Below are 144,179 nucleotides of genomic sequence, written 5' to 3' on the forward strand. Positions count from 1 at the left end.
CCTGGACCATTCTTAACCTCAATTTTCTCTCTCCTCTGTCTATAATAGTCCCCTTGGTGCAACCTGATATTTTACCCAAACTTTAAAGCACTTCTTCCCATGCAGCTTGGATATGAGTGTGTGCTGTGCATAACAGCTCTCCTGATTTGGGTAGTAACATACATCAGTTCATTTCAAAGAGCTGTATTTATGTAGGTACGTTTAAATTGTTATTTCCATTTCATGTGTGTACATGTGGGTGGGGAGGATTAGACTGCAGATAAGTTAAAGCACACAGGTGTCCCAGGTGCCTCTGATGTGGGGTATTGAACTGGAGAGAGGCAGTTTTGCAGAGATGTTGAGCACTTGCTGCTCCCACTGCTTGGAAAGTTCAGACCACTTTGGTGAAGCTGAGGATGAATTTGAGCTTATGCTGCCTGTTGCTTACTAGGACACTGGTCAGCGTATGGACTGCTGTCAGTTTTCAATCTAAATAAACAAGTATTTTCATGCAGAAGGGTGCTATGTTCAAGGTAAGTACAACTGGTTTCACTCCCAGTACTCACTGTACATAACTCTGAATTAAACTGTTGTTATTACATTGATCTTAGCTTCTATTTCTTAACATTAACTTTTTTATTGATTTTATGTGAAATAAAATGTTGGCAATCTCCACTGTATACTCCTCTGCAACTAGAAAAGAGAAATACGTGGGAGGTTTTTCATCAGCTTTTTGCTAAAGCTGAATGAATTCTCTTTTTTGCCACTTTTGTCAAAAAGATCAAAACGCTCTTCGTTATCTGTCTTGGAACACTTTTGCAAGAGCAAGTTTCTATGTGGCTGTTCAAGAAATCCATTGGACAGTAGTCTGTATTTCAGGATATCTGGCACCCACAAGAAATCCATAAACTGGATTGCCATGGAATGGATTCAGAGAACAATATGATCAGACAAAAAGCCATTTATTGCAAAGCATTAACTCCTTATATACTATTGCTTGCACACACCTACAGCAATTTGGCATATCATGATTGGATACTTGTGTTGAAGACCCTTAGTGTCTAACATAATTGGTTAAGCACAGGTGTGAGAACTTGACCTCTAACGTTTGCCAACAGTCCACAGTTCTCATAAGTCAGTGAATTCCAGCTTCTTCTTATCTTGTTTGCTTAAGCTTCCTCGGGCCTCCTACGGCCTTGCTGTATCCCTCGGAGTTATTCAGAGCTCATGTACCAAATATCCATTCTCCTGTGAGAACACTGTCTCCACACTGGATAGTTTCTTTTTTTGTATTTTAGCACTGGCCCATGATTCAGAAAGAAGGGGATATGGCCCAGTAGTCAGGATATTAGCCTAGGGCACATGTATTCGGGGTTGCTTCTGTATTCCACCACAAACTACAGTCTGTATGACTGTACATAAGAGATGTGCACATCTGCACTGCAAAGCAGCTGGAAGGAAACAATCTCCCCGTAGCAGCACAGAGCTCGGTGGGTGCTAGTTCATCCTTCACATGTAAGATTGTGTCTGCAGGAGCCCCTGCAGCCTACAGCACAGATGCATCTCTAGCTGACACTGGGCTTCCTGCCTCAGGCCTGCTGGCATGGTGGTTGTACTCATGCCTAGAAAGGCTCAGATATCTGCTGTGGGAGAGCTAGAAAGTCTGTATGAAACTGATGCTGGGCAACTGCTACATGCCTGTATCTTAAACCTGGAACACAAATCAATAGTGATAAATCCATACAGAAGTACACTGCCAGCAGACAATATCCAGGCTAGACTTGAGCCAGAAGTGCTATCCTCTAATGCAGTGTTGGAGGTGAGAGTAGGGGAGGGGAGAGGAGAAAAAGGAGGAGAGGGAGAGAGGAAAGTAAAGGGAAAGTAGATCTTTTTTTATTTTTTTTACTTTTGTGAATTTAAATATTAAATATTATTTTTTATTAAGGAAAATAAAAAGCAAAGGAAACAAGTGCTATGAAGAGACGATGGAAATTAGCTGAATATTCACGTATGATTCAACAGGGCCATTCCTGAGATGAAATACACTGTTTACTACCTGCCACAACAGTTTAAGACAGATGTCCAATTGAAGCAGCAGGGGAATTTATACTCTATTAGGTGAATATGATAATATGCATTTCAATTAAATAAGAGCTTCTTTGCCATTTCAGTGAAACAAATATGCAAGTAAATGATTGATGTCTTTCAGAAGTAATAAAGAGAAAGAAAGAAAATTAGTACATAACAATAATAAGGCAATATGTGAGAGCAATTTTCCACTTTCCTTGCAAAGATAGCTCATGTATTTCATGCAATAGTGTTGCAGTAGCCTGCATCCTTAAGAATGTTGTCAAGACAAGGCTTGTAGACAAGCTGACTTTGTTGGGAAAAACAATAGACAAGATTCTGGATGCTCATGTCTTTAAACACCTCTTCTAGATCCCATCTAATAAAGCACAATAAAAGGACTTCTACCTGTAAATCTTTATATATTATGATAAGCCATTAAAATCATTACAATCTACAACATGCTTTGTAGAAATTCAGACAGAACCTGTAAGCTTCAGCAGCATTTGCAACATGAAATATCAGCAGTGCTTTAGCAAACACATACCTGCACAGCACACAGTACAGGGCTTTGGGAAGAATAGGAATTTGAAACTAAAAAAAGCTCCATGTGTTATCTCCCTTTCATTGCCTGTTTCACAGATGGAGTGGAGAGAGGGTAATATGTCTTGCTTAGCAGGAACATTCTCACTTTATATTAGTTTCCTGTGTAAATATGTCTTCCTAGTGGACAATCTATCAGTCTACCTACTAATTTGTCTGTTTACTCAAAATTAACATCAGACAGGAAACATGCCATATTTTATGAAAATGGATTCTCCTAGGCTTTTGTCTCAGTTTTCTTCATATCTCGCCACTTAATCAGATTCATTTTCTGAAATGAACTGCATCTGTTTTAAATAATTCATCAGCTTAGAGTGCATTTCTGCAATTGCTCAGAGAATGACAAGCAGATACAAGAGCCTGTAATTTGTTATTATGTTTTGTTGGAAATACAGGGCTGGATCATAGTATTCCTCCACGGCAGCTCAGAGTAGCATATGAAAAGGCAGAAGGACTGCAACTTTATTTGCCAAAACTAAACTGAGGTGTCCCTAAGGCCTTGAGAGCCTCTTTGTTCAGCTGTCTCTGCTAGCAGACTTGTTCATCAGTGAAAGTACCTCCACGCTGTTGATGTATTCACATTTCTCAATCTGGTCATGTTCCCAAACATGCTTTATGCCAGTTACCTCCTCTGTCAGGGTGAGACTACTTTTGGGAGGGGACTTGTCTCGATACATTGTTTGGGCTGAGGGACAAGTAGAGTAGTCTGGTACTCTAGTAGACTAGTAGAGGAATATCCAATTCGTGAATCACACCAAGGACTGGTTTCTCAGCAGATCAATGCCTCTGGGAGCACCTTTTGTCAGTTCAGCTGTGTCTGAACCAAGCTAGGTGGATGTGCCTAGCCCATTAACAGAAAATATATATACTTACACAGACATATATACAACATGAATATATGCCATGGCCTGAAACACTTGGTCTATACATTATCTGGCCCCTGAGTCCTCTCATCTCTAGTTGGCTCTTGCACAAATACACATACAGAGATCTCTCAGGTGACTTCCAGATCTCCACAGTAGCTGGCCAGGGCCCCTTAGTCCCTCCAGTAGCCAATGCACAGACCTCTGGTGCCTCTAGCCAGGTTGCTTTGATACCTGGCTTCCAAGACCTCTTATCTTAGTTACCACGTAGTTCAGCTTCCCATTCACCTAGATTCACCTAGACCCCAAAACACACATGTGCACAGAGAGCTGAGTCCCTTGTCCAGGAAAAGCATCTGAAAGACAGTTCAGTGAGAAAGCCACAGCTCATGTCCCCACCAGGTCACCGGGGTTCCTTCCCCCACCCTGCCTCTGACCTGCATGTCCATGTGGTGAAGCTACAGTCACCCTCCTCAGCCACCATGGGAAGACAGTTTTGGGTCTGCCCCCAGGCTCTTCCTGTTGCTGCTGTTTGCTACCACTTGCCTCTGGAAGGAAGTGAAATGTGGCTGTGTTTAAAGCTTTTGGCAGGGTATGTCTAAATAAATATTTATCAGCAGCCAAATGTGGAAGAGAGAGCTAATAAAAATGCATCTTTCAGAAGGCTCCCTTTCCACCAGTTTTCAGCAGTAAGGCAAATTTAAATTAATGTTGCACTAAAGCACTGCTTTGCTATTAAAAACAATGAATGGGTTCGGGTATATTTCCAGTGACCTGCTGTGAACATGGTATATGCTGCATTAGTAATAAATTGCCAGCAGATGATGGTGCTGTGTAATACAATGGAGGCAGCTCAGGCCTTTGCTTTTCTTCATCCCAGTGTGACTGGAAAGGGCATTTTTCAATGGCTTTCTCCCCGACAACTGGAGCTCAAAGCCCACAGGATTCAGCCCCTGCCACGGTTGTCGAAGCATTGCCATGGTCCCCTTCACTGAGCCAGTGCTTCAGCCTCAAGCAGAGGCCACAGAGGGAAAGCTGGGGTCTCAGGAATGAGCAACATCCAGCGTCTCAAAACCAAGCTTGTTATTTTCCTCTGCTAGTACTCAGACATACAGATTCCCATTGCAGGACAAACTTGGCTTTATAATTAGATGGATACAGAAAAGTCTCATGGTAAAAACCTGTCAGTCTTTTTTTGACACACTTCTATGATGACAGTCACATGGATCAAGAGAGGAGACTGTAACCTCAGCACCATCTCTTTGTTACATGTCTGTACAGTGCCTGACATGAGGGGCTGAACCACCCCAGAGGAGAAAAGCTCTGGTGGTGGCACGGTCTCCTGAGGTCCCTTGCTGCTGTCTGGCCATGACCCAGAGAAGACAAAACTGTGATATCTGGTGAACTCTGCTAACCCAAGATCTTCCCAGATAGTCTGTCAAGAGAAGAGGTTAATACAGCACCAGCTCCCCAGTCACATCTCTGTGCAATCATACACCCAGTATCAGAGATCCCTGGGGTGAAGAAGAGCCCAGGGTCAGTCCTTATTCAGTGACCCATTGGAAAGCCATCCACTGAGTGCAGGACCTGGTCTTGGCACTCAGTCTGCTGCCCTAACTCAGCTACAAATCAGTGTTAGACATAAATGTTACTTATCTCTATTTAATTATTAAGGCAGCATGTAACATCACTCAAGAAGATCATATTGATATATGTCTGGATGCAACACAGCCCTCCTTAAATCACACTGAAAGCTGATTTCCCTTTCCTCTGTATAGCAGATTACTTCAGGGTTGGTACTGGTACATATGGAGAAAATTTGTTACCCTTCTGGAAAAGTCAATAGGATCTTGGCAAACCAGGTTTGGTGCTTTAATCATCTCGATGGCACCATCTGCCTGTCTACCAAAGCACAGCAGGAGAACCATCCCACCATACTGCACATGGACCTGCTCTGTGGCTGCGGAGCCCTGGCACAGCTGGGTCTGCACCTCTCACCCTACCTGAAATGCTTCCAAGCCTAGCTCAGGTTGCAGGAGAACGTGGGGAGTGGGAGTTCAGAGCTCCTGGAGGGCTCTGACATGTCTCCAGCAGGACTTCTGCTCTGTGGATGAGGGCAGTGCTGATGCCTCATGCCCAGGAATCAGCCAAATGCTCAAAGAAAAAGCAGAGGAGTCAAAAATGCTGAAAAAGTCCAGCTGCCTGAGGCACTGCTGCTGGTGTGTGCAGCTCCTCAGCACCTCAGCAGTGCACGGCGGATGAAAGAAACACCGCTGCAGAGCTCCCTGGCTTTGGACCATTGCTTATTGCTGTGTGAGGCTCTGATATGAGGCATCCCCAGCTGCTCTATGAGGCAGGGTCTGCTCCCTCTTAACGGAGCTCAGTGCTTCTCCAGCAGACAAAAGCACAAAGCTATGGGAGGACCTTACCTGCAGGGCCAGGATGGGCTGCAGAGGCTGGAGTAGAGCCCTAGGGAGGGATTTTGCCCCTCTACTCTGTTCTGGTGAGATCCCAGTTGGAGTACTGTGTGCAGTTCTGGTGTCCACAACATAAAAAGGACATGGAACTGTTGGAACAAGTCTAGAGGAGGGCCACGAGGATGATCAGGGGACTGGAGCACCTCCTGTATGAAGACAGGCTGAGAAAGTTGGGGCTGTTCAGCCTGGAGAAGAGAAGGCTGCGTGGAGACCTCATAGCAGCCTTCCAGTATCTGAAGAGATGCTGGGGAGGGACTATTCTTTAGGGACTGTAGTGATAGGACAAGGGGTAATGGGTTAAAACTTAAGCAGGGAAAGTTTGGATATAAGGAAGTTGTTTACTGTGAGGGTAGTGAGGCACTGGAACAGGTAACAGAAGTGGTAAATGCTCCATCCCTGGCAGTGTTCAAGACCAGGTCGAATGGAGCTTTGAGCAACCTGGTGTAGTGGAAAGCCCATGGCAGGGGATGGGAACTTGATGGTCCTTTCCAACCCAAACCATTCTGTGATTCTATGAACCTGGTGACACACTGTAGCATGAGCAAAGGAGCATTGGCCAGACTTACAGGAGCATGGCTGATACACAAGTCCTGGCTGCTGCCCTGGAGATATGTTGGTGAGCATCTGTTGCCAGCTGCTGGAATAGGGAAAGGACCCTAACACCAATGCCCATGTGCTGGGTCTCTGCCTTGCCCCAGCACAGGATGGTGCTACATGGGACCTGCAGAAAGCCAGGCTGACACCAGCACCTGGGCAACGCATGGGAGCAGACAGCAGTGCCTGGCTTCCTCCTGCTCAGCATTAATCAGAGCTTTCCTGAGTCATAGACATGGCTTTGTCTGCGGGATATCAACTATGAGATGCAGGCATTAATTCAGCTTGGGAGGACTGAATGACTCAGACTGCTGTGAAAACACCACAGGGCAGGAATGAGATGTAGGGCAAATTCACCCCAGGGGTATCTCTCAATGGACTTTAACTAAGGATAAATTTAATTTGCAGAACTGAAGTATATTTTATTTACTCTTTATCAGTAGCAAAATTGCAATATTCAAATAGATAATCAAGAGGCTCTTAATAGAATGCATTTATTGAAAGAGAGTATGATTTAAATTCCTCAGCCTTGGGGTCCAGGCATATTTTTGCCCCCACAAGTGAATTCTCTGCTGAATTTCTCTGTTACACTGAGGTATGAAAATCTGAATTCACCAAATAAACAGACAAGACGATGCAGCGCTGGTATTAGGTTTCCTGCAACCCAGACAGGGATCCTGATGGAAGATGTCAGGAAGTCTCAATGAAAAAGCAGGATGTAGTAGTCCTATGTGCTTTTAGGAGTTTGTAAAGACAGAGCTGTCTCATGTGTCACCAGGCTCCCAAAGATGGGTGTAAGTTATAACAGCCCTTGAGGTTCATAGAATCTTAGAATAGTTAGGATTGGAAAGGACCTCAAGATCATCTAGTTCCAACCCCCCTGCCATGGGCAGGGACACCTCACACTAAACCATGTCACCCAAGGCTTCATCCAACCTGGTCTTGAACACTGCCAGGGATGGAGCACTCACTACCTCCCTGGGCAACCCAATCCAATACCTCACCACCCTAACAGTAAAGAATTTCTTCCTTATATCCAGTCTAAACCTCTGCTGTTTAAGTTTCAACCCGTTACCCCTTGTCCTGTCACTACAGTCCCTAATGAATAGTATCCTCACCAGCATTCCTGTAGGCTCCCTTCAGATACTGGAAGGCTGCTATGAGGTCTCCATGCAGCCTTCTCTTCTCCAGGCTGAACAGCTCCAACTTTCTCAGCCTGTCTTCATACAGGAGGTGCTCCAGTCCCCTGATCATCCTCGTGGCCCTCCTCTGGACTTGTTCTAACAGTACCATGTCCTTTCTATGTTGAGGACACCAGAACTGCACACAGTACTCCAAGTGAGGTCTCATGAGAGCAGAGTAGAGGGGCAGGATCACCTCCTTCGACCTGCTGGTCACGCTCCTCTTGATGCAGCCCAGGATACGGTTGGCTTTCTGGGCTGTGAGTGCACACTGAAGCTGGCTCATGTTCATTTTCCCATTGACCAACACCCCCAAGTTCTTCTCCTCAGGACTACAATGAATTTCCTTTTTGCCCAACCTGTAGCTGTGCCTGGGATTGCTCTGACCCAGGTGTAGGGCCTTGCACTTGGCATGGTTAAACTTCATGAGGTTGGCATCAGCCCACCTCACAAGCATGTCAAGGTCTCTCTGGATGGCATTCCTTTTCTCCAGCGTATCAACAGAACCACACAGCTTGGTGTCATCAGCAAACTTGCTGAGGGCGCACTCAATTCCGTTGTCCATGTCAGCGACAAAAATATTAAACAAGACCGGTTCCAACACCGATCCCTGAGGGACACCACTTGTTACTGGTCTCCAGCTGGACATTGAACCGTTGACCACAACTCTTTGAGTGCAGCCATCCAGCCAGTTCTTTATCCACCAAGTGGTCCACCTATCAAATTGATGACACTCCAATTTAGAGACAAGGATGTCATGTGGGACAGTGTCAAACGCTTTGCACAAGTCCAGGTAGATGACGTCAACTGCTCCACCCCTGTCCATCACTTTTGTAGCCCCGTCATAGAAGGCCACCAAATTGGTCAGGCAGGATTTTCCCCTAGTAAAGCCATGCTGGCTGTCACCAAGCACCTTGTTGTTTTCATGTGCCCTAGCATGCCTTCCAGGAGAATCTGCTCCCAGATTTTGCCAGGCACAGAGGTGAGACTGACTGGTCTGTAATTCCCCGCATCATCCATTTTCCCCTTCTTGAAAATGGAGCTTATATTTCCCTCTTTCCAGTCTTCAGGAACTTCACCTGTCTGCCATGATTTTTCAAATACGATGGCCAGTGGCTTTGCAACTTCATTCACCAGCTCCTTCAGGACCCGCGGATGGATTTCATCAGGTCCCATGGACTTGTGTACATTCAGGTTCTTAAGATGGTCTTGAAACAGATCCTCTCATATCTCTACTGCCAAATGTCTGCCTGGGAGAAAGGGAAAATACATGTTGATAGTTGGAAAAATATTGAGGAAAAGGACTGGAAATGCTGAGCCACATAGACTGCTGCCTGAGCTTTCTCAGTGCAGCAGTACTTCATTGCAATTAATAAATGTTTCACCATCATATCTGGTACAGGGCAGGGAGGCTGTAAGGAGCCCAGGCTCAGTTCTTGGTTCCGCTCTCCACTCTCTGTGTGCTTTGAAACATCATCTCATGTCAGTACAACAGAAATTCAATGCTCTGTTGTCTTCTGAGCAGGTAGGCTGTGTGCTGGGGACTCCCAGGGAAGAATCACAGGATCATAGAATCACAGGATCATAGAATCACAGGACGCTTTGGGCCTTTAGGGTCACCCAGTTCCAGCTCCCTTGCCATGGGCAGGGACACCTTCCACTAGACCAGGTTGCTCAAAACCCCTTCCAACCTGTCTTTGAACACTGCCAGGGATGGGGCAGCCACAGCTTCTCTGGGCACCCTGTGCCAGTTTCTCACCACCCTCACAGGGAAGAACTTCTGCCTAAGATCTCATCTCAATCTCCCTTCTCTCAGGTTAAAGCCATTCCCACTTGTCCTGTAACTACAGGCCCTTATAAAAAGTCCCTCTCCCGCTTTCTTGTTGGCCCTGGAAGCTGCTCTGAGGTCTCCCCAGAGCCTTCTCTTCTCCAGCCTGAACAAGCCCAGCTCTCTCAGCCTGTATTCTTAGCAGAGGTGCTCCTGCCATCTCTGTGGTCCTCCCATGGACCTGCTTTAACAGATCCATGTCTTTGCTGTACTGAGGACCCCAGAGCTGAATGCAGTACTTCTGGTGGAATCTCACCACAGTGGAGTAAAGGGAATCACCTTCCTCGACCTGCTGATCACACTGCTTTTGATGCAGCCCAGGATATAGTTGGCTTCCTGAAATTGGGTGCCAAGCTGGTGGGGGGTGTGGGGCAGCTCAGGTGGCCCCACAGGGTAGAGAGGATGGCTGCAGTGACAGAGGGGAACAGCCAGTATTTTGGCCATACCTTCTCCCCATGAAAGCTGATGTCTGGAAGCTGGAGAGAATCCAGGTGTCCATACATTATGAGAGAAGCCCCAGTAGCAAAATCTGGGGAAGGATCTGTGAAAATTCCTTCTGAAAGAAAAGCCTCATGCTGTAAGGTACATCTGGATCCCATTTTGTTTCCATCAGCTCTGGCAATGCACCAGACTGTTGGAAAGCTCCCCCTAACTCTCTCAGACAGTGAGAGGCAAGGAGCTAGATCTGGCTACATTTTCATGGACTAAAGTCTGGGATGGGACCAGGGGCTGAAACTCAGTTGGGGGAAGAAGTTGAGAGACCTGCTTGTCCCTCAGAGGGAGCTGCACTGGCCTTCAGAGAAGCTCACTTACATGAGGGGTCATTTGGCCATGTCTGCCCCCAAAATGGCACTGCTACAACAGAGAGGAGGCTTTGTGATTAAAATTATACAGTGTTTATATCAGATTTTATTTTCTTGTGTTACTGGTGGTTGCGACTTTTCCTGCCCTACACCCCCAACAGGGATAACGCAGTGTGTGACTGTGCAGGGGAAACCAGACAGGACAGCAGGGACAACATGAGAAATCACACTAACTACTGCTACTGCACTACTGGGTGGGAAAATCATAGGACAGTAGAATGGTTTGGGTTGGAAGGGACTTTAAGTTATCTACCCTTTTCTTTGGTTCATAATATAAAGATGAAAAAGGCTACATCCCATTTGTACACAGAGCAAATCTTTACCCCTTTCTTCTACTCCTTCACCTTGGTTTCTACCAAACACGTTTTCTCCTATTTGGTAGATCCAAAACTGAGCCCTTCACAGCCTGGCATTGCAAGCTGTGGAGCTGCCCCTGCTCCAACAAACTTCTGGCTCTTCCATCTGTTGGTCTGTCTCTTTGAGTGACTCCAAAACGTCATCCAGGTTCATCCCTTGCCCTGTTTTAATTTCTCTTTCTTCTCCTTACTGTTTCTTTGTCACATGCATTCACCGTGAGGCAAAATCCCCTGTTTTTTTCAATAAACCTCAAGACAGAACCCAGGCCAAAGCCAAAGCTATTACACGAAATGCTGGGATAGTGTCCTGGGTGGCGCAGATCCTCACACAGAAAGGATGCTCAGCATCCTGGGGGCAACACAGCTCACAGGGCAGTGGCTTGAGAAAAAACAGATAGTGTGCACCATAACCCTTGAGAATTTGCTGCCCAGGGTAGTAACAAGGAAGCAGCATCATTACCAGCTTGAAGTAACCTGTTAATATACAAAGTGCTTTTAGCAAATGAGCTTGCTATAGCTAATGCCTCTTGTGGCTGGCTCACCACCTCTGCCCGGGACATCTCCAGAGCAGATAGCACAAGTTTTTGCCCTTTCTGCACTTTCTTTTCTATGTCCTCTTATAAAAGAAAGCAGGTATATTGTCTGTACATGTATTCTTTGCTTTGTAAGCATTATTATACAAGTTACATACCTCCATTTCTGCTTGAAGCTGTACCAGCACAGGACACCTCTGTGGCTGCTGAAATGTCATGAACATGGATACAGATATTCCCAACAGGAGAGGTAGGGGAAGGACACACACCTCTGTGGACAAGCCAAGATGGTGAACTGAGAACTCTGATTTTCATTTGTGCCAGGAGAAATGTGCTCACCTGCTGTCCTACCTTAGGGAATGCTGGAAAAGGAAACCTGAGTTTGTTTGCCAGTCCCTTATTATCTCTTACAAGAAAATGCTTCTGGAGGAAACACTGTCCCACAAAGCATTCCCATGGGTCACACATGCAAAGTGTGACCCAAAGCACATTAAATTGCATTGTAACTGGGGCTCCAGGATGTAATCTGTATCCACAGAAAACACAACATGCTGCATCTGCACAGCTCCAGCATTGTTTGGTACAGTCATGATGAGATGGTCTCTGGCAAAAGGATTCATTTTTGAGGGGACTTCTGCATCTGCCCCTGTGCTTTTTGCACCTAGCAAAACACAGGTTCTCATTCACAGCTACAGCTTCTCTGTGTTATGAACCAACCCATCATAAATAAATGCAAACTTTCTGCTTTATGCTTTTCTATTATCCCATGTGTTTATCTGTTTGCACTCACCTTGGAGAGTGGAATGAAAAAGCCAGATTCAGTTTGTGCTCAGTTGCACAAATAGAGTCTGAAGTTTTACCCTGTGGGGTTCCAGCAAGCCCTGAGCTTGGCTGGGCAAGGTCCTGCATGCCGCAGGAGGCGGCTCCTGCTTCCCAAATGGCTTTGATCTCAAGGCAAAAAGCCAGGTTTTAAAGTGCTCTACAAAAGTACCTCTGGGGGTATCCGGCCCCAGTATGAAAGCACTTCATCTGGATTTCCGGCATGGCAGGGGAATAGTTATGTTTCAAACACAGCCATGAATAATGCAGTTTTCATTAATTTGCCTGACATCATAAGGACATGTGCTCATTGAAGCCAAATGAGCTGCCTTCCATTCTAAACACCACTGCTTCAAGTAAACAAGCAACAACTCACGGGAGAAACCCCTGTCCTGGGGCAGGGAGAGGCTGCTGCAGGGCAATAGCTGCAGCCCCAAAGAGGTCTCCCCTCTGCTGTTCACTGGGTTGCTCTGGTAGTGATCAATCATATGTGCCTGGGGTATGGCAATTGGAGCAGGGGGCACAGGGACCAGAAGCCCACTGCTGGGGGGCAGAGAGCTTGTTCCCTCTCCACATCTCACTTCCAGCCACAGAATTCTGCCTCTCCCTCACACCAGTCCCACCACAAGCAAAGCTGATCTCATTCACCTGCCCCCAAAATGAGTTCTGCTGCTTTAGTGAATCGGACTGTCCCACAGGGCTCTGGGTAAGCAGAGGGCTGCACACTGCCTGCCTAAGGCTGTACCATGGAACAAATCCCTTGGGATGAGAGCTAATCCCTTCCTCATCCTCTTCTGCACCCCCAACTGCAGCTTTGCTGTTCTTGCTGCTCCGCCTCCTGCCGCAGACTCACAGGCTCCTGCTACCCAGCTCTTCATCACGCGGCTGCCACCGCCACCTGCCGGCACCGTTCCTATGCAAAATCATCTCCACGTCCTGGAGCCACCAGGATAAAGGTCCTCAGTTCCAACATCTGCCCGTGGGCAGTGGGAACTTCACCCATGCCTGGGGGCAGCAGCAAGGGGCATGCACAGACGGTGTCTAAGCTAAAGGAGGCGAGGTCTGAGCTGAGGTTTCAGCCCAAGGCTCTGCAATGCCCACCCTGGCCACCTCTCTCCTTGTCAGACTCTCCTGCACCAAGAGTATTCCCAACCACCAAGTGTATTCCCAACCACAGACCCTTCTCCTCAGCCCACCTCCAGGTCTCCTAAGAAAAGTATTTTGGCGTTGTCTGGGGTGGTCTTTGCATTGCAAATCTAAGGAATGGTATTTTTTTGCACAAAGTAAATTGAATGAGAGTGGGAAACAGGCAGGGGGCTGTTGGGCAGGCTGGCAGCACAGCCCTTTGGTGGCTTGGTGGGATACTGGGGTGAGACAACCTATTGAGAAGCTGGTGAAGGCTGTGGGGGGTTTGTAAGAACCATTTCTGACCCCACAGTGGCTTGAAGTCCAGGCAGCACTAAGGGAAGGAAAAGTCATCTCACGCTTCTTCGCCCACAGTTGTGCTTTTGCCTGATTAGTTAGCTCAATACAAGCCCCCAGCAGGATCCAGTTCAAGTATTTAATTTCACGCCAAGGGATACAGTTTTCTGCCTCTGCAGGCATCAAGATCCCAGGGACCTCAATTCTTGGGATATTTTGCATCATCACTCAGGCATGTTCAAATGCTTGCTTCACATCCAACCTCCTCTGCGCTTCCTTGCTGTGTATGAGACATGGCCCTGATGGATGCACATCCATCCAAGGACACCAAAGTGGTAGCTCAGCTGGTGACTTACAGGAGTGGTGCTTCAGTCAGATGATTTCTTTTTATTTACAAACATGAATGAACTAAGCTTCACAACAGCTCAGCAAGCTTGAAGTCTCATTAGCCTCCTTTTAAACAGGATGGGATGTGATTGGAAAGCCAAGCATGCAGAGTGCTGGAGTAAGGCTACAGCAAAGGAAAGAGGACAGCAGGACCTAACACTCCAAGAGATTCCCCAGGACAGCTCTGAATCCCAAACTCAGGAAATGGGAGCAATGACGCTGTGGTGATGCCGTGTGTGCCAGGGCTCATACCTTCTGCTGAGAATCTATGTTCCTTCTGGAGTTGTCTCTTTAGAGGAATTGTGACCAGTCAATGAAGTACAGCAGCCACAGACTGAGCAACGGGAAAAGGCAAAATATGGAACTGTTGCTCTGCTTTGTCCATTAATGACACAGATGTGCCATGGAAAAAATAGATCATGCACTAAAAGATATGTACAAACAGAAAGGAAGGAATCACTGCTGAACAAACAACTTTTATTTCTGAACTTCTGACCAAAGCATGTTTTTTTCTGCTTGGGTGTTGTCCATGTCTGTATTTTACAGAGCTAACTTGGACACACAAGCCAAGACTTGCATATACAGAAATTCTCTGTCAATCTACTTCTCATTTTCCCTTTACTCAGCTCCCCCGCTGCCTGTCATCTCACTGCAGGAAAACCAGGGCATAGTCCATGAAATTAAACAGTAAGAATTAATGACCAACCTTTAGGAGAAAAAGATGATCATTTGTCTGGCAGACACTCAAGCCGTAGCGTCCACCACCTCCGAGGACAAATCTGACATTGTAGTTCCATCCTAAAAACAGATGGGCTTTTTCACTATCCCTTAGTCTCACTGTCACTTCACAAACCTAAGACCACTCATACATTGTATGACCCTGGGTCTGCATCCTTTTTTAGCAAAAATCATTCCTCATGAGGAATGAGTCACACACAAAGACCCATATGATATTCAACTAACTAGTCAATAAATTATACAGTGCAAGATACAGATGCCTCTAATCTGCTAGGCTGAGTCATCCTGATGGGTAGATTTATCACAGCCTATCTGAAGTTTCTATTACTAGCACAAACTGTACAAAATAAGGGTTTGCCATTGCCTTCCACCGAGTCAGCTGAAGCTCTTAGGCATGAGGGCCTTTACACAGCAAGCTGCATCAGTGACATGGCATCTGGTTAGCAGCTGGTAACAAGTGCCACAACAGTTGAACCTGGGCCCAGTGTTCTTCAGTATTTTCATGGGCAACCTGGTTGATGCAACTAAAGTGCTCTCAGCAGATTTGCAGGTGGTACTGAATGGGAGGGAATGGCTGACATGCCAAATGGTGGAGCTTCGATCCAAAGGCAGCTGGAGACACACATGGACTAAGCCTAGCAGATCCATCCTGCAGATCAGCAATGAGAAGCATGAGTCCTGCCTCTGAGATAGAACAACCCTAGGCATCAGCACAGGCTGGGAACTGGCTAGCTGAAAGGGGCTGGGGTTACACACTCCTAATGTAGGAGTGGCCTACATTAGAAGTACAGTAAGCAGGTCAAAGGATATCAGTGTCCTTGAAGGTTTGATGCCTGATCACTTCAAAATTCCAAAGGGAAGCAGAAGAACTGGGGAGCATCCATCAGAGAGCTCCCATGATGCTTAGAGGCCTAGAACATGCCACCTGCATAGAGAAGCTGAGGGAGTCTGGCTTGCTGAGTCTGGCAAAAAGAAGGATAAGAGGCAATCTAATAGAAACCTACAATTCCATGAAGGACAGTTACAAAAATGGTGAAGCAGCCTTTCTGGCAGTAACAGGTGATACAGTGAAGGGCAACAGCCAAAAGCTCTGGCTTGGGAAAATTTTCTATATCAGTGCAGTGCAAAGAGATGGTGGGCTCTCCATCCTCATATCATTTCAAGATATGGTAAAACAGAGTCACACATGACCTAATCTAGTGTCAGGAATAGTCCTGCTCCAAGCAGGGAGTTGGCCTAAAGCCCTGCAGAGGTTGGTTCCAAACCATACTTTAATGGTCTGTGATTCACAGAGTTGACTGTATTTATTTAATCATTGAAAACAGCAGCTCTACAGTCTTCTCAGCGTGTTGACCTGGAGAGAAAGTTAGCATTGCTGAGAGACTCCCTGTGTCTCAGGAGAGAGTAGGAGACACTGAACAGTAAACCTTCTGCACTGGCAATGAACTGATAAGACAAACCCAGCCAAACCAAGCAGGTGGACTGTGTTTCTGCAACAGAGAGAAATTAAAATCATTATGGATCCTGTTCTGTCTCACCAAAGGAGAAATGTCTCCTCAACCACAAATGATGACAACCACTTGAACTTGGGCCAGGCTTATCCGAAAATCACCAAAGGAGGGTTTTCCACACCCTCTCACACACTGGACCATTCTTGGCCATCCCCAGGTGTAGCCCATCTTTGATGCTTCTGAGGAAGTCAGGAAAAGACCTGGAACACATTCAGCTTTGTGCACCAAGGTGCAACTCTTGACTGGTGTTTGTGGGTTGCCAGCTGAAGTAAGGGATTCAGCTGTACTCAGGGTCTTGAGGTAAAGTATAGATCTTGTGGGTACTTTGAGGGCAAGTACAGGCCACAGGAATCTAGAGCTTCAGAGACAGAAAGGACCAACATAATCTTACAGTGAGCCCTGCGCACACAACAGCAGCAGTACAGCTCTACTTGCCATCACGTTTGTGACTGTGCTGTAGCAATGAATGGTAAGGACACAATGCCTCTTCCTGACACTTCTGCTGTAAATGTTTGATGAAGAGAGATTCTGATTTGCATATGCCGGGGCTGAAATAGATAAACAATCATTTTGAAAAATGAGTGCACACACATGAAAGCACCCATGCATGCAGTTAAACCTCCCATCCAAGGAGAGGTGAGTCTGGTGCTGATTGTGTTCATGCAGTAAAATTTCCATGGAATTGTTTTTCTTGGATGAAAAACACAAACAACTATTTCAACACACTTCATTTTAATGTCCATTTTATTGTAATTATCTTGGCATTCTCATCTTGTTTTGGCACTATAAACACCTGTGCTTGCAAACCCTAGGCAACATAAATAAAAAGAACATGTTGTTACAACAACGTCTACAGAAAATGAGGCTGGTGCAAAACATACTTGCAGCTTTTCAGCTCCCATGTATCCACACACAGATCAATAACAAAGGTTACTTATCCAAAGTGCTGTCTTTCTGTGTTCATCATTATTATTCATATGTCACAGGTGCACAGAAAGGATGTGCTACATGGTAAAAGTCTTGACTGGAGCAACAGTCACACTTACTATGCATTTCCTGTATAACTTTGAGTAAACCACTTAATCCTTTCACCTTCTTACCATCTATAGTATACTACACACATAATATGAAAAAGTAGAAATAACTCCTGTTCCACAAGAATAATATAGACAAAACAACAACCTTGTACTTAGGTACACAAGGATAGGTGGCTAAAGCCACAAATATTGTCCATTCCTAACCTTTAAATTCCTACTTTTTGGATATGGACTGTAGAACTTCAAAAGAGCACGATCCATGTGGTAGGTTCCATAAATATGCTTGGGAAAAAGAGATTGTTTAAAAACAAAATCAAAGAAGTAATATTATCCTCATTTTTAGGTAAGTAGCTGAGATGAAGGTCTTTTAAGAATCCTGCCTTCATCAGATGAAGACTCTAGAGTAGTGGTGGGAAGTTAACCCAGAGCCCCTGAGTTATCAGTCCTTTAAGTACACAGTCTCCAGCAGGATATACAGGGAGGGAAGACTAGGTGGCATCCCAAGAATTTTGGATTGTAATAGGATTCAGGAGGGAAGACTGTTCTTTCACTCGCCTTTATTGGCACATCCAGTAAAAAGCAGTGGAAGGAAATCCTCCTAAACTCCATTTAAGCTAAGGATTTAGAAGATGAGCAGCAAATGGCTGATCCCATTACTGAACTTAACACTTGGAAAAAAAATATTGGGAAAAAAGTTGTTGCATCTCTGTAGCTCCTGCTGTCAACACTCAGAGGAAAAGAAGGGGTGGCACTGCAGCATAAGATTTTAATCAGATACACAGCTTTGACATGGACTGAGAGAAACCTGGAGGTTTAAGTGACCCTGTTCCAGGAGCAAAGTATTAGGTTAGGTATGCAGAAGAAATGCTGACAGAAAAGTTTACCTCAGTAATACTTGGTACTTCGACACACAGCTAGACATCTTAGGGACTAACACCTAGACCTTTTTAGCCTGTGAGAGGAAAAGTTCCATCCAGGAACAATCTGGACAAATGGAAAGAAAGCAGCATATAAAGTCTCTCCTCTAGAAAAAAAAAAAAAGGGTTGAGCCTCAGGGTAATGAGGCAGCTGCAGTGTGTTAGGTGTGGGTGAGAGCACAGCCCATGACTCTTTTGTGCTGTCCCTTTAGAATCATGGGAGTTGGTGGAACTGGCTGTGATGGAAAATGTAAGAGAACTGAGCTCTCATCACCTCCCTGCACACTGCTCTAAGGTGGCACTGCCATCATGGTGAAGGGATTTCCTGGAGTCCTGAATATCTCAAGCCACAGTTTGTGGCCATTGCCCCTGGATGTCACTGCCAAGTAGAGCTGGGCTCTGTTGTCTTCACAGCTCCTCCTTGAACAGCAGGGCCAACACTGGGTGCAGTATTTCAGGAGTGTCCTCACCAGCGTTGAGTCTAAATGGACAGTGTATTTCCTTGACCTGCTGGACACATTTCTCCTAATGTAGCCCATTATACATAAATGTATGTGATTTCTTTAATTTGCAATGAGAGTATCCTCCTATTTACACACAAATCTACATACACCGTAGATTTTTTTTTCTCAATTTACCACAGAAGAAATGATTTGTCTTTGTGGGAATTATAGGAAGGGTATTGAGTGACCATCAGTGGTACTGAGTGATGTTGTCTGTGTCCTCATCATAAATGACTGGATGCCAGATGACAAGTAGTGCATTCTCAACAAAGTAAACTGGCAGAGCTTTCAAGCACTTCTGGTCTCATGTCAGAGGTTTTTCTATGGGAGATGCATGATGATTTCTGAGACAGAGAAAGGACTGTTGTGACTGTGCACCTGGGACTGGAAGGAGCAAGGGAAAACCACCCTCCCAAAATGAATACCCAAAGTGACATTTTTGTTGTGAGCATGGTGTGTCCATGCATTATTTATTTGAGCAGCTCTGTGGCCATAGTGGGCAGAACTGGGTGGAAATAATTAAACACATTTCCAGGAATGGCTTAGGGTCACAGCCTGCTATAGGAATAATATTTCATTGTCAGTCTTCTGTTGCCTGTTGCATTGAAATACAAGAGCTAAGTTTTTGACAAACAGCTTTTCCTGGGATGGAAAATCCAAAAGCATGTACTGCTTTGGAATCTGTATGTAATCTGCCATGGCAGAGCTGAAAATAAGAAAAACATGTCCCCAGAATGTTAATGAAACATGAGAAGTCATGGCTCTAGTGTCTCTCAGCTGGACATTTTAGTGACACTTTCATTCTGCTCATTCACCTTTACAGAAAATAACTTCTAAGCCTTGAAAACCAAGGTGCTAGGATACTACAAAGGCCCACAGCCACACACTGGGAGGATGTTATCTCAGTTGGCATTTCTGGTGGTTGGTGCCACTTCCAGGAACAACTGGAGATATAAAGTGACTTTTTGTAAGAAACGAGGGTGGTGCTTGAAGTGAACCAGTGGGAAGTAAAGAATGACACCACTGAAAATAAACAGGATGATGTAGAGGATCTCAGACTGGGGATGATCAATGATGGGAGCTAACACCAGGTACACAGCTGCCATCAGCACGATTATGGGGATGATAATTGGGACCTGTGAAAGCAAAAGATCAGCATAAAGAGTCAATGTAACACTGGGCCACTGTGGGTATGGACAACCCTAAAACTTCTGCACAAGGCTTTTTAGATGAAACCCTGGTGCAACCTGAGGCATTAACTACAAATCCCAATTAGTTCAGACATCCTGTTTCCCAGCCCATCCCCACTCCAAGGTTGAACATCCCTGCCAGAGCAACACCACCACCACACACCCTAAACCCTGGTTTTCCCTGCCCTCCTAGACTTGAAGATGCAAACTACTGGTGTTAGTGCCAGGCCTGTTCTTGCTCTCCCTACTACGTTGCATCCAAAAGCTGAACTGTAGACAAAACACAGCAACATGTACATAACTGAACTTTAGCGTCCTTGGGCAAAAAGGTTTATTTCTTTTTGGATAGGTGGACAGGCAATCTCAGAAGCTATTTCTGTAACTCTGTTCAGAAAGCGTTTAAATTTAAACTTGAAGCAATCCTCCTGAGGCTACTGAATGCACAAGACAATGATTTCACAGCAAGGTGAAAAACTGACTGTTCAAGCTGGAATTTTTCATTTTTTCCTTTTGTGCCTTTTTGTCCAGTAAGTGGAAGACTTAACAGCACACTGCTCTTCTCTGTCATCCTAAGCCCCACAGGACACTCAATATAGCTTCACACAGCTTGGTAGCATCAGCCTGTCATCTACATCCTGAAGGAACCCTTGAAAACCCAGATGTTCATTCAGCATGTCTCAGGGAAAAGTCACTGTCCTGCATTCACTTCCTTGGTCACAGAGGAAACACTGCAGCTTGACTTGCTCAGGGCACCAGGGGGAAGAACAGGTAATCTCTGATTTCCTTCCACTTAGCTGTTGTGTGGGGAGCAAACATGTCCTCTGGACATCTCAAAGGACTTGGGGCATTCTTTTGTCCTCTGCAAGGTTCCTACACGTGGGCTGCCTTCTGAGGAGTGCAACCAAGTTCTCAGAGCATAAGCAGTAGATCACATTGTTGGTCAGAATTGTCCTTAATTTTCTTCTTACATCTCTTATAAAAGGATACAGTTGATATATTTTCCACAGTGAGGGGGCAGTGTATTATTAAAAGTTTATCAAGACAGAAACCAGCCTTGGTTTATGCTGGTATATTCACAGTATCTTGCCCCTTGTTGACAAAACATGAAATTAAAAAAGGAAGGACAACCGCACTAAATCTGTAAGCAACCAGCCTCAGTGCTCTTTCTCTCCTCATAATGCTCTGTAAGTTATTTGGGAATACAGGAAAAGGGTTTGAGGGGTTTATGTTTTTACTTCACCTTGTAAGATCTTGGTAGTTCTGGTTTCTTGATTTTTAAATACAGGAGACCAGAAATAGTCATGCCATAGAAAAACCATGCTATAAAACTGGAAGAAAAAGGAAAGAAAAAAAAGACAAAAAAGCATTACATTTGTGGTGAGATCATCCAGGAACATCAGGCCTGCCTTGCAGATCCCAGATGTTTACATCGCCAATTAAAAAGGAGAATATTGATATAAATATCAATAGTAGTAGTTCTTCAATTCCTTTCCTTTCCAGCCCAATGAGCACTTCTGAATGATCTAAGTATTATAGATTCATTTCAATATGAGGATGAATCACATCCAGTTAAGCACATAGTGACAGAAGCATTCATGCATTGCAAAATGCTGGTTCCTAAGCTCTTCCTTTTCTTTCTTTTCCCTCTCACCAGTGTTGGTTAGAAAACAATAGCCTCTGCTCAGAAAAACATTGAAAGAAATACTTCTAAACAATTCAAACCCCAGGATGCAAGCAGAATTGCTACATGTACATACCTGAAAAAGTTCACAATGGTGGTGAAGTTTCCTGATAATATCATTATTAAAGACATGGCAGATGTAAACAGCAGAGCAGGGGAGGGTGTGAGGCATCGCACGTGAGCCATAGACAGAATGTCCGGCTGAAAGCCAAAAAAAACCCAATATGCCATCATATCATGTACTTGGAGATCCTTACTCATCCATCTCCGCTGCTTGTGGGAGCTCTGCCTGCTGCCAGAGCCACTTGTGATCATCAAATAAGCACAATATAAAAGTTGCTCAAGTCTGAGGAGTAAACCTGGAAGCTCCCTCAAGGATGTTTTCATTGTGTCTCACTGATTTCATATCAAATATGCTCAGTTTAGGCAGGCAAGATGAGGTTTTCAAACTAGTAATGCAATAGACTAAGGCTGAGTCAAATTAGAGCTTTCCTGATGATCATCAGGACCTTGTCCCACTGTTCTGCCCTCCGTCACATCCCTCTGAGACTTGAGTTTTCTAGGGCTGACTAGAAAATAAGACAAGGACTATTCCAGAAACATGCAAGTAACCACAAAGCAAATCAGGATTTGTTCCAGAACATGGAAATAATTATTAGCTTCTTTATTACTTGGTTTATTGGAAAAGCTTAATAAGAAAGGCTTCTTTTTTTTTTTTTTTTTTTTTTTTTTTGATTTCCAACCAAAATATCATGCAAGGACTTCTGCTAGAGGTGAGTGTCCGAGAAACAGTACTAGCACTCAGCTCTTAGTCTGGTATGGTCAAATTCAGAATATCTGTGAACTGCTTAGTACAGAGCTTGTCATGATACGGCAGCCGCTGTCATCAGTAAGAGAAGCTGTGGAACCAGTACCCACCAAAACCAGTAATCACCCAAACCAGTAACCACCCACTCAGTCATATCCACCAACTTGGTCATCCATATACATAAAAAGATTCCCTCCCATGCACAGAGTGAAGCTGGTACAAAGTGGTATCCTTTGCACCTGGAGCTGAAAACCCAGATTGTGTGGGGAGGGACCAAAGAAGCAGAAAGGTCCAGGAGGAATAGAACATGCCTACTCAAAACAGAGGAGGAAAATCCAGCTCAGCCCAAGTACTGAGAGAGGGAAGTGTGGGAAAGGTGTGCCTGTGGGTGAGAGGTCCCTACCAGCAGCTGGAGTGGGGCAGTAGCTTATATGCCCAGGTACCAGCAACTGGGAAGACTGAGATACAGGGACTGCTATTGGGCAGACTGAATGCCTGAGCCCAGCTGCTGGTGGGGTCCACATTGTACATACGTGTATATGTATATATATTTTCTGCTTACACTTGCCTGTTCAGCTAGAGAAAGCCCTTGGTGCTGTTTGTCCTAGTGGTTGTGTGAGCACTAAGCATGTCTGCATGTGTAGATCTGTGTGCCCTGCTGTCTGTAATATGCATGTATACATATATATAAGTATGTATGTATCTGTGTATATATATGTCGGCTCTTCCTATCATTGTGAAGCAGAATTCACCAAGCGTTGGATTGTTCACCCACTAATAGGGAACGTGTGCTGGGATCAGACTGTCATGAGACAGGTTAGTTTCACCCTACTGATGAGGTGCTGTTGCAATAGTAACTCTGCTCAGTATGAAGGAAACCTCAGGTTCAGATCCCTGGTGCTTGCGCCTGGCTGAGGAGCCACTGGCGCGAGGCTATCATCTGTGGGCTTATGACTGAACACCTCTAAGTCAGAATCCTGCACAGACTCTTGCTGTGTCATTGGTCGCTCGAGATTGACCAGGAGATGACAGTCTTGTTCAGAATGTGTGGATTACAGCTCTTCCCGAATCTTTGTTAGTGAAGACAGGCCTTCCTCACAGGAGAAGGAAAACTTCTATCTTCAAACCCGGGCAGATGGAGCTCGTCCAGCCTTGTAAGTTCTTCCATCTAAGAGAAGGATACCCTTATAAAACCTACGACCTGTGGACTTTGCTGTCACCATCCTAGCAGGCCAGGCCATGGCAGTTAAACCTCAGGTGTAAAGGATGGGGCCAGTTCTGTGCAAGCTGCACCTCACCTAAAAACTCCGCTGCGCAGGCTGGAAGTGCTTGGCTCTCACTTGTCTGTATGGACAGGTGAGGGTCGAATTGGTAGGTGACAAGGTGCATGGGAAGCTGCATATCCAACCATGCATGAGGGTGGACCAGCACAAAATTGCTCAGGAGATGACAGTCCTGGTCAGACACTTCCTGATTGCCTAAAGCATCCTTTTTTCCAACCAGATTTGCATATTCCACATGCCATTGGTCATTGTGCTTGTAGTAAGCATGGTTAAAACCCTTCCCAAATCTTCACTTGCAAAGCCAAGCCATCAATCAATACTTCTGTTTGTGTTCTTATTGGGAATACACACTGAACCTACCAGTTGGACCACAGAGCATGGAGCTGTAGCAGCCTGGCCTCTGCTGGGCTCCCAGATTTGGCTCCACCTAACAAAACCAATTGAAAACTCCAGCTAGGTGAGATGGAAGGCTGTGTCACCTTGTAATTGCTATGAAGCTTGAAAAGCCTGGAACACCCTTGAGACCAGCTTTTTTTTTGCTTTGTATGCAAAGGCAGCTTGCCAGTGCTGAACTACCTTCCCAGTGTGAGCAAGGGTGCTTTACAACATGCAGTCATAGCTGGGTTTCCTCTCCCTGGCAGGTATATTGGCTAGGACCCCCCAGGCCTGTGCCATGTGCTTCAGTACATCAGTATTTCATTTCAAAGCTGTTCTTAAAATTCAGCCTAGATGTAATTATGTATCCTTCTGAAATGACGTGGCTGAAGAAGAAAGTCAGGAAACAACATACACCTGACATTTGAAGAAGATGGGGAAGACAGTGTTTGAGCAAGAAGCAAACCACTGAAGAACTATCACTCTACCAGCTGAACATACACGGTGTTTTCCTCTGCTTTAATGTCACAAGAAGGTAAAATCACCCAAAGCAAGCCAGATCTCTTTATTTTTGTCCTTACCATATGGCCTTCCCTTGCAGCAATGTAGCATACCCGGCCTCCGCTGAAGAATGTGCCATTGGATGAACCAAACGTAGACAGTGCCACAAACAGGGATATAAGCCATGCCCAACGGCCCAGGACTTTGTCTCTGAGGGGGGAAAAAGTTCACAGCATAACATCACAGCTCATAATTGTATAAATACTCATTGTAGAACCAGGCAGGTTTCTTCCTTGCATTATTCTCACTGATATATTTTTTTCCAAAGCCTTTCTAAGGATTTAAAGCCTTCTTTCATTTCCCATAATATTTAGTCACTTGTAAGTTTGACGTGCCCAGAAAAGGCAGCTTTCCTTCCTGCCTGGTATACATATATCTACATCCGTTTACACTGTAATGGTGTACTAAGCTGTCACAGCAGGTAACTCCCCCCAGTTTTGCGTACAGATGTTATGGTGCAAATCCTGGATATGCTGCTATTACAGCCAACAGTATTAGCTTGCAGAAAAACTGTCCCCACAGGACCTGAAAAAATACCCTGCATTATAAACTCTTCTCCAATATCCACAAGAATATAAACCTTTAATCCCATATGCACGTATATCTGCTACTCTGTGAATCATGCTAAAGCCAAAGAAATTGTTTGAATTTCATAAGTTTGATTCTACAACATGTTCAGGCATTTATGGTTTGCGTTCTCTGTAACAGAAGGAGTAGCAGGGTTACAAATAGAGTTCGAGGTAATTATCTGGAAGTTAGGATAATCTTCTCACCTAAGAGTGAAACTTGTCTTCTGCAATGGAGCAGCATGACAAATATGAATTGAGCATTAAATGCAGGTGTTTGGGGTAATTATCACCTACACACACACAAAACCAAACACACTGTTCCCCTCATTGGCAAAAATCCAAAATTCAGACATTTTTTAGAACCCTTTCCAATTCTGAATCTCTTCAAGCCATATCTACTCTTTTTTAGTATCACCTATCCCAAGTATCCAAAATCACAAGTTCAGCTCTCCGAACTCATGGCAGGAGCTTAACTACCACAACAATTTCAAAAATGTAGCTTGTAAGCTTAATATCTGGGTTATGGTCCTTCAAGTTAAGCTACTTGCAATAACCACAACTAAAATGTCTCCCTTCTGAAAATGATGTCATCTGGTTATCTCCTATTGCCATGTGACTCCAGAACACAAGATCTCAAGGGAAACCTACATGTATCACAAAATCAATTATAAAATCTTCAGCAATTGTGTATTTTGCATCTGTGAGATTGGTGCTCTGCTGTTTGGACGCTGAAAATGAACTACAGGGGGTACTCTGAATAACTTCTTACAAGCAAACTGAGATCTGCAATTACTGTTAAATCATTGGCATCAAAGAAATGCTGGGGAGTTTCATGAGTTCCTGTTGTGGGTGAACCTCTCACCACTGAAAAATATATCTCTCTGGCAGTTTTCTTCTTACATGGAGAATAAATGCATTCAATGTGACATGTCTTCCTCTGGCTTCTTTATACTCCTCCCATCTGTTCTTAATGACCTGAATAGATGCATCTTTTGCTTGTAAATCACAGCCATTACCATTACACTCTCCTTAGCCTGTAGCTTTCTACCTGTCCTTTCAGCTTCTGAGTGCCCAGCTTTTTGGTCACTAGTTCAATGTGTCTTTTTAAATTGCACTCTTGGGGTGAAAAGGTTAATCAGGCAGGAAAAAGAGATGTGTTAAAAAGGAGGAAGCTCACAAACAACTTGTTAATCAGGAATGATGGGAAAGGAAGTGTAGGGAAAGTTCATGACATTGGGGCTTAGTGAGGCTTTGTAACCTGTTCAAACAAAGCACTAGACCTTTAAAAGCTCCTGCTTACAATGACATGAAAGGCTATTAAAGAATACATCTAGCAATAGCTCAGTTGGATCTTCAAACTGGACATCTTGTGTAATGAACACAGAAGCAAAGATGCTGCTGACTTATTAGGAAGAAGATGAGAAGCAACATAATCCGTTTGTCATCATTTCAACCAGACAACTCATTTAAGGCTGTCATGGATTCTGTGTCTTTGGAAACATTTAGAATAAGGCTGGATGTTCTGGTGGTAGATCATCTGGTTAGAAGTCGATAGTGCCTACATTTCACATGATGGTCCTTTTCTTCTCTTGCTAAAATCCTTGTCTTACTCAAAGCCTGTCTGATAACACCAAACACTTCAGGTTGGTGTAAGGTACAAATAGTTTCTGTACAATTCTGGAAAAGAACATGTCAACTTAAAGATACAATTGCCAAAGGCTGCACGACCCATGTATAACACTTCTGCTTCTCAGAGGTGTTGTAGACACCAGTGTTGTTTTCCATTTCCCCACAGATGGAGAAACTGATCCAAAAGGCTCTGGTCTGGTCTAATTTCCAGGTGCTGAGCAGACAGGATTCACCCAGTTGGCTCCTGTCTCACTCCCAACCCATTGACTCTGCACTAGTGGGCCAGCACATTGTCCTCTTAATTTTTCTGGAAGTATCTGAAATGTGGGGTATCTCCCAGTTCCCAAGTCCAGATATGCACCCTCACTGCATCCTCACTGTGGGGAGATGCTCCCAGTATACACTTCATTCCCTATTTATGGCCACTTTCCATGGGGTAAAACATGAGCTGGAGGGGAGCCACACATTCCCAGTGGGAATGACTGGGAATGGGAAGTAAAGTATGTGCTGCAGAGCACCCTATCTTGGCAGCCTATGTGCACCTCAGAGACCATGTGCCAGACAGGGCTGGTCAGCCCTGACCTTTGGTGGGGAAAGGCTGACCTGAAGGTGACAGAGCAGGGACTGGCAGCATGCTTCCCTGTAGCATGGCCTGACAGTTCTTCCTGGTCTGATCAATGCAGTGCTACCATTCCCACTGGAAATGACTGCTAAATTTCCTGAAACTCAGGAGAGAACCAGTATTTCATTGGACTGCATTGGCTGTGTTGCCACATGCAGAGCTCACCCCCAGGTGGTGGCCACAGCTCCTGAAGACAGCAGTTCAGATGGAGTCATGGCTGCTAAGTAACTTATGTTTACCAGCAAATACAGGCATGTAACCAAAGGAATGGCAATCATCACAGCTCTGGGAAGGGTCACCTAGAAAAGGGATGACAGGAGTGTTAGGCCCAGCACATTTACACCTGCACTGGACTTTTTTGTTTGTTTTGTCTTTGCCACCACCCATGTCCCTCATTCAAGCTCCTTTTGCTCACTAAGCGTTTCACAGAACAAGACTTAGATCCAGATTCATGCAACAGTTTTTACACCAGTCTCCCAGAAATGGCAGGCAAACAGTAATGCTGTACATTAAAGTTAGTCTTTAAAAAACTAATCAAACCAACCAACCAACAAAAAAACCCTAAATTTTATTAAAAAGTATTTTGGTTCATAGCTGCCCAAGATGTCATTGCCTGGTTACGTCTTGATTACTTTAATATTCATTTTATTTGTTACTAGTGTGTTACATCTCCTGATGTGCTGTGTCTTCCCATGAACATCCTACTGACACATGTGACATACCAGTGTGTGTTGCATCACATTTAACTCCTCTACAGGTTAAATCCAAGCAGGGCAGTACACAGGAGATTTGCTCTTGGAAGGATCTTAATTTTTTTCTAGTGACAGGGTGCAATCTTGGAACACCAAAGATCATCTTAAGGCTCAACAAAATCAACAAACACTACCTTATGCAGCTGAAAACACTGGGAAAAAAAGTAGTAGTAAAACATGAAATATCAAATTTGCATTCCCTCCATAGGACAAATACAGCAAATCCTTATGTGATTGCCTTCACTCCCCAAGGCTGTCAATATCAGTGCTTGAGGTCCTGTGGGAGAAAGTGCCACATGACCCTAGGATCTTTGCTGCCATTTAGGTTAATATTTAACTGTGTATTTTCATTTTATCTGTAAAATCTTGTGTGCTGCACTCATAGAAAGCACACTCTATACACACTGCACTCATAGCTCTTTCTAAAAAAAAGGTTGTTCACTGCCTATAGTGTCTGATCTGTGCAAAGAGGTGATACAGCACGGAAAGGGCTGATGTGAGATGCAAGTGAGCAACTTCAGTGCCTAAAGCACAGACAGAACAATACCAAAAAAGTAGGCAGTTAAAGACAAGGTCATTCTGGGAGCTAGATTCCTGCTCCAGCAATGCTTCGCTTGCTTTGAAGCTCCGCCTCCATACAGTGAGGAGATAAGTGGGGTTTTGATGCATACATTATGGGTCAATTCTTTTATATGGTGTTAAGAAACCTGTATAGATTATAGCAGTGAGTGCTTTTCTGCATAAACTAGGTGTCTACAGTGAGATCCTCTAAACACTAAAGCAAAACTTCACCCCCAAAACATTCAAGTGCTGCCTAATAGTTTTTTTAAGTCAATGGAGTATTTTAGTGCTTTCTTATAGGTAGGCAGCTTTTTTGCCTAGAGACTCATTTTTATCCTTTCTGGACACATCCACAGGTGTCTTGTCTTAGAAGACAGAACAAATATGAAGGAAAGCTCTGTAGTCTTTCCTCCCTTCATTACTGCTCTTAACACAATCATTGATAGAAACACACTAGCAGCAGGATTAGTAAGTAAAGCTCAGCTCACTCACTCACCTCAGGCTTCTTCAGTTCCTCGGTTACATAGTTCAGGTTGTTCCATCCATCGTAGGACCAGAGCCCCTGGTAAAACGCCACTCCAACTGCCCCAATACTCGTAGTTGTGTTCTGAAAAGCGTTGTGAAAGCTCTGAGTTTGTCCACTGGTGAGCAGCACCAGTCCGCCTACCACAATCACCAGCAACGCCAAGAGCTTGGCAGCTGTAAAAACGTTCATAACAGACGTTGCCAGCCTCACGTTGAGACAGTTGACAATAGTTAAAAGCAGGATGCAGGCAGCAGCTGCACATTTGATGACAACTGGTGGAGATGAGCATCCTGGGTAGAACGGTGCAACAGCGTATTCAGCAAAGCTCAGACAGACAGCTGCCAAACCAGCTGGTCTCACCAGGATAACAGAAGTGTAGGCAAAAAGGAAAGCAGGAAAAGAACCAAAAATCCTCAAGATGTAAATATATTCTCCTCCAGACTCTTTAATTATGGTTCCAAGCTCAGCATATGACAAGGCTCCAAACATGGCCAGGAGACCACAGGCTCCCCAGATAAGCAGGCTGCTGGCAGGGCTCCTCATATGATGTAGTACCCATTCAGGGGACATAAAGATCCCCGAGCCTATCATGGTGCCTGCAATTAATGACACTCCACTAATCAGACCAACCTCTTGCTTCAGTCTTAATTTCTCTTTCCTTTCACTCACATCTGTGGATGAATGAGGTGAATCTGTTGTCTTCCTTTTCCTCATGGTGGAAATGTTAGGAGATGTTGTTTGGAGATAATATGTAATAAGACTGAGGCATTTCAATAAGGACTGTCTCAGGCTTTTAGGGTTAAGTTAATGATTACAAAAGTCACACTGAACACTGTCATGAAATACAAACTTACCTTTCACATTTTGCATTCTTTCATTACCCATCTTATCTTGGTTCAGATCCTGCAAAGACTGATTATCTCTGAATGTCATTGCAAGTAATGGCAATGGTAGCATTTAACACCACCACCTTACTGGACTATGCCTCTGATCATCTCTGCTCTAAATTATACTTCAAATGGCATCTGAAATAAGGATCAGTTAAGCAAAATCCCCATGCAAACCTGTACTTTATGCTTTGATTACAAGTTAATGCTCAAGCACCTTCTTTAGTGCTCATATACTCATTCCCCACTATGAAGTGATAAAACAAACAAGCCTGTCATGCAACATGCCATGGCTTTGCTCAGTAAGGAATATTTACAGTGTCTTAGTCAAAGACACAGGAATATTCTGTTAAAAAAAGTCTAGAGACTGTTCTTCTGCACAATACTAGGGCACGATTCTGGCTTTTGCAGATTTTAGAAAGTGCAGTAGAGTGAAAAGGCCATAATTACATTTTATGGGCCCTTTTTGCCAACACACATGAGGTATGTGCATTCGTACCAGAGCACGATCTTCAGAGGACTTTGTCACTGCTCATCATATATACATTTCAGTGCACACCCAAGAGAAATGTAGCACAAGCTTTTGAAAATGCCACTGACTCCTACTTAGATATTTAAGAGGTAAAATTTCAGACTTTGGGGCAGGTTCTGCTATAAATCTGAATATTGTTACGGTGCATGAGGGTGTATTTTGTGGGATGTGATATGTATAAATCCTTGAGCAGACAGGAATTTCTATATGGCTTCCTTTCAATTTAAACTAGACTTCCCTGTTTGCAACTGTAAAGAAGGAGAATTACTGGCTTGGTGATCTCTTGCAGACTCCTGTTGTGATACATACCAGAAAATGAAAGTAAGACCTTCCTCAGCCCTTCATGGAAACAGCAGACCTTGACTCTTTAAAATTGTTTGTCCTTCTCAACCATCTGAGCTAAAAGTGCATGAATATAAACAGAGAAGTATTTTTATCATTTTTCTAAAAATTCCTTCTCTTCTAAATCGTTTAGTTTTCTCTTTCTTTGTTTTAAAATAATAATTGAAAAAATCATCTCACTAACTTTGCAGTTTTCTGCAAGAATTGTCCAAAATAACACTTGGACTCTTAGCAAAACTCCCATGCCCATAGGGAAAACAACATACACAAGTCACATAATTTCTCATCCTATAGCAAATAAAGTTGCACAAATTTTAGCATCAGGTTAGAGGCTTTTAATTTCTTCAAAGAAGCAAAAAACAACTAAAATCTCACTGAAGAGTAGGTTTTTTTTTTTTTTTACAGTATAAATCCTATTAATAGATGAAGGAAATGAGAAAATTTGGGGGGGAAGTTGTGAGGGATATTAGAAGCTATTCCTAATGCCAACTCATCTGTATTCACTAGAAATGGATTGCAGCTGGATTTCTCTTAATTTCAAAGTCACCAATAAAAATTCACAGCTGACCAAGCTGTAGCTTTAACAGAAGTGAAAAGTTACTTCATCTGTACTGAGTATGTTTTCAAGTCTCCCTAGCCAGGATGTGAGTCCTGATAATAAACATAGGCACCTTGTACTGCAAGGGTGTGAGTTAATGCATTTCAAGTTAATGGTTTGCAAAGTGCTTGAGGACCTGAAGGGAGGCATCTCAGTAATGCAGAGTATTTTGGTTTACTTCTACTAAGTGACAGTGCTCTTCTTGTTAGCTGGTTTAGCTATTTGTAGGGTACTTGTTAAAAAATGCTAATCACAGTGTCAGGCCATGCTGGAATCCTTCAGAGGTCTAAAGGTCTGGCTTTTTTTGCACTACAGACACTCTACTATGGACATCCACACATGTATTATGTTTGCCAATTCTAACTGAAAACATAACAAGATATAGTTAAACCAACACTAAAGGAAAACTCAATATGATTACAAGTAGTTAAGTATAATTCTCATAAGCTTGCAGATATATTTCCATCACTGGTTTCCTGTTTTAATGAAGTTTCTTTGCTGAAATGGAAATGCAAAGTTCTTGGAGGGCCTGAGAGGATCTTTTCAAACCTTTACAGTTCTTGCTCCTAGAAATGAAGAACTTTTAATCTAATGTTGTAGAAAGAATCAGAATGTCTTCGAACTTAGTCGTGTCAAAAGAATTTCTGTAAGACCACTCGCATAACGAGGATTAATTAGCTGGTACATCAATGGCCTCAGTAAATTCCTAAAGGAAAGTCTATTTCAAATCCCAGGATCATTGTTACTCGGTTCTAACTGCTTCTATCTAAAGTAATAATGAGTCTAATTAATCATTGTAAGAACTTGAGGCTATTCCTGTGGAAGCTAAGACAGCCTGATTGTTTTGGATCTTTTTTTTTCCCATTGACTTGTTCTTTTTTTTTGACTGATATTAGCAGTAAGGAGGAGCAATAAGATATTTTAGTCAAACGCATTGTCACAACTGCAATTTGTCAAAACTGGCTATGTAGAAGGGCATCTCATTGCTCCCCTTCAGGAGGGTATAAGGAGGAGTAAAAATAAAAGCACCGCTTTCTCTGTATGTGGAGTAGCTGAGCTTTGTTGCTCAAGCTGTCACATGACAAATCCACTACCTAAACGACTCTCACTTTTCATTTCCCTTTGACATTACAATGGGTGGTTGCCATCTACTGGTCTCTAAACAATAAGGCAGTTTTGTCCAGTGAAACATGGCTCAGTCTACATTTAGTTTTGGTATTTTGCACTGCTGATTAGAAAGAAACACTGCAGTAAGTATTAGTTCTTCAATATCAGGGTAACACAGAGTATACTTGAGTCGTGAATGGAAATTCTTCTCAATGTCCTTGGTGCTATTTTTACCCCAGCAATAGCTACAAGAACTAGAGAAAGCTAATTTAAGGTAAAGGCCAATGTCAGTGGTAAGCACTAGACAAAACATGTGGGCAAGTATTTTGCAATATTTAATTTTATGTCCCAGGAGTCATATTTGGAACACAGTTATGGGCTTGGCTTCCCTGTCCCACACTTGGAAAAGAGTTACAAATCTCAGAATGGGGACTAAAAATAACCCACAATCTGAGGATCGAGTGGCCAACACCATTGCCCATAGCTTTCTTTGGTGATAGACACCAATATTACACTTACAAATGTGTGCAGGGATCGAGATTTTATTTTTTTACATTAAAAAAAAAAAAGCCAAAAACCAGACACCAAGTTGTATGAGAGGTACTAACGGTTAGAGAACTCATTCAGGACTAAGACGTGCGTTTGATGGTCTTCTCTATTTGAGAACATGGAAACCCACAAATCCAGGCTGAATATCCCCCCCTTCAAAATGCAGGCTTTCAACTCCAATTGCAGGCAGATCTTGGTGCCCACACTTATGATACAAGTAGAGATGCCTGCTTGAAAAGGGGGGAAATAAAACCTAGTGAGCCCTAAAATAGGTCTTGAGCCCAGAAGAAAAATTGCAGCAGAGATAACAGAAATTCTTTACTGTTAGGGTGGTGAGGCACTGGAATGGGTTGCCCAGGGAGGTTGTGAATGCTCCATCCCTGGCAGTGTTCAAGACCAGGTTGGATGAAGCCTTGGGTGATATGGTTTAGTGTGAGGTGTCACTGCCCATGGCAGGGGGGTTTGACTGGATGATCTTAACGTCCTTTCCAACCCTAACTATTCTATGATTCTATGATTCCCCAGGTGTCCTGTGTGAAAACAGAAGGGAAAAAGACTCATTTAGAGCTACCTGCCTGTGGAAGAGATGCTCTATAGTGTTTAAGCCTCTACCTCTCCAGTGCATCCCGGCTCTTCTCACATAGGAGCCCTGTAACAGAACAGCTTTGGGCCTTCACCCTGCTGGAGGTAACCTGGAGCCAGCAACTTAGATTTGTGATGCCCATCAGCCCTTGTGCTCCAAGGGGCCAGCAGCACTTGTTTGCCCCGAGGGACCAGGGTCTCTGGCATGCTTCACAGCAGAGAAGCTCTGGCTGGGAATGTAAAACTGCCAGTGTGAGATGCAGGTAGCAAAAACCTCAACCTGGGCTACTGGGAATAGGACTGGGGTAAAAAAAAAGGCATTTCTGAGGATACACAACAGCCCTAGGCTTCACAGTAAGAATAACCACTAAAACAGCTTGTTTAAGTTTGGACAACAATTGCCTTTCCCTGTCCTGTTACAATAGCAGATCTGAGCCCAGCAGATTAAGAGGGAATCTAAAAAATAAGAATTTACCATAAACTGAATTAGAGCTTCCTGTCTGGGTCTGCAGATAGCCTGCAGGGGGGCCACAGAAAGGTGAGCTCAATGCTCCCTGGTCTTGCTCAGTAAGGGCTCAGCAGAGTCTGTTTCTGCAACTATTAAACTTTAAATTTAAACATTTGCTTTTGTTTCATAGATATTCTGCATAAAAATTTACTTGGTATCCCATGTGTTGCAAATCAGATATTAAACATTTTGTGTAGTTATCTTACTGTATTCAGGAGGAAGCTACTGCATGCTCTCTGGGCTCCTCTGCTGAGCTGAGCACAGTGCAGTAACAGCCCCACTCTTACATGCCGCATGGCTGTACACTTAAATAACTGTTCTAGAAGATAGTGATGGAATAACACAAGAACCACAGCTGAAAATAAAAGAATTACAACCTTCATGAGTGCTGACCTCACTGCTGCTTGCAAGGTCAAGAGCTGTGACCTGTTCAGTTTACAAACATTTTTTTATTAGAAATACAAAATAATTATTAGAAATTTTTATGATAAAATTAGAAAAGACAATACTGTTTCTGATATGATTAGAATAGCATTCTGAAGTTAAACAAGTTTTGTTAAAGCCAAGAAGGGTTGAATTTTCCATACTAGGCTCTGCAAACATTGTAAACCCATGCAACCATAGAAGATTCTAAGCCACCCATTGAGAGCAACCCAGGAGAGTATCTGTGTAAGTGGTCATCTCCAGGCTGCTGGAGCAGTAACTTCAAAGAAAAAACAAAGGAAAAGAGCAAAACAACAGGGTTAGACTAATGCTGTCTTCAGGATTCCACATTTTGGCATTGCAAGCAGTTTCTGTATCAAGTGCTATTGTTACATTTTTTTTCACTTACTGATGGAATATTACACAGATTTCTCCTGTTGTTCCTTTTTACATCCGTATTTCCTTATTTTACAGCTATATATATACGCAGTGTATATATATGTACATATAAACAGCATACCAAACCTGTCTTGTTTTCTTTTTCTTTTCCTAGCAGTACTTTAAATTAGCCTCAGCAATTCATCTGCATTTGTTTGCACTCTTAATTTGGAATTAATTTTTCATTTATTTACTAAATTTAATTCAAGATTAGATTACCTTGTCCTAGATGAAGTCTGGTTTGCAGACTCATTATCAAATAAATGCTATCATTTTAAATACCAGAATGCAAAAACATTTTCATTAAAACTTTCTACCAAGCAAGATTAAAAATAGAATTAAAATATGACAATATTTTCTACTCCAAAATTCTGTTTAATCAGTGAAATGCATTCCTACATTTCTGAGATGTATTGTAATACTTCTTCTAACACTAAATGTTTCTATTATTTTTAAAACAAACTTTTGTAACACATGCTTAAAACTTAATCTGTAACTTTACATTTAATGTGTTAAATAGCGTTCTATAATAAAATAGTGTCCTCGCTATGATTGTCAAAAATCTCATAATACTTGCCCAAATCATTCCAGTTTTTCTTATGTGAAAAGGGGGCATAGTAACTGAAGGTACTAAAGCCAGTGCCTTAAAGATTTCATCAAAACTGATACCTATTTTTAACGAAACCCTGGACCAGAAGCGACATTTAAGGACATTTCAGCCTACAGAAGGTACCTCCCCTCCCCAGCCTGCCCCACTGCCACAACTGCATTTTTCTCCCTAAAGCCCAAAAGCCCAAAGGGCTGTTTTCCACTTTTCTTCTTAATCACAAAAAGGAGAGAGCATCCATCTTTGGTAGGACCTGCTCTTTGGTAGGACCTGCTCTACTATTAAGGGACTAGGAAAAGCACTCAAGACAACAACAGCCAGGAAGAAAAATGGGGTGACAGTGCTCGAAGCAGCTCATGACAGTTTTGTGGGCTGCCACTGCCTGTTTGCTTTCCCTGGGTCCCAGTACCAAGCACAGGGTGGGGCTGGGTTAGGCTTATCCCTGTGGCACCGACTGCTGACAGCACATGTGGGGAGATCACTCTGCGACTGCTCTTCCCCCACACTGGGGTGGGATGTGCTGCAGAGCACAGTCAGAGCCAGCGTCAGGTCAGGCTTTGCCACCACGTGCCCAAAACACTTTGTCTGTGGAGGAGGTATACACTGTATGATGGGCTCTGCGCCATACTTACAGAACTGTGAAGTTATCTCCTGGGATAAGCTTAGTCAGGGACAAGGGGTCTCAGCCCGTCTCTGTGCCAGTTACTGCCTAGCAAAAGCTGGGACAAGGGATTAATTTTAGCATTCTGTTTAATTATAACCTCACTTTGCCAAATATCAAATAAAAAAACCCCTGTTTGCCTGGAAAAGTCACATGCTCTTTTATATTTCTGGCTGGTGCTTTATGATGTAACAAACCGATATTTTGCAGTTAACATTTCATCTTGTACAATTTTATCAATAGAAAATGTAATGATCTCAGGGAAGCTAGAGATGTGTTGAGATAGTAATTACTCCCACCTGTAATGCTTTAGTTAAAGTTACAAATAGATATGAATAAAAAGAAGGATGAAAGGGATTACACATCTTTTCTTGGCCTAGGGACTAGGTTTTATGTCCATTTGGTAAAATTTCATTTGAGACTGTATGAAGAAAAGAAATGTGCTTAAAGGTTTGAAGGACTCTTTTGGTCCCAGATAAAAGCTCTCTAGTTGCCCCTTGTCAGTGATACTGTCCAGTGATGAATTCATGACATAATGAGGATGTCCAAGAATCACTCTGAAGTAGTATTGTTCTCTTGAATGCAAACTGGATGAATCTGCAGATGTTCTCTTCTAATTCTCAACCTATAGCCAAAATTAGTGGAAAGGAATTCTTATTTACACATATAAACTTCCTGTTTTGCAGTTCACTAACAGGATGTATTATGAGGCAAGAAGAAGTTTTCTAGCTGAACTGGATTTCCGTCTAGAGCCAGCTCAAGGCAGTAGGCAATGCAAGTCGCAGGCTGTGGGGTATGGTCTGGTGCCTACTTTTCCTGTGCCAGGGGAATGGCAATTGATTATTCCTATCTGAGCAGCTAATCTCTGTTTCCCTCTTGCAAAGCTGTTTGCTCCCAGTGTTACAGGAATGGCAAAGGTGTAGCTGGGTGGGTGTGTGGTGGGTTCCTCCCCCAGAAGCTCCTGCAGAAAAACAAAGTGCTGCTCTTCCTTCTCGCCCTGCCTTTTTCATTTTCTACTCCACACACAGGCTCACTCCTGGGCCCCCACCCCAGCACGGGGGGGTGTGGATGCACAACGGCTGTTGGGCCCTGATAGCAGATTAGCTGAAGGCAGGGGTCCTGCACTGCAAGAGAAGAAGAGCTGACTCAGACAAAGAACCTGAATTTTGCAGTATGAAACCCCACATTATTTCAGCTCAATGAAATTATTGTTTTGTTGCATTTGACTAGCTGCCTAGGAAGAGGGATGGATTAGAAACTGAAGAGGTACTTTAGAACTCTCTAAAACCCACAGATACATTTAAAGGTAAGCCTATATATATATGAATACACTGTCACTGTTTATGTAATACTTTATGCAATAGATGAATAACATTGACACCTACTTTTTAGTGCTACAGTACTCAACCATTTTGTTTACGCTCAGGAACCAAGCTCAGATTTCCCTTCCTGAATACATCTCTGGCATTGTATATTCACTGCATTGCAATACTCGTTGCTCTGAAGGCATATTTGGCATAAAACGGCTGTATTCTCTACATGGAAAGGGGGCCAGTGGGTATGTCTGCATGCTGTAAGGGTGAGTCAGAATGGGGCTCCTAACTAGCCCTGAGCTAATATGGCTGTGCTGTGTTTTGGTATTCAGATGATGTGTCCAGTCATATAGACATACCTCGTTGCTTGTGGTCAGTCCCCCTGACACTGGGTGAGAACAGGAAATTCTAGGGAGCTTCAGGTATGGTTAAGATAGAAGAAAAATATATAGTCTAGTGATTACACTGCAAGAGCAGAGATGACCACAGATACTGTGTGTTACCCTCAGAAAAGTCCACTTGGTATTGGGCTGTTTGTTCAGAGCTCTGTCAGGAGAACCCATTGAAGTTGGCAGGATCAGCATTTGATATAGCAATAGGTAGAAGAGTGTTGGTGAATATAAGATAAATCATACAAGCCAAACTACTGTTGCAGATCTTTGTTCTAGTTTACCCTCTGTACTACTGGTTCACATTTTTTAAGATACAGAGAAGTTCAAGTTCATGCAAGTTAAGTTAGTGAAACTTTATGCAACAAAATTAACACTTATGGATATGCTTTTGGGATTCTTGGAATGTTTTTCCTTAGGAGAGGAAAAAAAAAAACCAAAACCCAACAACCCACATTCTTCCCATCCTTCCTTCTTCTGATAAGGCTGAATTATCTTATTCTAAGTGTGCAACAAAATACTGCCTCTTATTCAGAGCTCTTGTGATTACTTCCACCATTGCCTGGTATTTGGTTTTTTTTTAACTTTTTTCCCCCATTTTAGAAATTAGAGTGTTTACTCATTACTGCTTAATATATGAAAATAGTGACAATCAATTTGATGTTCACCTTTGAGGTTTCATTCTTTGTACAGAGTATAATACAAGATATTTAGTTCTAAGAGCCACGGTCTGTGTTCAGCCTGAAAAGTTCCTGGAACTTAATTCTCCACTGGAAAGAAAAATATATTGAGACAAGCAGGCTTTTTTCTTAAGATAATCATTGACAGCCACTCTGTTGTGAATGAAGTGAATGTGAAGCTAAAAAACAGCTGGCATTATCTCTGGCTTTGCCTCTCTCAAGCTATTCATGCACATGAAGCAACACCATTAGTTACTCTTCTTGTATCACAATGACTGTCTGTGGCGGTTGTGACTCTGAGGTATGTTTATGAAGCTTGTTTATATCTCTCACAATTATGAGCGGGTGAATGACCCAGAGACAAAAGCCGTCTTGCTGGTGAAACAAGTCTTGAGTTGACACCTTCTCAGCCATTCTAGCTTAGACTTACTTAGTAAAGCACTTTAGGAGAAATACTTCTTTGCTGGGACAAGTTCATGAATTCCATGTGAATCCCTTAACAGAACACTTTCTTTCGAAAAGCTGATCATGTCTACAGGAGCAATGACTGCATAACTGAATGACAAGTTAGAATCCCCACATTTCAGAACATTAGTATAGTAACAAGTAAGTCCAAACCCACTCTTTCTATAATAGCATGTAGTGGAAGACAAAGCATAATGGCTTTAAACTGGAAAAAAACAGGTTGATCAAAGCCCCATCCAACCTGGCCTTGAATACTTCCAGGGATGGGGCAGCCGCAACTTCTCTGGGCAACCTGTTCCAGTGTCTCACCACCCTCATAGTCACTCTGTAGGAAGAGTCTGGGGCTTTGTCAGCACATTTCTTTGAGGCTCTGGGGAGAGGCTAGCCAAAGGGGGCACTTGGCCCACTGGGCCAGAGTTCCTATCTCAGTAAACGCTCCTATGTATTAGGATCACTACTGGCCTAAACCCCTAAAGATTCCCATAGCAATGCATTTAGCAGCAAGTTTTGTGAATGTAATATTTCAGACTCATTAATTCTTCAGTTAATTAACTGTATGTCTGTTGACAACATGGAATCCAGAATTGCGCACTGGATGTCTAGATTTGCTATGCAGTATGCGGGAAAATTAGTAACTTCACAACAGGGTCTGCTCCTGTAAATGCACAAAACATACATTCAGACCGGCATATCTTAGAGATGTAGCTAACAAGGGCCACACTAACGATATAAACTACCATTCCAGGGCCCTACTCTGGAACATGGACAGATAGCTCTAATTGCTTCAGAGCAGCAGTGCTACCTCTTTGTAAAGGTGGTAAGTAGTTAACTGCAGCTATTATTTCAGAGAACTGAGAGTCTCCCATTTATGATTGCTCCTGGAGTGGTAAGATGGTAGCTTGACTGGGGATTACACTGGGGGTAATTAGACTTGGGGTTTGGACTAGAAGATCATTAAATGTCCTTTCCAGTCCAAACCATTCTCTGATTCTATGACTGCAAAGCCAGTAAGGCCATTAAGTAGACCACCTGAGACAGACCTTGAGCTCTTCCCTGCAAACTGCCCAGCTGCAGCAGGGGGCAGCCAAAGTAGCCTGCTGATTTTGGGGACTCTCCCTAAGAAAGTCAGACCTGTGAATCTTCAGAAAAGGAATGTAACCAGAGTGCTCCCCAGTCCTGGCAGCAATGGGGGCTACACGTCGTTTCAGAACGTACAGGGGCCTACATCTTTTCCAGAGATGCTTTGAGAAGGTCTACTACATCTAGTTGATTCATTTTTCAAGGAGGAATACCTTGGTTTTAATTAATACAGGTTAATTATCTGCTACCCTGCTAGATCTAACAGCACTGTGTGTGGGGGACATGGATACTGTGGCACAGGAGGACAAATTTTGTTCATGTACAGAGTTTTAGGTCCTGAAGTTCATGGCTTTAGAAAATGTAGACATCTTCAGGATCAGACACTAGCTGAGTGGGGACGGTTAGGACTGCAGCTTTCTACTTCTGAGTGCACTTCAGTTAAGTGCCTCACCCAAAGTCTCATAGGAAGACTATGGGGGAAAACAATAGCATTCAGGCTTTCCCTATCCTCACCCACCTTATCTAAACTGAGACTGTGTATTTAGTATTTTTTGTTGAGGATGCTTGTTCACAGAAAAAAACAAAGCATAACTGTGTTAATGGAGTTTATCTGAAATGGCTGGAGTGCAAGCAGAACCCAGTCAGCTGTTAAGCTCCTTAAAAATAGGAATAGATAGGGAAAGCATGTTGTAATGAAGTGATACCAAGTTAAACTTTCTAAAGTGTTAAGGACTTTTAAAGTTTCCACTCAGAACAAAGGCAAGAGAGAAAGATTTTCTGTAACTATTTTAGCATGAGCCAGAAACTTCAGTGCCACTGTTAAATTTGTGAGGTGTGTGGTGGCGGATTTTTGTTTGTTTGGTTTTTTTTAGACAAATACTTTAGAAAATACTCAAGTAATTATATTTCTCAGATCAAATCCAAATTGCACTTAAGACATTTTTCTGGTTTGTGATCAGGCTGGGTTTTTCAGTACTGATAAGCAGACTGATGTAGAAGTTTTTCAAGCTTATCCTTACCAAATGCATGTTGAGTTCTTCCTGAACATCAGACAAAACCGATCAGAATTATCCAGGACAAACAGGGTTCCCAAGAGGCTCTGAGGCAGAAAGCTGGTGTAACATAGACCAGCTGCTCTAAGTGTTTGGAATGCCAAAAACAAAACAGGGTTTTCTTCAGTCCCAGCCAGCCTGCGTGAAGGGAAGGGCTGACTTGGAGGTTGTGACTTTGAGGCCTGCTCTCCTCAAGCAAGCAAAAGAACTAGCTTTTCAGGCCTGCAGCCTCCCTGGAGACAGCCCAAAGGTGGCAGTGGGACAGGACACTGGGATCACAGGGATTAGCCACTCAAGCAGCAGCAGACTGCAGACATCTGCATAGCTGGCTAGTATGAAGCTGGAGAAATAATTTTCATTTATTGGAAAAATATTTCTATCTTTATCAGGAGCTGGGAACTTTCATGTTTTTAACCATGTCTATAAATACTGAAAACAGTGAGGTTTTTTCCTTCGAGGCATCTCTATTTTTAAGAACACACTTGGCAGTCACACATCTCATCCCCACAATTGCTGCTGCCAGCGGCATCACCAGTACTGGTGGTATTTATTATTCCCTCACCCTACCCCGCCCGCTCTCTCCCTCCCATACCCGGAATGAAGCCTTTGGGACTGGCAGAGTCTGCCTCTCTTCTGCTTACAGAAGACGGCCGGCAGCACCATCGTGCACAGCCGCAGGACTGATGACCCGGTTTCGTCTGAAGGTCTCATCTGTGGATGGCATCTGCGCGCTGTTTGTTGAAACGGAGTGCTTGCCAACCAACTCTTGTAAGAATTGGTAAAAAGCAAAATCGTGAGTTTTCTTGGAAAATCCGTATTTTAAAATGTCACTGACAAGCAAAGCTCTTTTTTTTCAGGGGCTGCTAGGTAATTAGAATTTATGCTAGTATTAAGTGGGGGTGTTAAGAACCACTTCCAGCAGCGCGTGCTACTGTCCAGCACCGTATTTACCAACAGCGACCACCAAACTGTATCAGAGATCCCACATTCAACTCTCTCGAAGGAAATTAACTCTTTCTCCAATACCACAGCGCAGCAACCGCCAGCACAGCGGCTAATGAATACCCGCGCCGATGCGTTGTCAACACGACATAACCCGCCCTGCGGGCGGCGCTGGCAGCCACCGGGTACCCCTGAGCGGGGGCCTCGCCTTCCCCTTTGTCTCCTAACTCCAGGCCTTCGGGCAGGAGCCACCTCTCACCGCCGCCGCCCCTCCCCGTAAGGCAGGCGACGAACACGCGGAGTATAAACAGGAATAATACGCGCTCCTCGGACAGGCCAGCGCGGCCGCACTAACGACTGAGGGGGCTGGGGAGGAGTGAGGGTACACAGCGAGTCTGCCGCGGGCTCATGCGCGTTGCGCAGCGGAAGGGGCCGGGGGCCGCCGTCGGGCCGTGGCGCGCATGCGCGACACCGGCGGCAGGGGCGAGCGGCGGCCGGTGGAGGTTTGCCGCGCTCTCGCTGTCCTTGTGCCTCCGCGCGCGCCGGGCTCGCCCTCCCGCCATGTTGTTGTGAGCCCCTCGCGGCCGAAGGGGGGGCGGGGAGGCAGGAAGGAGCAGTGGCGAGAGGAGGAGGAGGCGGGGGGAGGAGGCGGGTGGTGGCGGGCCGGCGGGCGGGCAAGCAAGCAGACAGGCAGGCAGGCAGGCAGGGCTGTCCCAGCGCCCGCTCCGGCTCCATCGCAGCAAACAGCGTCGCCGGCCAGCCCGTGAGTACCTTCGGGGGCTGGGGCTGCGCGGGGTAGGCCGTGAGCGGGCGGGTCCCTTTTTTCCAGCCCCCTTTTGTTTCTGGCCTCCACTGCGCGCCGAGGAAGGGGAGAGGTAGGGCGGAGGGGGCCATGTTGTGGCAGGTCACCGGGCGGCGCGGGGCCTGCTCGGCGGCCTCCCGCGCCTCGCCGCCTTTGTGTCCTCCCGGCTCACCGGGGAGCGGCGCCGAGGTGGGGAGGGAGCGCTGGGAGGGGAGGCGGCGGCGCCGCCGGTGTGAGGGGGACGGCGGTGCTGCGGGGGGCGGGAGGCATCGTGTTCTCGGCCAGCCGAGAGGAGCGCGGACTGCGGAAGTAGCTTCCACCCCAGTGGGTTTCGGGGGGCGAAGTTGTTGCCGCGGTCCAGGCCGGCGGCGTCGAGGTTCAGGTGGCGAGAGGTAGTGGGGCGCGGAATGTCGGGGGCGTGGGCAGGCTGGGGGGCACCCACACGTCGGGGGTTACAGTAGGCTTCGGCACCGAGTGCGGGTCTTTTATGCAGCCCCACGGATAGTTGCGTCTGTGTGCGGAATTCGTGTAAAACGGGCTTTGTTCGGATGCACCGAGAGCGTGAAAACTTGCGTTATTCTTTTTTTATTTAGTGCTCTTTAAGGATAATGACTGCTTTCTGAGGGTGGAGCGAGAAGGCCAAACGCTTTTGGTAGTTGATACCACACAATGAAGTGTTAGCTTTTAATTCTTCTTCAAGCTTGTCTGCGCAGACTACAATAACAAAGTTGAGCAAAATGCCAGCTGCCCTGAGTGGATGGTGCTTACAACTAACAGTTTGGGGCTTAATCTCCTTGGCAGTAGTTGTGCAAAGATTTTTTTTTCTTTTTTGGCATTGTTCATTCCTCATCTATTTCATTACTTCAGATTGTAATTCCTTGAGAGAAAATTAATATACTCGGGACGTTTTATATTTGTTTTGGCTTACTGGTTGAAGCAAGATGGCTTAACACCAAAATGCATAACGTGTTTTTTTTTTATATGTGATGTGATGATCCCAAAAATCAGCTGATTTTTGGGATGCTTTTTTTCTGAGCAGTGTAGGCATTTATGAGCTATATTATATAGGTCATTGCAAATGAGAATCGGTGACACTTCTTATTTTGCCTTTTTGCTTGTCACATGCTGCATGTTGACAAAATACTTTTGGATTTATATTAGTTTCTCCTTTACAGAAGTCTTTGTTGCATCTCAAGTGAGGGATCAGGCTTCTTTAGTTAATGTCAGTTGATGTTATAGCTCTTCAGGTATGTGGGATATGAATGCATTTGAAACCTAATTACTACCCCATGTTACCATTTTTACATATGAAACATAATGTTCTATTATATTTACTCATGTATAGGTTTAAAACCAAATGCTAACAACAGTTGCAGTTTTGTTGAGAGCCTCAAAGAGTTATTGTCTATGTTCTTCTGGAATGCAACTCAGTTTGTGTCAGTGCAAATATAAATGTGTTAGACAGGTGGGGGAAGGAAACTCGAATAAAAAGGGAAACGATAATTTTGTGGTGGTGTAGTTTGTGTTATATCTATAAAAATGACACTAAATCACCTGACAGTTTTCTGAAGTGTTCAGGGAGTTGAAAATTCAGAATTTGTCCCAGCAGAATAGTTCGTATACAAATGCATGTGGGAAACTGCTTGATAATGAAGATTCTGCAGTTTATTATGTGGATGTTACACACTGGAAAGTCCATGTTATTTGAATAGTATTTTTTTTCTGCATTAATAGGGAATGGTACTTTTTTTTTTTCTGTAACATTACCCTGTAGTACTTAATATTTTCTTCTGTGTTAGGGATATTGGCACAGAGCTGAGGCAGTTATGGTCATATCTGATACCATGGTTGAGCTAATGGTGCAAGTAGTTGGCTGAAAAAGTCAGACTTGTCTGTCTCTTGATGAGAAGATGCCTCTTGTTATGGCAGTATAGATAAAACCTTACGCAGTAGTAGTAGTAGTGCACATTGGAAACTTTAGGTACATGTTTTACTCCAGGTTTGCTCTCTCAGGTGTTTCTTTACAGTCTCCTCACTGGGCTGGATAATGCAGATGCTTGGGGCAAGTGTTGTTAACAGAACATCAGCATGTTGCATACTGTGAACTAGACTGATTTTTAGCAGCACTTCGTGGTTCACTTTTGGATATTCCTCCCTCCCCTCTGATTTAACAGTACATCAGTTCTTTTATGAGTGCAAGTTTTCATACACAGAAGCAAGTAGATGGTTTGAATTCTTTGTTGTATGTCTTGATGCTGCTTTTGAATGTGGAATGATACAAAAACTCACTGTTGCAGTAAAAAGAAACCAAAGGTCACTTCAGTGTTTAATGTTTTTGTATTGGGAATCTCCTGTGAAAAAAGCATTTAATACATTGTGTTTTCTTTTTTAAACATTTCTTATAAAAGCTCTACAGAGGAAACAACATCTAACTATAGAGCAAACATGCTTTACAAATATGTGTGTATTATGTGTAAGATATGTGAGTTACCAATCTTCTTTCTCCTACCTTCACTAAATTTACTTGAAAATACTTTCCTTGTTTAATGTGAATTTAACCTACACAAAGCATAGCTGTTGTCTTGATTATTCTGCATAACGCAACAATTCCAGTGTAGCTGCAAAGCCAGTGCCTAGATTCTTGTCTCAAAATGAGACAAATCTTGTTTAAAAGCACAACAAACACCAGTTATGTCATGCTTCTGATAATGAAGTCGGAGGCACTTCACAGTCATATAGTGGAAAAGCATTTTAAATGATGTCATAACAAAGAAGAATATTTAGTTCTAGCTACCTGGGTGTTATCTCAAACAAGTTGTGTAAGATTTATTTTATAGTAATTGCTTACATATTGAAACTTTGTAGCAGGATTTAATTTGAATCCCACTCAGAATACCTGCTGTGGCTTTTAGAATGGTAGTCAAGAGCTTTTCAAGCTGGTATGTAAAATGTGTAGCTTGCAAATAAAGACCAGATGTCATCTCTATCAATATCTTTTAAGATTGTATTTCATAGAATCATTGAATAGTTAGGGTTGGAAAGGACCTTAAGATCATTTAATGATCTTAATTCCACCCCCCCCCCCCATCATGGATAGGCACACCTCCCACTAAACCATGTCACCCAGGCTTTGTCCAGCCTGGCCTAGAACACTGCCAGGGATGGAGCATTCACAACTTCCTTGGGCAACCCATTCCAGTGCGTCACCATCCTTACAGTAAAGAACACCTTCCTTACATCCAATCTAAACTTTCCCGTTTAAGTTTGAACCCATTGTCCCCTTGTCCTATAACTACAGTTGCTAATGAAGAATCCCCTCCCCAGCATCCTTATAGGTCCCCTTCAGATACTGGAAGGCTGCTATGAGGTCTCCATGCAGCCTTCTCTTCTCCAGCCTGAACATCCCTAACTCTCTCAGCCTGTCTTCATATGGGAGGTGCTTCAGTCCCCTGACCATCCTCATGCACCTCCTCTGAACTTTTCCAACAGTTCCATGTCCTTTTTATGTTGAGAACACCAGAACTGCACAGAGTACCCCAAGTGAAGTCTCATGAGAGTAGGGGGGCAGGATCATAGAATCATAGAATAGAATCACAGAACAGTTAGGGTTCGAAAGGAGCTTAAGATCATCTAGTTCCAGCCCCCCTGCCATGGGCAGGGACACTTCACACTAAACCATGTCAACCAAGGCTTCATCCAACCTGGCCTTGAATGCTGCCAGGGATGGAGCATTCACAACCTCCCTGGGCAACCTATTCCAGTGTCTCTCCACCCTAACAGTAAAGATTTCTTCCTTATATCCAGTCTAAACCTCCCCTTTAAGTTTGAACCCGTTGTCACCTTGTCCTGTCACTACAGTCCCCCTCACCAGCATCCCTATAGGTCCCCTTCAGATACTGGAAGGCTGCTATGAGGTCTCCGTGCAGCCTTCTCTTGTCCAGGCTGAACATCCCCAACTTTCTCAGCCCGTCTTCATACGGATCACCTCCTTTGACCTGCTGGTCACACTCCTTTTAATGCAGCCTAGGATACGGTTGGCTTTCTGGCCTGTGAGGGCACACTGAAGCTGGCTCATGCTCATTTTCTCATTGACCAGCACCCCTAAGTCCTCCACAGGGCTGCTCTGAATTTCTTCTCTGCCCAACCTGTAGCTGTGCCTGAGCTTGCTCCAACCCAGGTGTAGGACCTTGCACTTGTCATGGTTAAACTTCATGAGGTTGGCATCAGCCCACCTCACAAGCATGTCAAGGTCCCTCTAGATGGCATTCCTTTTCTCCAGCATATCAACCGAACCACACAGCTTGGTATCATCGGCAAACTTGCTGAGGGCACACTGAATCCCACTGTCCATGTCAGTGACAAAGATGTTGAATAAGATCACTCCCAACACCTGTCCCTGAGGGACACCACTTGTTACTGGTCTCCAGCTGGACATTGAGCCATTGACCATCACTCTTTGCATGCAGCCATCCAGCCAGTCCTTTATCCACTGAGTGGTCCACCTATCAAATTGATGTCTCTCCAGTTTAGAGACAAGGATGTCATGCGTGTCAGTGTCCAATGCTTTGCACAAGTCCAGGTATATGATGTCAACTGCTCTACCCCTGTCCGTCAGTTCTGTAGCCCCATCATAGAAGCCACCAGATTGGTCAGGCAGGATTTCCCCTTAGCGAAGCCGTGCTGGCTGTCACCAAGCACCTTGTTGTTTTTCATGTGCCTTAGCATGCCTTCCAGGAGAGTCTGTTCCAAAGTTTTGCCAGGCACAGAGGTGAGACTGACTGGTCTGTAATTCCCTGGGGTCATCCATTTTCCCCTTCTTGAAAATGGGGAGTATATTTCCCTTTTTACAGTCATTGGGAACTTCACCTGACTGCCATGATTTTTCAAATTTTTCGATATTTCATTATTGGTTAACAGATGCTTGTTTTCTAAGCATGGCCATTTAAGGCCAGGTGTAGACATGTAGAGGAAAGATGCCTGAAGAGGTTGTGGCGACCATCTTGGGAGTTGAGAAGGAAATGTAAAACTGAAATGTAGCAGAAATATCCCTGTAATAACCCACATTTGACTTTTTTGCAAGGTGTTATTAATATACATCAATTTCCACCAAACTTCAGAGGAGTAATAAAATCCTTTGTCCTCTGATGGCTGTGCTAAATATCACATCTGCAGCTTTTCGAACAGGCAGATTTTTACAGCATGTGTTTGTGTACACCAGGTCACTTAGATAAATGTATATTTTGTAATTGTGTTTGTTTTCAATTTTAATTTTTCATGCAATTATACAATAGGCTGCCTCTTGCTTCATGAGTGCTGTTGACGTATTGCAAAACTCAGTTACAGGTAATACGTCTGATTGTCTTTCCTTCTGTCATGAAGCTCTTGGCATGTAAATCCTAATGGAAACGAGGGCTTTGTCAGACTTGCATTTGTGACTTTGCTCTTAGATTTCACCCATGTTATTTTGAGGAAGAATTTGGAGTGATGTGTTGAACTAGTTATATACATTTTATTATTTGTTTGTTTTTTTTGCATGGCTGGTCTAAAGTTCCCTGTAGGATTTGTACACACCTCTCCAAAGGGGAAGTGAGTTTTTAAAAGCTGGGTTGGTGTGTTTATTTCTGTAAGTCTTCACATGTGCTTACTGATTAAACACAAAGCTACATTTGCTGGAGATGACTCTGTATTTGAGCTAAAAATAATGACTCTGTTTTGACTCATAGTTTTCAAGTATTAGTATTTGAAGTATTGTTGTTTATTCCCATTATGATATATATTGCTCAAACTTTAGCTCTGGGCATATTACAGTGATGTGTTAGTCGCGTAGTCTGAAGAAGTTGCAAGACTGAAGTTAGAGTATTTTGACAATAAGCAAATACCTACTGTAACAGTACTAATAAGACCAAGTAGCTTTACATCTTGTGTTACAAAGCCAAGATTGTTCCAGATTATTAAAAAAATAATCCTCCAATACATCTATCTATATATTAATACCCCCTTGCAGGTTGGACATTGAGTAGTCAATAAGGCTAGATGAAAAAGGTAAAATTGTGTAGAGGGATTATGGAATTATGGGTTCTTTTGTCTACATCTTCAGATTTAAGTGTTCTATTTAATCAAATAGTTGCATGTAATTTTTTATTGTTTGGACTTCACACTTGTTTACCATAAAAAGTGAGACATTTCTTGGATTTCAAATTTTTAGCATTCTCCCCCTTCCCCCCAAAGTATTTGAGAGTGTAGGTGGTATTTTGGGTTTTACATATGTCCATTTAGATGTTCCTTTTTTTTTTTTAAGATCAATCATACATCAGTTATGGTAGATTAAGAATGTGTGGAGATCATTAAGTATATAGATATATGTATATATTGCTCTTTGTATACATATGTATATAATTTGCCCTATAGATAATTTAGTTTTCAGTGAAACAGTTCCTGTGGTTTGTGTTGAATTCACGTCTTTAAGAAAGATAGATGAATTAGGCTACTTTTTGAAAGCCTGTATTAACCCAAATTCTAAATCTCCAGTTGTTTTTGTTAAAGCAGTTATAAATGAACCACATTAAATAATTTTGAGATGTTCAGTTTGAACTATAATTTTCATAAGCATTTCGTATATCTGAGTACCTATTTCCTTATTAGAACACCATCAAATAATTAGGTTTGAATTTATGCAAAACAAATGGTTTTGTTTGAAAAGGGATTAGCTTCTGGTAGGCTTTATGAGAAGTAATATGGATTTAACAGGATCTTACTTGTTATACTTACAGGTAAAAAAATTTTCTTCAGGTAAAATAGAGGTAGTAGAATTAAGTGTAGATCAAAACTTTTGCCTTTTTGTAAATAGTAACCTAAAAGAAAAAAAAATCTGTTTTAGGCTTTCACCCCCAAATGTTTGATCGATACAACTCCCTAATTTTTCTTTAAAAAGTTTATTTTGAGTTTCAGATAGGAATGGCTTTTTTCCCTAAGACCCATGTAACGTGCCACACTAAGTCCATGAGGAACTTTTTGCACTTTCCCAAGACCAAGGACATACAGAATGTGTTAAAAAACTGTAGCAAATGTGAATAAACAAAATTTGCTTACCTTAAAAGCAGGAATATCTGTTGTGTCTGCTTTTTCTTAATCTGTTTTTTCTCATTCTTTAATTTCTTTTGGCATTTTTTTCCGATTTAATTCTTAGATATATTTTTTCTTCCTCTTACATTGATTTGCATGGCATTTTAAAGAAAAACAATCAGCTCTTCCCCTGACATCCTGCTTCCTGCTGTATCCCATTCTGCATTGCACTTACACAAAAATTGTAAAGCAGTTCTGTAAGTATAAAATTCTGTAGTATTCTGGTTGTCAACTTGTGAGTATGAAGATGTTGGGTTATTCTTGCCAGTGTTCAGTCAGTTACACAGGCAACAGTGCTGATTGTTGCTAGCCTTTCCCAGGGCTGATAGGTTGCATAGATAAAATTACTCACGGATAAGTAACTGCTGAGTAACAGTTGCATCTCTTTTAGACTGTCTGCTTTCCATCCCCAGTGGTAATCACATGCATGTCTTAATCAGCAGCTTCGTTTAATTTGGTTATGTCCATCAAAATATTTCTTCATTCCTCCAGCAGGTAAATGTCATGAAGATCATGAATGTTTTCTGGTAAATTAAAAGGGGGATGCAGGGAACTACACTTATTAAAAGTGCTTCAGTGGTTTTACACATTGTGAAGATTTAGCAAGGGGGAAACTGCTCTTGCATTGCTCTTCATTGTTATCTGTGTGAAAATAGTGGCTTTTGACTTGCAGTTATTGCTACTGCCTTTTCTGCCATTTTTCACTTCTCCCAATCTTCCTTAGCAATATGAACTAATGGAAATCAAGCACAGATCAAACTTCCCTGTTTTAGTTGTTTGATTTAACTGTTCTCTGCATGCCAGTGTTATGGGGGATTTTGTTAAGACAAATTTCTGGTTTTGGGTTTGTTTTTTTTTTTCGTTTTAAGGGCAGACAACTCTTGAGGTAAAAGTACTGAAGAAATGAGTTTTCTAAAATCTGTATCTATGCAGACTGTGGACGCAGTTTAGATGCAGTTGTGTGCTGTGAGTACCGGGCAGACAGAATCTCTGTGTGTATTAATACATGAAAGATAGAATTTTATTATGCATTTTGAGAAAAATCTGAAAGAAATTTAACAGAAGCAAGTATAGTAGATAATCACGGATTGATTGAGATGGGAAGGGTTATCTGGTCCAACCCTCCCTGCTCAAGCAGGACCACAGAGAGCCAGTTCAAAATGAAGATACTGAAATCTTGTGACTATGTATGTTATCCAAGCATATCTTAAAACTATGGATTTTACATAAATTTTGGCATGTCATAATGCAAAGAAAGTGACACATTGACAAAGTAATAAAAAGGCATTTTAGAAGTAGCAGGACTGAACTGGTTTTTTTTTGTGAAGATGGTGGAGCTCTGGCCCACTGATTAGGTAAGAATTTAAAATGTATAGAAAGAGAAATGTAGAAATTGAAACGTAAGTTTAGCAGGGATTTTTTTTTCAAGCAAAAATAATACGAAATGTTCATATACTGAAAAATAACGATTGCTTAAGTTAACTTGGGAAACCCTGCTAGTTGTCCAGCAAGAAACTCTCGTAAACCTGAGTCTTAACAGGTGGATTCAAGTAAATACAGAACATTTAAAAACCGTGTATTCACTTCCATGCCAGAAGATACCTGATACTTTTGACTGTCTCTGAGCGGTATATAGAAAGAGGGGTCATAAGCAATTTGGATTTAAGAGAAACATACTAATTTGGCTGGAATCACTGATAGATTTTGAAGAATGTTTGAATTAGTTGAAAGGCTGAAGAAGTTGAATAACAAAATAAGAAGTTAATAAATATACTTGATTAATTCCAAGAAACAAATTCCTGGGAAGACCAGGGAAATAAATATCTTGGTCTTGTGAAAGTCATCTGAAATGTCTTTGGAAGAACTGAGCATCTTATTAACACAAGGCAAGACAAAGTATCTGAGTATCTGATTCTTACTCAAGTTGGAAGACTGAGGAATTGCTTGTCAGTGTCCTACCTAAGGAATTACTGAGAACTATGGGAACGATACTGAAGCATCAATAGTTGGAATGCAGTTTGTGCCCTTAATAACATGCTTAACTTGTGGTCAGGCAGCTAGGCTAGAAGGTCCCTTCCAACTAAAATACTGCTATTCTGTATTAATACATGCCAGCGTTAGAAGCTATTGGTAGCACAGGGAAAGATCAGGGGGGTTATCCTCGAGTTCCCTGGTAGTAATGAGGCTTAATGTATGCTAGTTTGGAAATTACCAAGACTGCAGTGGAAGAATTTCAGGTGCCACACATACTTAAGAGAAGAGCAGGAAGTTCAAACAGTACAGTTGAATGGAATTCAACACATTGTTGAGATGGAAAAATATTACTGATGAGTGTATGCTTGGCATGTGGGTGTCTAAATTAAATAGCCACGCTGACTCAAAACGAGTATCATTGGCTCATAGTATACTGCAGACTAAGTAAGGCACAGAAATGTGTGGTATTGTTAATAATTATATTCTGCCTCTGTTCTGTGGTTGCTTCAGCGGTAGCAACAGAAAATTGAAATTATGGACAACGGTAACTTGTGGCAAAAACTTGGGGAAGTTTAACTCCTTTGCTGGCATAGGGGGAGGCTGTACAAAGTAATTGGCAGCATGAGAGCAGGCAGAGGTTAGAGGAGCGCTCATTTGCATGACAGTTAATAATCAAAAATCTTTGGACTCTCAGGTGAAAGGTAATACATACTCAGCTCTTCAATACAGGATGTCAAAGCCAAAAGTGTTGAGTCACCTTTCATATTAAAACAGCAGTGAGTGTCTAGTCACTGACAGGGTTAAGTATAAATTCTTAATGGAGAAATAACTGTCCCCTGGTTCATTTATCTCACGTTAAAATATTTAATAGTGAAAAGACTTATAAAGGATAATGAAGTAAGTATAAAAACTATAGCACTTGGGGGTTTGACTTTTTTTTTTCTTTGTTTTGCTTTGTTCCCTCAAGACCAAAAAACTCAGTTGAGGCTCTTTGGCAGCACAGCACCTGAGGAAGACCACTGTCCACTGTGGTATCATCCTTTTGTTAATAACCTAAAGGGGCTGCAAATAGGGTAGTGTTCTGTTTGGCATTTCTTCATTACAGAAGTGCTGTGAATTATTGTCTAGTGGCTTAGTGATCAGCAGTCAGTCCATAATATTTGGAGTTCTGGATATGAGGTTTTCAGGAAGCTCAGGATATATTTTCATGGATGTCGGAGCACTTGCAAATGTTCTTCCCATGTGCTGAAGCAAAGGGCTACAGCAGTGTGATATTGCCCAAGCTGTTTGCCCTGTCTTTTCCCCTGTCTGCCCTGTATCACTCATGGCAGATACTTAAACACTTCAGCAGTTTAGGTAAAATACATCAGGTTATGAATTTTAACATGTTGTTTGCTCCTTCTCTTCTGACCTCAGTAGAGAGGGGAAGAAGGTAGGAACTAGTGGTGAAAACAGTAGAGTCCCTGCAGGTAGGTCTGCCAGAGTCTTTGTCAGATCCTGAAGAAGCAAGAGCTGACAAGCAAAAGAATGTCAGAGAAATGATCTGATTGTAGCAGCCTTTTCAAAGCCATCAGGGAAGGATAGTTGTGCTATAAACAAAACAATGTAAAGTGTGTTTTTGCACAAAGCTTTGGTTGAGCTGTAGTTGTTAAATTTACAAACTTCTCCAGAAGTTTTGTGAATATTACAAGTTTCTGCTGTAACAAGAATTCTTTTTTGGGGGGAGATGGAGAGAACACAGGAAAGAATCTTGTTGGGTTCAGTAGCATTTTGCCACTTTCGTGGTGTGGAGGAGAAGCTCTGTGTATCAGTTATTTTGCAAGTATTCAGCATGACTTCCATGGGGATCCATTAGAATTAATATAGCTATGAGAAAATGAGTGGATGTTATTAAACTAATAAAATGTGCAAATACTTAACGTTGTTGCCTCCAGGATAAAACAGTAAATTTCTAGCAAACATTCTGCCTTATTTTTAAGCAATAAGGTTGTTTTGTTTGTTGTTCAACTGAGATACACTAATATGTTTGTGCAGTGGGAATTGGGAAATAATTTTCCCATATAAGACCTCACAGTCATGTAGCCCATCCCTTGGCACAATGAACATAAACTCATCATTCACATTGGGAACAACATAATCTGTTTCCTGACTTTACAGTGAGAGTCACATTTTCAGAATCATTAGAGCTTCCTTTCATAGATTTTCCTTAAAACTGGCCCTAGAAATCTAAGTGAGCTTGCAGTCCATAGTTTCTGAGTTCCTAACTTTGTTTCGATTCGGAGAAGACTCCAGGAACAAACTCACCAACAAAGTTTCAAGTTGACAAGCAGATACTCTTTATTGTAGTGGGGGGAGACACAGGGGGTAGCTCCTCCTAATTTGTGTCCCCGTATTGCTGCTCAGGCCATCCTTATATAGTCCCTGGGCATACAGACATATTCATGAGGCTACACATGAATAACATCATTTTCCAGAAAGTTTCCCACATGCATACAGAAATGTGATGGTGGTCTTTGAGGGTCGTTTACTTCTCCTAACAATCTTCATAACTTCTGGCAGTCTTTGAAGCACCGGCTTAATTAACATTACAGACATAGCAATAATCCTGTCCTTTTACTTATCAATTAGTTTAACTGTGCCCATCCTGGACATCTGCTAGTCCTGATACTTCCCAGTAGATGTTTACACCAGCTTAATGGGTTCATTAACACCAAAACCAGCAATTATCCTACCCTTCTATTTATCAGTTAGTTTAACTGTGCCCACTCTGGACATCTGCTAGTACAAGATACTCCCCATCCCCAGGTCCTGTTTCTTTATCCTGCTTTTCTTACACTTTTTGTACTAAGGTCCTAAGGACCTAAAACTGTCAACTACCTCCAAGCATTGCAGTTATTTTCCATTACAAAGCCATCAAACTTAACATTCCTTAGAACTGATTACATTTTGTGCTTTTGTGCCTCTTTGTCTCAGTTTGCAACTTTTTCTTTAAGAATAAAGTATAATTGTGAAATATAACTACTTTATAGCGTTTTCAAAATAACTTTTATCAATAGATTCTCTAAGATTTTTTCAAGTGCTCAGCAACTATGCAGCACATAAATCCTTTCATTTTATTTTATTGCTGCTCTGTCACAAAGTTTTATCTTAGCAGATTGACAGTTCCTTCTCCCGGTGAAGTTAACATCCATCTGAAGCTGTTCTGAAGATCGTTTATTTCTGTTTGTGTAATCAAGAGGTTCTATAACAACTTTGCTCTAAGTATTGTCTTTCTGTGTTTAAGTTTGCAATGGTTTTGTTATTTTCGTTTTGATATTTTCCTCAGTTAATTACAGTAGCATTTTGCCTCACTTAACTAGAACCCCATGTTAGGAATGTCAAATGTATGATTTAAGCAGCTCCTCAAACTTGCAGAGTAGTAAAACTTTTCAAGCCTCATGAACTAGGAAGAGAAATCTTAGGAAGGATTTTCCATTGTGGTTTGGGAACAATGTGGGGGGTGGCATTTGATTCCTGTTTTGGAAAATTATGTATGTCCTGTTAAAACAATGTGAAGTTCTTGGTGAGGTTTTTCCCATCATGTTAGTGCTATATAATTTGGAGCAAGTATCATAAGGATTTTCAGGTGAATTTTAAGGTTGTGGCTTTTTGTGTATTTAAAAATATATCTTGCAACCTGCATACTTGAGACATCACCTTATTACCTACTTGTGACAGTTCTGGCAGCAAACGTGGCAGGGAGGACATAACTTGTCTGTCTTCCCCCTCTCTTTGATTTGAAATAGCTAAAAAGGGATACTTCGTGACATACTGGAAGGTGTTTTCTGTGATTCTGTGATATACTTTAGATCATGTCTGTAACTGTAGAAGTGTTGAATTTACAGTTGTTGAAATTACAGTGTTGAATTCTGCAGGTACTTGATCAGTTTTTTTAGTAGTTTCAAGTGTGTAGTGCATGGATGGAATGGATAAAGTTAAGTGTTGTCAGGACAAGGAGGGTAATTGCAGTCATCTGTCTTGTGCAAACAAGTTTATTCCATGTAAATTCTGCTCTTCAGAGCCTCTTCCTTAATCACCTTCCCCTTCCAAACATATTTGCTGTTTTGATGCATCTGCATTTTCTGACCTTTTCACCAGGCATTTTGAACTGCTGCTGATACTTTTAGCTCACGAGATACCTGACCAGTCCCTACCCACTGCATATGGTCTTGTATGCTGCCGAACTGTGAACTGCTACTCCCTCTTCGGATTATAGAATTAGTTGTGTCATTAATAAGCTTATTCACAAATATGCTTTCTGACATACTTCTTGAGTTGGTCTTTACATTTTCGCCTACTGTCATGTCTCCAAATACCTGACACTTGTGCATTGTTGAGTGTCTTAATGAGAACAACTGCTTTATTCCTACTTTACCAGTTCAGTTTCTCATTGTTTCAGTCTTTGTTGTTTGTCTTAGATTGAGAGTTCTTGGAAGCAGATTTGTTCATACTGTAATGCTTATCAGTAATTAGCATAGGAAGACTCTTGATACTACAGCAAAACTAATAGCATGTGGTCACATATGCATTATTTGTGATTTACCTATAGATAAATTATCCTGTATGCTGGTGTAACACTAGCTCTGTGCAAAGTCCAGTCAGGTCTGCAAGGAATTATTGGTATCTGCATAAATCTGAATGGTACCACTGCTTCTGGAGGTGAAGGGGTTTGGAAGCACTCAACACATATTTATGCACCTTGAAGCATGGAGTAATGAGAACCAGGGACCAACCTTATGGAGCCAGTTGAAGTTTCTTTGCGTTTTATTCCCATGTGCTCCAGGTTCTAGGTGGCACTGTAAGGCCTCATTCCAGACATGGTTATTATGTGATTCTGGAGTTTTGTGCCAAAGCTAGAACTTGTTTTAGGTGTTCTAGGTGAATTTTGCATAGGCAACCAGGATAAGGTGATGTGAGCCAGTAAGCCTGAGGGAAAAATGGCTGCATGTAGTCATTCAGGCATTTTACCTTTACAGTATATTTCTTCGTATTTTCTTAGTCACTTTTTGCTGTTATTCAGGGTCTCAAGAAAATAAAAATATTCAAAATTTTGGTCAATGTTTTTTATTTTGCTTAATCAGTAAGTTCTTAACTTCAAGTTTAGAATGTAGTTTGCTTTTTTTTTCTTTTATGTGATTAATATTGGAGCTCATGAAAATGTCTGACACTGCTTTATTACACAGGAGAGTTTCTGAACTACCTTGGTTTGGTGCAGTTTGCATTGAAGTCAGGGTGGTGAGGACCCATGTGTATCTTTGAAGGTAGTGGAAGTTAGGTGAAAATTTCTTCTCTTCAGTGAAAACAATGGAGTTTGGAATTCACAGGAAGCAAAGCAGAGTTGTGGGTACATATGTGAGCAGAAGCAGGGGGGGCAGCATGTTTGAGGGAGTGCTTTATTTTGGATGAGAATGAATAACCTGGAATTTAGACATCCAGTCAGTAATTTTGCTTGTAAGATGACCTTCTTGTATTTTGTTAGATGATAATTCAAATGGGGTGTGTGTGTGTGTGTGTGTGTGTGTGTGTGTTCACAGTTCCTGCTTCTGGCTACTGTAAGTTCTGCTGGTTTTATGCTGATAGCTACTTCCACATATAGCTTCTATTAAATTTTTCATTTCTTACATGAAAAGGTTGACAAATTTGGTTCTAAATCCATTGTAAGGCAGATGTATTTATGTCAATCTTCGAATTGATTTTTATTACAATGCTTTTTTTGCTTCAGTTTGAATTGTAAATTGTAAAGCCACTTTATTTCCCGTAGTTTGTCATCAATAAGAAGTCTTTAGTGTTATTTTGGACTTTCTGTTTTACTTCTTTTGAAGGGCTATGCTGACGCACATTTAGTGAGATACTAATGTCTAAGGCTGAGCTGCTGCTCTTACTGAATTAGGAGTGAGGCTTATTGAATTACAAATGGTCTCTCTAGCTGTATTTTTACAGTTGGCAGGGGTTGTTTCAGCTTTTAGGCAATTGTAGAAATCTGTGGTTAGTTTAAATACACATATTGTCCAAAGAGCACATCCTTAGAAAACAGCTGAAAAAATTGATAATAGCAATTTCTCTTAAGTGTCTATTCCTATTCCTCTGCTCTAGGCAGATAAGTGGAAAACACATATGCTTCCCTTTAGTAATTCTTTTAACATACGTTAAGAGAAATGTGCTTTACTGTTCTCTGGCTGACCTTGAGGTTATGCAGAGTTTAAAGGCTCAAAGAATCAAGCTAGGTTTTGAAGCACACTGGCATATGTTTGAAACTTTTGTGGGTTTTTTTTTTCACTGGCATTTTATGCTGGTGATACAGATAAATTGTGTGTTTTAGCGGCAGCTTTCTGTAGACCAACTAGTTACAGTGGAAAGAGAAGTCTAAGAATTCTGAATTTAATTTTTGTACTACCTGTGATTCAATTAATTGTTCAAAGATTAGGTAGTTCAGTTCCTTTATCTCTGGTTTTAGCACCCTCTTTTCAAAGATCAGACTTTGTTGATATTCCCTGGTTTCCTCTTGCCTGCTGGAGGAGAAATAAAAAACAAAGCAGAGCTTATTCAAAGGGTACTGGACCCTGAGGGAGAAGTCATGATGCTAGAAACTTCTGGGCAAGAGTATTGGAACTTCGGGGTTTGCATCTAGTGTTCTTGAAAACTATATCCTTTACAAATGAATGTTATGGTAAACACATCTGCCATATTCAGGAGTCAAGAAAATTAAATAAATGGTTTGAAGAAGGGGATTGCTGTATATCCACAACTGCTGGGGGTGGGAGGAACTCTTCTGAAGTCACTGCCACAGTAGCATAAAAGTTTCCTGGAAATTCTCAGTGTGGCTTGTTATTTCCTCAGCCCTGCTTTTAATGGGGAGGCGGGAGGTGTGGGTGTGTGTATACATCTGTACAAAATCTTTTTCTTGGTATAAATTATACTGTTTAATCCGTTATGTTCCATGGGATTCTTTAAAATCACCTTTTTAAGGTGATATTAAAAATATATAATTTCTGAAACAAAAATCTAAATCTTGCTTTTTTACTTTTTGGGCAGGGAGATGTTCTGTTTCAGATTCTCTGGTAGCAAACAGAAATGTGATAATTTATATGTATTTATATATATAGTGTGTATTTATATATAGAAAAAACATCAACAGAAAAGTTGATCACAGTGTGGAAGGATAACTTATGGAAATTTTTACTTTATTCTAGGCCTGTAGATTCGAAGTGTTCCAGTTCTTCTTAGCACATATAAGAAAAGCTTGTTGACTCTCTATTAGAACAAAAGTTGTGTTTCATTAATCATTACAATATGTACTGAGATAAATTGTCCCTAGTTCCTGCTTGTGTGCAGATAAATTTGGAGTTTGTACAGTGTTCATCTTCAGAAGAGGCTAAGTCTTAAGCCTTTTTTAAACAGCATACTGCCTTGAGAGAACTTAAGTTTCTTTGTGAAGCTTTTTTAACTTAATAAAGTTTTTGACTAAGAGCTAATGATGAAGTAGTGAGGACTGATGTCTCAAAGCAGCAATGCAGCAAATTAATGTCACGCTTCCTTATAGAAGTAGCTGTAGAGTGTTATATCTCATTGTTAAAGCCTTTCAGTGTAGAATGGAGCATTAATGGTTAGAAATTTGTCTCATGAATTTGCCTAAATTTCTGTTAGGTGAACAGTAGCACTTGCTAATGTCTTATAAGAAGGTGATGCTATCTGACTAGCCCAACAGGAAAAGTATAGAGTTTTAAAATTAGGAAGAAATGTCATGTACCTATTTTAAGTAATTGGCACCAATGAAGTAATCGTGTTTAGACAAGAAGCAATTTAAGTTTGATTTCACAGCTTTGTTTTCAAACTTATGAATATATTTAGAGTCTTCCTGTTTTGTTTGTGATGTGTTTATGCAACTAGATGGGATTACACCTGAACTATTTCACATTAAATATAAAACCTGTGCACTTTCTTGCATGAAAGACAGTTTTTCAGTTTGATTTACAAGCACTAAAGGACCAGTCAGCCCCTTTTGTTTGAAGAATTATCTTTTCTTGTAGCTCATATAAATAATAAGCTACAAAATACAAATATTTTAATCAATTGTTGGGGGTTTTGTTTGGGGTTTTTTAATTATAGCTATGTATAGATATATATAAAATCCGGTTTATATAAACTCATTGCCAAGTTTTCATGGACTTTTTCTTCTATTTTGTAGAATTATATATAAGCTTTTTGTCAGCTGTCTCTTCTCTAGACTTTTATTTTACAAAGTTCTGCAATATCTGTCACCCAAGCTTCCTGTTCTGTGCATTTCTTAGAAACTCTTTTGAGTGGATAATTTCTTTTACAATTAAAAGACTTTGGGAAACCTGCTAAATTATGTAGTATAAGCTATATGCCCTGCTCATGTTGGAATACATCACTTTAGCTCTTCAAATGGAGCAAGCACTGGAACTGCTATAAATAGTTACAAAATCTGATTTCAGTACAGACACATTATTATTAATTTATGCAAGGCTGGTAATTCAGCCCGCATTTGATTGGCAGGATTAAAATCCTGAGCTTGAGGACACATGACAGCAGCTTAGGAAAACTTGTGCTGACAATTCTGCCACTTGTAGGGCAAAGCTTGAACTTGTTGGGTGGGAAGACAGGCATAAAGTGCTTGTGCAAGGCAGCTTATGTGCCTTCCTGTGCAAGGAAGATGTAAGTTTCTTAACGTGATGCAAGAGTTCATGTTTGAGGGGAATGATTGCAATTACCTAGTTCTTACATCATGTTTCAGTCCATATCTGGGAACAGAACCCAAGGTTCTGAATCTTGTTAGGCCTATGAACCATCATATAGCTCTGAAGCAGGTGGGAAGGTCATTTTCTTCTACTTTTCTTCACAGGAGGTAGTGTCCTGTTAGGCTTGTTCTGTATGGTCTGTTGGCAGACAAGTGTATGCAAGTAGGTCTGTAATTTCCAGACTTATCGGTGACTTATCAGATACTATCCAGCATAATTTTTATATATATGTATATATATTTTTATATATATGCTGTTGATAAAAACCTAGGAAATTCTTTTTTCCTGTGTGCATGCTTCCAGATTACTGGGAAAAAAACAAGCAAAACATTTGGTCAGTGTTGTATATACAGGTGTCAGCTCTTAGGATCACCTTGCTGCTTTGTGACTTAACCTTTTCAGCAGACTGGACAGTGTTTTTGCTGAGTATATTTAATTCCCCCCCTTTCCCCCCCCTTGCTACATGCTGCAGAATCCCTACCTTGAAATCTGCTTGTTTGATTTTTTTCCATTGTTGGTGTCCTCAGCTCTGTTAGGATTGCTTCTCAAACCACAATAAAGAATACAACTCCAGGAAAAAAAAACCCACAAGAATGTGAAAACCAGAGTGATGATTTAGCCAGGTCAACTAAACTGACAGACTGAATTTCTTTTGTTAGTGTTTGAATGTATTAAGGTTCATAGAGTCCAAAAGTATAGCTCAACCAGACAATGTGTTAAGAAGCCTAAAATAGAGGGATGAAGAAGTACTCAACTACAGAAAATTTGACTTGTGTTTAGAATGCTGTAATTCTGTGAAAATTATTGAATACTTGGGACAAATATTATGCTTTTGGGATTATAACCATGGAAGTACGTGTTAGAAATTAAAACTGGTTACCTGAGTGTTTGTCGGAAATGCCTAACATCTTGTTTATTTGGCCTGCTTAAAGAGCTTGGACATTCTGGAGTATTTGGTTAAGTCTGCAGTTGCGTTACTGTTCTATATGGCCCTAAGAAAATCATAGAATCATAAAATAGGGTTGGAAAGGACCTTAAGATCATCTCGTTTCAACCCCCCTGTCATGGGTAGGCACACCTCCTGTCACCCAAGGCTTTGTCGGACCTGGCCTTGAATACTGCCAGGGATGGAGCATTCACAACCTCCCTGGGCAACCCATTCCAGTGCCTCACCCCTCCAACAGGAAAGAATTTCTCCCTTATATCCAATCTAAACTTCCCCTGTTTAAGTTTTAGCCCATTACCCCGTGTCCTATCACTACAGTCCCTAATGAATAGTCCCTCACCGGCATTGTTAAAGGCCCCCTTGAGATACTGGAAAGCTGCTATGAGGTCTCCATGCAGCCTTCTCTTCTCCAGGCAGAATAGCCCCAACTTTCTCAGCTTCTCTTCTTATGGGAGGTGCTTCAGTCCTGTGATCATCCTTGTGGTGCTCCTCTGGACTTGTTGCAACGGTTCCATGTCCTTCTTATGCTGAGGACACCACAACTGTACATAATACTTCAAGTGAGGTCTCACAAGAGCAGTGTAGAGGGGCAGGATCACCTCCTTTGACCTGCTGGTCACACTCTTTTTAATGCAGCCCAGGATACGGTTGGCTTTCTGGGCTGTGAGCGCACACTGAAGCTGGCTCATGCTCATTTTCTCATTGACCAGCACCCCTAAGTCCTCCACAGTGCTGCTCTGAATTTCTTCTCTGCCCAACCTGTAGCTGTGCCTGAGCTTGCTCCAACCCAGGTGTAGGACTTTGCACTTGTCATGGTTAAACTTCATGAGGTTGGCATCAGCCCACCTCACAAGCATGTCAAGGTCCCTCTGGATGGCATTCCTTCCCTCTAGCATATCAACTGAACCACACAGCTTGGTGTCATCGGCAAACTTGCTGAGGGCGCAGTCAATCCCACTGTCCATGTCAGTGACAAAGATGTTGAGTAAGATCACTCCCAACACCTGTCCCTGAGGGACACCACTTGTTACTGGTCTCCAGCTGGACATTGAGCCATTGACCATCACTCTTTGCATGCAGCCATCCAGCCAGTCCTTTATCCACTGAGTGGTCCACCTATCAAATTGATGTCTCTCCAGTTTAGAGACAAGGATGTCATGCGTGTCAGTGTCCAATGCTTTGCACAAGTCCAGGTATGCGATGTCAACTGCTCTACCCCTGTCCGTCAGTTCTGTAGCCCCATCATAGAAGCCACCAGATTGGTCAGGCAGGATTTCCCCTTAGCGAAGCCATGCTGGCTGTCACCAAGCACCTTGTTTTTCATGTGCTTTAGCATGCCTTCCAGGAGAGTCTGTTCCAAAGTTTTGCCAGGCACAGAGGTGAGACTGACTGGTCTGTAATTCCCTGGGGTCATCCATTTTCCCCTTCTTGAAAATGGGGAGTATATTTCCCTTTTTACAGTCAAGTTACCTTCTTTGCAAAACACAGCATACCTGTAGTCTTTGATTTACTTGGGAACAGCTGCTTTGATTAACCTGTTTGGTAGTAGGTGATGTATCTAGCCAAAGGTGGCTTTAATAGAACAAATGCTTTGTTTTCCTAAAATACTGCATCAACTGCTTTTGTTATCTGGATGCACTTCTGGTTGGATTCTAAGCCAGTATAATGACATTGTAGGTAATTTGTCAAAATATTCTAGAGGAGAAACCTGTGTATAAAGCCCTGAACTTCAGTATTTCATAGTAGAGTTTTGGGGATGTGCAGTTCAGGCTTGTCTAGTTTTCTCTTACTGTCCTTTGTTAGAAATCTCTACTAGATTTGTGTCTAATGTTTTAATTTATATTAAAATATTATTTAGTAGTTTCAAGGTAGCTGCCCATCTGAAGTGTTTTTGGGGGTTTTGTTTGGGGTTTTCAGGTTTTTTTTTCAGTATCTAATATCTAGACTTAACAAGGTAGTGTTTAACATAATGGAGAGCTGGCAGAATTGGTGTGTTGTGTTTTAAAATACAGACACTTTTGTGTTCTTACCTTAGTTTCACTTCCTCATAAGAAGTCTTCTGTATATAGTAATAATGTATAGTCGTATATAATATACATAAGGTAAATGCTGCAGAAGAGCCACCCCTTAAGAAAACTACTAGGAAAGTATTTTGCATAGAAGTCATTCAGTGAAATAAAAAAAGCTGGGGCATTTGCAGTATGAACAGCAGCTTCCCTTTCTTTACAGTCACAGTGCTGTAATTATGTTTGTGTTGAATTTCTGGCCCAGTACTGCAGCTTCAACTGTAAAGTATGTCCTCCATTTCTTTGCCACAGTGTTGGGGTGTTCACCTGGGAGGGGAGGGATGAGATTTGGAATTTCTTAATGCAGAAAAAGTTTTTCCTACTTTCTGCTCAGCTGTTTTAACCACTTCTGATCTATAAAATTAAGTATTTCTCTTTATATTTTTGTTTTGATCTTATTTTTCTCAAACTCTTATTTCAGAGAAAGGGCAGATCTTTGCTTTTGCAAGAAAAAGGTTAGAACCTGACTTCCAACAGGGTGCAGTGTTATTGGAGAGAGTATTTGTCCCTGGAACCTGGCGCCTGGATGCCAGAAATGGGTATTATTTTAAGCAGTGTTTCTTGTGGTAATTGTAGATGACGCTCCAGTCAACAGTCTGCATCTGGAATTCTGCCCTGAGTTATGTGAGGACATGGTTTTGTGTTACTGTTTTATCATGTAGTTGGCACTGAGCAGGTATTTCTGCTCCACCTTACTCCAGACCAGTTTCTCTGTGTTGCTTTGCCTGTATCAAGTGGTCTTGCTGCTGTGTTTTTTTACCCAGTTGGTGTGGTACAGAGAAAAAGAATAAAACCCCCTTCTGAATAAAACCTTTTACATGATGATTATCAAGTTCATGGGTACTCTTAAGCTGTTCTATCTGTTTAACAGCAGTGTGTGAGGAACTGTTATACCTGAAGACTCTGTGTAGTATCCATTCCTCTGTAATTTGGGGGCCCTGTGGAGTGATCTGATGTGTATCAGAAGTTTGAAAACATTGCCAGTTTCTCTTATTTGGAAAGACTTATTAGTGTTCAACTGGAAATTTAAGATTAGATCTAGCAACTAATCCCCAAAGCAGGTAGGTGATAAATGGAGAAAGAGAAATTGTCAGAGTGATTGTGGGGGTGAGAAAACAAGAAAAAAGATGTAATCAACCAAAACCAGGGGAAAACTGTAAATGTTGAGCAGTATGTTTCATAGGCCTCTCTGCCTTATGAGTTATTACACATAACAGAGAATGAATAAAAATAGAGATTTTTGTTGGTGTTGCTCTGAATGTGAGGTAAAAAAGTCTGACATTGAAAATATTTATTTCTGGAGCAGATAAGTTAGGTGAATGCTGGCATTTAAAAAGAGAAAGCAAAACTTCCTGGTAATAGAGATGATCCTAACCAAGTTTCCCTTTCAGGGAAAGGGCATGTCTTTCTATGTAGTAGATCTAGTTTGGTTGTCATTCTGGATGTTTTCTTCTGTTGTAGTAGTGATAGGGCTAGCAGTGAAGAGAGCAGAGCTGAAGATACTAGTGCTGCCATTCTTCAGTCTGTAACTTTATCCATGAAACACATATTCATGACATGGGACAGGATTTTGTGGGCTGCTGTTTTTTATGGAAATGGGAATCGAGGCTCTGTTTGCAAGAAAGGGGCCAGTGAGCAAAATCAGTGTTTGGTGTACTAAAGTTTATTTACACTTTCAGGAAACCTCAGTTCCTTAAGAGTTGATTGAACTGCTCAGGGGGAAAAAAATGCAGTAGCTGTGTTATTATTACCTTGATTCTTGGATTGTCTTGTCTTAGAAGTGTGTGTAGCCATGTTTCTGAACTCTATTGAATTGTGAAAACTAAGCATTTGGTATTAGGTCTTGCAGTACATAAACCAACAGAAAACCTCAACAAAACCCCAACCAACCAAAGAAAGAAAAAAAACCCCTCAACCAAACAAACAAAATAATAAAAAACCCACCTCAAAACAAACACAAAACCAAACAAAAAAACAAAGTCCAAACAAACAACTCTTTCCCCCTCCCCCCAAAAAACCACCCACAACTGAAAAACATATAAAACTTTAATTCTCAGTTGTTTTTTTATTTAACTTTGAGTTGGGTAATGTTTATGGTAAATACAGTTTGGCAAGGTTTAGCTACAAATTATATTTACAGATACTGTGAGACAAAAGTCACCTTTTGAGACAGAAGTACCTCTTCTATGATTCTAATTTACTATTTGAATGTAATTGAAACCAAAGTGCATGATTTCAGCAGAAGCTTTGGCTTATGGTAAGATTATCAGCTCAGCCACCTATAGAACAAATTATGTTCTCAGAAACTAATATTCAAATTCAGAAGTCTTAAAAATCTGAATCTCATTTTTCTTTCTAAATAATTTGTCTTCTAGAGTTAATTTTTCTGTGTGCATGCACGAAGGTTTTATTATCCTGTGGAGCTAATAAAAAAACCAAACCCTAGCTTCTTTCACATAAATTATAAGGGTTTTTTTTATTTGTTTGAAAAATCTTTAACTTTTTTAAAGATACATAAAAAAAATTGCTTTCAGTTTTTAGACGATTAAAATCAACCTAATTGTCTTAAATGTCAGTATCACTGAAATAAAGGTCAAAGGTGTTGATTCTCTCCCCACCCCCTGTAATTCATCAGAACTAAATTTGCACTGAAGTTTTTGGTGATTGTTTTTATTATCCATCTGAACTAAAATATTTGTTCTTTCTGAAGGTATGTTTCTTTGAGCTGTGAAATTTCTTTCTCAAAAGTAGAGACAGCCTCTGAAGTTAATGGCTTATAATGATTATGGGGCAATAACAGTATTTTGAGAGTAGAATTTTGAGAATAGAGCATCTATTGACAGATAGTTAACACTTTACCAACAAGTTATTTGTGCCAAAATGTTAAAGATGCAAGATTGTTTCTTTGTCTAGTATTTGTGTATTGTTTGAAAAGTGATCTTAATGTGTTAGCTGTATGGAGTAGCTTAATTTTGATTTATTTGTTAAGTTGAGCGGCTGGGTTTACTAGGGGAAATTAACTCCTCCAGAGAGACTGATATCAGGAGAGAAACTTTTATTTTCTTTGAACTTTCATAACTTCACCATTTCACCCTGCTGCATCTCGCTATTGAGGAAGAAGGGCAGAAACAACTCTGAATTGCCTTTTTATATTTGTTTTTCTAAGCTTGTCATGGCTTTGAAAATTCCTTGTGGAAACCGTTTTCTCAGGAAAGAATGCACCCAGTGCATTGTGTCTGCATGCCGTGGAGAAGGAGGTGGTTTGTTGCAACAGCAGCTCTTGCTTCAGTAATATACCTTTCATATTTACAACAAAGACAACATACAGAGAAGGAGGAGTGCTATTTCCTGGAAGAAAGCGTGAGAGGCTGTGATAATGCAATCAGTTAGTAGATTTTAAAAGCAACACATTCCTACTAGCTTTTGTGACCCATCTTGTGAGCTTTTCTTTCTTTGCTGAATGTACTCAGTAACATCATGTGTGATGGCTCATCTCCTTTCCAAAGGATATTGTATGTCCAGATCTTTAATTTAACTTCTTTTTTTTTCACTTTTCTTTTAAACATTTTTTGCAAGTGTAATATTGGTTCCATAGTGAGTGATATTTAGATAAATGAAGATTACAAAGATGAAAATTCTGAAGTCTTTTGGGATTTCTTGCATGTTGTTATATTAGCATGGTTCATTAAATTGGTCACTAACTGTATCTGTTAGGAAATATAAACTCTTGTTCTGTTGAGATTAGCAAATTTTGTGTGTGCTTTCCGTTGTCAGAAATCTTGGGGAGCATTAGAAACTCAACTTTTGAAAATGTATTTGACTAATTAATTGCTCTTTCATTTCTTTCCCCAGCAGGTTCGATCTGTGGATGAGATGAATCATGAGTTTCAAGCTCTTGCTCTAGAATCTCGGGGAATGGGAGAGGTAATTATCGACAGCTGAAAATACAGTTGGTTGGAAATGTTGATAAAAATTAAGAAGTCTTAAATAATATGATGTGAATTAAAGGTCTTCTTTTAAGACCAGATTGATTTCTCAGGCAGCTGGAGATTTCTGTTCTAAGGTGAAGATAAACTAAGTATTTGAAGAACACTGGTATGGTTGTTCACTGGATCTGCTGAGGTACTGTGTCAGTCTGATTTTATGACTGGTACTCTTGGGGAAGTGACAGGGTAATTTGTTTGAAAGTTTGTGCAGTACTGTGAAATGGGACATGTTCTCAGTGTCACTGTATCTAAGCTAGTGAAACAACTGCTTACTACCTCTGAAAAGCCAGAGACTGGGATTTGAAAAAAGTCTGACTCAGAAAAAGTGCAGCTGGCATACCCTAGCAGAAATGTTTGGTTATTTACCGGTAATTTTGCTGCTAATTACTCCTTAAAAGAATATTTTTAATCAGGGTGAAGACTGCTATTATATAATTTAGCTATAGAGAAGAAGGATTTATTTGTTTGATTTCTTTGTTGGTTTTTTTGCCTTTTTTTTTTTTTTATAAAGCCGGTCTACTTGGAGGGATCAGGGAGGATGACTTGGCTCCTTCAAATGCAGTTCCTGGAACTGCTGAGAAAGTAATCAGTGTGCATGAGAGTTACTTGCCCTGACAGGACATGGTAATGAAATAAATTCACATTGAACATTTTAGATTGGATATAAGGAAGAAGTTCTTCATTGCTTTATTGTAAGGGTGGTGAGGCACTGGAATGGGTTGCCCAGGGAAGCTGTGAATGCTGCATCCCTGGTGGTGTTCAAGGCCAGGTTGAACAGAGCCTTGGGTGACATGGTTTAGTGGGAGGTGTCGCTGCCCGTGGCAGGGGGGTTGGAACTAAATGATTTTAAGGTCCTTTCCAACCCTAACTATTGTATGATTCTATGACCTAAGATTTCAAATAATGATCCTTTTTTCCTGCCTGATGTTTACTTATTTCAGTTGACATTTGAACCAGTGACAGTATTTCAGCTTAACTTTCTTAAAAAGATAGGACCATGATCTTTATGGAAACCATAACTTACTGTTAAAAATCAGATGCCATGTTCTAGTCGCTGAATGTTCCTGGGCTGGCACATGGCTATTCTTGATTTTTTTACTGCAGTGAAGCATTTAACCAGTCAGTTGGCTTTTCAGCAATTTTTACTTCATCCAGAGTTCCATGTCCGTCTTTAACCATCTGCCTTTGAAGAAGCACTAATAGATGAAGGCCTGTATTTCAGAAAGCTGAGTAGCTACATGGAATATGCTTGTTTCTTGCTGTCCCCTCATCTCCCCCCAGCTCTACAAACTCCTTTTGAGAGGTAAAGGTGTTGGTAAGATATGTGGGGTAGTACCAACAATTGTGATAGAGCATATGGGTAAAATTCTTACTGGTATTTGTTCTTTTGCCACCCATGAGGTACTCTGAAAGATTGAAAGCAGAGAAAGTGAAGGATGGCACAAATGCCTGGGTGTTAAGTTGAGGTATATGTGACTGCTCATATAGATCTCAGGTTGAGGGACATGCTTCTGCATGGTTATGATTTTGTTTTCATGGTATTCTGTGGCTCTGTGAAGATGCTTAAAAAAAAAAAGCCAACAAAAAAGCACTAGAAACTCAAAATCCAAACACCCCTACATGCAAGAATCCAGAGTTCTGTTACAGTACTATAACATCAGAAAATGATATTATATTGTGATGCTGTGCTTACTCAGTTATTGTGACTTTGATTATTACCTCAGGTTATTATGACTTTGATTTCAACACTTACAGGTATCTTGGGGTAATACAGTTTCACACAGCTGCCTAGCTGTGAGCCTTGAGGAAGGCAGTAATTTTCTTGCAATATTGCACAACAATAAAGTAGTTCTGGAATAACCTTTTTTATTATAACCTTCAAAAATATTATGGGAATTGTCTCATAAATAACTTTGTAAGCTAGAACTGGTATTTGTATGTTTTTAGGTGCTGCCCTCTGTCTACTGTGACAGGTGTGAAAGGGAGGTCATGCCAAGTGATCTGCTTCTAGCTATTGCGAGGTGGTTCTCTTCCTCATTTTCTCTATCTGGATAGATTTTATTTCAAACTGAAAATGATTTCTTGTTCATAATTCTAATCCTTCTTTGTCTTCCTCCCCTAGCCCCCCTTTCTGGGAATCAATACTTGGCATTAGGAGGCTGTTAAGTCTTGATTTTCACATCATTACTAAAATCAAGAGTGTCTGTGAATCCTGAGCAAGTATCGCTTCCATGTGCTAATGTAAAGTAATATAGTACAAAATCTGTTTTCATTATACTTTAACACATTTTGGAAATAATACATACTGGAGATCCTTCTGTTAAGCAATCCATCTGAGCTGCATTCAGATGGAGCGTGGTCTCAAACACTATCAGGACAGCATAACGTGAGCCAGTTGTACTGTTTCCTTGATCTGTTTCTCTCTTGCAATACTTTGTTAATTTATTCTGTAAAGAGACTAGAGTTTTATTAGCAAGAGGTCTGCTGGTTGCAGGCATCCTTCTCTAAATGTCCTCTGAATTTTTAGCTCTTAGATTGGTTATACACAGATAATGCCTCTGGCTTCAGCTCCCAAAAGCTATCATGACCCTTAAGGTTATGATAATACTCTGAAGAAATAACGACACATGGTGCTGTTTCTCTTTTCTAGGCATCTGTTGTTTGCTATTTCAGGGTCAGCACAGTGGTCTTCAGGACTTTTTGTGTAATCTAATGCAGACTTATATAAAACTTTCTGCCGAATAGGATATAAATACAAATATTTTTTGATAATGTCTATTCTTATAGTAACTTAGAGGGTCAAAGCACACAGTGATTTCATTTTAGGGATAGTTGTATACATTTCTGGTGTCAAAACTTCATTCAGAGAAATCATAGAAGGCTCTGTAGGATTAACTTCTGATCCTAAATATTAAAAATTATTCAAGAGCCAGTAATTGAGACTGTGCAGTTACTTATCAGCGAGCTGGTTAAGAGGCAGCTTTAGCATAATTGGTTATTATCTCTGTGTAGAAAAGGGCTTTATTCATCTGCCAGAGACATAACAGGGATCAGTGTTGACAATGAAAAAGACATTTTTAGTGTACTGTTGGAAGATCTTTGTAAGAAAAAAGGCAATCTTTTCCATTATTTTTAATTAGAATTGGATGTATCTTTGTGAAGTTTCTTTTTTTGGGGGGGGTTAAATGCAGGAAATGTTGAGCATAACACATGTTACCAAAGCATGATGATTTTAGCTACTTGAGTTAATTTGCAACGGTTTCTTGATGAAGTCTTTATCAGTAAAACTAATCAAGTGGGGGTTTTTTTTTCTGGTCTGTTAAAGGGGAACACCCTTGTTTTGGTTTTCTGAAAAGTACTCTTTTGAATTCCATCATTAAGAAGTTGATAGCTGCTAGGACTGCTGATTTACATGGCAATCCAATAGTTTAAACATTCTTCAAAGAAAGCATCATGTATGTCATACCTATCATCTGTCCAAAAAACCCCAAAGTAAATAGTAAATCACTGGCCCTTGGAGGTGCAAAGTTATAAACTTTAGAAAAAATCCATTCATTTAAATACATGAGGGGCTTCTCTTATGTAACATCTTTAACAAAAGCCTTTCTGTAGATGTTTGATCTTCAGTAGGATACAGTTTAAATTTAGTCTTGTCAAGTATAGATGAGGCATTATGTTTTGTGTTAAAGATGCTGTATATTCTTTGTGTACCAGTGTACATGAAGAATGCAAGAGTTGAATATATCTGAAATTTGAGAGTATGCATATTTGCGTATTATTTCTAACATTGTGTTGCCTGGACACTTGATAGTGGAATTTATTAATCTCAGGCTAAGCACACTTTAAGGTAATGCTAATTTTATGACACCCGGGATATTACTTCATCTGTTTTATTCTGACGTGGTTGTGTTAGGTTGCGACACCTGCGCTTCTGTATTTCTTATGGGTCTTAGCTGGACACACATTTGAACTTGTGTTAAGACTGAATTTAAAATTGTGATTCTCTTTTTCAAAACCAAGGTTTCATAGACACTAAATGCTTGCATTCTGTTCTACCACTATCCTATAAAATGAAAAATAAATAGTACTGTAAACTTGTTACAGTATAAGGCTAAAAAGGATGAGTAGAGTGCATAAACTGATGTGAAATTTATAATTTTTTGCTTTTAGTTGAACAGTGGTTGAAAGATTCCATTAATCTGTTTCAGTGTCAGCTGACAGCTAACTTCATCCTTTAAATTCAGGGTAAACTTTATATCCTGGTGCTCCCAAACTGAGCTTAGTTGACACCTAGTAATGATTCTGCTGTGGATTGATGAAGTGGGTATCTCAGCTGGGGCAGGTTCTGGCAGTGTAGTGCTCTTGCAAGTCTAACACACTTCTATAGTTTTGTTGAGCATTGGCTGTTAATCACCTTCCACCTGTGGCATTTCACAGGGGCTCAAGTTGATGCAGAGACTCAAATCCTTGCTTATTATCACCAAGACCGTTTTATCCCCTTGTTCAGTACTTTTCCAGCCTGCACATACATACAACGTTCAATCTCATTGGCCACTGTGAAACTCTCCAGGTAAATAGTCCCATCACAGTGTTGTAGACCCTCTCACAACCCCCACATTGTATGGCCTTCAAGGCCCTAACTCATTGCCCCAGGGCTTGTCAAAGCACTAAGGCCTCAGAGCTCATTCCTGAACTCTTTTTCATGGAAATCTTACTGCCTTAATTCCCCACATCCACCCTGAGTCCTGTTCTAATGAATTTATGTAAGGAACCCATGGATGTCAGTAGGTTAGGCAGCCAAAATACTTATGGTGAGAGCTCTTGGCAGCACAGAGAAACAATTGTCAATCCTTATGTTATTCCAGATAAGTTTTTGCCACCTCTGTTTCAGTGTTAATACTGGGGCCTGGCACTTTTACTCTCTTCTGGAAGCTGTTTTCATGAGCTCATTCAGTGCTACACTAAAACACCCAGAAAAAGTACTCATGTTATTAGTTTCATCAAGGCTTATACTAAGCATCTGTGAGGTTCAGAAGAGTTTTTTTTTAGTCATTCCAGTAGCAAGAGAATCAAAGCTCCAGTGACTAGTTGTGCATTGCAAACAAAGCATTACCAGGTTATCTGTTTTTTTCTACATTTAAGAGATTTTGAATTGAACATTAAATTTTGTAAAATCTGATGGATTCCAGTGCCACCTTCCATATTTTTTTTCTTTTGCATGTTGCTTTCACTGTAGTTTCAGTTTCAGACCTTGTAAATTATATAATACCTAGTATGAGAATACAGGCCCTTAGTTACATATTCAAGAGAAAATGCAATATGCAGTTTGGCAGTTGCATGGCTACTAATGGGAAAAGCTAGAGGAATAAAGTAAAAGCTCTAAAAAGTAAAAAGAATGTTGGCATTTGAGGTCTTTGTTTGTGCAGTGCTTCTGTCAAGTAACATGAGGTCTTCTCAAAGACAGTACAGTACTGTCTAGTAGTACAGGTGGTACTAGTCTAACTTTAAACTTTTTGCTTTATAAATTGTATGGCTAAATGGAATCGTTGGTATGTGGAAATCCAAATTTGAATGTCACAAATCTGTAACCAGCAGATCCCTGTGGTCTAAAGTAGCTGACTTGACACTATGTCCTAAAATTTGGAGCATGGTGCATTTCTAAGGGAACAGAAGTTTGCAAAGAATTGCTGCTGTTTCTGATTATGATAGCATTAGTTGAAGGCCAAGATTTGAACCTGTGTGGGAAGAAGGCAGTGTTGGGTAAAGTTTGAGAGGATTGACATGGTTTAACACAGATCAATTTTTTACCCAGATGCTTCTATATTTTTTATCTCTTGCTCATGACTTCAGAATCTCAGTTCTGTTGGGGTCAATTTCTTTATACAATATCAGCTTCGGTAACAGAACTTTTAAGTGCTTATTCCTTGACAACATGTGCTTCCTTATGTACAGCTGACTTTGTTACTTCATATTAATTACTTGTATATCATAGAATCATAGAATACTTAAGGTTGGAAAGGACCTTAAAATCATTTAGTTCCAGCCACCTTGCCATGGTCAGGGGTACCTCTCACTAAACATGTCATGCAAGGCTTTGTCCAGCCTGGCCTTGAACACTGCCAGGGATGCAGCATTCACAGCTTCTCTGGGCAACCCATTCCAGTGCCTCACCCCCCTAACAGTAAAGAATTTCTCCCTCATATCCAATCTAAACTTCCCCTGTTTAAGTTTTAGCCCATTACCCCGTGTCCTGTCACTACAGTCCCTAATGAATAGTCCCTCACCAGCATTGTTAAAGGCCCCCTTCAGATACTGGAAAGCTCCTATGAGGTCTCCATGCAGCCTTCTGTTGTCCAGGCTTAACATCCCTAACTTTCTCAGCCTGTCTTCATATGGAAGGTGCTTCAGTCCCCTGATTATCCCCATGGCCCTCCTCTGGACTTGTTGCAATGGTTCCATGTCCTTCTTATGCTGAGGGCACCAGAACTGCACACAATACTCCAAGTGAGGTCTCACGAGAGCAGAGTAGAGGGGCAGGATCACCTCCTTCGACCTGCTGGTCATGCTTCTTTTGATGCAGCCCAGAATACGGTTGGCTTTTTGGCCTGCAAGTGTACACTGTCAGCGCATGTTGAATATGTCATGCAGGACAGTGTCGAATGCTTTGCACAAGTCCCGGTAGATGACATCAGCTGCTCTACCCCTGTCCATCAGTTCCGTAGCCCCATCATAGAAGGACACCAAATTGGTCAGGCAGGATTTTCCCCTAGTAAAGCCATGCTGGCTGTCACCAAGCACCTTGTTGTTTTTCATGTGCCCTAACATGCCTTCCAGGAGAATCTGCTGCAAGATTTTGCCAGGCACAGAGGTGACACTGACTTGCCTGTAATCCCCTGGGTCATCCATTTTCCCCTTCTTGAAAATGGAGCTTATATTTCCCTTTTTCCAGTCATCAGGAACTTCACCTGACTGCCATGGTTTTTCATATATGATGGCCAGTGGCTTAGCAACTTCATTCGTCAGCTCCTCCAGGACCCGCGGATGGATTTCATCAGGTCCCATGACTTGTGTACATTCAGGTTCTTAAGATGGTCTCGAACAAGATCCTCTCCTACAGTGGGCCCAAGGTCTTCATTCTCACAGTCCCTTCATCTGCCTTCAAGACTTGGGTGGTGTTGTCAGATCATTTGCCAGTGAAGACTGTGCCAAAGAAGTCATTAAGAGCCTCAGCTTTCTCCAAATCCAGGGTAGCCAGTTCTCCTGGTAGCTTCTGGCAAGGGACCACGTTGTCCCTAGCCTTTTATTTGCAATGTAACTACAGAATCCCTTCCTGTTATCTTTCACATCTCTAGCCAAGTTTAATTCTAACTGGGCCTTAGCTTTCCTAACCTGGTCCCTAGCTTCTTGAACAACATCCCTGTATTCTTCCCAGGCTAGCTGTCCTTGCTTCCACCTTTTATAACCTTTTTTTTCCCCCTCTTAAGTTTCCTCAGCAGCTCCTTATCCACCCAAGGAGGTCTCGTGCCCCTCCTGCTGCACATCATTCTAGCTGGGATGCAACACTCCTGAGCTTGCAGTAGGTGATCCTTGAATATCATCAAACAGTCTTGGGCTCCCCTGCCCTCTAGGGCTATACCCCATGGCACCTTACTAAGCAGGTTCCTGAAGAGGCCAAAGTCTGCTGTCTTGCAGTCCAGAGCAGTGCTCTTGCTGCACGCCCTTCTCACTGCCCTGAGGATCTTGAATTTGACCATCTCATGATTGCTGCAACCAAGGCTGCCCTGGAGCATCACATTTCCAGCCAGCCCTTCCCTGTTGGTGAGCACGAGGTCAACCATGGCACCTCTCCTTGTCGGCTCCTCTATTACTTGCAGAAGGAAGTTGTCTTCCACACAATCAAGGAACCTCCTGGATTGCTTGTCCCTGGTTGAACTGTCACTCCCATCAGATATCAGTGTGGTTGCAGTCCCGCATGAGGACAAGGGCCTGTGAGTGTGAGGCTGTTCCTATCTGTCTATAGAGCCCTTCATTCACAGTTTATCAGGCAGTCTGTAACAGATCCCCAGGATATTAAGTCCCCACTTAATCCCTAGAATTAAGTTCCTCTCCATCAGATATCCTCTTAATAAGCTTTTTTAAAATAAAACTCTTTTTTCTTTTGGAACAGCTTTTACCTGCCAAAAAGTTCTGGGAACCTGATGATTCAGCAAAAGATGGACAAAAAGGGATATTCCTTGGTGATGAGTGGAGAGAGACTGCATGGGGAACTCCTCGTAAGTGACTGATTCATAGGTTTTGAAAGATGAGTCATGTTTGGTAACTTATTTCAGAGGAAATTAATATTATACATTGTAATTGTGCATTAAATTTTATTTTCCTTTAATTTTCATTATGAAAATGTATATTGCAGTGGTGCTTGAGTGCCAACAACACTATTTGAAAACGGGGTTTGGAATTTATTTAAATTTGGTCTTAATATTGGTTTAATATTGCAAAAACATTACAAGTTATATTTTAAAAATACAGTAGTTTAATATATTTATTTGTTTTTAACAGACCATTCTATGTCCCAACCTATTATGGTACAGAGAAAACCTGGACAGGGTTTTCATGGAAACAGTGAAGTAAATGCTGTATTGTCTCCAAGATCAGAAAGTGGTGGCCTTGGAGTGAGCATGGTAGAATATGTGTTAAGTTCCTCTCCAGCTGATAAATTGGATTCCCGGTTTAGGAAAGGAGCTTTTGTAAGTAATGCAGTGTGTTAAGCTTGTCTGTTATGGCCTTACTGTCTCACATGGTTTTATTTTCTACTCTGTCTGTTTTCCTTTTTAAACTCTTCTCTACAGAAGGAAGTGTGTATTCACTATCTCTCTGTCTTCCTTGGCTGGAGGGGGCAGTAGAGGGAAGTGGTTTGGGAATTTTGACTAAATAGCTGTCTTTAAAAAAGTTTTTTCTTAACACCTTTAAATGAAGGAAGAAAGTTGCAAATAGCTTAATTTAAAATGTGTAATGGGTTTTATTCTTGATCTTTCTATTCTGTGTTTCTGTGCAGTTTTTTTGTGTACTAAATGTTTTAACTGTATAAAGTAAAGTGTATCAAATTCAAAGTGTAACAGCACCGCTATAGTTAAGGTTGAGTTAGCTCTTCCATTATAAATCTTGGCATTCCTTTTCACATTTTGGCAGTTATTAATTGCATGTGGTTGAAACTTGATGATCAAGATACCCACCAAATGCAATTCCATTGAAAAGAAACTCTTTTTTTATTGTTTACATGCACTGTAGCGTAGAATTAGGTCACCTTGTGATGCTCCTATTGTATTCTGTTCAATATTCAGAATCAAACAGATTCTTTTTCCTCAGGGCACTAGAGATGCTGAAACAGATGGACCTGAGAAAGGAGATCAGAAAGGCAAGGCTTCTCCATTTGAGGAGGACAAAAACAGAGATCTTAAACAAGGAGATGATGAGGATGTTACTAAAATAAATGGCAGAGGTTTGCCAAATGGAATGGATGCCGATTGCAAAGATTTTAAGTAAGCCTTCAACTGTTTCTCAAGAAGACAAGCATGTCTCTTAAGGGCATTATTACACTTCTGGTTTATGTGTCAGCGTTAAACATTACCCAGCTGCAGAGTGATTCTTCTACCCCACATGCTCCGCTTCCCACTGTGCCACATGTTTCTTAGGATTGTCATTAATGTATGCGTCACTTCTCATGAGACAAATTCATCTTAATATACTAATTATTCAAATATGGGTACCTCTAAAATGTGATGAATTAAAAAGGGATGAAAACATTAACCCTTTTTTATTTCAAACTAAATTCCTTTCTCTACTTCTTCTTAATACTCCTATTTTTTTGCTTAATACTCCTAACTTTTGCATCTGATTGTTGTTGTAGAGAGCAAGTCCTTCAGAATTTTAGTTTTCCTTCTAATTTTGCTAGTGGTTGCCATAGCCTAACACAATTATTTCCCCACAAAAGTCCTTACAGAAACCATTTATTTGACTAAGAAGAAACAATGTATTTCCCTGTTCACATAGTTAAATGTCACCTATTCACAATATAGAATGGTGGTGTGGTTTGCTTAGGGAAAAAAAAATTTCATCAAGCTCAAGCTTTTGAACTGTGAATTCCTATATGACAGTACAGCTAGCCTGTTTTTTCCTAATAGTAAGCTGCTTTTTAAATTGGGTATTTTTTAAAGGCCTAATCCTTGTTTTTAAATGACTGCAATGCATTTGTAACTGTCATACAGCAGAATTAGCAAGATCAGGAAACTAAACTGTTCATGAATTTGTGTTAGCGTGATGAACATGACTGAATAGTTGTGGTTTCATTACTTCATAACTGAACAAGTATACTAAAATGCATGTTTGAATTCCATATGTAAGTATTTCCTACCCTTTAAAAAATGTATTTACCTGGGACTAAGGAGGGATTCTTAAGGTCTGTTTTTCAGGACGTATTATTGAAAAGAGTATAATACCAAAGAGTTAAGAGAGCTCAAGTTAGCTCCTTTCGGATGCACGCTGCAATATGCACAATAAACAAAGTTACCTTCAATATTACATATAGAAGATGCAGAATAAATTTTGTCCTGCTTTTCTTTACCAGTATCTGTTTCAATCTTGAAATAGTTGCTTGCAAAGCACCTTACATATTATTTAGATAGATAAATTATTTAAAAAAACAGGTGAAAAAAGCATCCAAAGCCAGTAAAACTCTCAAAAAAAAAAACCCAAAGCCCATCTAATTTAAATGAGCCATATAAAGTGGTGGTATAAACCCTCCAAACAGAGGTTTATAATTGAAGTATTGACACAACTTTAACTATAGCAACAGAACAGCACCATTATAAGGAGCAACCTATATTAGGTAAACATAAGTATTAACAAAGAAACTTTGTCCTGTCCTCCTCCTTGTATTTTTATTGTACTTGCAGCTTTTTTTTTAAACTAAAATATGTACTGAAATAACTGCCTTTTTTCCTGATTGTTCTTCACTTTGTTGATGCTGTATGTCACCTGGGAAGAATAAAGAATATTAAATGGCTTCAAACTCAAGTTTGTACATTGAGCAAGATATAATTACTAACTAGGATACTGAGATGGTGGCCAATAAGTTATAGATGTTAGTCATGAAGTTGGTTGTTATATTTTAAAAAAATTGTAGTGCAAGTGCTTTATCTCTAGTATTTTGTCCAAAGTAATAGATTGTTACTTGTATTAATAGTAATACAGTATTGTTGAATAAACTCACTAAGAGACTGCTTTCTAGCTATACAGTTAGAGTTGGTATCAACAAATACATAAGTACTGACAGATTCCTCTGCATAAATCTTGTGTGTCGATGTAAAACAGACATTTCAACTTTGGGGCCCTGGAGAGGGAGGAGGAGAGCAAGTAGTACTAAGGCTGTGTATCTCTCCTAGAATTAGCAGGATACCATACTGGTCTGGCAGTACTGCTGGGATAAGCATAGTTTCATCCTGCAAGATGGCATTTTGTATCTGAGCCCAGATTTCGTAATTAAAGCAAACTTCACTGGAAGTTGTATCTTTCCTGAAAAACAATATATAATTATCAAGTTCTGTCAACACAATAATGCCGTTTTGGGAGCATAGATTCTCTAGCGCAACTCCTTATAATAGCCAATTCTCGATTTTTGCCAGTAGAAATTGGTTGTCTAAGCAATTTGGCCTGACACAGACATCAGTGTACCACTCGAAATTAAGGTATTATAAATCTAACCAAATACAGGGTTGGGAATCTCTCTAGGATGTGAATCTGTTAACCTCTCACTTCAGGTGTTTGCTGGTAGGTTGTTACAGGTGCACAGGGCCCTGTAGTCAGTGGGGATGTAGTCAGTACAGCTGGTGGTTGATGAGAAGATACTTGAGGTTTAACTCAAAGCAAACTCATAGTGACTGTTCAGTTGAGTTGTATTCTGGGCTCTGTCAATGCCATTGACTAGATTTTCTTGTCCTCTGATGGGAATTTAAACACTAGTGCACTTAGTGTTTAAATGTAAGTGTGGTGTAAGTGTAGCAGTCTGCATCTCAGCTGCCATGAGTGCTTCATACTTGGAAACTGAATTTTCAGGGATTTGGCATAGTAAGTCATGTCCAGCTTCACATCTCTGTCTCACTGCTAACAGGAGCCCTGTCTCACTGCCAGCAGAAACCAAACACACATGTTTTGCTTAAGCCTAAGGATTTTCTTCTGGAACAAGAGGCTGTATTTATTCTTAGGGAAACTGAGAGGGAATCAGTGGAATTTATATTGGGAATACTTTTTTTTTTCCTCCCTGACCAGTCGTGTGGTGTGGTGTAGTCTATTAAGTGAGCTGTGTAGGAATTTAAATATTTTAGTCAAATGCTAAATGAGGAAATTAGGAGTCCATTTTACTTAAGGAAAAAAAACCCTACATTGTTTCTTTCAAGATATGAAAGATACTTGCTATACGGTATGTTTGTCTTTTCCAGTTGAAGTTTTATTGTCTCTCTCTTTCTCCTTTGGCATGAGGTGAACATAGCCATTTCTTTTTTCCTTCTCTTAAATTTCTCTTCAATACATTCTAATAATTCCTTTCACTCTCAAATGCAATAAAGAGCCATCCCCAAAAGTTACAGGTGACCACAGTCCACTCTACATCACTCAAAACAGCCTCAAAGATGAGGTTTTCTCACAGTGATTGGAAGAGCTGTATAAAGTTTCAAAAATAATAAATAAAATTGTGCTTTGAAGTGAAATGTGTCCTTTATCTTGAGCCACTGATGCATGCTGTTTAAAATTGTTAAAATTGGTCTGTAGCTTCCCTTTTGAAGTCTGAGTTTTATTTTAAAATACAGATGCTGTACGCTGTCCATGAACATCTTTATTTAACACTGAAGAGTTTAATTTCTTCTAAACAGTCGTACCCCTGGAAGTCGACAGGCCTCTCCAACAGAAGTAGCTGAACGCTTGGGCCCCAATCCTGGCACCACAGAAGGATTAGGTCCACTTCCCAATCCAGCAGCTCACAAGCCTCTGGTAGAAGAATTTTCAAATCCAGAAAATCAGAATCTAGATGCCATGGAACAAGTTGGTCTTGATTCTCTACAGTTTGACTATCCTGGCAATCAAGTACAAATGGACTCTTCAGGAGCTACTGTAGGACTTTTTGACTACAATTCTCAGCAGCAGGTTAGTAATGGAATTGAAAACATGCCAAATTGATTCTTTAAGCTATGCATTATCCTCTTTGATAATCAGTTATTTAAGCATATAATGCATTTAATTGTTTTGTCTGTGACTTAGTCAAAGGCACATCAATGTATATTTAATCTAGAAAAGTACTGATGCATGAATTTCTGGTTTAGTAATTTATTAGGATAGAAGCTTGGTTTAAAATACATTTTTGTAAGTAGATCCCAGTATATTATAGCCCTGATTTTAAAAACTGAAATGTACCTTTTTTCTTTTCCAATAGCTTTTCCAGAGGACTAATGCTCTAACTGTCCAGCAGTTAACAGCAGCCCAGCAGCAGCAGTACGCACTGGCTGCAGCTCAGCAGCCGCACATAGGTGAGGTTTTTGTAAAGTACACCAGGGATCTCTGGCAAAAGTTGGATTTTGAAATCAAAAAAGAATGTTAATTCATTCTTCCTTGTTAATGGCACCTTTTAAAGAGGTAGCTCTTTATTCTTGCAGGTGCCTTTCTTTGTGATGGAATTAATTAGAATCATAGAATCATAGAATAGTTAGAGTTGGAAAGGACCTTAAGATCGTCTGGTTCCAACCCCCTGCCATGGGCAGGGACACCTCACACTAAACCATGTCACCCAAGGCTTCGTCCAACCTGGCCTTGAGCACTGCCAGGGATGGAGCATTCACAACCTCCCTGGGCAACTCATTCCAGTGCCTCACCACCCTAACAGGAAAGAATTTCTTCCTTATATCCAGTCTAAACTTCCCCTGTTTAAGTTTGAACCCATTACCCCTTGTCCTGTCACTACAGTCCCTAATGAAGAGTTCCTCACCAGCATTGTTAAAGGCCCCCTTGAGATATTGGAAAGCTGCTATGAGGTCTCCACGCAGCCTTCTCTTCTCCAGGCTGAACAGCCCCAACTTTCTCAGCCTGTCTTCATATGGGAGGTGCTCCAGTCCCATGATCATCCTTGTGGCCCTCCTCTAATTCTCCAGCAAGCATGTTGGGTTTGGTTTTTTTTCCATCCCTTTAAAGCAATTCAGTGTATTAATTGGATGCATAAAGTTTTTAGAGTGCTGGCAACTCAACAAGGAGGCACAAGTGTCAGCAGCCTACAGCTGGGGTTTAAAAGTGGCAAGTCTTCAGTGTTGTACAGCTGACTCATACAGCCTTTCAGCTGGGAGCATGGCAAATTGAGATATATGTGGGATCCCCAGTTGTCTTCTGTCTGCCTTTGACTTCTCAACTGCAGAGAAGCCCCTACTTTATACAGTGCTGACTGAGGAGTTCAGCAAGAAGCCTCCTATTTAGAAGGATGAACATAGTTTGATGTGCCATACTTGCTGCACTAGTTGCTGCCTCAGTGTTGGAAAAAATACATGAATCTGGGTGACTGGAGAAACTGGTAGGAATGTTTTGTTTGCATTCTCCTTCCGTTACTGTCCTTATATCAAATTTGGATTCTTGAAAGTAAGATTAGCATCTCATAACTGGCTGTTTAAAAGCCAAGTGTTTGATTTAAACTCTCTAGTTAGATTTTTTTTTCATTTCTTTTTTCCCTCTTGTCAAGGAAATGAGATTTGTATCCCTAGCAGGTGCTTCATTATTTCTAGCTGATTCACCTAGGACACTAGATGATTTGTCTGATAGAGATTTGTTGCAAGATTAGTGTAACTTTTAGATAGTTAAAGGTGGGCAAGGTAAATTCCACGTTGCATAATGTTTTCTGTATAAGGGTGGGTAGATACATAGGATGTAGATCTCCCTGGAGTCTGTAGATGCAGCAAAACAAAACTCTTAGGTCTTGGATTAGTAAGACGAGAATGGTGAAAAGACATAAAGTGTTGATTTTTTGTAGCAGTGTACCTGCTCTTAGAAATTTGAGAAGTACAAGCAGTTCTGATTCTAACAGATAACGCTTTATAATTTGATTGGTTTGAATGTGATGGTGCTTGCTAAGTATGTCAGCTATAATTAAACTCTGTTTATTACTGTAGCAGGCGTATTCTCAGCAGGCCTGGCTCCAGCTGCTTTTGTGCCAAACCCATACATTATCAGTGCTGCTCCTCCAGGTACTGACCCATACACCGCAGCTGGATTAGCTGCAGCAGCTACCCTGGCAGGTAACTGAACACTTTCTAATGTTTATCTTAATAAATTTACTGAATGAAATTAGAAAAAAGCTGAAATCCATCCTGTTTATTTTCTGTAAATATGTTTCTAGGAAGGAGGGACTTGTAAGAAAATTAATACTGCCATTTTGAAAAATTACACTAAAATGGATTCAGTTTCTGTTGTATATGGATTCTGAGTATTTCCACTGAACTTTTATATGCAGCAGTAAGTTTTTTTTCTGGTCTAAAAGTGTTCATCCTTAATAAAGTTTCATCTGACATTAGCAGTATGTATTATTTTCACAAGATGAGTCAGCTAACTTTTCCTTGTATTTTTTTACTCTGTGCATTAATTTCCTAATTCCAGGTTTTCTCATTCCCAGTGGGCATGAGAATAAAGATGTTTTCCAGCATGCCGAAAGGTCCAGACAACAGATAAACCCCAAGCTCAGGGAAGTCTCTTTAATAGCTATCGCTGTGAAACACCACCACTGAGTATTCAAGTCCAGTTAGTGGCCAAACCTGAGCAGTACATTTTATACAAAACCTTTATCTCCAATTGGTGGTTTCACATTAAAGGCAGTAGAAAGAACCAAAATGAATGTGTACATAATGCATGATGTGTACAATGCAGTGATACAGAGTGCTCAGCCTTCTACAGGTTCTTTATGAATAGACTAGAAGAGATAAGTGTGTCTGTTCTGGAGAGTGTGATGTAGTAGGCAGGGGAGGCAGAGGCAGTAGTTGTGTTTATAAGCAAAGGAAGCATACAGAAAGGAGGAATAATAGATTATTAAAGCCTCAGTATAACACTGTTGGGAGGATGAATTTTGTTCATTCTGTGGTGTTCTGAAATGATCTTTTTCCAACCATGGAAACTGATTTTCAGTGTTCTTTGGTATATAAATGTTGATAAAGTTTTTAATTTGTCACCCAAGTCTCACAAGGGTATTTATTTTTTCATAGTGAAGGTATGATTTGATGGGAATTCTTTAACCAATTTGTGTTCATGTATCATTTTGGCTAATATGGGAATTAATTTCTCTTTTAGTACTGATTTCTGTTTTGACATTTAGAAGGTAGATCAATGATGGATGCTACAAACAATATAAGCAGTTACTTCAGCTCTAGTGGATGGAATAATCATGTATTCTGGTTTTAGGTCCTGCTGTGGTTCCACCTCAGTATTACGGTGTTCCATGGGGAGTGTATCCAGCCAATTTATTTCAGCAGCAAGCTGCAGCAGCAAATACCACCGCAAATCAGCAAGCAGCTTCACAGGCACAACAGGGACAGCAACCAGTAGGTTCTTCATAAAAAGGAGTTGTGTATTTAAAGCCTTACCTTAACATTTTCTGTTCAGATCAGCTTCTAGAAAATTTTGCATAATTTGGGTATTGTGTTGTATCATATAATAAATGACACATTTAGAAAAGCATTCTACAATCTTTCAGTGGCCTTTTTCTATGAAAGAAAAGCCAAAATCTTATAATGATGTTATGCTTGAGTGAATGTTAACTTTGGTTGGTTGGTTGATTTACTGGCAATATGATTAATTTCAATGTCATTCTGACAAATTTAATACAAGAAGTGACTTCTGAGTTACCATGAAGTTGTAGAGTAGCTTCATCACTGTTTGAATATTCAGGTGGATCTTTCCTCCTACTGATAATTGTTACCAGTGAACTGCATTGATAACTAAACATGTATCATCTCTCCAGTGTTATTTTGCTTTCTTCATAACATTAATATCCAATTTATGCAAATCACAGGAAAGGTATTTTGTGGGGATATATTGTAAATTGTATTTTTGCCTTAGTTTGACCCAGAGATTATTTTAACCAGAAGCAGTAGAGTAGGTGAAAGAATTTAGGTTGCTTTTCAGTCAAATTCTATCAGAGATAAGCTGTTGGAACATAACAAAATACACCTGTGTTGCACGATGATAGTGTTAGGTGAATTCTTGAAACTCAGTGGGTGCATTTTTACAGCATTTTTGGCACTATAATGTTAATTATTTAGACGAGTTATTACGAGCTCTGAAGTTTTAAGATTTGAATCATTCAGTTGCCTGAAAATAATGTGAGTGAATGTATTTATGAGGGAAGGGCAGGTGTTCAGTTAATAAATAATGGAAATCATAAATGTATAGCTCTTACAGATTTTTGTCCTTTATTGCCATTGGTGGAACACACATGAGCTCTGCTGTGCAGAGCAGGGCAGATACTTTATTGCCACATTTGTCAGCAAATACTACATGCCTTCTATTCTTTCACATATCTGTGAAACCAGCAAGGTGGAGTATTCCCAAAATTCTGAGCAAAGTGGCATCAGATATGCAAAGCAACTGAGTTATACTTTTTTCAGCACAAAATGGGCTTGCTTTCTTATCTTTAAAGGGAAGGGTGTCTTATTGGTCTTTTCCAGGTTCTGCGTGCTGGAGCAACTCAGCGCCCACTTACTCCCAATCAGGGTCAGCAAGGGCAGCAGGCAGAGTCACTTGCAGCAGCTGCAGCAGCAAATCCGGCTTTGGCTTTTGGTCAGGGTCTTGCTACAGGCATGCCAGGTATGTGTGTTACCAGTGTATTGAGAGAATCACTGAAACATAAAATGTTGGTGTTATTACATAACAAATTAACTCTCCAAGTCTTGTTATGTTAATGGTAAGCTGCTTAGAATTGAGTTCTACATAATATTATATTATTCAGTTGGATTAAAATACTGGCACAGCTTTCTTGGACCACAAGAAGTTTTGAGCATTTTCTCTTGTATTTGTTGTTACAAATGTGTGCACAAGGAGTATGGTTGTTTTTTGCAGGAGAATTTCATACATAATGAAGCAACTGTATGCTGTCTAAAAGGTCATGAATTGTCTGGTTATTCTGATGTAACAGGAAGTATTAATTTGTCTTCCTGAAGTGATGTTTTACTTGCAGCATGCAGTAATAAAATCTAAAATGCAGAATCCAAAATTAGGATATTTAAAAGAATATTACTGCTTAGTCATCTCTGAAGATCACAGTGTGCTTTTAAGTGGCAGCACTCCAAAGCTTGGAGCCTCAGATCCTTTTAGCATACATGGCTTCAGACTATACCCATGGAATAGGAATTCTTAGTCTCAGTACATATGTCATAAATGCATTAGCTTGACGTTCAGCATTGCTTTAAGGTGTTTGGTACAATTACCTGAGCAAGAACAAGTATACTTGGCCGTTCTTCAATATGAAAGCTAAGATTTTACTTTATTAAGTTAGGTAATGATGAAAGTAGCTGCAACTTGTACAGATTCTCCTCTGTCAGCACTGCTGTCAAATGCCTCATAACCCTCAGAAGTCAGAGCTAATTTGTTGCTGGATGCTGCAGGCCTGCATTGTGCATTTTCTATTCATGATCAGATTCTAAGCCTCTAGCTGCTGAACAGTCTGGCTCTTGTGTTTTTTCTTTTCTGTTTTGTTTTATAACTGCCGTTTTTATTTCTTACCATGCAGTAGTATCTTCAGCTTTTAGCATCTTTCCCTTCCACATAAAATGAGGAATCAGCTAAGTGTGCTGTCACAGCACCTGTCAAATGGTGTCTCTGCACCTCACCAAAGCAGTGGAGAAAGCCTGCAGTGATACCAGAGATGCTATAAGCATCTTTTTGCAAAAGCTTCAAAGGTTTAGCTGTACTTCTTTTTGTATGTCTTTGCCTGGGGGGAGGTGGGGTAGTATTACTTACTAGTTCTCACTGTGGATGTGGATTTCTAAAATGGGGTGGTCCATGACTTGTAAAAAGCCTGTGAGATATAGCTTGATTCAGATCAACATGTGAGACCTTGATCCAGACCAGATTTGTGACTTCTTGTCACAAAAAAGAGCATTATTTTCAAAAAATAAAGCATCTGTCTGAAGTCAGGGATAGTTCTTAAACCCCACAAAAAGCCCCCTCTCTGAAGGGATGGTTAAAAGCAATACTGAGTGGTCAAATGCAGGATAGGCTCTTGCATTACTGAGTTTATGTGAAGATTGGACTTCCTTCACAAGCCCCAAGAGGTTTTCCATGAGGGCAGGAACCTTTTTATTCAGCTTCTTGGTCCCATCTGCTGCATGGATGGACAGAGAAAAACCTTGTTGAGCTTTTTTGACTGTTCTGTCATAAGAATTGTGTGCAACTGACGTTCAGTCTTACTGACCACGCTGTTGTGGGGAATAGGGCTCAAAATATAAGCAAACCAGGCATTTATTTTCTCAGTCATTATAGGATAGTTTTGTAGTGAGTCATAGGGGGTGATGGCAATTCTTAGGTGAAAGAAAGGATATAGGATGATGAAATGGCTACAGGCCACTTCAGATGGGAATCATGATATTGTTTTACATGTCTGTGATCTAGATACTCTTTTTGTAGGTAGTGAAGAGAAATAGGAACTTTTACTCTTGATTCATCCACCTCTATTTTAGTTACCTGATTTAGGATAAAGTGCATTTTGCTCCAGAGCTGACTTTTTCTATCCACTTACTGTAAACTTGAGTCAAGATGAGTAAATTACATCTAGATAGCAAAATGTGATTAAGTGAATCCCAGGCAGTAACCGCTGAACATATGTAATGTAATAAACAAGCAGAAAATACGTTAAATTCTTGTTTCAATTGTCTTAGATGTTTTACAAGAAAGTGTAAGTCCAAACTGAGTTTCAAGGTTTTGAATACTCTTTACAGAGACAGTATCTGTAGCTAGGCTTCACTGTGAGCTACTAAATGAGTATATTATTGAGCTTGTCCAGCTACTGTCTTTAAATTGTTTCTGCTGCTTTCTCCTTGCCACAGCCTTCATGCTGAATGAAATTCATGAGATATCCCAACTAGGGGATTGCTCTGTTTTTCAGATTTGGTATTTCAAGTGTTTCTGTATTAAGTATTCAGGGAGGTGTATTCATGTAGCACTTAAGGCACATATCTCATCCTAAGCAAAAGGGAAAGTGTCTGAATTCCAGATTACTCTTAATGTAATTTTTCTGTTAAGTCTCTGCCAGAAAAAAAAAAACAGCTTCTCTTTTAAAAGCAGCAGAAGTGAAATACATTTTGCATTGGAATTGTGCCATTGGTTTAAATTCTTCAGTCCTAATTTATCAAGTCTTTCAGTAACAATGATTCTTATAAACCAGACGGTTTCTTATTGCATAAATGTGCAAGACAAAGCCAGGGGGTACTCCCTATTTCATCATAATATGATCAGGATACATTCTTTTCAGCTAATAAAACAAGTCCCCAACACAGACAGTGGCTGGCCTCTGCTTAGTTGTCCTGCTTGAGGAATCCGCACCTGACCTTGGTTGTCTAAGGAGTCATTGTGCTCAGTGAAGATCCTCACTAGTGCAGTTGCCACCCAAAGGCTGCAGAGCTGCTCAGCTTACCCTAAAATAGATGTCTAGCAGTGGCTCATCTGAATCCCTCCAGAGACTTCATTGACTGCATTGGCTAGATCAGATATGACTTAATCTTACTGAATTCACACAAGTGAAGCTGTTAACACTGACTGTAATAGTGCATCTAGCATGCAGGTGGGCATGTAAACCTAGTTGTCTGGAAACATGTACAGAACACTAAAATTAACAATTTTTATCTATTGGTACTAAATTTTTTATTATTTGGAGAAGATTAAAGTGTGACATTGCAGTGGGTCATGCATTCTATGTCTCCAGGAAGCATAAATAGAAGTAAAATTTAATTGTGGCAGACATACAGGGAGTTACAATACTGGCATAGTTAAAGTGGTTATAGAAAATATAAATCACTTACTGGTAGGATAGCCAGTTCTGAATTTGTGTGAGGGCAAGTGCAAAGATAGGTATATACATCTTCATCAGAACAAATGAAAGGTTACAGTGGTTCAGGTTTTGGTGAGTTTGGGAGACTGAAGTGAAGACTGCAGCATTTAAGGAAATCCGGAAGATCAAGAGCTGAGTAATTTTTCAAATCTGTATACAGAGTAAAATAATCAGATCTTGGGAATGCTGAGAAATGAGAAACTAAATTTTCTGCATCAGGAGAGAGGACTCTACAATGACTTGCTCCTGAGAGGTGAGAGAGAGATGTGTCAGGATGGTAGTGTTAAAAGGGGCAGATAATAGAGTTGGCAGGAAGAAGTGTCACATCTGTTAACTTAAATTGAGTAGAAGGAAGTGACAAACTGACATACGTTTGGGTGCCATCAACAAGAGAAGCTACAGAGAGGGAAGGGAGTAGGAGATCTGTTCAGAGCTTTGTGATATTGCGTACAAAAGTGTGAGAAGAGACTGAAGTATCCAGTGAAAGCCACTGAAGAAATTACTGGGTGGATAAGAGCAACACTAAGAAAGGGCTGCATGAGCCAACAGAACAGATTTCCTCTCATTCTTTTAAGAACATGTAAGGTTTGTGTGAAAAGAATCCAGAACGTTTTCGGAGTCTCTAATTTCAGAGACAATTAAAAATCTTTTCAGCAAAGCACACTACTGATAAACAGTATTGTTTACTTCCATATTCCCTGCTGATCTAGGGACAGTAAATGCAGATAGAGCAGTTGCATTCTAAAATAAAGAGGTGTGATCAGAAACTGATTAGGAAGCAGAGTATGGTTTAGGTTTTTGATTGCAGTGGAAGACTACAGTAACCTTCAATGTGAAGGCACTGTAAGGAGCTTTGATAGTTGTTAATCTAGAGTGGAAATTGTATAGCCACAGGGAGATGATGATGAATGGAGAGGTAATAAAAACTGAAACAGAAAGAGAGAGGGAATTAGAGAAGACCTGGCAAGTCATCATCTTATCTTTGATAAAAAGAAGGCTGGAAATAGTTTTAAATTTTGTAATCACCTTTCTGGGATGAAGTGTGAAGATTGTGGAGTACTGTAAAGGAAGGGAAAGAAGAGTTAAGTTTTGCTGTGAGAACTGTTCTTCAGTTACTTGATCTCATATGGGATGGTCTCTCTGAAATTGTATTTTTGATGTCAAACCAAATATTTTTATATCCTTGAGGCTGCAGATGCACTTAGCAAGATCTTGGCAATTTCACAAGTAGTCCTACATTGCTTTGTCTTAGTAGATTAGAGTCGAAAGCTAAAAGGCCTCTTATTCCAGGTCAGAATGTGTTAATTTCTGAGATTAGGAGCACAGAAGCTCTCAGTCATAACTTGAACCTTTTGTGATGGATGGTATCTTGATATTACTGACATAGCCTGTTTGTGGGTGGCATCACAGATAAGACAGTGGCAAAGAAATATCAAGAGAATTTAAGCATTTTCTAGAGCAGAGAGCAAGTGCAAGTGGATTCTGGTTTTTTTAATGCAGCATTCATACTAGTCAGTTATTTTAGAAAATTAACTTTAAGGCATTAGTGTTAATCCCAGTACATTTAATTTGTGCTATACTGTGTGAGGTTGGGGTTTTTTTGTTTCATTTTTTGTTTTGTTTTGTTTTTGTTTCACCCCCTCCCCCAGTATTTTGCATTGGAAGTAGGCTTGTTTACATTATGGGCATGAAGTCCCATAAAATGTTGTGCATTAGCATCTTATGAGCACAAGGGTGTAAATATATGATCAGGCCTTTTTTATACTGCTGTAACGTTATTCATGGGTTTGCAGACTTGAAGGGGGGGGGTGGGGGCAGAATAAATACTGGTAAGTATTAGTCAGTTCTGAAATAGTGGTTTTATATGATACAACAGTAACAAGTAGTGGGACCAACATGGGATTATCAATTGAATGTGCTACAAGTAAAGGTAGAAATTATGTAGATACTAGGAACTGCTAATGTGTGCAGGAACATATGCGGAGCTTTCCTGATCATCTGGTACTCTATGCTTTTTTTTTCTACATAACTACAGTAAAAGAGACAGCCATCACTCTCACCTCTCCCTACCTTGGGAATGTAGCAACCCTTCTTAGTAGTAAAGGTAGCAGAGCAGCACAGCACAATCCTGTAGGTGGAAGAGGCAGTGGAACCTACAGTGAAGGTTTCCTGACCAATTCAATTGTAGGAACCTGTTTTGGTTGCTTTTAACTAGCCAAACTTTCAGACAATCTCTGGAGGACAACTGCCTTGCTGTGTCTTTGGTGAGAGAAAGTAGAAGCACTTAGAATACAAAAGAAGTGGTGAGCAGTGAGAGCAAACAGGTTTGGGATGATAGTAATAGCAAGTTTTCCAAAAAAGTATAGTGCATTCCTCTCTGGAACAGTGAATTGAACCTAAAGATCTGGATCTTAACCATTCCTCTCCTGTTCAGTTACTATTGGAGTCTCATTCATATCTTGAGATCTTCTTGGTGTGAGAGAATTTGCATCTGTGTTTCCAGCTTCCCTGCAGAGTATTTTAAACACCAGGCCAGTGGGTAGATGGTGTTTCTAGCTGGTTTTGGGGCAAGGTGTCTAGGCAGAGGAGATTACACAGATGGTTTAGAAACTGAGGAGGAGAAAATGTGACTTGGAAGCCTGGTGACTGAAGTACTCACCTGGAATTAGAGGTCCAGGTCTTTATGTTCCGATCTATATGTATTTCAGAGAGAACTCTGCTAGACCTAGTTCTGAACATACATGGAAACTGACTTAGAATAGTGTGCAAAATCTTGGTTCTTACACATACAAAGATGTGTGATTTTTGTAATTTCGCCTTTTTTCTTAAAAGAGTTAGTATATGAGCATGGGAGGAATATTGAAATTCTTGTGTGTTTTGATTTATTGTTTTATAAGAATAGTTAACAAGATAAATGTAGAACATTTTCAGTTGCTGAAAGAAGTTGGTTCTGTAATCCAAATATGGCCAGTGGTGTTCCTGCACCTTCTCACTACGAAGCTTACTTAGTTAACTTTGAAAATAAAATTCAGCTTCTCTAAATTTAGCTGTTATTCTAGTTTTAACAAACTATGTAAAGCATTCCTAAATAAGATTTTGTCGCAGTCTTTTATGATTATCACTGTGTTTTATTTTGATGTCCAGTGAATGTTCTAAGGCCATATGGCAGCTGTGCTGTTTTCTGCCTTGTAGTTTGTTGTCAGACTATTTCATAGAGAGAAAAAAAGCTGACTGCTGAGACTATTTGTATGGCCTGGGTTCAGAATACTAAACCATAACACTATGCTGCTAATTCTTTTGTTCTTTGTTGTGTAGGCTATCAAGTACTAGCTCCCACTGCCTATTATGATCAGACTGGTGCCTTAGTAGTAGGCCCTGGAGCAAGAACTGGCCTTGGAGCACCTGTCAGATTAGTGGCCTCAACTCCTGTTATAATCAGTTCTGCAGCAGCACAAGCAGGTAAGTATTTTATCCTGTGTGGAGGTTGATGAGTATTTGATATTGTTGATATATTTTGTATTCATCTGTGCAATTTTCTAGCTGTGAAGGATATACTATGCATGATTGCTCTCTTACACTGTCGCCTCCCTTTCTCTGAGGCTGTTTCTCAGAGAGGTAGTTTTCCTTTTTTAATTAAAATTTACAGTACTCTCCCCATACCTATATAGATGCGTTTCTGCAAATGTTGTTGTTTTTCAGATATAAGCATTTTCCCCTTTCCTCTCCCCATGCATATAGCATGCACTTCTCATCAGTTCCCTAAATGGCGTTCCCCAAGAAGCATCATTTCATTGCTTCGGCCTGGCAGAAGATGATTGAGTACTCTGGGCCTTGCTGTGCTTTTCTTCTTAACATATTTTCTTCTGAAAAGTGTGGCAAGGAAAAAAGCTCGAATGGACAGCATAAGAGGAGAATCAGTTACATCAAGCCTCTAGTTTTCTTTTTTCTCTCTCTGGCAGTGTTGAGGTCTGGTACTACTTTACTGAACCGTTGTATTTATTGCATTTGTTAAAGTAAATACTAGCACTAGATTAAATGAATCTGTTCAGAAAATGAGATTTTAAGTTAATCTATAAGCTTCTTTCTTGATGCAGAACTTGCTTCTAGACATCAGCAATTGAAGATGTCTTTGAATGATTTAGCTGCAACTCTACTTTTGCAACTTTGGATATAAAAGTACAGTTCCATAAACAGTAATGTCTTGTATGTTTACACTGAAAATTTCCTCAATTATATTAACAATTGTACAGCCTTGTTTAGCCTACAACATATGCTTTCGTCATTTTTTCCTTGTGTAATTAAGACTGTAATACTAGAAAGTCTCTTTTAGTCCTTTAATATTTGAATTTTTGCTTGTTAAAGAGGGCTTCAAGAAAATACAATTTAGATCTGAATAGCCCATTTTCAGTCAGAAATGTTTAAGAGAGTAATTGTGATTGAAAACGTATGTTTTACAGCTGCAGCTGCTTCAGCTGGAGGAACAGCAAACAATCTCGCGGGAGCCACGAACGGGCTTTTTCGGCCACTTGGTGCCCAGCCACAACAACAGCAACAGCAAACAAATAGTAGCCTACAATCCAATTCATTTTATGGCAGTAACTCTTTGACCAATAACTCCCAGAGCAGTTCCCTTTTTTCACATGGTCCTGGCCAACCAGGAAGCACATCTCTTGGCTTTGGAAGTAGCAGCTCTTTAGGAGCAGCTATCGGCTCTGCACTTGGTGGATTTGGCTCATCAGGTAGGTTGTTAATATAGTGAGGAAATTCTATGAGACTTCTGTGTTAAGCAAAAAAATGTATCTGTATTCAGTCATCATATATACACATAAATTTCTAAAAAGAATGCAAAATTAGGTTATTCAAATTTAAAACAAATTACAGGGAGGAAAAAAGGGGGTTTAAGTTCATTTGAGCTCTATATAGAAGTTGTATTTTTGAAGTATGATCTGTAGTCATAGATACCTCCAAAACACTTTTCCATATTGATCACTGTACTCTGCCCCAGAAGTTTGCACCTGATTTTAGTAACCTTTTTATTATCACAGAATTCTTCATTCCGTGCTTTAAGTAACAGTTGATGATGTTTGAAAGATGCATTCTTCTGTGTAATTCTCATGTCAGGAAAATTCCAAATTTTTAAAAAAAATTAAATAGGATATGACTTTCTAAATTTGATCTAGTATTGCAGTGTATGTTTCCACCACATAGGATTTATAAAATGAAAAGACTTAATACTCAAGTATAGTCTTTGTTAACTCTGGTAGATTTAATCTACAGTTAAACCAAAATAGTTCTGTGCAAGTTTGGGGCCTTAAATGACTTCAACAGATGCTCCTAAATATTATCAACCTATTTATATTGAACAAGGAAAATTAGTTAATGTTGCCATCATCTTTCTGCCCTGAAGCAGAAACTTCCAATTCACACAGTTTTTAAATATGCAAGGTAGGTTTTCTTATTTTTCTGATTTAGTACTAGTAAGATAAATTATCTTTTCTAAAGAATATTTACTTTGGCTAATAATCTCTTTAAGGCACAGCTATTACTATTATTTTTTCATCAATGGACTGTCTTTGTAATCATATATCTTGCAAATTGGTAGGAATTGGGGAAAATTTATGTACACTAGCAGTATTCTTTTAAAAATTTAATGCCCCAAGGGAAATAAAACCTAAATGTTGAAATGTAAAAAGATTATTACAAGATAGCTTAATATATGGAAAAGCAGAAGGAAAAACATGCCCTTCAGAGTTAAAACACAGTACCTGTTACTTGGTAGCTAAGTGGAGGTGAATACTGACACCAAATGTACTGCATAATAACACAGTGATTCTCTCGTTGTTCTTCATAAATAACCTAAAAAATTATTCAGTTGAGCAAAACTAAAGCTAGGAAATCAGAATCAAGTTTAACACCGCTCCTAATACCTGATTTTAAAGACCATCTTTAACAGAAGGATAAAAATGCAGAGCCTACTCAGTCATGTAGGGTTTCTTAATTTTCCATAATATCACAGCAGGTAAATCTGATTTAAAAGTAACTATGCTATCGAGGTGCTGCATTTTGTAATATAATTTGTCCTGAGCTACTTGCAGGATTTCAGTGAGTTCTTAGCAGCTGCGGTCTGCTTTAGGTACAGTTTAATTTTATTGATAGATAGTGACATCTGCATATTGAATCCACTGCACTCATTTAAGTCTCTAGGTAGATTTTTTTTTTTTTAAAAAGTCTTTATCCAACATTACTCCATACAATACAAATTTCAGTCGTGTATCTACTGAAGAACTAGCATAGTTCTTTCTAGCACAGGAGATTAAGCTTTTTTCTTGTAGCAGAGGTCAGTTCGAGCTTTGTCCAAAGCCTTCAGCATAGACACCATATACTGAAATCTTGCAGCAATATCCCAGGTGATTTAATTAGCATGGTAGTTTCCACAGGGAAGTAGGAAGCCTATGCTCTTGCAGTTTGAGAAGTGCTGATGAAAGGCACTATTGAAACCTGAAATATTTTTAGTAATATCATTTGAATAAAAATATATTGAAAGTGCTCTTCTGCCAAGTATAAACTGTACTTGCCATAACAGCCACCTTAAAAATGCTTCCTTTTTCTGTTTTTAAAGGAGTTCCTGAGCAGTATGCACATACGAAATTAATTACACTGATGAGTACTTATACAAATGGGGTTATTACATGTTGAGGCAAATTAAAAACAAGTTCAATTTTTTATTTGCCAAAGTTTCAGCTTCCTTTGTAACTCCCTGCAATGTCTTGTAAAGATTGAATTTCAGTCAAAATATAGCCATGAAGATTGACAGGTGGCAATACAGATCTTCCCCTTATGTTTTCAGTTGTTGCAGGGGGAAAAAATTATAGCTCTGAAAAAAATGCTACATTGAACATGTTGTAGCTAAATGTCTGAATCACAGAATAAAAACTGGAAGAGGCAAACATACCATATAAATGGCTGTTCATACTTTAGAGTCTCTTTTGTTATGAGGTCACTCATACTTAATTTTAAAGGTTTAGGTACATGATAAGTTACTGCAGCTTAACAGGTAACTAAGAATTAGATCCATTATGGCAGCTTTGCAGATGCTGATTTCTGGCGTGTAACAAGTGTAAAGTAATTGCATTAGCTTAGATAGTGATGAAGAGGGGTAAGCTAATTCAAGCTGGGTTTTGTGAGCTTTGCTTATGTGTGTGTGAAAATGCAGCTCAGCTGGTTCACAGTAACTTGTTAAGCTGCAGTAATTTAGCTGAGTAAGACACTCTGAACGCAAGCTAAAGTTTGCTTGGCTTTATTCATAGCTAGAGAAATAACAGTCCCTCATGTAGCGCTGTATTAGCATTCACATGGTTCTGTAGCTGAGCCAGAACTTGTAGAGCTAGTCTTAAATCTTGAGATTTCTTTCAACTCCTGCCTTAATTTGCTCTTCTGATTCTTATTCTCAGTCTCCTTGCCTAGTTAGTCCAGTTTTTTTTTTTTCCTTTTGGCTTCTTCTCTAGTATGTCTTCCTTCGCAGTTTCCAGGCAACACCTATTTCTCACTTTCCCTTCCAAATATGTTTCTGTTTCTGCTTGTACTGTGTAATGTGCCCATCATCAGCTTGCCATTCCGGTCTTTTTGCCCCACAGTTACATATACTTTCCACAGCCTAACTTTTCTTCAGATCTGCTCTCTTTTCATCTTCAGTCCCACTGGTTTTGAAAGTGCTTTCAGTTTTTCTTGCAGTGTCCTTGTTGGCTCCTGTCTGACCTTTCTCTCTTCCTTGTTCTGGTTTCCTTTTTCTTTTTTTTTTTTTCCCTTTACCTTTTTCCTTAGTGTATTTCTTATGTTTGGCTGTTGTCTCCTCTGCATTTGAAGTAGAAGGCTTCCTTTTCACAACGTCTGATGCGCTTTCCAAACACAAGGTGGGACCTTGGACAGCAATTTGAGTCCATTTTGGCATGGCACACAGATGCCTAGAAGTTAAATTGCGGGGAAAACCTTTATCAGCCATCTCAGACATGCTGTGTATGGATAGGAGTTCTAAGTTTTCACCTATGAGTCTGTAGGAGATCTGTGCTAAACTTGTAAGAACTGTGATATTTGCTAAGATTTTTAGCTCAGTCAGAGAGAGGTAAAGTGAAAGTAAACGTCTTCTGTTTCTAGCTTATTGGTCTGAGTATGTGAAAGCATTAACTTCTCATATAATAGGTAGCTGAATTATTTTGCTAAGCATAAAGCATCTTTCCTTGCCTGTTTCTCTGAAATGGCAGTGTTGTTTGGGCATAGCTACTTTGCAAAATTTGGTCCAAGCAGGTACCTGCCATGAAAAGTATTGGCCAAGTTGCTAATGTTATGAGAAAAAAAGTAGTGTCTTAAAATAGGAAGCATCAGGCAACCTTTATAGTGGGTCCTGCTGATAGCTTTAGTAGGAAGGTACCTGAGGAGGGTAAAGATTATGGAACTATAAATTCTGGCCTTCTCATTTTTAAATTGGAAGTAGAAATCAATTTTCCAAATTCAGCTTAAGAAACATCTTTGTTATCAAAATATCCAGAATTTTGGTTTTGTTAATGAGTATAATAATGTTCCAGTGTTTAAAATAGGCACTCTGGTTTAATATTTCACTAGTATTCAACAGATACTAGAATTTAACATCCCTAAAAACTTTTTATTCTCCTAATTTATCCTAGACTGTTCTTTACCCTGCTGAATGGTGCTGTGCAGGATAACCAGTCCTTCATTGATACACTGCTATCCAAGCTTCTAGTCTTAATTCAACTTTCAGAAATACTGGTAGAAGTAAAATTACATTTTTACTTTCTTACCCAATTTTCTTGTCTCTGCTCTGCTTATCATCTTGTTCTTAGACTATTTATTCCCTCTTTATAATATCTTTTCAAAATACCTCTTTGAGAACCATAATTCTCATAGGGAATTTTAAGTAGTTGTTTTTTTCCTACAGGTGAGGGGTTCACAAACAAGAGGAAGTTCAGAAACAGCTGAACAGGAACATAAATTGTTTTCTGAACCATTAAACGACAACAACCAATTGTCTTGAGCCTTTTTCCTGAAATCAAGTATCATTGACTGATAATTTACAGTGGAAAAGCAATTATCAATGAGTTCAGTAGGAATATTTTTAGAATCATTTGTTCTATAAAGTGGTAGTGTAACTTAATCTCTTAAATTCCATGTTTGTTCCAAAGCCTGAAGCCAGGCGGGTAAATCAGAGTACTGCAATATTACTGTGAGAAGTCTAGAATGAAATGTTGAAAGACATGGGCATTGGTGAAATTACTTACCAGTGGTATGTTTATACCCACTTAGATTTACTTAAAAGCATGTGTGGTTATCACAGTAATTGTCTTTGTCATAACGATTGCTGTAATTATTGTGATCACATCTGTTATTGCCCAGCTGTAGTTGGGGATAGGTTTTATTCAGTCGACACTGTGTAATTAGGGTCTTTTTATTTCTTCTTCAGTTGGCAGTTCTGCAAGTAGTAGTGCCACAAGGAGAGATTCTCTATCTACTAGCTCTGACTTGTACAAAAGATCTAGTAGCAGCCTAGCACCCATAGGGCAGCCATTTTACAATAGTCTGGGATTTTCCTCCTCTCCAAGTCCAATAGGCATGCCTCTGCCAAGCCAAACGCCAGGACATTCACTTACGCCACCGCCATCACTTTCATCACATGGATCCTCATCCAGTTTGCATTTAGGTAAAAAAATACAAAAACAAAAAACCAAAAAAACACTTTTTGTTTGTATGTGTGTATGTATTTCTGTGTGTAAAATATATGTTGCATAAGAGATGTCACGTTACCTTTGCTGTTAAACAGTTTTGTAATGAAGAGGGGCCATTCTTAAAAGGTGAAGAGCGCTCTCAAATGCTCCTTGATTTAACAGTGGAAGGCACTCAGCGTTTTGCAGTATCGGGCAAACAGGTGGTTTTTCTTCCCTTGCAGAAGCCCGATAGAGAGCCCAGTAAGATTTACTGGCCCTTTGTGTATTATTTTTCTACAGTATGGCAAGCAAAGGTGCATTACATTTTTTTTCTACTTCAGTGTATTACCACTTAAAGGGTGTTTTAAGATAATACTGTGTTTACCAGTGTTTAACAGACTTTCACAACTGCCCCTACTTTTCTAAAGTAGGAAAGTGAGCAAAGGACTCAATATAAAACATTGAAAGGTGATTTGTGCATCAGTGAGCCTGCTATCCCATGGCCCAGATGCTTTGCCAGGAAGACAATGGTTTAGCACCAGGCTGGTGGAAAAAAAATGCATTTTGAAGGAAATAGCAAAGCCTTCGTCAGTGGTGGCTTTCTGTTATCAAATGCATTTTTTTAAGGAATGAGATAGTAATGTTATAAAGAAAATCTTTTGAGCTAGTTAGATGACATGGGGGCTCAAACTTAAAAAAAAACCCAAAAAAAAAAATTAATTTAAAAATGTAAAGAAACCCCACCACAGCCTGCAGTATATTTAGAAGATAATGCCTCTAACCTGAGGTTACTTGATAAGCTTTCTCTGGTTTTCAGTGCAAATATTTGTGGTCATTTAATTTGGATGCTAAAATCATACATTGAAACTGGATGTAATTTCAACATTAAATTGCCTGTTGCAATTCTGTGCATGTAATAGGCAACCTAATCCTCTGTACTTCTGTAAGTACAAATAAAATGGGAAAAACTTTAAAAGTGCCTGTCAGAATACACTTTGAGACATGTGTGAGTGATTTGTATAACAAGGTTTAAAAAGTAATTTAAATATATTACATTTCCAGTTCAGTATCCCCTTCACAGTTAAGTGCTGAATACCCGAAGTAAAACTGGGCAAGGGGATGTTTCAGCACGTTTTATTTTTTTTTACTTACCTTTTTTCCTTTTTCAGGTCTACAAAGTGCACCTTTGGGCTGAGACCAAGCATGGAAAGTTTCAGCCCAAATGGCGGCTTTTGAGAAAGTTCTGAACATCTGACAATGGGGTTATCATGGAAATCTCTTTCTTTCTGTTCAAAGTACTCTCACAGTAGTTTTCATATGGCTGAAAACTATACTGAAATCAAATTTTGGAAGGCATTATCGAAAATTCAAAACAGCCAAAGTTTTGTGTTGTTTCACACTTGATAAATGTTCAAAGACTTCTTTCAATGCTGAGAAAAAAACTGTGATCAGTATAGAGGATTACCTCTGTCATCAGAAATTGTTAAATACTGATTTGAATCCGTTTAGGACTTTCTGGCTATGTCAACTAAGCTTAGTAGCTTGTTAAATCATGTTCTAGATCAGTGTGTAAAGGCCGGAATGTGCAGTTGTACTCTGAAAATTGACACAACCTTGATGGCTTCCATGTGTACTGCCTCTTCATCTTCCAAATGAAGTGGACCTTGATTATGGGTAAATTTTTGCTACGTTACCAGATCAGTCTGAAACTTTGGCAATTGAGGTCTTTTGGATTTTTGCTTTCACAAAAATGCAGTAATTTTTTCAGCATTCTCTGCAGTCTGCCTTGTGTTGTGCCATTGCACAGTTATATCCAAGGTGCACTGGCACAGAGAGTTGAAGATTATTTCTGCAGATAATTGTCCTCTTGAATTTATTCTGGTGTGTTCATCAGTGACTTTTGGAAGCGTTTGTTTTGTTCTCACATATAAAAACTAAAAAGGCAAAGCTTTCTCACCAAGTGAGAAGTTATACCTGAAATCAAAGGGAGTATATTTTAAGAAGGGTATGATTATCACGTAATCACTTTTCAGAGTAGAACAACATTATAAGTTCATGTCTGCATGCAGTTTCCATTGGTATTCTGATGATGCCTGTCAAATGCAGCTCTCCCTCCACCTTCAAAACTTGTTGTCCTGTCTGCTTAATATCAACAGGTTCAGCTAAGTTTAACTCCTGTTTTAAAAAGGGCATCAAACTCGTTTGCTCGTGTTTCAGCCACCAGAATACTAGAGCACAATACTGGGAAAGGGTGCATGGTTTTATAACCCCTTTGTCAGACACTGCTGCAGTTTGTAGCTTAAAAGACCGATTTCCCTTTTACAAGATATTTGTGATATTTTACTGTTTTCTGTCTCTTTTCACCAACTCTTATCCAACATCCTAAAGTAGAAATGTGTTAATTACTTTGTTCCAGTATCAGTTTTCCTGCATTTGAAAGGATTTGTCAGTTGTCTGTCAACTGCTTCTTTACTGTAATCAGTTGGAGCAGTAAGGTCATGAATTTGAACTACCCTTTCACTCCCAGGGACAAAAAACATCAGGAGGAAGTATTTTTCCTATGCTATAGAAACTCCTTTTAGCTTCATAGTGCTTACTTTGTTTGATGGTACATTGCAGCATTTCAAGGGTTTGGTGTAGAGTAGAATTTTTAAAGTCTGGGCTTTTGGAGGTAATTATTTTGTGTGCCTTGCAAGCCAGGCTTGCTAGTAGTTTAGATTTAATGCTTTTGTCTTCAGAAGTGGTCATTCTGGGTGAGAATAAAGGCCCCTTGGCAAGAGTGTGGGGAGATTTGCATTGCCTCTGCTGTGTACCTATGCTGTGTATCTACTCCATAGTGCTTTGGTAAGCCAGGCATAAAAAGCACTGTCATTGATTTGTAAAATATATATATATGTGTGTGTGTGTGTGTACATATATATGTGTATTTCTATTTTCCATATGAAGATGAATTTTTTAGCTGAGCATGAGGTGAAGCTGTTTTTTTTTACAGATGAGCAAATACTTTGTAGAAATCAAGTTTTGAGTGTTTACTCATACGTATTTTACTAGAAAATAATACTGAGTGATTTAAACAGGTACTGTGCAGTAAATCTCTTTCGTGTTTTGGTTAGAAACTACTGCAGAAATACTTCAGTAATATGTATTAACAGACTAATGCTGTCAAAATTAACGTGTCTAGATCTAGTTTTTAATATTTTCATGTTCTCCTTTACATTAAATATGCTATCAACATTGAGGATTTAGTAATTTAACATGCTTTGTCTCCTTGAAGCTTAGTAAGACTCTGGTTTAGATGTGTTTATACCTCTGTGCCTCTTCTTCCCTATGGACTAGCCACAGGGATTTAGATTCAATTAAACTGTAAAACAATATTATTCATTACATCGGAGATCTTTGTTTTACAAGATCAGTAGTGATCACTAGGTGATTATCTGAAGAACAAACTGCACTCCTTATTTTTGTAATTCTGTGGCTATAGTGATGCCTGATCCAGTCTTAAAATTTGAGTGTTTGCAGAACTGTTTAGAGTGGGTGCTTTACTCAGTAGAGTATATTCTCCAAATAATTTAGAAGACCTAGGCTGTTACCTTTCTAGTTCAGAATCTCTGAAACAAGTGTCCCAAGTTCTAGAAGTGCACAGAGGTGTAGTAAGCCCACCAGGAGGATTTGGATAGCTAGAATTCAGATTCCAGTTTTCTTTTCCTGAGCTTTTCACAGTTGATTTTGAGTAAGACCAGGTGTCCTGAATGTCCACATTAATGCTTTGATGGTTTTGGAATGAGAAAGTGATAAGTACAATATTTAGGAAAATAGTCCATTGTGTGCAAGAGTATAACTGCATGTAGTAAGTACCTATGACAGTGTGCTTTTAGTTCGGGGGTTTTAGTATTTTTCAGATCTGCAGTTACCACTGAACTGTAATGCTGCTGCTGTAATGAAAGGTTACATGCGAAGAAAGCCAACTACCTTTAAATTACTGTTCTTTATAATAGTGTCTGGGGGTTTACAAAGTTAAGCTGTCTGTGTGCTTTTGAAGTCTGACAGGTTCTTTGAGGCATAATGGTTTTCAGTCTTCCTGCATTAGGATCCTGCATAACACAGTTGTCTGAAGTAGTTTCACAGGCTAGACAGGAGCCTCCCAGCTGCAGAATAGTCATCTTACAAGTCTTGAAAAGGAGTGGTTCCTAAACTAGGCTGAAGAAAGGCTTGATAATCCTGATTGAAACATATTGTATACATGCAGTTCGGCTACACATATGTAGTGTATTTGTTAAAAGCTAACAAGTTTCTTAATTGACGTGGAAAAAACCCACCATGACTGAAAGAATTCCTGATTTATGTGCAATTCCATGACGCTATATGATAATTAGAGCCATGCAGTTTGAGAACATGTAACCAAAACTGCCCTTAGTTTCTGGCACAGAATGGAGCATGTGATCAGGGGAGCAAGAGAGATGCTTTAACAGGAAAGTAGCCTCCAAGACTTCCTTTTAAATGGGCTTTGCTGCCCTCTCGTGGCATTGGATAGTGTTACTACACAGCATTTACAGGGAAGCTAGGATTTCATTAACATGTCTAAATAATGTAGAAGAGAAATACAGTAATTCCAAATGCATAACTTTTCTTTAAAAGGCTCTTCCTAGAAGAAAAAAATGACTGTAGAACATCACTCTGCATACCGCAGAATGTTGGGTTTCTTTTTTCTTCTTGTCTGATAGTATCATATCACTGCCAGCTCTTTCCAGGAACTAGTGATTGTCAATGGAAATGAAAAATGATTATAATAAAACCTGTATTTTTCTAGCTGTAAAGAATTAAGAGGCCTTAATTTAAAAGAAAAGCCTAGTTGGTTTTAAAAGGTATTGTGAGACATACTGATTCTTTATTGATTCTTACCACTGAATTTTGATAACTAATTGTAAAATAAATACTAATTTTTTGTACTTTAGGCACAATCCTCTACAGTGCAATAATTGTGATGCTTGATGTGCCTTGCAGAACACTAACATCTCAGATTCTGGTATTGCAGTTTGACCTTATGAAAAAGATACTTTACCATTAATACATTGCCAGCCCACTGTAAAACTTGTCGTCTGGCATTATAAGTACTTGGAACTAAAGGAAGGCTTGGCTGGGGCCCTGTCAGCTGATTTCTTTTTTTATTTTGTTTTTATTAATTAATTTTGTAATAGATTACCATTCAAACAGCACATACTGCAGTGTGTTTTAAATTCAAGTGTAGATCCTTCTCTGGACTTTGGAAGGGCTTTCAGTTACTGCACTTTCTAGATAGGGAAACTGCAAATGCTTTCCTTTTTCAGTTCATACTCGATAATTTTAGGTTGTTGGTTTTCAGTCTGCAGTTTTTTTAAAAGTAGAGTTGAAGTTTCTAGGTGAAAATTGTCTGCATATTTCTGCTTGTAGTGTAGTAATAGATGCTTTGTTTGCATGCTGCTTAGGATAATTGCTGCCTGTTGTACAGTGGAGAGGAGGGAGGCCTACTGGAGGAGTTCAGACTGATTATTAAACAATACATGAGGAGAAATCTACAGGACTGAGATGATGATAGGTGTAGGTAGAATCACTGGCAGAAAGGAGTAAGACCTAATTATCCTGCAGAACAGGTACAGGGTTACAAGAGGCACCATGTGTGCCTCCCAGAAAATGCCCTTTCACACTGTAAGTTGGGAAGGTACCTCAGTAGGGACTGAAGGGTAGTTCAGATTTCATGGTCTATTTGAAACAATTGGCTGACTTTGAGATTACTAACAAGGGTATAAGTCAGTACCATTTGTGAAGTGGAAATCTGCCCACTGAGCTAAGGCCCACCCAGTTCTAAAAGTTTCTGTAAGTCTGGGTGGTCTGGGTGCTCAGTTTACCTGCTTTGTTATATTTTTCTATTGACATATCTTTTCCTGGTGCCCTTCACATAAGATAAAAATGAGGAGGATGGTTTTATTTATTGAAAGATAAAGCTATCTTAACTCCTCCATCCATAATGACGTGAATACAAATAACAAGACAGTGCTGTTATTTTCTTTGGCTCCAGGGTGTATCCATAGTTCTAGTACACTTAATGTTTTGCTGTTGCTTATTTTCCTTACGGCTTTTACTGACAGAACTGCTTCCTTGTAGGAGGACTGACAAATGGTAGTGGTCGCTATATTTCTGCAGCACCTGGAGCTGAAGCAAAGTATCGCAGTGCAGCAAGTACCTCCAGTCTCTTTAGCTCCACCAGTCAGCTCTTCCCTCCTTCACGCCTTCGTTACAGTAGGTCTGATATTATGCCTTCTGGACGTAGTCGGTTGCTGGAAGATTTCAGAAACAATCGTTTCCCTAATCTTCAATTAAGAGACCTTATTGGACATATTGTTGAGTTTTCCCAAGACCAGCATGGTTCTAGGTAATTATTGTAGTCAATAACTTAATAACATTTTACTGCTTTGATATTGTCATATTAACATCAAACGTTTGAATTAGCTGCTAGTCATCTTAATAAAAAGCGTGCTATTAATTGGAGCACATGCTCTTACATTGACCTTTTTCTTCTCCAAGAAATCTCATTATAAAAGTAGTATAAGTTTAGCTGCTTGTACAACTTCTCAGTGTAGAAATAGCCTCATAACTAGACCTGTAAACTGTAGTATTTAGGCATCAAAAAGGCATTGATTAAGAAAACAAAATAGCTGGCATCTGAAATGTAAAACCATTTTTCAGCAATACCTCATCAGGTACTTAGTTACTCTTTTCATTTGTAATCCTTCTCAAATAAAACTTTTTACTAAAATGTGTCCTTTTATATGCAGAGGTACTACTTTCATTTTAATAAGTTTTATAAATGTTGAATACTTACTTTAGAATTTTGAGGTGTCTCATTGAAACAGCGTTCAAGAGGTTTTCCTGTTGTTTATGTAAAGCATAATGGACCTTTTTTTGCATTTAGATTTATACAGCAAAAGCTGGAGCGAGCTACGCCAGCTGAGCGCCAGATGGTATTTAATGAGATCCTGCAAGCAGCATATCAGTTGATGACTGATGTGTTTGGAAACTATGTAATACAGAAGTTCTTCGAGGTAAGCATAAACTAAGTGTAAGAACAGAAATTAGAATTAAAGTGCTTTTAAAATTTGATTAAATTTAACTTTTTTTCTTAACATCATAGCAAAATTCCACTGGACTTTTACCACAGAACCAAAGTATGTAACACTGCACACATGTTTTCTGTTTTCTGTTCTCTATTTCCTTCTCATAACAGGCACAGTTTCTCTTCACACTAGTGGTGTATATATTGGTGAATGTTGGTGAATGCACAGGCTGCACACTCAGGTTTTGCAAGCCTTTTAGTGTAATTTACAAAGGCTTTCAGCAGATGATGTGGAACATAAAGATTTGAAGGATACTTTTACTGGTAAAAGTGGGCCTGGAAAATACTCTTGCACCCACATAAATAGCTGTGTGAACTTCATCCAGAGCTGTCTATGAAGAAACTCAAAATGTATTGAGGTGGAAGGATTTTGAGGAAGGGATGTTAAGATATATCCAGTATTACTAGAACTAGTACTTGAAACAGCTTTTGTTTTTGTTAAAAAATATGTCTTTAAAAAGACAAAGCCTTATCAAAAAGTGACCAGATTTGATCTAGAAGAAAAAACAATACCTGTGTTCTGGTAAAAAATATATGTGGGAAAAATCTCTAGCATATTGTACTTTAAGTCAAGGACTATCAGTCTAGGTGGATAGAAGGTGAAGCTGGAAAACATCCCTTACAGTATCTAAACAGGCCTGGAGAGCCCTAGAGGGATTTATAAGATGAGGCATTGATAGGACAAGGTGTAATGGCTTTAAACTGAAAGAGGGTACATTTAGATTAGGTATTGGGAAGAAATTATTTAGTATGATGGTGGTGAGACACTGGCACAGGTTGCCCAGGGGAGCTGTGGCTGCCCCATCCCAGTCGGTGTTCAGGGCCAGGTTGGATGGGACTTGGAACAACCTGCTGTAGTGGAAGGTGTCCCTTTGAGGTCCCTTCCAACCCAAACCATTCTATAGAATCTATGTTTCATGGGGTATCCACTTGTGAAGACTGAGACATGATTCTATGGAAGTGATTGCTGTAAATAGGAATGTAGTTTTAAAGTATGTAATGTATGAAATTGTGTTCACTTTTTTGTACACTTCATTACAACTCAGAACATCTGAAAAGTGTGTGTCCTGGGTTCAACAGTAGCAGTCATTTTTTCTCCTTCTTGGTAGCTGGTGCAGCGCTGTGTTTTGACTTTTGGGCTGGGAACAGTGCTGATAGCACCTATGTTTTGAGTTACTGCTCAAATGTTTTGTTTGTCCAAGGACTTTCTGAGCCTCATGCTTTGCCGGGGGGAGGGGAGGCCGGGAGGAAGCAGGGACAGGACACCTGACCCAAGCTAGCCAAAGAGGTATTCCATACCATAGCACATCATGCCCAGCATATATCTGAGAGTTAACCTGGAAGGACTGGGACTCTGGGGGGTTGGAGAAGGTATCGGTTGGTGCTCGGTGCGGCAGGGTGGGGTGAGTTATTGGTCGGCGGCTGGTGAGATGTTGTATTCACTTGTTATTTCCTTTATTTTTATTATTATTATTATTATTATTGGTAGTAGCAGTAGTGATTTGTGTTATACCTTAGTTATTAAACTGTTCTTATCTCAGCCTGTGGGAGCTACATTCTTTGGATTCTCCTCCCTATCCCTCCAGGAGGGGGGGGGGTCGGGGGAGGTGTGTGTGAGAGAGAGACTGGTTGGGTTCTAAACCACAATAGCGTGTCTGATGTATGGCATGTAGTTCTTGATCTTGCCCCAAGGGTCATCAGTGCTGATTTTTTCCATAATGTTAGGTTGGGTAGTTTTCATCTTAATTCTGCAGAAGAGTTTTCAACAATACTGTGCACTAGGCCTTGGTTGTAGTAAGGGCCTTAGTTAGTTATTTAAGTAGGAAGATGAAGTTGGTTGCACTTCCTTCAGCTTCAGGTGACTACATGAGGGGCACGAGGACAATCAGGACACTGGAGCACCTCCCGTATGAAGACAGGCTGAGAAAGTTGGAGCTGTTCAGCATGAAGAAGAGAAGGCTGCGTGGAGACCTCATAGCAGCCCTCCAGTATCTGAAGGGGGCCTAGAGGGATGATGGAGAGGGACTATCCATTAGGGACTGTAGTGATAGGACAAGGGGTAACGGGTTGAAACTTAAACAGCAGAGGTTTGGTTTGGATATAAGGAAGAAATTCTTTACTGTTAGGGTGGTGAGGTACTGGAATGGGTTGCCCAGGGATGTTGTGAATGCTCCATCCCTGGCAGTGTTCAAGGCCAGATTGGACAGAGCCTTGGGTGGCATGGTTTAGTGGGAGGTGTCCCTGCCCATGGCAGTTGGGGTACTAGATGATCTTAAGGTCCTTTCCAGCCCTAACTGTTCTATGATTCTATGTATGGGGTTTGGCAGTTCTCTATAGTGTTGCATGAACACTGCTGGTGCCACCCCATTGGTCACTTCAGTGTGGTCACTTGTATTGTGCTAACTTAGGAGCTTCTGTGGGGATCTGGGAACAGGGTTACATGTGCTGTTATGAAACTTGACTCTGATCAGTGTGGAGCAGCACAGAAGGTTGTAGTAGACCGTGGAAGGAATAATACGGGCAGGAATTAGCTACTGCTGAAAAACGTTGATTGAATTATATTCTTAATCCAGCCACTGCACAAAAACATCATGATTTTGCTCTGCAAATCCCAAGTACTTCTAGATTTCCCAAAGTGCCAATGGTGAGAATGATCTTCAATCCACATGAAGTTACCATGATGCTGTTTCAAGGGTTGAAATCTTCTCCCCCACCCCTTCCTGTTACAGCTTGCTTACTGTATGCAAAATGTAAGATACACTGACCAGAACAAATTTGAGATACCAAAGAAAATCTGATTTAATATGTTACAGTAATTGGTAATTAATTTGCTTGGTATAATTTGTCTAAATAAATGGGTTATTGCACTCCAACATTTCTACCAACAGACAAATATAAACTACTTCAATTTCTTCTCGTCTTTCAAGGCCATGCTTTTGGCAGCAGGTATGTGACTGGAATTACAAAATGTTGCATTTAGAAAATAAAAGATTCCGTGATAAGTGTACCCACCAAAAATACAAAGGGAAAGATTATTCAAGGTGCACAGTAAAAAATACATCATGAAAGTACTTCCTCTTCCATATAGATTCCAGCATGCTGCAGTATGTCTTCATTTGTTAACAGCATATTTGTTTTCTTATAGTTTGGAAGCCTTGATCAGAAGCTAGCCCTAGCAACACGTATACGTGGTCATGTTCTGCCATTAGCCCTGCAGATGTATGGTTGTCGTGTTATTCAGAAAGCTCTTGAGTCAATCTCGCCTGACCAGCAGGTAATTGTAAGTTAGAGTTATACTTTTTTAATTTTGTTTCTTTTTATTGTGTCTGTCTCTTTACTTGCTTAAATTGAAGGGAATGATCAACATTATAAAATGCCCTGGGAACTAAACTAGTTGTTTAATGAGGTACACAAGTAAACCATGAGTGAATGTGAAGATTGGACAGTTAGGAGGAAATGGAGTATTAGTTTGGGGAGGGGGGATATTGTAAAGACAAGGATAATCCTTTTTGGGGTTTTTTTGAGGTTTTGTGTGGTTGGTTTGTTTGTTTTTTTTTTCAGAACGAAATGGTGAAAGAGTTGGATGGTCATGTTCTGAAATGTGTGAAAGATCAAAATGGAAACCATGTTGTACAAAAATGTATTGAGTGTGTTCAACCCCAGTCGCTCCAGTTCATCATTGACGCGTTTAAAGGACAGGTAGTGTCAACAGTTTGTTTCCTCTTCTATAGGATTGCTTTGATTTGAAGATCTTTCTCCGTTGTTTGCATATACAAGATAGTGTTTGAAGCTTTGCAATCAGCTTGTTTTAAGTAGGATGAAAAAGGGATAATAAAATGGAAAAGCTGTCACAGACAGTTAATGCTGTAAAAGATGAATCTCTTGGAGATAAGGCTCTATAAAACCTGTTTAGGTTTATTATAAATACATCCAATGGATGCAGTATAAATACATCCAAAGTATTTGGCTTAAGGCCAGGCTTTCTGTTTGAGTCTTGTGATAATGCTATTTCAAATTTCCTTCATAACTTCCAACATTGTCATTTTTGATGTAATAATAAAGCAACTGCTCTCTAGCATTTATTTTTCGTTAAAATTCCCATTTTCTTCTGCTGAAAACCCATCTTTCAGTGTTTCCCAGTTAATGTCTATCATTAAGGAAATAACTTTGAAGAAATATACTAGTGTTACCTACATATGGACTAATGTTAAGTGAAGGAGGGTGGTACTTACTTATTAAGGTTGGGGCTTTTGTTTTGTTTCCAAAGCAGCTTATTAAAATAAGATTGATATTGTGCTGCAGGCTAAAGAATATGGTGCAGCTAAATAAGATTTTAATACTCTGAAACTTTTATAGTCTCAAGAAGAACTGTAAAAATCTTAGTAACTTGGCTGTATTACTAGGTTTACTTTAATTGATGGCCAAATGTATTTCTTAACAAAATCTACAATATCCTTCTCTCACATTTTGCACAATAGAAATACCTGAATTTATTGTTGTGTGTAGTAGTAAATGGCTTACCAAGGTTTGTAAGATTGAATCTTTTCACATCAAAAGTGTATATGGGGTAGATGAAACACAGTTTCTTAACTGTAAATAGAACCCCTGCCTAAAATATGTCTGTTTATTTACTGGACATCCATCCTCAGCTCCAAGTCTGAAGTGGCAAATGACAATGAAATGCCACATTTCAGTCATGTAATGAAACGAGACTTATCACTTTCACTCTCCTGCATAATTTGGATCAGTGTCTAATCGGACAAGATTCCGTGTTCATTTCTGCCCAGTAATGACCGATAGATCTTCTGAATTAATCCCTGAAACACAAACCTGGCTTCTGCAGAAGCAAGCAAAAGTAATAAGCAAGATTTTGACTGTATGTTTTGAATACTTCTTTACAAGTTTGTAAGAAGGGAGCCTATTGTATGTGCTGCAATGTGAAACTGGCGAAAATCAGCCACAATAATTGAACTTTTTATAAATGTCAAAAATCTTAAATTTGAAAATTAACTATGAAGTTAAAAGGAAAGCTTGAAAGGTGAACAGTGCCTGACTAAGGGTCATACTTCCTGGGTTTCTTTTACAGCTAAATATGCTGTAATGAGAACTTGAGTTTTTAGTTGTATAATTACTGGAGTCCTTGACACACAAAAACCTGCATTTTCACCTTTTTCTGACCTCCGCTGGAGATGGAATTCTCATACTGGCAGGCAAAACTTTTTTTCTCGAAGTACTTGGCATGTTCAGTTCTATTTTGAACATGGTAATATTACTGTAAACGTCAGTTGGTGTAACTTCAGTTTGCTATCCTATTTTAAGGTATTTGTACTTTCAACTCATCCATATGGTTGTAGAGTAATTCAGCGTATTCTGGAACACTGTACTGCTGAGCAGACTTTGCCAATCTTAGAAGAATTGCATCAACACACAGAACAGCTAGTGCAGGTTAGTGCATGTGTTAGTTTCTAATGTGTTTCAGAGCTGGGTGTTGTCATAATTTATTCATATTTCTTAGTTTAAGAAATAATTTAAATGCATTTGCCTCTTCTGAGTTTCATAGACATTAATTTTTTCTGAGTTTTTTCCTTCTATAGTTTTAATGAAAATGAATTTGGAAGTTGGGAGGCAAAGAAGATATAAAAAGCCCTTTTCTTACACTTTTGACTGTAGCTTCAAATACATATTGTAAATGCATGGAGCTAATGTATTTTTTATTGCAAAGATTGCCTTTTTGTAGTTTATCTTGATTCAGGTGTTCTTTAGAAATTATGATAATGTCTAAACACAAATACATTGTGAAAAATATAAATGTTGCATATTCCTACACAAATAGGGCATCTTTTCTAAAAGAAGGCAAAAGACTTTATACAGCATCATTTCCTGTCTTGATTTCAGACAAACAGAATGAGTGCTACAAGGGGCTTTGAAATTGAATCGAATACTTCATCAAATATTTGATTTAAATATTGAATCAAATCAAAATAGTGGAAGGGACTTGGTATTCTGTAGGAACTTCCACATGTATTCAGTCTAATTTATTTCTCAGTGGTTTCTTGTATATACAAGACTGGTTAGAACATAACTCTCTTGGGGAACCAAAGATACTATGGCTGCTAAAGAATGATGATCTTAATTTTGAGAACATCTTTCTGTAAGAGGATAAAAGGTACTCCAGCAAAATGCTGGGTTTACAGTTTATTTACATTTGGCACCATAAATTTTGTGGTCCGTTTAAGTAATTCTCCATGCAGTATTTCTTGCATCACTTTGTTTCTATAATGTTGACATTATTGTGTTTTTCCTTGTATCTGTGCAAATAGTAATTTGGAAGTTTATATAAATACACAAAAAATGCGTGGATTGCTTGTTATGAACATAAAGGAATATTGAAGTAATCTTATTTTCAGGATCAATACGGAAATTATGTTATTCAACACGTACTGGAGCATGGCCGTCCTGAAGACAAGAGTAAAATAGTTTCAGAAATAAGAGGAAAAGTTCTAGCTCTCAGTCAGCACAAATTTGCCAGGTAATGTACAGGCTTCATATTTTAAAGATTCACTGACTTCTAAAGCTGTAGTGTTGGGACTTGTGTTACAAAAAGGGGTTAGATGTTTTTTAGTCATGTAACTTCCCTCCTGAAATTTCATATTCTTATAGAGATGAATGTTAGTGGTATTTTTGTATTAGATTTGGGGAAGGTAAAGTGCTGGTTTATAGCAAAACAGAGAAAATTCCATGCATTTATAGGATGTTTTTTGTTCACCTTGTACAAGTGCAGGGCATGGGTTCCAAGTCTTCATGTGAAGATCCCCAGAGACAGGTGAAAAGCTTTCCTAGAACTTGCGCAGTACGCTGGGACTTCCTTGATAAGCTTGTTGGATAAGCTGGGAAAGTCTTAACAGTCCAGCCATGCAATTTACAAGTATAAAAAGATAGCCTTAGAAAGTGGTGGTTCAGCCTGACAACAATTTTATGCATTAGGAAGTCTTAAAGACTGTTGTAGGAGTCCTGAACTACTCTGAAATCAGAACCTAAAATTTATCCTGCAGTGGGTTTTTTTTCCCCCAAATGTATATATGTGTCTCTTGATAAGGAAATCACACCTCAGCATTCATCGTGGGTGATTTAGTGAGACTCACCTTGTCAACAACATGAAGTAGACACTGTGATGTTACGGGGGTGTTTGTTTAAAAAAATCAATTGTATGCAAACTGGATTTTAGTTTTCTTTGCCTAATTAGAACTGTTCAGAATCCTCTCCTTGGAGCTTGCATAACTTATAAAGCACACACACAGGACCAGAATCACTTTGCTGTCTGATGAGCAGTGATGGCCTTTCCAGCTCCTGAAATACAGAAGAGACCTTCTCTACAAAAAATATTTGCAGTATCTGATACAGGCACACTTTTGAAAAGTGCCTTTATTCAAAAAGCAGGAAGCCTCATATCTGGCTTTCTCTGTTGTGCCTTTAAAGAGTCCACAGCCAGAGTAGATGCAGTAGAATACATCTGCAACCTAAAGTCAGGTATACCTACTGTAGGACCAGTGGAAAAAGCTCCCACAAGAGACTGTAAGGAAATTATTTTTTTTTTTTACATGAGTGGGAGAGCATAATCCTTTAACTTCATCAGTCATTACAGACCTAAGAGTTGGAAATCAGGGCTTGATCCACTTATAGTATGCTTTTAGATGCTGTTAACTCACTTGAACTGTTCAGATAAATTTAAAATTGCTACTTAAAGAGTGTTATATCTGAAGTCACAGAATGCATTCATCTTCTTTTTCAGCAATGTGGTAGAAAAATGTGTGACTCACGCTTCTCGTGCTGAGCGAGCTTTACTTATTGATGAGGTCTGTTGCCAGAATGATGGTCCTCACAGTGCCTTATACACCATGATGAAGGACCAGTATGCCAACTATGTTGTTCAGAAGATGATTGATATGGCTGAACCTGCTCAGCGGAAGATAATAATGCACAAGGTATATTTGTATGTAATTGTGTTGGTTTAGAAAACGTTATCTATACTAATTTTTTCTGCTAGAATACCTTTCCTTCTAGGTGTAAAACTCAGTAGTTCTGTAATCTAGAATTTCACATCTAAACATTAAATTCAGTTGAGCTTTATAAAGCAGAATACATTTGGGTATCTGAGCACTAAGCTCATGGAAATCCACAGAGGAGTTTCACAAGCTGGATTTCATATCCTCCCTTTGTATCACCTTTTCTGTGAAAATATTTTTAATATAAAAGTGTAGTATTATCTTTATTAATCTAACAAAAAATACAGCTTTCTCTTTTAATTTGCTGGTTGCTGGTATAAAGCCATTCCTACCCTTCCTAACATACGGGCCCATTTTCTACTTAAGAATAACCAGACATGGATAAAAGTGATGTTGCCATAATTGCCATAAGGCAATTGAACCCAAGGAGCTCTGCTTCCCCCAGACACCAAGAGGGCACCCCCACAAAAGGCCGCCATCCATTTTCTTGTGACAGGTACATCAGTTGTTTGGTGAGTTAAAGTCACCAATTGACATTCTTTCCAAAAACTTCCAAAAGTTTGAAATACAGAAATACAGGCTACAGATTTTTTTGGTTATTTGCATCATATTTTTAAAGCATAGTAACTTCTTGGAAATTTTGAGGGGAAGAAAAAAAAAGCCGTAACATGTTTCTTCTTCCAGATTCGACCCCACATCACAACTCTGCGTAAATACACCTACGGCAAACACATTCTGGCCAAGCTGGAAAAGTATTACCTGAAGAACAGTGCTGATCTGGGGCCAATTGGTGGACCACCAAACGGAATGCTGTAAAAGGCAAAAAGAAATGGAAGAAAAGTGGAATTGTGAATGATCAAAGCATACAACTTAACTATAAGTGTTCTGATTTTTTTAAATCTATTTATTGACTTTGTTCATCCATTTGTAAAATTTTTATTCTTGTGTATATTTTTGGGGAGTGAATTATTAAAAAAAAAAAAGAAGAAAAAATATCTCCAGCCCTGATCTGGAGACCTATCAGATTGGATGGCTGGCAAAGCACAGAATGCCTGTATATGATGTAATTGTATCAAAATAGCTGTCACATATTTTGTAAATTTTTACCTTGTAAAGTCACTGAAATAGTTTTTAAAGGGAAAAAGTACAGTATTCTTTTAATACACTGGCTTGCAATCTGGTAGGTCTTACCCAGCATCATAGCACAACAGGTTTATAGAGTTGTATATAGAATTAATCCTTATTTTTTCCCTTTTTTGTGAAGTCTTTTATACCAGATTAAAATTGATCAGCTGCATAAACATTATTTAACATGTCAAAGTTAAGTTGTATTTTGGTGGTTCACAACACACTATCCAAATAATAAACAGGGCACAGCAAATTAAAATAGGGATGAACAAAACAGTGGAAACTTTAAGACTAGTTTTAACCACTTGCTGTAGGTACAGGTGTTTTTTAAATGGTGCCCTAAGGTTTCCTCTAGCGATGTATTAAAAATGAAAGTGCTGTATATACTTATATATTTAATTGTTGTATGAAGTAGAGGGATTAAAATTATGGTGGTACTTCCATTCAGCAAAGTACACTGTTGGAAGAGGAGTGAAGCCCGTATTAACTTTACAGTCAGTTTTACAATGCAGGAAGAGTAGAGATTTGTATTTTTTTATTTTGCATATAGAATTAATTGTAAGGATTTGAAAGTGTTGAGCATTTATTTTGCTTTCTCACTGTAGATGCAAAACCAAGATAGGTATTGATGAAGAGAAAAGGGGCCACTGAAAAGTAAACTTGATAGCTCAACATTTAAGCATGATTGATTAAATATTCAGATAGCTTTTTTGCTTCCTATACATATATGCATTGTATACGTGTAGTTAATAGGTGTAAGTTTACAGTTTGAAAACAAATCTCTCGTTTTGATGTTTATTACAAGCCTTGCTAATTTAGTAGTGACGCTTACCTTGGTTGTACAGATGTACATTTGTAAACCTTCATGCTGTAAATGTAATTTGTTTTACCCCTTTTTGGGACAAAAATTTGCATTTTAGTGTATATTCATATCTCCATTCCCTCTTCTCCCCCCTGGCATATAGTGTTGTATAATGTAAATTTATTTCAGCAAATCAAGAGTGATTTTTTAAAAATTTTATCTTTATATGGTTTCAGAAATACAAACTGGCTTTCTTTTTATCTCTTGTGAGGAACATTATGTTTTGTTTATAACATAGCTGTTGATTCTGTTAATATGGACACTTTGGGAAACCAAGTCTGTTCAAATTCTAAGTCAGGATAGTAAGCATAGTAAGAAATTTACTTAAATACTTGGTTATCACAGAAACTAATGCTTCTTCCATCTTAATAAATGTGGCATGGTTCTTTTGTACAGAAGAGTACTGTATTTTTGAATAGCCTTCTCCCAGCATAAAGCAAATATGTATGATACTGTCAATTTTTTTCTCTGGACATATGGCATTGTAACAGTAACATAAAGATGATGTACATTTACAAGCGGCCTTATGTACATTTCCCAATGATCTTTCTAAGGCAGAATTGTGACCATATGTGTATAATTAAAATCCTTTTTAATCCTTTGCCTATGGAAATATTTTGGAAAAAAGCTTACTTTGTATATTCAGTTTCTGAAAGATAAAGAAAGTGCTTTGTATGTTGTTGAAGTAAGTATTTTGTGTAAAACATTCATTTGGATGGCTTAACCTAAAGTTTTGATCAGCCAAGATAGTTTGAATGTCTTGAGCATTGATCAAATAAAAAGGTGTTAGGGTAGGGTTTGATCAGGAGGAAGGAAAACGGTAATGGTATAAACTTGTATAAGGAATTCTTGGTTTATTACTGCTTTTACCAGGTTTACATAACTTGTATTAAAGCATATATCTGAGGCACTGCATTTTTTAACTGTAGCATTGACTCATCAATAGGCAAATGGGAAAGTTTGTTCTGGCCTGCTTCCAGTTTCTGAATCTGTCCTTTAGTGCCCACATAGAGGGGCCCAATTATTCTTAGTAAGCACAACTGGAATTGCCAAGTAGATTTTGCATGGCAGTTCACAAAATTCCTCTCAGGAGGCACAAGCTTTGTCATTGAAGCCAGACCTTTCCCCTGATCACACAAAGGTGATTTTGAGCCACTTCCCTTGAACATGTGAATTCTCCTCAGTGACTCTCTATTCTGTATATTAAGGCTGGGTGTTGTAATCCACAGAGCTGACATTCCCATCAGCTTGTAAGTTGGGCTTCCAGGGATGTCCAGGCAGAAACTGAAAATGTCCCAGTACTTTGTCCCTGTAGCACTCATGCCATGGTTGAACTGTCACTGTTAGTGCTTTAAGTCTCTTGAACATAACCTTCCACATGCTAAAATCATTTTTCAGAAATTCCATCCAGGAACATGAAAAGCATGGGGTTTCCTTTCAACTATTTTAGGCTTTGGGTAGAACCACTAGAATTTTTGCTCAAGTACTGCTTTTTGATATAGATTGTTTATGGACCAGTTTGATTAGGTTTGACTCCAGGTGGCTCATATTGAATAATGTAATGTTCACATGTATATACTGTAAAAATCAAAATGAAAATGTGTGAAATACATCTGGTCTTGTGTTTTTCCTGTAGGAAACCAGCCATTCTTTATACTGTTACACAACTCATCTGCTAAATGTGGAGCTCAGCTTTGAGAAGTCACTGATTTGTAGTGAGCTGGTGGGAACCTGTCAGTTACTGAAGAATCCTGTGTTACATCATTAAGTTCCCAGAGGTCAGTTCTGAGCAACTGAATTCTCAGATTGTCTTACAAAACATCTTTACAGGTGTACAGTTAAGGCTCCATCCTGATGACAGCTTCTCTGTACACCACTTGATCCAAGATGAGTTCTTGAGCATTTGAGAGGGCAAAGATGGTGTGAGTTCTGAGAACTGATTTTAGCTTCAGGTGTCAGAGAAGTGGTCTGACTGCAGGGGGAGTGAGTCTGCTTCTTGGTGTTAAAGTAACTCCGCTATCCAAGTGGCCCCTTCTGGAGAGAACAGCCATAATGCTGTGACCTTCATCACTGATTGCTAGATCCACTGATGCCTCTTCATCAGAGTATGGGGAAGACTGAGGTATCTGAGATCATAATGCCTTAGTGGCTTAGAGTGCTGATGGAGACTGAGACCAATGTAGATACTCCTTTTCCCTCTGCTCTAAGGAACAGGCATTTGAAGAGATGCTCTGACTCACTGTGTAGCAGCATGGTAATTAGGTAGATGTGTTGATCAGTTCCCTGAGAATGTTTGATGTTCAGTATACTAGGAAAGTGGGTAAACACTGAGGTCACATCTCCCGCTGTGTCATTCAGGGAAGTAAAGCTGAGAGAACAATTGCAAAAGTGTTGTAAGATCTAGTGACTGGTCATTAAAACTGCACATTGCATCCAAGTCATGCACCTGGGGAAAGAAACCAATATGAACTCATCAAAAGCAGTTTGCTGCTGAGTGATTGCAGTTGGGTCAGACACGGTGCTCCAGCGCGGAGTTTTACAGAATGTGGTGGCTGGTCATTGTGCATCGCCACAGCAATAGGTCGTTTTTAGTTCAGTGATGATGCCACTTGAGGAAGGAAAGTGAAGAAGCACATACTATATCTGATCTCAGCTGTCACAGCCCACAACAGAGTGGAAACATCTGTCAATTTAACACAGTAGTTCACATCATACCAAGCTGGTGGTAGTAGCACTTGAAGTTATACCAATGTCTCATTAGTCAATGGGCAACACTGATGTTTTTGATAAATGTGTGCTACAGGCGATGCTTTACTTTGTCTTGAACAGTTTGAATCTGAAGCATTTCCTGTAATTGTAAACAATATCAGGAACACTCACAGGCACTGAGCCCAAAGATTACCGATTCAAGCTCTTCTTGGCTTGGGGATGAGGAAACTTGGTTCCTGTTGGAGAGACAATATACCTCTCAGGGCTCTGCTTGGGTCCTCAAGGGCTAGTGTGTAGAATTGGGCTAGGGAGGTCTGGGAGAACTTCACAAATGCAGATTCTGCTGCAGTGTGAGTGATGTTGCCAGATGAGCCTGGGCTGTCAGCGCTCCTGTGGCAGAGCAGCCCAGGCCTCCCTCTCTCCATCATCAGATCAGGTTAGAAACCAGCAGTTACCATGGAAAGACCAGTAATAGGACAGGATGTCCATCAGGTGTTGACAGCATTCCAGAGCCAGTACAGGGGTCATGGTTTAACATGGGGGCTTTTCCCTGCTACTGCAATGCCCATATCAATGAGATGAGGCAACTGCTTTTACCTAAGAGTGAACTAAATCCCAAGATTCAATATTAAGCTTCAGAACACACAGGCTGTCAGGAAGCTGCCGCCCTGCGTGGGGCAGAGAGCCAGTAGGGAAAGCCAGTGTGTTTAACCAGCTGTTGGTGTTCCTTGGTGAGGTGGTACAGGAATGTTTTCTCCTTTGGACAGAGCCTGCTCTTCTGCATGCCAGCTCTGCAGTGAGGGAACTTGCCCAGCAAATGAGATGCTTGAACTAGTTTCCTTTATCAGCCTCAGGGTTCTGAACCCACCTCCCTCACTTCACAGGAGTATGTTCTAATCACCCGCTGGGCGGGTTCACTTTCTACTCCTGAATTTGGGCTGGGCTTTTAACATGGCTTCAACTGTTCCTTGCATCACAAACAGCACAAGACAGAGCATGACTCCTGAAGCATGCAGGTGGGAGTGGGTAGGCTTCTGCTCTCCAGATCTTTGTCTCCACCTTGATTCTCCCAGACTCACTTAATGCAAACTAGTTCTTGTGAGCAGCATTCCCCCATCATTAACAAATGGGAAATGCTCCAGAGGCTTTTTATATAGCAGCTGAAATGTGGGAAGACCTAGTCTAAAGACTCTCTTTGTTACATTAATAAGAACAGACACAGGAATAAAGTTCACCCTCTCACCAGCATTGCTTATCTGGGCAGAAGAGGCCTTCTGCCTCTTCTTTCTCTGCTTGCATGAACCTACCCAATCCTCAAGTGCCTGTATCTGCAAGAAGAGTCAGGGGCACATTGCAGGTGACACAGCTGATGTATTAGCACATGGGAAAGAGAGAAGCCCCTTAGCACCCTGAGCTGAGCAGCCCTAATCAGTTTCCTTTGAGCCTCAGACCTGCCTGGAGGGTTCAGATTTCCTGGCAGCCACACAGCACCGCAGCCCTTCCCCAGCTCCGCTTCTGGATCTATTCCCAGCTAAGCCTGAGGGGAACGGGGGGAGAAAACCCTCCCCTGGTACAGCAGTGCTCAGGGCTTCTCCAGGGAGCACAGCAGCCGCTGTCTGCTCAGCACACACAGGTTCACACACTGCTGCTGCACACTCGCATCAGTTGTTGGCTGCAGGTCAATGGAGCTGCCACTGTGGTGCAATGCCACTGGTGGGGACTGGGGAGGAACTGACCAAGCCTGTTGAGGCCCCTCTCCTCACAGGTCAGGTGTACTGTGCTCTCTCAGGCTGCATGACCACGGTCTGCTCCCATCAAAGGGCTTTTGAGAGCCATTTCACGTGTCACTTAAAGTAGGTCCCAAAATGAAGCAGTATCCCAACAGATATAGAACTGCTTTCTGAGTGCCAATGGAAGCTGCAAGAAAGGGGAGTGTTATGGCAGGGGTGACACACAGGAAAGTGGTGTCAGAAAGCATCAGCCAGCCTGGCCAGTGAGGGAGATGATGACAGAAATTACACTCACAGATGTATTTTCTGTTCCCATGAGTGCAAATATAGGCACTTTATTCCTTGTGTGTCTCAGGAGAACCAGAAATCAGGGGTTCCCTGGTAGGAATGCAGACATCTCTTTCTTCCCCCTATATAATCCTTATCTCCCTTTCTCTAAGAGCTGAGATACTTCCTGATGCTGTATTTGCAATTCTCCTCTGTCCCAGAATTAATGCAAGAGGAGATGTTTCAGGAGACCACCTGCTCATGCGAGCTAGGGTCTTGGGAAAGGATTCAGCCCAGTTGATTCTCCACTGGGCTCAGGTCTGGTGGGTCTGTCTCAGTGCTGTTCCTTCCTCCACACCTTTGCATATAAACTGGCCTCCAGAGACTGGTACAGCAACCAGAGCAACCAGTAGTTAAGTAAGGACTAGAAGGCTGAAGCTGAGCTGAAGAGCTGAGGATAGACAAACTTGATACAAGCCAGAGTCAGGAGGGATGTGATGCATTGAGCAGAGTTAACCCCTGTCCAAGCTCCAGGCTATATACTTACCTCATTCAACTATGTCATTTGGCTCTTAAAAAGCCTTTTTGTTTGAAAACTGACTATCTTAAGTACTCCAAAATTCACATGATGTGTCTTATTTCCTTGCAATGTCATGTGCCTCATGAGAACCATGGGTTTGATTATTCATCCCGGTTTGAGAGTCACATGAGCTCACATCCTGCTGGAAAGGGTCTCTTATCCAGCACTACCCCATGTGCCACCCCCTCCACATGTGGAGAACCAGAAGCCCAGAGATCTGATCAGAGGGCTAAAGGTCACCCACTCTATACATCCTGAAGTGCTGTACAGCACCTGCTACCCACTTTGCGAAGAGATAATCCCACAAAGATCATGCAGCTACACTCCGTCAGCAAGGCTATGGGGGAGATACTATCCCCATTTAGAACCACTTCTGTTTGGATGTCGACAGTTCCATGTAGACACACACTGGGAACAGATCCTGTGGCCTGCCTGGCTGCCTGGTACCACCTTGAGCACCCAAGACACCTGGATAGGGCAGATGAACATCCCCTAGGATGCATCAGCCTAGCCACTGCTTTCCACTCCACAAGGGCATCTAAGGCGGTCATCGGACACCTTCATACAGACAATGGGTCTCTCCACCTAGAAGAAACCAAGAAACTTTTTATAAATGGGTGGTTAAAAGGGGGCAAGAGGAAGGGAATAGGAGGTAGGAACAGGCACAAAGGGTTTGCAGGGTGGGAGTGAGAACAGCTCTATATTGCAGAATAGGATGGGATGAAAAATGGAGAAACAAGGTATACACATCCCCACACACATGCTCAAAGTTACTGTAACCACCATGTGGTAACTATAATGACTCTTTGGATTACAAATACTGGGAGAAGGGGAGGAGGAAGGAGCACTTTAGGAACCCAATGTTTAAAAAATAATAAAAAGACACCTTTATGCAAGCAAAACCTACACTGCAGACCTCCCTGCAAAGTACAGCTGATCCTGCAAGTACCTAAAAGGAAATCATGCTTCAAAAATGAAGGAAAACAGTGGAAAATATTAAGCAATCAGAATATCTATGTTCACCCTGCTGGAGTTGGTGCTGCTCAGAGTGGGGCAGGCAGCGTGTACACATGCCACACAAAGCTGAAACGCAAGGTCACTCTTCCCCATAGATACGTAGGTCAGCACTGCAGAAACCCAATGCACAGTCCAACCAGGGTTACAGCCCTTGCTCCCCTCCTTTCTTCCAGTCCCTCACCTATGTACGTCCCCTCCAGCACACCCATGCTATGCTCCCCTTTGCCAGCACCCTGCCTCCACCTGGGCAATGCTCCCATGGTGGTTCATCACCGTAACATGTGATGATGGGCACAAAACTCAAGCACAGGTTGGTCCCTGCTCCAGCCTTGCACCAGCTGCATCCATGCAGCCCAGGAGCACAAACCTGCCTGGGATGGGGGTTACACCAACCCCGCTCCCAGGTGGGGCAACAACAGGAGCTGAGCAAAGGCCTTCTCCTAATGAATGCGTGAGAAGGTCCGGGATGAAGGATGAGACAGGATGGGTGGGGAATCAACGGGTGAATCAACGCTATGACAGCACAGGCTGGAGTCACCCACACCGCCTGGAGGGATGAAGCAGTGGAGTGACTGCACACAGCCCTCAGACAGCCAAGACCTGCAGATGGGTAAGTCACATTGAGATGCTAAATGAAGGATGATAATTGCAGCAAGACGCATCCTTTTGGTTAATCAGGAAGAAAACATGTATGATATGTCAAATTCCCAGCATAGTCATGATCAGTAGCAAGAGTAAACAGTAAAACCTGAAGTTAGCCCAAGAGCAGCATTTCTCAGAGACCCTCAGCAAGTCTGGGGTCTGGATCCCATCAGCTTGATGAAAAGAGAATCAACACAACCTCCAAACACAACAGTATTTGTCATAGCATTTCAAACATCTGCTGTAACTGGCAGTGAGGGAAATTGAACTAAAACTCCTAGTGCAGCCTAAGTCTGCTCTCACGGCTGCTCTGCTACAGCATCTGCTTCTTCCAAGACCACAGCTTTTTTGCATACGTAGGAGTATTAAACCTGCTTTGGCAGAACTCCTGGAGCTCTACATGCTTACTCAAATGCTCCATGTAGCAGAAACACCTAAGCCAAGTTACTTGGGTGTTGAAAAGTGATAGTGTTGAAGCACACAGCTGATCTGTTTCACATGCACTGAATGCTTCTATGTTTTGGTTAGAACTCTTCGGTCTTCTTCATTTGGAACTGTTTAGCTAGCAGAACAGCACTGATTTGTGCAAAACCTGATAGCTAACCTCAAGCGTATGTGGTATATTTGGTACAGCCAGAGAGAAATGGGCACTACATCAAACAGGGAGAACTTTGATAAAAATTTTATGCAAGTTATTCAAGCATCCAGGAGCCTCTATCACAAACCAGGACACTAAAGGAATACAGAGGGAAAATACAGGAGTCCTTTGATAAGGGATTACATCTCATTTGACTTGGAGCATCCTCCTCTTCCAGGCAAATAATGGGTCTCTGTGGCACTGCCAGAGCTCACTGTAGGATTAAAACTACAGGTTTTTATTCTTAGTCATCAAGGCACTAAAAACGTGCTAACTCTCAAAGCCTCTGTTTTGCAGGATGGCAGCAGGCAGCAACGAAGGGTCCAACGTCTCATCCATGCTCAAAGGGTTTGTAGCTCAGGCATCCAGCCTGTGAGCCTTGGTCTCAGCATCTCTCCAGTGAATGCACTGAGGAAAGTTCCTGTCCTTTGTGGAACTGGCAGAATCCCTCCAGGAAGCACCAGGCTGGCTGCCAGAGAGGAAGCCAACAGGTACTGAGCAGGAGGTGCTGTGGAAACAGAGGGCTCTGTGCTTCTTCCTTTTTCTCTGATGCTACCAGCAGCAGCAGCTACTTTCCTGTATATCCCTGAGAACTGTGATACCCTTCTCTCCAAGCTCATTCTCATGCCAGGGCAAACCCCATTCTGTGTTCACATTATTCAGGGTCACAGAGGTTGAAGGATCATGCACTACAAACTGGTCTTAATCACTGCAGGTGAGTTGTCCAAAATTAACCACATGGCAAATGAATCACAGAAATGCAGAAGAGTCTCTCCCTGGGCAAGAGAAAAGAAAAGAAAGACCAAAAAAAAGAAGTGGTTAATCAGGTGAGTACTTCAAGAAATACCTGCTTAGTCCACAGCCCTGAGACTGGTGTGCTGTAATTGTTGAACAGTGAAAGGACCAGCCAGCATTACAGTGAAAGGCCTCATTAAGAGGAAGCGAGTCAGTCTTTTCTTGTGGGCAACATCCATGTAACTTCAGCCAAACCCCAAAGAGGCTAATGGGAAACCCCTCAATAGGTTGTGATGCACCAGCTCCCAAAATCCAGTTTTGAGGCTTTCTGTAATGAGCATGCAGGATCGTACAAGGCCCTCACATGTGGCTATCAAAGAAATGCAGCTGGTTCCATTACAGTTCTTTATGAAAACGATCACAAAAGTGGCACACCAGTGCCAGATGGGCTTTTGGCAAAGGAAGTTCTCCTAAATTAGTCAAGAAACACCTGGTTAGTGGTACAGGCACATCTATATGTAGTTTTCAGTGTCCACCAAGTTCTCTTTAGCAGGACACAGGGAAAGGTGACATATGAAAGCAAGCCACTGACTTCTTGGGAGCCAAGTTGATTCAGTTGGCATCTATAAAGCCAACACTGTAGCTACACTGATGCTTGAATCATTAAACATCACATTGTTTAAGCTGAAAAAAGCACCTCAGAGTTTTTGCAAGAAGGCTATTGTCCAAATAAGCAAGGTCATCCCTTCCATCAGGGCAGTGCACGGGGGAGAAGGAGTCAGAGCAGACTTTCCTCAGGATAACTTCACAATCCACACCGTGGGACAGGTCAGGGGAGCGCCTCCACTGGTCTCACTTCCTGGGAGTGAAAGCCAGGAGGCAGATGAAGTTGCTCAGAGGTGTCTGACTCACTGCACAGGTGGCTGGACAGAACAAGCACAATCAGATATCACTGTGCAAGCACACCAGGTGCACTCAGGTGATTCTGCTATAAAATCAATGTCTGCATTTGACAGGGTCTGAATCAATCATTTCTACATCAATGTGAAAGGACATCCAAAACAAACTGCACAGGATTCACCAGGGCGTGGGAGGAGGCAAAAAGAGAGTTCAGTGTACTCCGTGCCACCACCCTGAAAAAAGAGTGACGGTGTTGGGAATGGGGGACCACAGAGTCAGAGCTCCCAGCGGATGAGCCAGCAGAACAACTGGGTGCCAAGGGGTGCACACTGCCAGACAAGCTTTGGGAACACAAGGTTGAAAGCTTTCTGCTTCCTCTGCAGACTTGGTCTTGATTTAAGGAATGGGCAGATTGCTCTTTAGTTACTGTGTGGATTTAGAAAGAAGAGGATGTGGTGTGAGCCACGGAGAGTAGAGGCACTGGCCAGAGTGACTTTGAAGGGGAAGGAACAGAGAAGGTCCAGGCCAAATGAAACATTGCAAACCTTCCTGTTCTCCACAGTCTCCAAATAAATCACCAGCCATGTTGTCCAAACCTCCTCCTGGCCCTTTCAGGACAATCATTCCTCTTTCATTCCCAAGTTTTAGGCCACTGATCAGGACCTCTTGTTGACAGTTCACAGCTCTGAGGCACCATCCATGGGAAAAACCCAGATGCTGAAGGGAATGTGACAGCACTTACCAGACACCATCACTTGTTTTGGGTGCATCTCCCACCTCACTCCAACCAGTTCCCAGGGCAGACCTAACTTGAATGCATTCAACTAAGCAGATGTAACACCCTGTAACTGCCAATGTGTCTGAAAGCACCCTCTTTCCTCTCTGTCCTCTTCAGCAATTGCCTCACAGATTCAGGACTTTCACTCAAATCCTACATGTGACAGCTGAGAAGTGAAACGCATGAGGAGCTGTGAGTTTCCTGTTCTTAAAACCCCCCTTTAGTTAACTGAGCTACTGAATAAGAGGGGGGGTGGGGGGGGAGGATTTTTCTCTCTGGCACAAAAGCAGTGATGGAGAAAAGGGCAACCAGCAGCAGCGAAGCCAGTTATCTGAAGCCAACCAGAGGCAGCACCCATTGGCAGCGAGCTGTCAACTTCACAACCTCCATAGGCAGGCAACTGCCTGTACACTCAAACCAACTCAATTATCTGCCCATACTCTAACCTACCACTGTGTATTAGGAACTATATTGCCTTCTCCATCCCAAGGTGTCAAGCTGTAACATCCTCAAACAAGTCTGTCAACAGGCGAAGTAACTGAGATGTGACTGTGAACCCATACAGCTTGATGCCACGGGTATGATCCAGCCCTTGTTAAGGAACTCAGAATCAGCTTTCTCTAACCCCATCCCATCTGGTCACAGTTTATAAACCATCTGAAGACACACGGCATCAGACTTGAGGCAATCATCTGCTCTGCAGGCTCACTGCTGCTGGTGCACAAACTCAAGGTAAGGAGAGTGACAGTGGCCACATCCTCACACACCACTGTGGGTAGATCTGGCACCTGGAAAGCCAGGTAGGCTGCTCCTGCTGTTGCAGGATGCTCACATTCATTAGGGAATAAGGAACATGGCTTTGGCTAAAAAACGCAGTGAAGAATGGTGGCAGTTGCCCAAAAGCAGCAGTTGCCATCCCTGCTCCCCCCTTGCCTCTGGTGGTGGCGGAAGCAGCAGGCTGGATTCCTCCCCCAGCTGTGTTTTCCCTCTTCCCATGAGAGGACACAGTTCAAACCAGCCCCTTATCCCTGGGGAGGCTGAGTTCAATTGGGCTACACTGCTGGAAGCCCTTGATCTGGTTCTGGGAAATCCCCAGAGCTCCACTGCACTGGGCAGAGGCAACCAACTCCTAACATCCCCTGAGCTCAGGGCTGTCAAGAAGCTCCTTTCCATACCAGTTTCATCTGGCTTTTCAGCATGGCGCGCTTTTGACTGAAACCACAATACTTAGCATGCTTCAATGATCAAGCAGAGAGCACAGGAATGTCACTTGGATTCCAAGTGCTGCATTGTTCTTCCCTTACCCCATTCACAGATCCTGACCAGAAGATCCTGATCAAGCTCTAAACGTTTTCTAGCAAATCCAGGGAGAAGCACCATAGCACTGTTTAAGCTACCACCTCCCCAGACGCACACGTGCCCACACTTGCGTAGAACCTGTGTCGCGCAAGCCCACCAGTGCCTTGACATTGCCCCCAGACCCCTTGTGCAAGTGTTTCCTTTCTCCTTTGTGTCTGCATCAGATAGACCCTCCAAGGGTCCCTCCAAAGGGCCATCCAAACATTCATCACATGCAGCCATGGCCAAAACATCCTCTGCTACACCAGAATAAGCCAAGGATGCTGACCATGCCCATCATGTATTCCCTGATTTGCAATGACCCACCACAGCTGGCTGTCACAACCTGCCCACTAAGCCCAAACAACATTTCCAGCCTTAAGCTGTGCAAACCCCAGCACCCAAGCCCCATCCCAAAACTCTAACTTCCAACATCCAGGTTGGGGCAGGCTCAGGATGTGGTTCAGAAAAGCTGCTCTCCCAGATGAGATACGCTGCTCTGGCACAGCCACCCACACAGCGCCCACATCTTCCATGATTACACCCCACATGCCAGCAGCCATCATGGCTGTGGGGCCCCACGGGTGCCATTTTCTCCCTATCAGCCCCATTGTGGGAAGAACATGGTGACCACAGCTCATCTGAAAGAGAGGGCATCGTGGTAACAGTCATTCTTGGGAAGGCTGCATGAGTAATTTAAGAGAGAGGGAAAGAAAGCAGGCTAATTAAAGACACATGATAAAATCACAGCAGTTTTAGCCACACTGAATATCCTATTAGGCCTATTAAGCCTTTGGGCCACAGCTGTGGGGAAGGGATGGTGGCTCTGGCAGAGATGGGCTAGCAACCACCAAGCACCTCCCGAGTAGCCAGGAAGCACTGTTTGCAGCTCTTTTTTGGGTACCCCCTGCCCGGAGCAGCCCTGAGGCAGCACAGCCCCATGCCTGCAGACTTGTCCACATTGCTCACCCACACAGCTGCTCTGCAGCCACGCGGTGCCCGTCAGCCATGCAGCAGTGTGCTCTCCGGCAGCTCCAGAGGCAGCGCTAATGCTTAAAAATGGCCTTTTTTTCTGTTTTTAAAAGTACTTTTGTGCACACGTTCAGTTGCATTGTTTGTAGCAAGCACTTAAACATAGCTGCCTCATACACGAGAGGAAGAAAACAAAACAAAGGCGACTGAATTGACTGGAAGTGAGCAGCAACTCCAGCCCTGACCCTGTGAGCACAGTAATAAAATTCAGCCCGTGGTGTGGGTTTTTTGCCTGCCTCGGTTTTAATGTTCACGGTGAAATGTGTGAAGACCAGCCCGCTGGAGTTGCTTTTAACCCGTCAAGAAGGGCCATCTCCAGGAAGGCACTTCTTTTAAAACAGCATTACTTGTTGCAAACCTCAGAAAACCTGTTCGGGGCAGCAGAAAATTGGATGCAATGAAGGCTGGGGAACAAGGTGCAGAGCCAGCCCAGGGGGTCTCTTCGGGCAGGGGAAGGACTCCATTCCTCAAAGCCCTCATTTTATCGGGGAGATACCCCCACCGGAGGTGATCGGGATGGTCCTGGAGCAAGGTCGACCCGGCGGAGCCCCTCTGCCCCGGCTCGCCAAGGGGGAAAAGGGGAAAGGCAGCGCGCCCCCATGACTGTCCCACAACAGAAGGGGAAGAGAGGGCTTTTAGCATTACTAATTATTAATAATGATTATTTTTAGCGCTAAGGAAGGAAACTCGGCGGGAGCAGCGCCGCTGCCGCAGAGGAAATCTGAGAATCCAATGGGAGGGAAGCGGCGGCAGCCGCCGACCGAAGAACCCGGCCCCAGCAGCCCGGCGGCGCAGGTAGCGCTGCAGCAGGAAACGAGGGCGGGCGGCCAGCGCGGGCCGGTCCGGGCTGAGGCCGGGGAGCGAAGCGAGGGGAGGGGAACGGAGGCGGAGCCGGCCGGGGGGTGGCCGTAAGGTGAAGGTTGTTGCAGTGGGTTCATTAAAAGACAGAGTTCAACGCCTTGCCGTCGCAGAGCGCTGCTTTGAGGCCGGTTCGGCGGGTTGGGAAGGCGGAGAAGAAGAAAACAAAGAGAGAGGGAAAAAATTGAAAAGAAAATAAAAGAGGAAGAAAACTCGCAGCTAACTTGAAAAGAATACTGAGAGGAGCGAGCCGAGAGCGGCGGCGAAGACCGCGGGAAGAAGGGGCAGGCTGTGCGCTCCTGGGGCCCGCTGAAGAGGAAGGATGATAAGCGTGGTGGCCGTGTGGCTGGTGGCCCTTTACTTCCAGGCTGCTGTCCCGGTGAGCGAACGGCGGAGGGGGAAGGTTGGCGCACGTGGAGAGGGGGGAAACCGGGTGGCCGCACTGGAGCTGGGGTAGGCTGGAGTGTAGGGGGGGCGCTGCCGCTCGGGTCCCTTCAGGCTGTAGTTGGTGAGCGATGCCCTGCTGTGCCGTGCTGTGCCGACGGGGTTCGGTAGCCTTTTTGGTGGGATCGAGCCCTGGCTGCCCCAGCAGCCGTAATTCAAACCAGACCCGCTGCTGTTGCTCCCGACCTGCTGGCGGCTCCGCTCCAGGGCAGTGCGGGCGGGCGATGTTGCCCAGTAACCCCCGCTGGGGAGCGAGACTCGGTCAGCACTGAAGGGAGTGTACTGAGTGGTTCAGGGCAATGCCTGTGTCCTGCCTCCGGCGTGGTGTGCGCCGGAGAGGATGAGCGGTAAGCTCGGGCGAGCGCTCGCATGTGGTCCTTTGTGGTGCCGCTGTGGCAGGGGAGCCCTCCCCCGCAGACACAGGTAACCTGAAACGGGGGTGCTTCTGCTTCCCGTCCGCTTTTGTACCTGGAGAGCCCGCGGAGGGCTCGTCGCGGTATCTTTGAGCAAACGTCCCCGTGGTGGACCCGGCGCACGAACCCTCAGGCCGCACGGGGAATCCAGCCCCACCTCCTCTCCCGGGCCGCCGTCCCGGTGCCCCGCCGCTGCCTCCCTCTGGCCGCCTGCGTCAGGCTTCGGGGCCGTCTCGCAGCTCCGCAGTCGCCGGTTCGGTGCGCTGCTCCTGAGCCCCGCGCTGGCGGGGCTTGTAGGGTCCTCAGGACTCCGGTGTTTCGGGAGCAGCTCTTCCGGGAGCGCGGCTCCGCGGGCGGCCTTTCAGCCCCAGAAAGTCGGGGCTTCCGCGCAGCAGCAGCCGCCAGATGTCATCCACGAACAGAGGATGGCTCCGCCGCTGGTCCCTGCCCTACCCGGGAGGGCCTTTCCTCGGAAATCTGGCACCGCAACCTCGTAGAAGTGCTTCGCTTGGTCTGTTCTGGGGCTACGCTCTGTGTGGGGATGGCAAGTGTGGGGCAGGAGGCTTGCGGCCACCTCTCGAGGGACACAAAGCCCAAGTTGCCATCCCCTTCTGCTCTGTGAGGCAAGGGACTCTCGCTTCCTGTGTGTGTGCCAGAGCTGTGTGCACGTTGCTCATGGAGTCTTCCCTTTTGGCTTAGAAGAGTGGAATGTGAGGCTCCTTGTGAGCAGGCAGGATCATCAAAGTCAAAACTGAAAGGGAGTAATTTCGGAAAGGGAATAATTGATTTGAAAGTTGCCTGGAGACGAGCTACAGTAACAGTTGAATGAGGAGTGGCAGAATAAAGTGCACAGCAGGATCTAAGCTGTGCAGTACACCCCCAGTTTCACCATACCATTCTGTCTTGAACTCTGCATATAGCTGTGAACATGCTCCATTCTAGCCCATATGGTACTGAGTAGCCATGAGATGACTCAAAGTGACAAGCATGTGACTGTTAGCCACCCTGTTTTGTGTGGACAGGGACCTGCCCACAGCTTAAGAATAAACTTTCTTATTCATTTTTCTACTGAATAAGATGGAAAACCTGCAGTTGATTTGCAGCCTCTGTTGTGCATTTGGATAAAATTCCTCTATGATAAATACTCCTTACTAGACATGATAATGGCATGAAATAAATGCTTGTCGGGAGTTTTTCTGTGCTTGAAACACGCAGGGTTAGGTGACACCAGGCCGATAGGTTTCCTGGCTGAGCATGTGGACGAAGCAGATGTTCTTGGGGCTCTCTGTGGTGACTTGACACTGAAGCTGTCTCCCTTCTGGTGATCATGCGGCCTTTTTCCCATGTTGAAATGTATCACCCACTAATCTGTCTTTTCCACCCATCTGGAATCATGATGCTTTTGCATCAGGGGTCAGAAAGACTCTTGTGCTAGGTACAGAAATCAGAATGGCCTTAAGCATCCCTCTGCTGTGGTTGCCCCATCCCTGGCAGTTCTTAAGGCCAGGTTGGTCTGGCCTAGTGGAAGGTGTTCCTTCCTGTGGCAGTGGGGTTGGAACTGAATGAGCTTTAAGGTCAGTTCCAACCCAAACCATTCTATGATTCTCTCAAACTGAAACTTACATGGTGTAACCCTGCTGTGGAGCCAACCAAGCCAAGGTGCATGGCTTGGTGCAGGAGGGCAGTGGACAATCCAGCCTGTCTCATGAGGGAAAACAGGGGTTTGGTTGTTTCATCTGGTGTTGGTGTGTGCTGGTGGTTAACACAAGCTTAGCAGAGCAGGCAGAACCTTTTTCCAAGGGTGATGTCATTCCTATCTGAATGTAAACTAATTAGAAGAAATAAGGTAGTCCAGCTTGCTTATTAAACATGTAGGCAGTGGGTAAGGAGGAAACACTTTCTTATATAGTACATGCAGAGCAGCATCATGTTGTTTATCAAGCTCTATAAACAGTCATGTTGTTTATCAAGCTCTATAGACGCTGCTTCTCCTTCTGAACCCTCACTTGCTGGTGGCTACGTCCCAGTCAAATGGTGACTGTTGTATCTGGTCAGTTCCAATTAGAGCAGAGACAAGTAAGCTGTGGTTCGTATCATGTACGGGGGCTCCTGGTGCAAGTTACTAGCTTTTGTTTCAGGTTTTTCTTGGTTTCAAGTGGTTTGAAGAGCTAACATTTTTAATGGCAGCACTCTTGAAACTTCTGGAAACCGAACAATCCTCTCGTAACAACCCAAGACAAGTTGCAGCAAGTGCAAGAAACCTGTAAGCCTTCTAAAATTAAGCTAGTGCACTAACCTGAAATGTAGGCTGCTGTTTTAGCAGCAATATTGGTCCATTTTAAGTATGTGTTTTGCATTGCCAGTGCTTGGATGTCTCCAGGTGGCCTATATAGTAGGACTTTCTCGTAACCTTGTTCAAAGTGTCTCCTGTGTCCAGCAGCCACACTACTGGCTCTGAGTGGGACATCCCACACTTCTTGTGTCATCTGGCATCTGAGAGCTGAGATTTTGGTAGGGTCTGCTGCAGGAAGGAGGAAGCTTCTTGGGAGAGAGAAGACAGGACCCCTTTCCTGAGGAGGTTTTGTCGGGGATTAAATTGCACTGCTTCAACACTGCAGCATTAGCATTTTTGTCTTGAATGTCTTCTACTCTATTAACTCAAAGATATTAATACAGCACTCTGGGACAGCTGGAAATAGGTGCATGCACTGAGACACAGGGTACTTCAAATGGCACTATTCCCTCAGGACAATGTTCAGTAGATGTTAAGGCACCCAAATGTATGTGTCTGTGTGTGCTGTGTGCCTAAGCTCTCATTACAGTCATGGCGATGTAATCAGTGGAGCCAAAGAGAGTGATTATCTGACCAGTCCCTGCACGTCTCCTTCAAGGTGAGTTGCTTTGTCAGGGGTTTGTTGGCAGGATCTCATTTTGTTTTACAAGGGGAGCACAGACACCTTTACTTTAGTGTCTATCTGAAAGCTATTTAGCTGGAAGGGCTAGTCTTTTTATTTGTGAAACTTTCATGGTAACTCCGTAAACAAACAAATCGGACAGGTGCTGTTTCTGTGCCAAGAGAACCAGCAAAGCAGTGGGAAACATCGGCTTTCAGCTACAACAACAGCGTGCTCCTGTTCTAGTGCAGCTGCATAGCTGCCTCCAATCAATACTGTAGCCTTGCTCTGCTAAAGGCTGTGGAAGAAATTAGGGAGTATGGATGGGTTCTCTGTCACCTTCTTAAAGTGAGCAGTATGAGTGGAAAAATAAGTGGAAGTATTTTGAGATGGGGGGAATGTAAGCATCAGAATATTATAGTATTTAAAGGCACTGTTTATTTACAGATTAGAAGTGGGAAATCTTTGTTACTTCCTAGACTTTGATACATCCAGTGAACTTGCAAAGGGGAAATTGTTTTGACCCACAGCACAAGGACTTCTGTTTCTTAAAGGTTCACTTTTCTTACGAGCTGAGAAGATACTCTAAAATGCAGAGAGTATGTAGTGTCTCCTTAAGAGTGCCAAGAGTCAGGTTTGTTAACAGATCTTTAAGAATTGACTGTCATACTTCATTTGAACCACTGCTCTGCAAGACTGCTGGTGTACCACAGAAATGAGCTTTATCTGGTCTGGCTAGAAACCTGGGATAGCACGCTTTCTACTGCGGAGATGGCTAGTGGAAAAGTTACTGCACTGTGAAGCCTTACCTCAAGGAGAGATAACATTTGGACCTCCTACGAGCAACTCTTGTGGAGCAACATCTGCTAATGTGGTGGTTTCCCAACCTCTCAGTTTCTCAAGCAGTGTTTGGCTGCAGTTGTCGTTTTGGGTCTTGTGGAACCGGCATGGGTCCAGCAGAGTCTGTTAGCTTGGGCTCCTTGCCATGCTTTACTGTAATGTTTGTATCTCACTGCTGAGACCAGTCTCACCAGTGAGGCTTGCTTTGCTGGATGGGAACCAGTGTTTTAGTGGGATTTGGATGGAGTTGTTAATACAACTTCCCGTTGAGTCACTGGAGCTGCAGTTACAACTGAGTCATGGAGATGGTGTAAGTCATGGCTTTCCCTGCTAGGCTTCTAGTTTGAAACTCCTTCAGTATTGATCAGATGAAGAGCTCTTGCTGCTTCACTTATGCTGCTGTGCTCTCTGGCAGAATTATCATCTCCATAGCCCTTGTTTTGCAATATGTCCACTCATTTTGCCCCTTGGTGTTCATGGCTTTTCTAGTAACTGGGAAGTCTTCAGGATTGCTCTTGCAGAATGACTCCTGACTAAGTCAAAGGCACTCATAGAAGATAGGGAACTCATGGGTGTCTTGCCTTTCTTTGATGGAGGCTTTGTGTTCTAGTCATGCTCTGCCCTGTAACTTTCCTGCACTGCCTGTGTAGTAATGGCAATATCTTGTATGCCAGTCACGGAAACAAAGGTGGACAGTCTTGGCTTTTTGTTTGTAGGCAGTTGAAGGTGCACACTCCTGTTAACCAGTCTTCTGCAAAGTACACCCAGTTCATGCAGCACCTTCTCTGAGTGCCCTGGCTTTGTCACCTGAGTGTGCACAATCCACGGCTAGGGAATGGGGGTTGCTCTTTGTCTGCCTGTGCCACGTGATGAGGAGCTTACTGCCTCTTCAATGGAAGGAAACTTGAACTCTGTTCCAGTTGTAAGGGAGCATACCGAATGCTTTCTGCGCAGCACAGCAGACCATGACTGTCCCGGCTGTACACAGGAAAGCTCTTTAATTAGTTTCTAATGCTGGTGGCAGCATGCATCCTGGTCAGCCAGTACACAGCTCCAGATCAGCCTCTTGCATCTAGGGGTTACTAGACAAGCAGACTACATATTGAAGCCAGAGATGGGCAGAGGAGAGTGGAGCTAGTCTGCTATCTGGAGAGCAAGAAGTGATTAATGTAATGATTTCCAGATGAGAGCTCCATGTTGTAGCAGCATGTGGCTGTGGCTGTGGCTGTGCAGGGAGCCTTTGTATGTTCCCTGGGGATCAGAGCTGGCAGATACAGTGCTGTAGAAGAGACTACCTGGCTCTTTCCTGTCCCAAAACAAGACCCTATTGTTGCTTTATTTTATGCTTTGAGACCAGTAGAGTGGAGAAATATAAATGTAGGTGTGTGTATATATTTATATGTAGCGATATCTGTCCCTGTCATGTGCTGTTTGTTGACCAGCTCACAGCAGGATTGGAGGCTGTATGCCCTGACCCCAGGGTGGTGATCTGGGATACATGATGCCTGTGTTCTGGGCAGTTACAGGACCTCAGAGCAGCCTGTTTATCTGCCAAAACCCCAGTCTGTGTTTAGAGCATCTCTGCAGAAGGGAAAACCTGTTACCCATTGACCAGCTAGTAAGTATCTTCTTTACGGACAGAGCACAGGCTTTCTTTGGTCAAGAAGTTGAGGTGTAAAAGGAGCAAAATCCCAAACTAGAGGAACTGCAAAGCCTGCTTGAATTCGTATCTAATGCAAACACTCCCCTGCTGTGCTCTGTGCTTATGAAACTGTAATAAGAGACTCCTGCAAATTTACAGGTTTGTCTAGTCTACCTTGCTGGCTCTGACAGGGGGTAAGTGGCACCTACATGCAGTGGAAAGGGGTAGTGAGGCTTGCATCGAAACTTGCCTAACAGCCTGCAGCTAGACAGCTTTGACTTCTAAATCTCTTTCTGGCCTAACGGAGGAATCATCTAGATTGTGACTACTTTCCCATCAGTGAACAAAGCACCTAACAAAAGAAATGACTCTGGCATGTCTGGGCAGTGGCAAAGGAGTGCTGTGCTATCATGTACTTACATCAACTGACTCATGGCCTTCAAGAGGAAAGCTGCTAACTTAATCCTCCAGCAGTATCGCCTCTGCTCTTCAGCATGTATAACTTGCAGAAATTCCTCAGCCTGCATCTGTGGTTATGCTGAGATGTGAAAAGGTGGTAAGCTGCTTGCTATAGAAACTGGAAGATGCGATTACTGTAATGGCTGAAAAATTCCAAGTACTCAGTATGCCCCCAGCGTGTAGCCAAAAGGGGTTAAAAAGCTCCAGCAAACTTCCTTAAACTGATTCTATTAAGTATAACATGCTAGACACTAGTTATCCCATGTCCAGTTTAAATGCTGCAGTTCCAATTTTATAGCAAATCTTACTTTTCTGACCTATTCTTTGGTGCTCCCCACCACCACTTTGCCTGCTGGGAAACCTTCCTGTGCATTATCTGGGGCATGCAAGTTGGCAAGGCTCAGAACTGTGCCAGAGATCATTCTAATAAATGGGTGGTTTAGCTTGTGTTCCAGTGCCTGAGGATGTTCCCTGTTTAATTTACTAGCATGGATGTAGCCAGTGGGTCTCTGGCAGCAGGCCCAGAATGTTATGAAATTGTGAAAACTGCGGTATGCAGTAAAAGAAAGTGAAAGTTCACAGGAGATCGCAACTTTCTCATTGAAAACTGAACCTTTTGGGATGCTTTAGAAGGACGAGTTGCATGAGAACTCCCGTGTAATCAATCAGCTGAGGTTTGCGAGGTGAACACTGCAAACCTGGAACAGCAAAGCATTCAGTGTAGTAGTGATGGTGTTGGTATGTGCCACTGATTCAACCTGTGTTTTTAGAATTGGCCCATAATGTGGTCCTTCAGCATATATGATTTACTTTCTTTAGAGATAGGTTATGCTGACTAGAGCTGGTAGGCAGTGAGTAGACCCAGAAGTTTATTTGTATACGAAATACCTGTTTGAACAGTGTCTTACAAGTCTGATCTCTTGCTATGTAACGTCTAGCTCTCCTGATGGTACTCCTTGCCAGAAACTTGTCTGAACTAAGGGACATGCTGTTCTGGGAGTAACTTGGTACTAAAGCACTTCACCTTGCCTTGCAGTTTAGTATTGTTGTATTGACTTGTCTTAATACCTAACAGTCCATCAGGGGTGGCACTGATGATGTCTCTTTTCACAGTACAGATGTGTAAAACACAGGGATGTCCAAATAACAACTGAAGTCTTACAGTTGCCCATGTGAGGCAGGAGAGCATCTAGACATCACAAATGTGATAGCCTCTCCCCTGAGCTCTAACCTTCTCAATTGATTTGGTGACTGCTCTGAAACAAGGCCATGGGACAGACAGGTGAACAAGCTGTATACCCAAAAATGAAGGCATGAGGTAGCTAAATAGCTGTTACAGTGGGACTTGCATAAGAACATGGATCAAAGAGAAGCTCTCTGATGTATCTTACTGTTGTAACAGTCTTGTGTTCATGGTTTCACTGCACAGATGTGGTACAGTGTAACTGAGTGACTCTGGGCCAAAATTAATTAGTTTAATCTACCAGATGTTTGGTCAATAAATGCCTCACTGATGATATGAGTAGAATGATGGGTGACTTGAGTGCAGTTGCAGCAGCAGGGGTTTTTTAAGACTATTTCTGATGGGAGGATTTAATTTGATGTGTCAGCTTCAAAATGATGCTCCAACACCCTCATGACTCAGCTGGGAAGTATACCAGCCAGCTTCCATAACCTCACTGAGGTGTTGCATAACTTAACTGTAAGCAACTGCTGTCAGGACTCTTTCTTACATGCAGGATTACTGATGCTTTTGTAAGCCTGAATCATTAGTGTCATAGAGATCATTAATGTCCTAGGGAGAGGCACTACCAGCTTCATCTCTGCATCACTTTATATGGGTAGATAATTTGCTGTATGCTTCAACTGTTGTGAACATGCATATTTCTCAAAGGAATTTCATGCAGTCTGAACGGTATTCTGTGTTAGAGTAATTCAGTGAAATGTGGCCCAGCCTGTGCTTGAACACCATCTGGCCTACTGCTGTTTATGCCAAGGAGACTAGTAGTACCCAAAACACATGCTGCTTTTCTTCAGTGCCTGCACACCAGAGCAGCTAAAGCTGTGTGGAAGGGAAGGGGTGATGCTCAAAGTGCCTCTATGAAAAAACCCTTAAGATGGGAGAACAGAGTATTCCCGATCTGAGATGTGGCTCCTGCATCTGGTGAAGATGTTTCAACCTTTCCGTGCATAGCTTAGTCATGCTGGTGTAACTGCATCTGTTTGACAGGGATGACTTATGCCTTATAAATAATCTAGGCTTAGTCAACACTGCAAGATCTTGTGGATAAACCAGACCTGATCGCATGCCTCATAATGTAGAGAGAGACTTGATTTCTTCACATCCTTGGAGTTGGAGATGGTGAGGCATAGAAGCAAATGTAAGAAGTACACTTAACCATGTGTTTTAGCGTGAGACCTGCCAAGGTGCAGGAACTGCCCTGCGTTGGATCAAACCCAAAATCTAAAGCTGCTTGCATGATCTGTGAGTCCAGCATTAGGCTGCTAATGGATACTTAAGTTCCTTCTTAACAGCCTGGTGGCTGCCTGGCATGAGTCCTGTTGAGCAAGGACTTAAAACTGGTTACAGCTTAGCTATGGAACATGACCAAATCAGAAGGGAGCTGCTGAATGCCAGCAGTTGGCTCATTTTCCTGCCCAAGTCTAACTCGCTTCTGCAGCTCCCTTGCGAAGGGCCAGTGTCTTCTCTAGCAGACTGACAAATAACAGCAGCAAGGGATCAGGCTGTGGGTGTGACTGGTCTTGCTATCTGGTGTGCACATGTGGGACTGTGTGTGTTCAAGCCAGGCAGCTTTTTCTGGATGCTTCCAGTCCCCTGATCAGTCAGGCCTTCAAGGTGTTATCAGTGAATGAGCCAATCTCGTTTCAAAACGCAAATTTAGAAATTTATTAAATTGAGCAACCGATAGCAGACAAAAAAAACAGCGCTGGCTGCGCCGGGGAGTCTCCGCTCCGCCCCAGACGCACACACCGGGTCTTTGGGGGACTGTCGTTATCCTTCTCGGTTCAAGGCTTCAGCCAATCCCGCTGCCTCCTTTCGCCCGGATGTTGACGTGCGCTTTTCCATTGCTTCCTCCTGTTGCTGCGGTCTCATCGTCGAGAGGTTTTGAGAAGCTCCCAGAAGCTTCGAGAAGCGTCCGTTACCAGCCTCCCCATCACCGGAACCTCTATTCCTTATATGGTGCATGTAACAAGATATCACTTCAAACTACCGAACTCCCCCTCCCTCCACCAGCAGGGGGTGCACTCTGAACACCAGCTCGAGCTCGCTGGATCCGACCTCAGCACTGGGCTCGGGGCTTCCTCTCGCCCCCAGTCCCGTGCAACAATACAACTGACTTCCCCTTTATAACTCACAAAGTATAACAACCACAAAAAAAAGAGTATGGTTCCACACAGTGACAGTTACAGAGAGTGTCTTAGAGTGTAGCAAGCAATATTTCCCTTTAAACCTTTTGATGAACAAACCCCACACATTACAAAGGGGTGGAGTGCCTGACAAGGGTTGGTGGTGGTGCTGTAACTAAGAAGCTGGTTATGAGATTTATAATAGAGCATTCAAAGGTAACAGATGTCTGGGATGTGTATATGGAAAATACAGTGTGTTAGCAAAATAAAGCAAATGCTTCACAAGCATTGGAGGCTGCATCCTGACTCCTTCTGGAGAACAAGTTTACAAAAGCAATCAAGAAGGCTTTGTCTTGGATTGTTGAGTCTCAGGCTGGCTGTCATGCTATGGACTTGATGTATGTCATGTAGGGTAAACTACAAGCAGATCAGCTGGGAAGCTAAAGCAGAGTTTGACAACAGCAGGCCTGACATCTGCCACTGAAGTGTCAGCAAATAAAAAGTAATTTTTGTTGTTTTGTGAATAGACAGTTGCTGCAGAATATATCCAGTTACTATAGGATATATCCTCCTATAAAAGCTTACATCTGGGTGGTTCCACAGTCACTTTACAGTACTAACCAAAATGTCTTGTCAGCTTTTTCTGTTGTTGTAAGGCTAACTATTTGTAGGTTTAAGTAGGATCAGTAAGTTTGCCAACTAACCTGTTTAAGCTGAGACGTTTAGTACTTCAGGGTTGTGAGTTCATCCTGTTGAGGTTTCCTAGCTGCTATGATCAGAAGTACTGCTAGTAAACCCTTAGTTTAGATACACTCGGGATTTGTATCTGAAACAGGATTTCACTAAGCTGGCATAGCACTGCAAGCAGGTTGTTCAAATCAGAAACATATATGTTTCACTAATAGAGTGAAAATGCTTCTGTGATCCTTCAAGAAGATCTTAACAGCTTTGTCTCCTGGCTCCTTGGTGTATCTCACACTAGGAATTGCTAGAGTTCAAGGAGGAAAAAAGGGAAAATCCTAGAATTAAGTTAAGAACCTAGGTCTTTTGCTAGCCATGTGCCTAGATACTGAAGGCTGTTGCACTGACTCTTGCCTGATAATAATTCCTGGAGGTTGGAAGTATTCCTAGCTGCATGTTGGCTTTCCTTTCTCTGGTGAAGCAGATAGCTTCTTCCTCCCTCAGAATATTGTATAGCATGGTGATGAGGTTGCTTCTGACTTCTGGGAACGCATCTGCTCAGGTCAGTGCACTTGTGCAGTTGTAGTGTTGCTTGTGGTAGTTTGTCAAACACATCAAAGCTGGCATGGAGCTCATTTGAAATGGCAATAGTTCCACCAGCCAAGTTGTATGGCATTTGTCTCCAGGATAACAGGCTTCTATGTGACCAGAGGCACACACATGGGTTTTTCTGCTACTGCTGAGAGGCATCAGTGATTCATAATGTACCACCAGCCTAATTTGAAGATCTGAGATGCCATAGACCATTTCAAACTTTCTGATAGACACATCTCTGATTTCTGAACTGTGACTCCTTTAGCTGAGTGGCTGAAGATGGAAGGAGCAATTTGTGCTCCTGTGGCACCAAAGTCCTCGATCTACCTCTCCTGTGTCCTGATCCTGGTGTGCTGCAGGCTTGTGATGGCCTCTGCAGGAGGTTGAGCCTCTTGGCATCTGGCACATGGCCTGCAGCTGCACAGTGACTATTTTGAGCTGACAGGCCTGCTGGAAGAGCATAGGCTCAACTGGTACCAATGGAGACATGAGCCACTTTGCAGCTCTTCCCACAGATCCAGTCTTTGACTGTATTCCTCAGTCTGAGGGCTGTAATGCTATCTGGTCTGCTTTCCTGGGAGCTGGCTTGTCTCTTAGCTTTATGTGGAGAGGAAACTGGCTTCTTCAGCCTATGCATGCTGCCAAGGAGCAGTCGGGCGGTCTGAAGCCCACTGTTGCACTTGCCAGGAGGTCTCTGGTTCTGTAATGAATTTTGCTCCAGTGACAGTCCTCAGTGCTGATCCCATAAGACAGGATGAGTGGGTGGCCAGAGGTGGGACAAAGGCAGGAATTTACACACAAACCCAAGCAAGACTGTTCATGGCAACAGGGGTTAATGCATGGATAGCAATAATTGGCTAAGGATGACTGGTTTTACTGGGATTGCTGTTGAAGACACAGAGTCAATGTGTTTATATGTGTTGGAGGGCAACACTATAAAGTCCACTCTCCATTGAAGTGTCTATAACTGCTGACAACTTGTCTGAGGTGCGTTGCTCAACCTCACCTGCCTGAACTCCACAGCAGGGGCCACATGTATGTGGGAGGAAAAGGCAGCAGGGACCTTAGATCCTGTCACTTTCTTTTTCCACCAAGAGGATCACGTTTACCTGTGTTGCAGTTACTAACATACATGGGTAGTGGGTTTTGAGCTACTGTAGTTCTTTCCTGGATGGGTTTTCATTTCATAAAGATCTGACCTGCAGCATCCTTTCTCACCCTTACTTTGTCAGGGTTTCTGTTTTGGGCAGCCCACCACTGGTTTTGGCTGAAACTAAACAATTCTTGATCTGTACTTCACTAAACTGAACTGGCTGTTGCTGTAAGCCTGAATCTACTATGCTGCTGTTGCTACACTAGAAAGTTAAAAGAGCTGGTGACTTCAAGTCAGAGAGGTTTAAGACAAGTTAGGTTTGTCTGGTCTCACCTTACACAGCTTACTGCTCATCTCTTAAGCCAGTTGAAATAGATTGAAATTAATTTCCCAGGATGAACTGGAGCTGTTAGCTGTATGGCCTCACTGAGCTGCACCTACTTTGCACAGCTCTTTGAGGTTATACATTCACTGGCTTTCTTGTGCTATCTGAAGAAATGAATGCTGGAACTATCAAGTATGTTAAAGAGCTGCAGAGAAGGCTCATTGAAGAAAAGCATTTATAGCATAAAACTGAACTGTCTGCTGTTTGTAAGATTAGCTGTAGGGAAAAGAGCTTTCTCATTAGTCAGCATCTTCAAAGCACAGGCTGCCCTGAACATGGGAGACAAAAGGTACCCCACTTTTGGCCATGCTGTGGCAACCTATATCTGCCAGTGATACAGAGCTGAGTACTTGTGTGCTGTGTCTGTGGATGCTGATCTATCAGTGAGGTTCAGTCCTTGGCCTGGGCTGTATTTCTTTTCTGGAAGGATAATTTTGTATGAGTGAAAGCAGTGTATAGTGACTTCCTTGTTTGACACAACCTGGAAGTGAAAAAGCAGGGGCAAAAATTCAACTCAATTCTCTGTTGTTGAAGGACTGACCAGACTTCTAGTGGAGCCACATGAGAGAGAACTGTGAGGCAGCTCAGCTCTCCTGTATCAGAACTGACATGGTGCTCTGTACAGTGCTAGCAGTGCACACAAGTGATGGGTCGTCACTGATGTGTGTGTTGCATAGCCACAAGCTTCCCTGGCTGTGGAGTCCATAGCCCTGCTGGACTCCAGCTACCCTGGCTTTGCTCAGCCCTCTGTGCTGAAGGACATGCAATATGCTCCTTGTCCAGTACTCAACAGCAATTGCACTAGGCTTCCTATAAAGTTCAGATGGCCCAAAACAAAAGTAGACCTACTAGCTTTCTGAATAAAACATCTATGTAGCTTTTTCTACTGTGTTTAGGAGGTCAGGGTAGACTTGAAAGCAGTGTTGTGCTGTCTGGAAGAAACTTTATCCCTTGTGAACAAGCACTGCAGAAGAGAACTCTCCATACAACCCTTCTCCTTACTCCTTTTTCTAAAATCCTGCAGCCCTTTGAGGCAGCTCTGATCTGTGTGTTGCCTGCATCCTGAGGGTGGTGATGTGTGTTTCCATAATGCATGGCAGTGGCAGTGTATTTCACTGTCCCCCTGCTGCAGGGGAGCTGCGTGTGTGTCAGCATCCCAGGATCCAGGCTGTAATTCTTTATGGATTGCTTAAGCAGCCCTGGCTGCCCTGCTCTGCCCTATGCCAATACAAACACCTGTGCATTCATGCATTGAGCAGGATTGGGAAACTGGTCCTGCTGGAAAATTCTCTGTGTTATGTTCCCTCCCTCTCCTTTTAAAATTATTATTATTGTTTTTAAACCCAACCAGTTCCCTGATGTGGTTCACCATGAGACTGCAGGAGCAGCTACGCAGGGGATGGTCAAGGAAGAATGAAGTTACACGTTCTTGTGGGAGATGGTTGTCTAAAGGGCCCTGCTGCAGAATGTGAAACCCAGCCTGATGGTGACAGGCTGATTCAGTTTTGCTCTTGGCATGTTGATTGCTGTGTTTCAGCCCTACTTAATGAAAAGTTTCCCTGTTACAGTAAGGAGAAAATGTAATGCTGATTGGGCAACAGCATGGTACTTACCAGGTGAACCTCCAGAAGTACTGGGACTGTAGCTGCTGTGTGTATGGAGTAGCTGGATGCTCTTCCAGTGCATCTTGTGCAAAGGATCAGGGAATGCTTCTACAGCTTGACAGAAAAATAGAATCAAAGCCTAGTGGGCAGAGTTTAGTCTGTTCTGTTCTGCCCGCAGCAGAACAGATCCTAAAAGATCTCGTTCTGTTTTGAGTAGGTGTTGGAAGGTGTTTCACTGCCTCAAGAGCTGAGTGCCAAGAGGTAGTTGCTGTGTGATGATCATGTAGTTCATGCTTCAAACGAAAGCAACTACTGTTGCAGCTAGGACCTCTCCCTCAAAGATAGTGCCTTTCTCAAGTCACCAGCCAAAAATACAAGAGGAACACATTAAGAACAAAATTAACCAAGATTTTCCAGATTTCCTTAGTAATAATGATCTGATGGAAAACCAGACAAGATTGACTGCCATACTTACCTCTAACCAGCCTT

At 41.6% G+C, this 144,179-nt stretch overlaps 3 protein-coding genes across 10 annotated transcripts in view; 2 read left to right on the forward strand and 1 right to left on the reverse strand.

Moving 5' to 3' along the window:
• Positions 1–18,286: 18,286 nt before the first annotated feature.
• Positions 18,287–29,956, reverse strand: LOC101880312 (b(0,+)-type amino acid transporter 1-like). The gene is made up of 6 exons (XM_031046624.2): positions 29,206–29,956; positions 27,562–27,695; positions 24,597–24,726; positions 21,626–21,750; positions 21,109–21,196; positions 18,287–19,814 (listed from the first exon to the last, which is right to left on the reverse strand). The coding sequence occupies exons 1-6, from the start codon at positions 29,947–29,949 to the stop codon at positions 19,581–19,583; spliced, it is 1,455 nt and encodes a 484-aa protein (XP_030902484.2). The 5' UTR covers positions 29,950–29,956; the 3' UTR covers positions 18,287–19,580.
• Positions 29,957–43,061: 13,105 nt separating this feature from the next.
• On the forward strand, positions 43,062–117,661 carry PUM2 (pumilio RNA binding family member 2). Of its 8 annotated transcripts, none has more exons than XM_034060271.1 (21): positions 43,062–43,153; positions 67,951–68,022; positions 76,252–76,357; positions 76,641–76,828; positions 77,448–77,620; positions 81,005–81,275; positions 81,562–81,655; positions 83,276–83,401; positions 84,555–84,694; positions 85,820–85,958; positions 92,512–92,655; positions 93,654–93,935; positions 98,669–98,905; positions 105,048–105,315; positions 105,856–105,985; positions 109,202–109,336; positions 109,618–109,755; positions 111,376–111,501; positions 112,464–112,585; positions 113,846–114,038; positions 114,744–117,661. In XM_034060271.1, the coding sequence occupies exons 2-21, from the start codon at positions 67,972–67,974 to the stop codon at positions 114,873–114,875; spliced, it is 3,195 nt and encodes a 1,064-aa protein (XP_033916162.1). In that variant the 5' UTR covers positions 43,062–43,153; positions 67,951–67,971; the 3' UTR covers positions 114,876–117,661. The 8 variants fall into 8 exon arrangements, with proteins under 8 accessions (XP_033916162.1, XP_033916160.1, XP_033916161.1 ...); XM_034060269.1 differs by having other exon boundaries at positions 43,065–43,153; positions 67,954–68,022; XM_034060270.1 differs by lacking the exon at positions 98,669–98,905 and having other exon boundaries at positions 43,065–43,153; positions 67,954–68,022.
• An 11,673-nt stretch (positions 117,662–129,334) lies between these two features.
• The window catches only part of SDC1 (syndecan 1), a 25,340-nt gene continuing 10,495 nt past the window's right edge, over positions 129,335–144,179 (forward strand). Inside the window, exon 1 of the mRNA XM_034060272.1 lies at positions 129,335–129,651. Within this exon, the coding sequence (XP_033916163.1) occupies positions 129,595–129,651 (57 nt within the window). The 5' untranslated portion in view covers positions 129,335–129,594. The remainder of the gene's footprint in view (positions 129,652–144,179) is intronic.

The sequence above is a fragment of the Melopsittacus undulatus genome, chromosome 3, assembly GCF_012275295.1.
Source record: "Melopsittacus undulatus isolate bMelUnd1 chromosome 3, bMelUnd1.mat.Z, whole genome shotgun sequence".
NCBI classification, from domain to species: Eukaryota; Metazoa; Chordata; class Aves; order Psittaciformes; family Psittaculidae; genus Melopsittacus; species Melopsittacus undulatus.

Excerpts from the sequence above, each read along its gene's own strand:
- LOC101880312 (XM_031046624.2), bottom strand. The coding sequence starts at position 29,949 with ATGAGGAAAAGGAAGACAACAGATTCACCTCATTCATCCACAGATGTG. Across the intron at positions 27,696-29,205 it reads AGGAACTGAAGAAGCCTGAG|GTGACCCTTCCCAGAGCTGT; the intron begins GTGAGTGAGTGA and ends TCCCTTTTCTAG. Across the intron at positions 19,815-21,108 it reads AACTACCAAGATCTTACAAG|GTCCCAATTATCATCCCCAT; the intron begins GTGAAGTAAAAA and ends TTGCTTTCACAG.
- PUM2 (XM_034060271.1), top strand. The coding sequence starts at position 67,972 with ATGAATCATGAGTTTCAAGCTCTTGCTCTAGAATCTCGGGGAATGGGA. Across the intron at positions 76,829-77,447 it reads GGTTTAGGAAAGGAGCTTTT|GGCACTAGAGATGCTGAAAC; the intron begins GTAAGTAATGCA and ends CTTTTTCCTCAG. Across the intron at positions 77,621-81,004 it reads GCCGATTGCAAAGATTTTAA|TCGTACCCCTGGAAGTCGAC; the intron begins GTAAGCCTTCAA and ends TCTTCTAAACAG.